Here is a 144179-nt window from a genome sequence, read left to right on the forward strand (position 1 = left end):
TAAGCAATATAATTTTTATCTCATTATCTTACATTTTAGGATTCTATTAGTATGAAGACTTTTTTTTAGCAAAAATTATTTTTAAACCTAAGCAGCTGACACAGTTGCATGAGGGACAGGTGGCCTACTTAAAAAAAAAAGTGACTGCTGTTACCATCTGAATGTAAATTCAGTATGAAACATATCTATCACACTAGGGTAACCTCCTATCTAATCTCCTGTCCTGGCTCCAGTAGCAGGCAATGAAAGTAGCTTGAGAAGAGGCACAATGGCAATATCAATAAAATCTGGGAAAAGGACAGAAAGGAGTAAAGGATCCTTCTATTCTAGCTGCTTATCTACTTACCCTTCCAAAGTACTCACTTTTTGTTTTCATTCCAGCTAGCATAACAGGAGATGCTGCTTCTCCTTTTAATGAAAGGACACACAACCAATAAATAGGGCTTAATGAAGTTATGCCCTGAACACCAAAAGATTGCTGATTTTGGTGGGTTTTTGTTTGGGGGTGGGGTTTTTTTAGTGCCTATTTCTCCAAGAGTTTAAAAAGATTTGAGGAAAAAAACTGCAAGGTAGACAAAATAGTCTCAAATGAAATCTCGCTATTACTTCGTGCAAGACTGTAGAATGAAGTCTGACTGTGAAATAACAGCTAAAGACAGTCTGACAGATATCTTTCAAGTAAGTGAATGAGTCAGGAACCTCCGAGATATGAAGATGCAAAAGAGAGCTGACTCATATATCAGTTCTGAATTTCAAATGTGACATGCTTCTTTTGGTATTCTCTGTATTAGTAGGGCTTTAACATGTTTTCTTTTTCAGAGGACTCAAAAGATGAGTTTGGTGTAAAGATACATGTAGACCTTTGTTCCACCGTATTTGAAACGTATCCAGAAGTAATTTGGGGCTTATTCTTACATGGGAGCAAAATGCTCTGGTTCTACTTACGGAAAGTTGTAGCCAAGGATTTGGTGCAAAGGCCAAGTTGATTAATGGATTGTTGATTAATGGATGATTTTTTAGACTGAAAAGCACTTCCTGATGAGACTTTATGCCAGTTTTATGTATCATCACACAGATGTGACTAGATGGCTTCTGATGTCAGGAAGCCAAAGTAAGGGGATCCAGATAGTGTTATGTCTTGCCAAATGTACATTTACTCTCATGAAAATGTGTTGTAAAGTGTCTTTTCCTTTGTTTCATATTTTTCAATTGATTTAGAGGAGGATGCAGAAAGGGTGAATCATAACACAGGGAGGAGGATTCTTCCTATAATCTGATGGGAAAAAGGATGAGTCTTCTCAAGTCTTTAGCTTGAGAAGAGGGACAGATCTCAGAAGAGATGAGGAGGCTGGCAGTTTTCCATGAAATGTCTCAATGAAAAACACCGTATCAGAATCTTGACTTTAGGTACTACAAGTTTATATATAGGCAGACTTTTGAGATGTCTTCACTGCTGAGTGGAGATTCTTGTTCTGCTCTTATAAATAAATCACAAGGAGTTGTAAATATAGATGTCTTCAAGGTTGCACACACTAGGAAAGGCAATAGAAAGTAAGATGGCAATGGAAGAGTATTCTGCAATCCACAGCTGATGGGAATCTTGTATCTAGTATGAATATAATTGATACTGATTAATTATGCACTGAGCTGAATTGGCACTGTGCCAGTGCAGGGATAGGCATAAAAAGTATCAAAGTATGGAAGATCTACAGGGTGACAGGCTTTGAAGAAGGAACTATACTGGAACCAGAAATATAAGGATCCTTAGCTACATAAAATATGGTAAGTAAGGTGGAATGTAAGCAAGTGTCTTATACTCCTTATATCTCTGGAATCATTTGGGGATTAACTGCCTTTGAACCAGAAAGCTCTCACCTCAGAGATCATGATCTAGTTTACACAGGGCATCCCGAGAACTGAAAAAGAACTGGAACCCACCAGTGGCCAGTGTTAATCACTTCCATCCCACTCTTTTCCTATACCTCACTACAGACCACATGGTGATGCGAACAGGTTTGTGATCATGCAGTCCTTTTATGCAGACATCAACTCCTGAGTAATTTTGGCTTCTTGTATATTTCTTTTAAACAGTTGCAATACTTAAAGGTCACTTATAGAATTACATTTTAGTCCTTATAATGGATTTGTGGAAATAACCTTCTCACATGGTGAAGTTTTTATGCCACTACTCTTTCAAAAATACCAGGCAGATTAGTGCAAACATGGGATGCATGCAAATACTGCTGACTGTGGCTGCCCAAAAAGGCTTCAAGGAAAACTGTAGCATGTTCATTGGTTTTCACTTCAGTTACTAGGAGCAAAGTGGACTGCAGCTTGCCTATATTTATTCTACTTATGCTAAATTTTCCTTGAGAGAATCAGAGTTCCATCTTGCTTTCTGTCCTAGACTCTAAAGCACTGCTGCATGCTGCCTGTTAAAGTTGTCACATTCAGCACCAGGATTAGCTGCAAATTGAATCTAAGGCTCAATCAGGAAGGAATGGACCTCTGGGAGTGACCTGCTGCAATCCTCTCATCGAAGCTGGGTCAACTGAATTCAAGCCAAGCTGCCCAGAGCTTTGTCCAGTTGGGTCCTCACAGCCTCTGAGACCTCACTGGGAAACCTGCTTCAATGCTTAAACATCATCATACTGAAACATGTTTATCTAGCTGGAACTCTCTTTCTCAATTTCTGATACTGTTTCTCATTCTCTTTTCTTGTCTCTCTGTAGAGAGCCTGGCATCAAAGTCTTGGTTGGTAACTTTCTCTTAAGCATTGGAAGGCTGCTGCTAAGTCCTCACTAAGACTTCTCTTCTGACAAATATATTCTCTGCTTTAACTGACCATCTACTAAATCTGTAAATTGTTTAGGGCAGTATTGGATTAAAAGTTTTGGTATTAATGTAAATCCATGAAGTTCTGCAGGTCACTAGAAATTCTACAAAATTTCTATACGATAAAATATTCAGAAATAATTTTGTGGACTTAACATTTTTTAAAAAAATCCAGAATCACATTTTATTTCAGTCCTTAGCAACCAAGTAGGTGATGGATCAAATCACCAGCTCTTTATTTATATTGATCTAGGAAGGAGTTTCCAAAATGAAATGGAAGAAAACCCTATATCCCTTTTTCCATAATTTAGGATAACATGTGAAAAAGGTTGAAAACAACAATTTCTGTTCTGCAATATTTAAAATGACTATTTCATTTTTATTTTTTTTTACAAGAAGAGAAGTTGTAGTAGGAGAATAATATATTTGTTGAGATTAGGTATAGTTATATATATATTTAATTTTCACACTGACTATTCCATTTTAAAAAACTAATTCTTACTGGTGGTAGAATCCCAGCCAGTCATGAATTACCAAACTCAAAAGTCTTGAGGCATATACACTATGACGGCTTCTCTTCTGCCTAAATATACTATAACTTTCCCTGTTCATTATTATATTCATCCTCCTCCTTTGCTACTCCTCTGTGCTATGCAAATTTTCTGATGGCTGCTGTGTTTTCTGTTTATTCTTGTTTTCATCCGAGCTTTGTATGACCTGCCTCTTTTCTTTGTATGATTCTCAAGGTGACAAGAAGTTAAGACTTTGTTGAGGAGTAGTAACTTAAACACTTAAGTTAGTAAGAAAATAAAGATATGGTTATTTTAAGGGTGTTTAAGTGTAAACATAAGTTTTACATAATTTCAGTGTTTTAAATTCTCCTTGAAAGATTAATATGTAATGGATATTCAGTTTATTTCTCTAAGCATTTATTACTACTGATATAATATTCAGTATTTTTTATCCATATGCCTCCAGGCTTTTTTAGAATGGAAGGTATGTAGGATTTTCCCAGTTATTAGATAAAAATAAGATTGTACAGTGGTGGCTTCTCGAATGTTCATCTCACATCAGAGACAAGATGAAGATTCCTGACTTCAGCTCACTGATCTATATATTGTAAGCCAACATCACACTATTTTTCATCAGTGGGAAATCTAGTGTGTCTAGAATAAATAGATCTTGGAAATTTTAAATAAACCCAGAATTCAAATATATTAGCAATCGGGGGACTGGTTGTGTGCGTGCTTGCACAGATGCAAGACAGATCAGGCTTCTGGTATACAAAGTATGAGAAGGAACTTTGGAATCAGAAAGTGCTGGAAAAATCCTTTTAACATGACCATTCCAAGAATGCTAGATGGAAAGAAGGACACATAAGCCCACAGTGTTATGCTAAACTGTGTTAGCCTGCCAAAAAAAAAAAAAAAATCCCCAACTGTATAGAAGATAGGGAACACTGTAAATCTAGTGTTTATCTTAGGATTTTTAAATAGCAGACTGGAATTCTATTTCTAACTCTGCATTGTGATGTTGGGCAAGTTGCTTTTAATTATATTTTATATATATTTTCAGTATTTTCTGACAGCTCAGTTACAAGGTACCTGTGACCAGCCTCCTCTATCAAAGGTTTTGATGGGTTGGGACTGTATTTTGAAGCCCTCAAATAAGTCTATACATATTTTTTAAAAAAAAACGAACTATTTTTTCTCCCCATTTATCTGTCCATTTTTTAAAATACTTTTGAGATCCTCACCTAAAAGTGAAAACCTGGAAAACTGACTGTATGCCTGTACTTGTATTATCAAGTATGAGTGAAAAGTTAAGTTTGTCTGTATTATATATTTATTGACTTTCCAGGGTTTTGCATGATTACATACTAACCAGGTTAGGGATTTTTTCATATAGGTATATTGCTTGTATTGTTTAAGTACTGCTAATGTTAGCCCAGCTAAGATATAGGCCATAGCATCCTAAGCACTAATGGATGTGCACTTCTATTAAATGCAACTATTTGAGCTTTCAGAAAATGCTTCCTAGTCTACAGAAATTAACTGTGTAAGAGAAACTGCAGGGACCTCTTTATGTTTCAACAATCTATCCCATACAGTTTAAAATAAAAAAAAAAAATCTTTACATTCCTCATAACAAATAAAAATAACATCAATAACAGTAATGGGGAAAAGGTGGACTAAAATACTGTTTCTTTATTTGAAAATTTCATAGGTTTCCATTTGAAAAGTTTTATTGTACAGCAGTTGCGTGTGTTTCCTACAATTATACTGACAGCAGCACTGAAAAAACAAAGATCCACCTTTCTAATGACCTCTGTTTTTGGCAAGATAATAAGTACACAAAAAAGAGAAGATCTGTTCTTACCATAAACAGGAAAAGAGGCTTTGTAACAGCAGCATTTGCTAGCACCTCTAAAATTAACTCTAGGTCAAGCTTTCCATAAGTGCCTTTTTTAGAGTTAATACAAAGCAACTCAGCCTATAAACACATTAAAAAGTATATTTCAAACAAGTCAGTCTGGAAACTAAGTTTTAAAATAGTACAAGTGGAAACAAAACCATAAATTTATACTGAGTATCCATTTTCTATTATAAATTGTCTGGCCTACAGTATTTCCATCTTTCCCTGTTATTACATTAGGTAATTTAGGGCACAGACAGTTGACTGTAAATGTAGCAGAGGTTAGGTTAGAAGGCACTTCTAGAAGTCATGCAGTCCAACCTTTTATCAATGCAGGGCTAAATGTAAATCTTTATCAAGTTGTTTAGAACTGTCCAGCCAAGTTTTGACTATCTCCAAGAATGTAGGCTCCATAGGGTTTTTGTCAAGAAAATCCAGTGCTTAACTTCTTCACCAGGACATTTTTTTCCTTCCATCTATTTGGAATTTCCTCCTTCTAATTCTAACAGTCCCTATTTGTAATCATCACCAGATGAGTATAGTATGAAGGAAAAATTATTTTACATTTTCTGTAGTATTTTATGCAAACACATATTTCTAAACATTGCAGCAAGCCCAGAAAGCATGTTTGCTGTGTAAACAGTAACCCCTCAGACCACATTAACCAATGGCAAATCTCTAGTAACTGTCTGTTCAAAATATTAATCACTCTTGATCATAAATTTATTTGTGTTGGACAATATGAAAATATTGTCAGATAGTTAAAGCTAAGAAAAGAGCTCTGATTGATAGACAATTTGGACATTTAATAACTGATAAGATTTCTTATTAAAATTTAAAATATTTGTTTGGATTCTAAGTTGTCCTGAAGTGGGCATACACCAAACACCATGAGAAAATGTTGATGAATGGAACAAAAGAAACTGAAAGAACAGCTAACTGTGTGTCCTTGGTGTAGGCTTGCAATAGCACATCACCTGCAGATAGCAGATAGTACAGGCAAGGAAAGACGATTTCACTTTTTAAGTTGTTCAGTTTTTAACAGTAATTATTAGCTTATCGGTAATTATTACCTTATATATGTGACCAATAAGGAAGTTAGCTGGGCTTTGTCAAGTTTTCTCAAGTTTTGTCAGTTGCTGAAGACATTCTCAGGTCTAAAAACTGGATGCAAAATAAGGGTAAACATGCTTTTATTCTGAAGAACTAGCATCTACTAAATTTGACATTACAGTTTCCTTGAATTTTGCAAAGCCCATTAAAGAGGTTCTTGCTACCCTCTGCCCCCAAACCCCTCCTCCCCTGGTACTCATTCCTACCGAAGTGCTACAATTTAATGCTTCTTTTGGTATGAGAAAAATACCTATTTGTGTCTGTACTTTAAATCAGCTCAGTGAAATGATCCACATTAAAAAGCCCTTTTAAACTGGATTAAACCCTTTTAAACTGGATTAAACTCAGGAAAAACCCTAACAGTAGGGTGTGAGAAGAACATTATGTTCATGTTGTGCTCTTTCTGTGTGAGAGTGATTGATTACAATGGGTAAAAATGAGGCAAGAAAGAAGCTCCTTTCTTTAAGAAAATGAGCCTACTTTTTGTGCTATCCAAGCTAAATACCCAGAAAGAAGATTCGCATTTGCAGAGAACAAGCAACATTACTAGTGCTGATATCTGTTTCCACATTTGTTTTTCTAACTGATCAACTTTTTCTCTTTAATGCAAGAGTATGAGTGGCTGAATTAACTCTAATTTGTCCCAGAGTGTGGAAATCCTTCTTCCACCGATTGCTTTTGGCCAGTGTATGGCAAATGACATGTTGACCTCTTCTGCCCACCTGACCCTCACAGTAGTGATCAGGTGCTTTTGTGCTGACAGAAACACTGCCACAAATGTACGTCCATGGTTTAGGATGCTATAGCCCAATTCTGAAGCTGGGCTACCACTAGGACTGCATTTTGATGTGGAAGTTAGCTAAGTATTAGAGACATGTTGTGCCACAGTACCTAAAAAAGGGGGTTCCTGAGAAGCAAATCCATGTATATTAATATAGAAACAGAAAACACAGTATGGTAGAACAAAATGAGGCAGTAATTTACAAATAAGTACAAGCCTGGAAAGGAAATCAGCTACGGAAAGATTAATATATCACAACAGAACAGTCACACCAGGTTCCAACTTCAAGACGAGTAAAAGATGTATTAGTAGTCTGTGCAAGAATTGTCCATTTGCTCATTAATGATTAAAAGTTTTCCCTATATTTTTTTCATGTACCAGTGCAATTAGAAAACGTAGGAAATTATTTATCCCTGATATTCAAGAAACAATACTGAACAAGCTTATACGTATCGTATTTAACTATCCTAGTAGAAGGTGATTTAGCACATGCAGCATTAGAGATATTTAATACATTTTATCATCTCAAGTGAAATGTAAGGAAATTTTGAAGGTCTACCATAATATGGCAGTGTAAATTGAAGACTTTTCTAGTCTTATCATATCTAGTATTTTAAAATGTTTATAGTCTTTTTAGTAGGAAAAAAAAAAAAATAGCATTCTTTATTTCGGTGTGGCACATCAAAAGGCATACTTCCTGCTCTGTCCCTAGGAGTTTCCAATGGGAATTCCTGTGGTATGCACACTGCTCTTGGTCAGTGACTGATTTCAGAATGATGCAGAACCTAACACAGGGAGAAGAGCTGCCACTGCCAGTGGTGGCCTGCTATCTCTGCAGCTCTTGCTGCTGGTGTCTCTGAACTCCTAACACTGAAAAGGAAGTTAACTAATACCTTCCAAAGCCATGCAGTTCTCTGCTGACATTGAAAATGAAACTAAACTATTCCAAGTGAGGAGAAGTGTGGTTGGGCTTTTTAAATTTTCCCCTTCACTATAGATAATGAGAATGGGAAGAGGTAAGATTGAAAAATGAGTCTCAAGGATATTCTTAAGTTTTAAAGGAAGAAGTACAAGTTAGACACATCACTACATCCTGATGGTGGCTGCCAAGATTTTAAGACCCTGCACAGGGAGTGCTGAGTCATTCCAATATTATACAGAAGAATATCCCCCATAAGGGCATTAGTTTTAATCCAGAATATAAAATACACTAGAGAATTTCTCAGGAGCAGAGGCAGTAGAGGAATGTGGTTTCAAACACTGACAGCAGCCAAGGTCAAATGAAAGTGTAGGTGCACATTACTTTGTTATTCAAATTTTAACATAGTGGCCACACCTGGGGAAGCTTAAATTTGTATTATACTCCACATAGTCACATATTTGACATTATACGAATTGTTTACCCCAAGGGTAAATCCTGTGTTGGTTCATCACTGAAACTTGAAGACAAGAACTAGTAAAACCTGTCAGACTTGGGAGTTTGGCAAAATTTATGTTTTGATTACAAACTAAGTGTAATTTCTAAATATTTAGTTTTTTACAAACTTAAAGAAGTTAAAAAATATATACTTTATGCCATTTTTGGAACCAGGCAAATCTTGACTACGATGTTATCTTTTACTGGTGGGTGGTAAACTCTGCATATACGTATTCTAGAAAAAAATGTTGAGGTTTCACAATAAAAACCATGAATGCTGGGTGTGTGGTGAATGTACTCTATCTTAAGATGTTGCTGTTTACAGCAACTAACCACTTGCACTGTTTTCTGTCCACTTTTTGAGATTAACCAACTAGATTCCAGTTAGATGTTAATGTCAATTAAATTTTCAAGTTATATACTAGGGCATCACCATATTCTAGATTCTCCTGAATTCTATTTATGTGAATTGCTTCAGTTACAAAACTTATGTATCAAACGTAAATTTTCAAGTCAGATCCAAATCATTCTAGACAGAGCCAGCTATCATTCACATCAATATTAATTTTTGAAGCCTAATTATAATAGCATAAAGACTGATCTATGTACTTTGTAGAACATAGATGTTCACAGACAAAGGTATTTCTCTGCCTATTTGTAACCATAGAGCCAAATAAGTATAGTCCATCTAAATAACTGCATTTCCTAATGTCCGATTTTCTTTTGTGCACAAGTAAGTAAAAGCATAAATATGACAAAATATGTATCAAACACCTTGCTACCCTCATTATGGAAACACAGGTTTTAACTATTAGTATATGTACACAGATCTAAAATAGAAATAAGCCCTGATAAATGAATAGCCATTATTGTTCCCTAAGCTGACTACTGAAAAGCAATTTGTTTTTCTGTTGGTATCTGACTTTGTAATTAGAAGAAAGATAGAAAAACTAAAAATCATTATTAGCTACTGAATTAGTGGATAGCTTGTATGATTTAAATCAAATAATCTGTATTGAATTGGTGCATATATTTGCAATTTGTTCTGCGAAAAGAACACAGTGGCATTTTGCAATAGCTGGCATATACAGTAGTGGGTATGTTTTATATCTGTATTGATCCTTTGTGGTGTCTCGTAAAAGAAGCCTGTAAATTATTCATGTCTAAACCAAATTAGATTCTACAAAAAAAACCTTTACTGAAATCCATTTTAAGGGCAGCAGAATTGTAAAGTCAGCTGGCTTAGCTATAGTGATTTCTAACAATCATTTGGTTACTAATAATACCTCAATCACCATGTAAAAACCACCCTCAGACACTGAGTATAAAAGCAGTGGTGTAAAGTTTAGATAACAGGTCTCAGAAGGTACCTTAATGGGATATCTTGTTGCCCCAGAAGTGCTAGACTGCTTATGCTGTTTCAGGGCAGAAAACAAAACCATGCAGGATATTAAATGATCAGTTCTAGAGGCTTGAAACTAACACTCTTCAACACATTGAATAGTGTCACCACTGAATAGGGGCTGCGTTATAAAGCAACTTAGTGAAATGATCCAGGTTTGCAGTTTTCAAGAGGAATGGAATCAAGCCTTCAGTGGGCACTCTGAAACAGCACTGGCCAAAATCTCTACACTCTTGGACTCTTCAGTTTAACAGTGCGAAAACAAAAATAAGTTTCCGAAGTGATCATCTGAATAACTAGATGAATACGTAAACACACTATAGAAAACATATACAAGAACCGGTAATATTCATTGGATACACTGATAATGATTATCACTTCCTCTACAATGGGGGATACTCGAGTACTGGGGAGGGAAAAGGTACTGACAGCTCAAGGCTAGGAATAAGCATGTATTATGGTCTCACATTTTTGACTAAGAGATTAGTACACAGATGCTCATAAAGAATTGGTAGAGTTTTCCTTTTCTTTTACATTTCTTGAGCACTTCCAAGCCTGTTGTGCAAGGCATGGAGCAGCCAACAGGTACAGCTATGCTGGCTTCTTAGGCTGAGGTCATCCTGAGCAGCATATAAAATAGCTAAGTAGTGTAACTATTGTAGCACAAAAACTCTGCCAGCAAGTTGTCCAAACATTTACTTACCTTTACAGGCTGATTTTACAGCTGACACTGAACTGCTTGCTGCCATGGCTACGCTGCTTCCACTAACTGAGCTAGTTCATTTAAATCTAGCTTGAGTTTCTCTTCAAAATACTGCAGACATAACTGTACAGCTCTACAATGTATATGATGACTTCAGTGACCAATATACAAATTTTCCTGTTCACTTTCTATAGCATAGAAGACATTGGAGGATTAGGTTAAATATAACAATGAGAAAAAAAAAATTACATATAAAGCACAGCTACTCCATGATGACTGTAAGGGGATTACATACTAAAGTATGTAAAACCAGCTGGATTTAAAGGTGTTTCTCAAAATGCCCTAACACCATTAACTTCTGATGAAACAGTCAAGACACTCCAGGATTTTAATTTGTGCTATAGTTTACAGTTTAGAGACTGCAAGTAAAACCTTCATTGTTCTTTTTTTTTTCTTTTACTTTCTTGTTGTGTATTGCTCCAAATATAGCACAGACTTTTGTACTGCTTTAACGTATTACAAATCATGTTACTGTAATTAAAGCTATACTGTTGAATTGGTAAATGGATTAGATGCCGGGAAATGGAGCTCAGCTTAGCCTGTTTAATTTCAGTTTACTATTCTGTACCAGATCCAGAGGTATTTACTCACCCTCCCTTTTAGTGAGGCATGTCCAGAGAAACCTGTAAAGAGGGAGGAGACCAATAAAATTTGTGTTAATAATTGTAATACAAAGCCCACTATTTTTCAGTTGTCCCATAAACTCACATGGAACCTGCCTTTAGATAGATCACATTTATAAAGAGATTCAAATAGTTATGGTTTATAATTTGAATTAAATGTCCTGTTGCAACCTTCCATTGGACTGTCTGATTCCACATATTCTTCACTATAACCCCCTAAATATTTACATATTACATATTTATTTTTTATTATTAAATATTTATATACACACACACATATTTGTGCAGCTAACTCTTGAGGGATTAAAGCTGTGCGCCAAAATTGTTAATCTTTATATAAAAGAGATGCAGCCAAGTTGCAGACTATGAAATTCATGTTGTTTGGTTTGTCTTTCTAAAACTTTGGTATTTACTGTGTCATGTAGGCTTTCTGCAGCCAACCTAAAAAGACAGAAATTTCTTATAACTAGAGAAGGATAGCAGGCAACTGGCTTAGTTTTGATACATACCCAGCTAAAGTTAAATGAGATGAATCTTATCCTATCAGATAGATCTGGGTTTTCTGAAGAACACGTTAAAGGTAGTTTATTTTCTGTGCCCTGAAAGAGGCAATGAGGTACAGCTTCAATTTAAAATAACAGTTACAAACAACCTAATTTCAAATTTAGTCTTATTTTCTTCCTCACCGTCTGTAGCACCCACTCAGTTTTTTGTATTGGGATGAGACACTGATGATATGGATTGCTGTCAATGGTGTTTTTTGAAGAACCAACATAAAGCATTTCTCTTGATTGTTCTTGAAATGGTGCAGCCTGCATACACACACCACATAATGTTTTGGCTGCACTGATGATCAAGTCAAGAAGTTTTTAGGCAGGATAAGTATTTGGGGGAGTATTACATCTCAAAAATCTACCTTCTTTGGGTATCTAATAGGGAACATTGAAAGCCGCGAGGACAACAGTGTTCCTGAAGCCTTTCTTTCCACTTCATGGATGGTCTTCATTTCATCTTCATCGCTACAGTTATAAAAGTTCAAATATTCCTCAATAATTTTAGGCAGTGAACTAATACTCAGTATTAGTCGCATAACATAATTCCATTAAACCTGTGTTGAGCCCAATAGCTACATGGTATAGGGGAAGCAATACTATTGGAAAATTATACTCTGTTTCTTGGAAACTGAGAGCTGAATGAGAATCCCTTATGGGTATGATTAATCCTATGGCACATTCACAAGTATCCACACTTATGATCTTGAGTAATCTCAGTAAATTACTTGAGTAATTGCAGTTGGCTTAGTGGTTTTAACTGGTTTAGGCTTACTCCCTTTGTGTCTAAAATTCCAGAAGATACAAATTGTGTGCTCTTTGCTAATTGCAACTTTCCATTGCAGGAACACTGAATTTCAGGTTAGTTTGCCTATAAATAACTCCTTTTAAAAAAGGCTGTAGCAAGTTCACAAAACTTACACTTTACAACTTAAGTTATCTTGCGGCATACGGGGATGCATGGAGCACATATCTATCAATGCTGCTACACACCTATGCACATAGCACTAGGACTTTAATAATTTTTAGATGCATAGTAGAAATTTTAGATGCATAGACAATTGAATAATTGTTAGAACTGTTTAAAATGACACAACATAGCTTTTTTTAATATTAGGAAGAACTTATTTTAACTAAGAATCTCATCCAGTGCGTAGTAGCCATCTGATGGAAACACTTGAAATTACTTTTAATGCATTTCTGTAGACACAAGGGTTCAAACAGGCATCGCAGACTCAGTGTGGTTTCTCCTGTAAGTAGAAATATTTTCATTTAATGGGAAAATATTTTTGTTCTTGTTCCAAGAACACACCACTGCAATCCAGTGTTTAAACCAAATGTTTTCTTTTAGCTTTCCTCAAATCCTTAGCAGCCAAACTACACATGACTAGAGTGGATTCTACTCAAGCTTTCCCATATAAACCAAATGCCTTTCCTATAAACGTAGCAAAGAAAACCTGTGAAACCTGTGTTTCATGGTAAATATCAAGTCTACTCCTACTGGAAAAGTTGACCATTTGTTCCTGAGGAGTAAACATCCTGATCCTTCAGCCAGCAGCTGGCTGAAATAATACAGATCCATTAATGTGTTTCCATAAATTTAATTAGACCAAACTATACAAGAAGACATCTGAAATTTAATTCATACTATGTATACTGATAATGCTCTAAAGTGAAATTACAATGTAGGATGTCTATCTGAAGCAAAGAGTGCAATTTTGCTTAGGTTGGGAACATCACAGAGAACTGCAAGTGAGATACACTTTGAAAAAAACAGATTAAAACACGAAGTAGGCAATGCAACCTGACATATTCCTAACACTAGAAAAAAAAAAAAAAAAGGGGGGGCTCTTCAGGTATAATTCCATCAGCTGTAATAATAGAATTTGGTTTTGGAAGGCATGAGACGTTATAATCCAGATGAGAGAGAATTTAAACAGGGAAAGGAAGTGTTCCTAATCCTCAGTATTGCTTTATTACATCATTTTGTTAAATTAGATCATCTGTACCAACTGCTGCCTTCAATGCACTCCCAAATGAGCACAAGTACTACTACTAATCTGTTTTACTCTGTTTTGTTTTGTTAATTTAACGGGATCCAAGGTCAAAATTACTTTTTAGGAAGATTCTTGCTAGAATCATAGGAAGAACATTCAGTGGGAGGAAAATAATTAAGGAGAAAACAGGTGTATCAGATCAAAGGCTTCCTCCCCCCCCCCCCAAATAGATTAAAAGCAGATCTTGATTTTACCATGCAAGCACAAGTCAAGGATACATTGTTAGCATGACTTTGCTTTCATTTAATGTTTTTGCAATACAAACAACTTGAAAATACAACTCCCCTTAATACTGTTTTTCTATATGGCAAACAAATGGATTTAAAAACTTGGTGAGGGAGTGGTAGGTGGCTAAATAAATACATCAAAACCCCAGTGTTTTGTCATATAACAAACTATAATAGCACTTCAAAGTTTTGGACAGATTTCCTTATATTATTGGTTTAGGGTGTAGCTGCGTAGAAAATTGTAAATGTTGTCTTTTGGTATTTACTTTACAACCCTTTGTAATCTTCAGCTGTATTTATAGCTTAAAGTGGGAAGAAATCAAAATTAAAGAGGCCTGTTTGAGCATCCTTTGTAATCAAATGCTTGTCCCATTTCTCCTTAAAATAAAAGCACAGCCTGCATGTTTGGCTGCCTGAGGAGACCACCTGAAGAGTTTGCAAGTCATGACCTTACAGTGGAATATCTCTGTGGAAAAGCTGGAACACAGAGAGGAGTCACAGATAAACTAGCTGATTTTTGAGGGGAGAAGGGGGCTAATTTGTTTTGAGTTGGAGGGTTTAACTAGAAATAAGAGGGAAAGAGTGAGCAAGGTTTTCTTGCCTGGGGACAACATGGGAGTGATGAGGCGCCGGGATTGCCACTCGCTCCGGTTCACCAGCACAGCCCAAGGCCGTGGCAGCCCCAGACCCCTCTGCCCCGGCTGCAGCTTCAGCCCCCAGGCTGCCCCTGCCGAGGGCTCCGCGGTGCCGGCTGTTGCCCCTCCGCTCCCGCCCAACGGCCACCGGGGCCCGCGGTGCCCTCTGCTGCTCCCGCCCAATGCCTGCGCGGGTGCGAGCCCACGATTTCTGCTCAGCAAAGAGCAGCCTTGACCCATTAGCCGGGTGCCAGGACTCCGCGAGGCCTTGCCCGGGCGCAGGGGCCTGTGACAAGTGGCGTCTGGGCCGAAGCAGGGGTGAGGCCCGACTGCCAGGCGCCCGAAAGACCAGCCGGGAGGCCCCAGGGCCCTGACGGTGAGAGCTGCCCCCTCAGAGCCAGGTACTGCCCCACATGACAGGAGTGCTGTGTACCCTGGGATCACCCGTGCTGGGGAGACGGGAGAAAAGACTGTGTGAGGGGAGGTTGCTCCTGTGAGGGCATGGAGGATATTGCAAGGGAAGAAGTCCAATTACCAGCAGTGGTGGAGGCAGTGCGATGGCAGCAGTGGTTCCAACCAGAGACAAGCATCCAGCCAAACAAGGGCGCCAAAATGAAGTCCCTAAGGCTGAGGGTGAAAAATTGACTATGAGTTACTTTATTTAGACTTTCGGAAGTTGTTTCCATTGTAAATAAGGTGGTCCAAGAATTGCCTTTCAGTTTTGACTTTCCTCTGTTGTTTACAAGGTGCTCAAGGTAAGGTTTATAAAGAGATCTGCCTTAGATTGGAATAACTGCTCTTTTTGGCAAAACCAGCTAAACCCTAGGGCAAGCAAAACTTTCAGGTTTGTGCAGCTGTGGAAGGGTGTAATGGGTACATAAATTACAGGAACTCCTGTCCATTCTGCCAAACACTCTCAGGCTAAGACTTGAAAGCTGTTGCTACATAGGGAGTATCCCTAGGGAGCAGAGTGGGTGTTTTGGGTGTATACAGGAGCTTTACCAAGAGAGGTTTTGGCCCTGGACTCTCAGTGTAGTGAAAACAGGCCCTCATTTGCTGTTTCCGAAACAAAAGTAGAACTGCTCAGAGGGGACATAAATCTATCTCCCACAGCAGCTTTGGAAATGTCCCAGAACTGTAGTTGTAAGAACAGCAGAGTATGCTGTGAAAGAAACCGAATAGTCATGTTTTCTGAAATTTCAAGTAAGAGAGTTTGCCTTATTGCCACTTAACCTAGGTCCATGTGATCAGATCACAACTGCATTTCATTTAAATTTTGTTCCTTTATATTTGGACTGAAATCTTCTTGTTGCCTTTTGCTTCCTTCGTTGCTTAAGCCTTCACATCAGCCTTTTTCTAAAGGATCTAAAAAGATTTCATGGACTATGGAGTCTAGTTCCTTCCTACAGCAGTTAAACAGGTCATATAATCCTATTTGTAAAATTATCAATCTTAAAACAGGTTTGGGGTTTTTGCCTCCATACTCCTATTGGGAAAATGTTGCAGTACTTTATGTCCCTGACAGTTGGAAACTTTTCTAATCTCCACGATAGATTTTCATGGCCATTACTTTTCTAATCTCCACGATAGATTTTCATGGCCATTTACTCAGGTGATCTTGTGCTGATACTGAGTTCTACTTTGAATATCTTTTCTTCTGTTTTTTCTTACCTTCCTTTATCCGCAGTATATTTGGAGAGAGTAATAAACCTTTTTCTCAGATTTTCTTTACACAAGGAAATAAGGTAATAAGCTAAATAAGGTAAATCTTTTCAATCTCCTCTATCACAACTGTCACCCATTTTACATTATTTCAGAAAAGGTCATAACAAAATGTGACATAATAGGTTGCACACTTTCCTGTCTATAGGAAAACTGTGGGGAGGGTTCCATAGCTTCATCTCCCCAGTAGTAAATAATTCTGCTGTAACAGATTAATATACTAGGTTTTTTTACCTAAGTGTCTTTTCTAAACTATGAACTATTAGCTGGTAATAGAAATTTCCTGTTACTAATTCTACAACTTTGCACTCTGTACATCTTAATCTCACTCCCTTTCAGTAACTGAAGTTCAGTGACCTTTATGACACACCAAGCCTTTTCTAGTTTGTCACTGCCTCCAGACTTTGTCATCAGAAAATGTCATAAGCACACACTTACGCTGTACCAAAATTAGCTATGATACTAAATACTATTTTTAGTCTCCAAACTAATCCTAGTGAATTCTGATGGTAACTTTCCTGCAAACATACACTCCCCCTTTCAATGCAACAGGTTGAATCTTTGTGTTTTTGCCCTGGTAGCACAATCCATCCAGTGACAAGGAATTTGTGTTTTCCTCTGTAATTTTGATTTGATTCCAGTTCATCTCCTACCTCTAAATTCTTATTGTCTCTCACAGTGAAGCCTTTTTCCCATTGTGGGATAATCTTTGATGGGCTAATGTATAAATGCTTTAATAAGGTACATCAACATTAGACTTATTTGACTTATTGTTTTTATCTGGAAAAAGGCAACTAGGTAGGTCTCATATAGTCTGCTTCCCATAAAATGATTTTTTACTCTTCCCTGTTTCAAATTTCCATTTGCCTTGATGCATTAATTGTTCTTTCCTATGCTGTGTGTTTTAAAACCTTGCATCCTGTTAAAGTCAGTTTAATAAGGTTGGAGTTTACTTGGTTACTTCCTCTTCTCTCCCATACTCCATTTGATAATCTTCAGTAATACGATACTTGCCTCATTCACTTAATTAACTAACTCTCTGCTTTTCAGTTCACCGTTTCAGGCAAATTTTATTTGTTTATCTGTTATTAAAATAACAGATTTTAAAAAATTTTGTCATTCTAAAAATAAGTTTGGTAAGGAGTATCGTGCTATTAGGAGCAGAACTAAGGTGCCTAAAGCAACAACTGTACAGGACTCATTTGGCTCTCTGCCTAATGGTCAGCAAATCCACAAGGGTTGTAGCTAAACTAGGGAATAAAAGAAGGAGCCTCACTGTAACTGTATCTCATTCAAGTTAATTGCTCACATGCCTGTTTTTCCTTGTCTGTGTTATTAGAAGTCACTGTAATTTACCATAACAATTACTAATCACTTTGGTCTGATTCATTCTTCTCTATCATATGCTATGTTCTTAAAAAGGAATGCTTTTTTCAGTTGTTTTTGTTATCTTGACCTTCTCAGATATATTTCCTAATTAACGTGATGTTTTTTCCTGTATCTACATCAAAAAAGGAAAGATGCATCAACTGCACAGTACTCTGACTGACCAGCATTCTAGAGAATGTTGTCAGAATTTGCAAAGGGCACAAGCAAAACCAATGATCAGGGTATTCCCATCAGGAATGGTACAAGTCCTGCTGCATAATGGATATTTAAAATTGAAATTTCTTCCATGTTGGCAGAGCACTGCAGAGCTGAAATCTCTAATGCATCTGAAACATTGTCCTTATATCCTTTATTTTAATGTGAAAAATAAAACCTGTCAATTAGGTCCTTATAATATCCGTCTCGAAATTACCTAAAAAATACCATTCCAGGATGAAACGATATCATTGTTTGTCCTGTGCTGTAGAAAGGGATCATCAAGAAGAACTGCAAAAATTGCAAGAAGGAATCCGCACTCCTCCTACTTGCATAGGGAACCTGATTTTTCTTTACAATATCTACTGTAAATGAAGCCATTTATCATTCCCAGTAAAAACTGCAGAGAAATAAAATTTTTGCTTAGTAAAGAAAGCAATTCAAGTTAGAATTTCTTTAAAGTGTGGGTTTAAAGTTTAAACATTTATCTGGAAATGTGGAAGGCCTTAATATTTCCCACCAGGTTCTGACTCTATTTGTCTGTCTGTTTTACTCTCTTAGCACTCACAGTACAAAGCCTTGGCCACAGATACTCTGGAGCTGTTTCTCCTGAAGCCAGAGCATCCGAAAACAAAGCTTTCCTGGTCTGATGCTTTCCTTTTTTAACAGTGGTATTCAAGGAGATGCAGTAGCTTATTCTACATCTTTGAACACAGTGTCTACTAGTTGTTATTTTTTTGGTTAATGACCTCCTGAAATGTAAATAGGTGCTCATTGTGTACCTTGTCTGCTATTTCAGAGACATGCCTATTAAGATGGAGGAAGGCCTCTGCTTTCCTATGCATCAGATTGATCAAAAGGGCCAGAAGCCTGTGGGTTTCCTTATTGCCAAAGAGTGCATTTTGCTTCAAAGTTTTTTTAAACCATAATGAATCAAGGGCTTCAAGTACGAGCTCTGAAGTGATAGATCACAGATTCTGAAGCGAGGCTGGTCTTGTCTAGATAAATCACAAGGGTTGCTATAAATGTTAGGTCTACAACAGAGCCTTTCAAGCTAGTGGCCCGAAAATTACAGTGTTAGATGGAATGGGTGAGGCTGAAGTGGGGAGCAAAGGAAGTTATCCAAACCTGCCAAATTGCATAGATTCTAACAAGCATGGCACATGGAGGAGTGTGCCTGAGTTACTTCGTATAGAGACTGTCAATCCCATTTTCCTTCAGTCAGAAGGTACATTACTGTGTCATCTCAGAACAAGATGGTCACTCTTTTTGTTCTTTGAGCTATGAATCTTATGCAGTGCGAAGTTGTGGAAAACCACCTGCTGAATCTCAGTTATGTTTTTCTGAGTAAATAACATGAAAAGCTTGCATTGTTTAAAGTGCAGGAGAAAGTCTGTGAGAAGTTTGTTTGTGTTCTACATGTTGAACAAATTGTTCTTCCGTATGAAAGATTTGGCAGCCAACATTGTGCCTTGAGCCCTCTCATGACATAGTATCTGTAGAGAATGAACAACTGATTTGGTTTAATACAAAGGTTCAGGTTCTACACTTGTCTGATATACACAGACAGAGAGATTGTTAAAAGACAAGTGTGTAAGGTACATATCTTGGCTTTCTCTTTTTTTCTCTTCTTTTCCTCTGTTTTTGACAGGTTAGCCTATCCCTCTTTAGGTATATCTTTGGGAAAATTCCTGAGAAACCTACAAAATTCTCTGAGAAAAATGTATTCTCTGAGCTAAAAAAGATACATTAAACTGTACTTCTACAATTTCAAATTACACAGGAAGATTATGAAGGACATACTCATAAGTCAGATCAGAATAAAATTTTATAGGCTGCTGTGTAAATATACGCAGAGTGGTTCTTGATGTGGTTTCCCACAATAGTTACTCTAGGCTTTCATCTGATGCAATTTTCACTGAGTGCTATAATGACAGGTTCCACAAGGCCTCCCTCATTCATTTTTAGCTCTACCAAACCAAAACAGAACACATCAGAAGAGAAACGCCAGTAGCTAAAACCAGACTCAGAAACAAGAACTTCTGTTAGTAAATCCTGTCTCCACACACTGTGGACTGGTCACTGTAACTGCTGAAAAAATATCTGTATAGACAGAGATTTAGAATGCAAGTAGATGGAGTTTGTTCCAGGCAGATGAGGCAAGGTGAATGTGAGTGGCAGCAAGAAATGAAGTAATTTTATGGTACAGGTCAGTTTAACCAGATCAAAGGGACTAAGCACGAAAGGATCACATAGCACTACCCCCACATCAGGTAGCCAGCTGTTCATGTGCAGCTTTGAAATCATGTTCTGGATGAAGTCAAGTAACAACTTTACCAAGCTAAGGGACTAAAATCAGTGTGAGTTGAAACAAAATCTAATGAGTTTGCTGTGAAGATACTATCCCTAAATCAAAGACTTTTAATAAAGCAGTAAAGATGCTCTAGAGGATAAAGAAAAACTTATTAAGCAAAATTAAAATGACTCAGTTAGAATTTTCATCTGTCTGAGCTGTACTTTTGGCTAATTGGAGGAATTTGAAATCATAAATAGTAAAGTAACATAAGAAATAAGTGTTTCCTGTCATGACCCTTCCCCTGATCATTGCAGATTACCTTTCTATGACAAAATTCTACATGACAACCTTCCCTCCAGCCCCCTCCCCCCCCCCCAAAAAAAAAAAAAAAAAAGTTTGTTGAAATATGGATAAAATAGTTCTTTGGCAATATTCCACCTTGTTCTAGTAACAAGACCACGCTCTTCACTCTGCTTCACTGCCCAGATCCTACAGAGAGGGAGTTTAAAGCTGCCTTACCTCAGGATAGTCAATGTAATTATTTAGGTAAATTACTGAAGTCAAAGCTCCATGTAGAAGCATTTTGGCTTCAAACCTAACCAAATAATCCTCATGCTTCTTCCCCTCTGTACTGTAGATTGCATTTAAGTAGCACTCTGTTGATTGTCTGCCAACTGAGGTATATAGATTTTGTTTACATGTGGTAAGCTAAACCTAGATATAACCATTTTTTTCTAGTCAAAACAGCCATGTTATTTATTACTTTAAATCATCAGTGAATATGTAAACACTGTGGAAGTGTTGCGATGATGTTTACAGAGCACTGGCATTTGTCTGTAAAATTGACTTGGGAAGAACAATTTTCTTCAAAGGATGACTGCATATAAATGCCTGCATTTCAAGTAATTTCATCTTGATCATCTGCTTTGATTCCCAGACTAACAGAAGATTGAAATGGGAGGCTTTGTATAAAAGAAAATTTGGATATGAATACGGTGATGATTCTGCCAGAGGTACACCTTGATTTACAGATTCAAAGCTTTCTTTGTTTTCTACCTTATTTAACTTATTCCATTCTGCTTCTTTGTCCTTTCTATTCAAATATTCTCTTTTTACGAATTACTGTAAGCTTTATTTTTCATTCTCTCATAACATCTTGAAAGATGATACTGCAGCACATTTTTCTAGAGGACAAAAGCACGCTATTGGAACATTCTTTTTCTTGCATGTCTGTAATTTATATCATTACAATCCATCTCTGACTAATAATGTTAATACAAAACATTATTAATCACAATATTAATCTCCCAAGATTTCTGTAATTACTATTAGGCATTCTGTTGAACATTACTTGAGTCCTTTGTGTGAATTAACATGTAGGTGAATACATATTAAACCATGAATTTTAAAAGCATATAGAGACATAACATTTATAAAGATTTAGTTAAATGCCAGAAAAACTGCAGCCACAACTGTCATGACCAAATGAAACACAATGCAAAACATGAGTTAATGCTGCCACAAACCAGGTCAGTCTGCCCCTTGGACACTTACCAGATTGTGTTGTTTGCTTCCAGTCCACTGGGCCTGGCCATGTTAAGCTTCTTGAGTCTGAAGAGACTCCAGGTGCTTCATTTGTGTTTGTATTGTGAGGTGCAAACTTTGACGCTCCCTTCTGAAACCGAGCTTACAGTTCCACAAATTGACTCCTGTGCCTGTTGTTGGCTCTTCAGGCTCTTTGTTGTTTAAGCACACTTTCAAGAAGAATTTGATTTGCATGGACATTCGGGGCTATGTTTTAGTTCTTTGGGCATGCATAAATGTGAGCAGCAAAAGAACTAAATTGTGATCTATCTTTACTTATAAAATAGCAGATTTATTGGTTAGAAAAGAATATCTAAGTGCAATGAACTTTTTTCTTTCAAATTACCAGAAGTCTATCTTTTCAATATAACAGGACTCCTTGCTGTAATTGCTTTACCTGCTTTGAGTGAAAATGACCATGTAGATTTGTTATTATTTTTTAAGTTCTCAGGTCCTCTTCCATTAGACTTCTTTATCTTTGTGATCACTTTATGCAACCAGATGATTTGTAGCTTAAATGCCCCATCCTTTTCACCTGCTGCAAACCAGAAAGGGTATGTTGTAACACAGGCATCTCCTGTCTAAAAGATAATAGCTAACATGTTATGATCTTATGACAACTTCCTTTGGAATTCTGCTTCAAAATGCTGGTAAAGAAATGACATACGGGCCTTTTAAAACAAAAGTCAATGTTTTAAGTCCGAGATAAACACAACTCATTATCAGATTACTCAAATCTCTATAACAGGTACATGAGTACACCTGTTCCACATAGACACAGTATATTCGTAACAATGTTTAACAGTCATCCAGTTTATCTGATTGGATACTGTATTAAATTAACCATGCAATATTGGGGAGAAAGCCTGATATGATTAGAAGTGTTTATGGCAGAAAGATATTACAACAAAAAGAGATTTATGATAAGGACACATGCTTACAGTGCTCATGAAGTATTGATTCATTCCTTACTGAGACATTTTACAGGCTGACATTTCAGAAGAACTGTCCTGCCAGATATATAGCTTTTCTCCTAGTTTCTTTGCCTCCTTTTCTTTCTCCATTCTTCACATGATAATGAAAGGAGTCTTTTTGTTCTTTTCCTGCCTCAATATGTCATGTTCTGAAGGCCTCCAAGGCATCATTCTTGGGGCTATGTTTTTCAGAGTTTCTTTCCCCAGTTCAAAATTGAAGCTTCGCTGAACAGACAGGTACCAGCCTGGAAATATTATCTGCTATCGCTGAATGAAATGTCAGATTCTGGATGCAATCCTATCTGGGCTGCTCACTGAAGAGTTTGCCTAAGAGATTGCAGTCTTCTCCAGACAGTAACAATAATTCCAGACCTTTTTCCAGGGGGTCACCCTTGTGATCTTGTTTAGCTCTCTGAGTAGGGACCTCTAGTGACTCAAAAGGTTACTCCAATGACACTGAAGAGTTGAAAAGGTTTGAAAGGTCTATGTTTCAGAGACCTTTATAAAACTCTCCCTCCCATTTTTCACATTGTTCATAGTCATAAGAGAGAATTTTTGAGGAGAGAGAGAGGACTTGAGATGGCTAGATAAATGGGTCTGATCAAAAATGACGTTGCCCACAGGAAAGCAGTCAAACTGCTGGCATTTTTTGGTTGTTTTTCTCGTATTTCAATTTTGTTGGTGTGTTTATCAGCATAGCAGAGTATTGTTCTCAGACATCAAAAGGAATGAAAGGAAATAAATTATTACTCTATCATTTAGATGTTGATCCTGTTAGCTACTGGGCTGAAAGCCTCTTAAAAAGTGTTAAAACCTTCAGCTCCTTTTGATTTGATTAAGTGCACTAATCATCTGTTCTAACTTAAGTCAGTGAGAGATCTGGGTACAAACATTTCACAGGCTGTTTTCTGTATCGCTCTAGCCAAAGCCACAGTAAAGCCAGGCTGAGACAAGCAACTGTCCAAGGCACTGAAGTGAGAAATTGCTACTTGGGAACCAATTTAACTGTTAGTTAACTAACCAACCAACCAACTGTTGCTGCTGCCACCTTTAACCAGAACAGGGGACACAGGAAGTGACTAACTCTGAATGTGAAGTATCACAAGACAGCTTGCAACAGCTCTGCTCATAACTCTGGTTGGTAATACATCCCACTGGGGACTGAAGCAGTTCTTTCGGGAAAAATATGAATTCTAATTTCTTTAGAAATAGCTTGAGGAAAGTCTTTCAGTTAAAGCTGCTTCAGACTTGCATATCTGGCAAATAATTCCATATTTTTAACCTTTAGGAAAATGTCTGTAAATGTTTGGATTTAAAGACCTTATGAATTGAACTAGAAATGTATTTTGAGTCACTGTTAGCTTTGCCCTTTGGGTGTTCTCCACCAAAATACATTTTATAATTCTGTACTAGTAAATGCCACCATGGTAGAATAACTTTATTCAATGTATATGACACAGTAATATTCAGGGTGTATAAAAAGTATTTGATTTTAAAGCATTTTCCTCAAATGAAGTAGCTACACTAAAAAAAAAGAGAAAAGATTATTTATATGTTACAGAATGAGAAACTGAAACACAAAATGAGAAGGCAAAAATTTTTAGTCATGTAGTAATTTTGCAGACCTATTTAAAGTACTAATTTTTCAAGAATGGTTAGCATCTACATGGCTTTAGTAGTTCACAGGGCACTCATTCTCTAAAGCGAAACAATATAAGAACAGATGATGTAATCTACCTGGACTTGTGTAAAGCATTTGACACAGTCCCACACAGCATCTTTGCCTCTAAATTGGAGACATGGATTTGACAGATGGACCACTTGGAGGATAAGGAATTGGCTGGATGGTCACACTCAAAGAGTATCAATGTCCAGGTGAAGAGCAGTGACAAGTGGTGTTCCTCAGGGGCTGGTGTTGGGACCAGTGCTTGTTTGACATCTTTGTTGGGGACATGGACAGTGGGATCGAGTGCACCCTCAGCAAGTGTGCCAATGACACCAAGCTATGTGATGCGGTCGACACACTGGAGGGAAGGGATGTTCCATCCAGAGAAACCTGGACAGGCTTGAGAGGTGGGCCTGTGCAAACCTCATGAAGTTCAACAAGGCCAAGTGCAAGGTCCTGCACGTGGGTCAGGGCAATCCCAAACACAAATACAGGCTGGGCGAGGAGTGGATGGAGAGCAGCCCTGTGGAGAAGGGCTTGGGGATATCAGTGGATGGAAAACTGACTGTGAGCCAGCAATGTGCACTCACAGCCCAGAAAGCCAACTGTGTCCTGGGCTACATCAAGAGAAGTGTGGACAGCAGGTTGAGGGAGGGGATTCTGCCCCTCTACTCTGCTCAGGTGAGACCACACCTGCAGTGCTGTGTCCAGCTCTGGGATCCCCAGTATAAGAAGGACATGGACCTGCTCAAGTGGGTCCAAGGGAGGCCACTAAGATGATTAGGGGGCTGGAGCACATCCCCTGTGAGGACAGGCTGAGAGAGTTGGGGTTGTTCAGCCTGTAGATGAGAAGGTTCCTGGGAGACCTTATAGTGGCCTTCCAGTACTGCAAGGGGGCTACAGGAAAGATGGGGAGGGACTCTGCCTCAGGGAGTGTAGGGATAGGACAAGGGGTAATGGTTTTAAACTGAAAGAGGGTAGATTTACATTAGACATAAGGAATAAATTCTTCACTGTGAGGATGGTGAGGCACTGGCACAGGTTGCCCAGAGAAGCTGTGGCTGCCCCCTCCCTGGCAGTGTTCAAGGCCAGGTTGGACGGGGCTTTGAGCAACCTGGGCTAGTGGAAGGTGTCCCTGCCCATGGCAGGGGCTGTTGGAACTAGATGGTCTTTAAGGTCCCTTCCAACCCAAACCATTCTATTATTCTACATTTTGAGATTGTTGAGAAGTGTGAAAGTCCTCTGTATGCCCTCATTCTTAAGAAAACAAACTGTTAGTTCACATTCATTTTCTTTCTCAGCTTGTTTTTCCTACTAGGAACATAGCTGGTCTTTTTTTTGCTTCAGGGTAAGATTTTTTTTTTTTTCTCACCTGACAGGAGCTGTAGCTGCTCATCCTTCCTCCAGTTTTCTCTAAGCATCTTCCTATCTTCCTACCTGATAACCTTCTTCTGTTCCCTTCATAATTCCAGAGATCCCACCAGCCTTTTAGCTTATTTACAGGTTTGCCACAAGACTTTTTTTCCACATGTCACATCCAGAGATGTGGAAAAAGAAAGAAAAAAAAGTAGTTTTCTTCAAATGTTGAGCAAAGACTTTAATAGGAATAGAGAAAACATCTTTAAAATTATCCTGTCTTTAGTTCTTCACTAGAGATCCCTCTGTCTAGAGTTTCTCAGTCTTGCTCCTGATGTTTAAGTAAACAATACACCTGTCCTTTGTATCTGCCAAAGACAGGGTGAAATTATATAGTACCTAAAATTTAAGTAGACAGTTACATGGGAAATAGACATCTGTCATACAGATAAACATTTCTGAAGTTTTGAACACTGGAATTAGGACCAGATGTTTTAGGGCTGTTAATTACCTAAAGGCACAGAGAAGCACACGGCAAAGTATTCAGGTTTCTAGGTGTCTGTCTAGTTCCCAGTCAAATCAATTAGCACTCCTGAAAATATCAGCAGTCATCTAGGACCACCTACAGTCACCGTGTACCTACAGAGTACATGGATAGTCGATTATCTTCGGAAATCTAGTACTTAGCTGTCTTGTAAACTCTTTATGTTGTTAATGACAAAGAACAAAATAAAACAAATAAACCCCAAATCAGAAAATCGCCAAACTGTAAGCCTGAATTATTTTTTATTCATTGAATGACCTCTAGTGGTCATCACAACTTTTACAGCAGTTGAAATGCCAGCGCTCAGAATGTTCTAGAGGAGATGTGCATTTTTTGCAAAATATGGAACATGAGGATCAACTTTTACAAAACTGTGAACTATGCACTTCTGCTCTACCCCTGTCACTATTAAAATAATGTTTTATTTCACTTTATAAAGTGAGTAGCCTGTGAACTTTGTCAAGCCAGAGTTCTACCAAATGCATGAAATGCTGGAGTTTCAACCCCAAGCCCCAAATTAAGGTTGACATATAGGTGATTCCCACAGCCCTTCACAAAGAGGGGGTGAGTTTGCCTTTAGGCTTCCCTCCAGGGTGGGGCCGGCCTTGCAGACAGAGCCATTGGGTAAATGAGCCCCAGGTGTCCCGCATTCAGTAAGCAAAGGTCAGGTGTCCCACTGAGGGATAAAAGCTGGGACCACTTGTAGGCAGGGGCAGTGTCTGTCTGTGAGGTGGATGCCCTGTGCAGAGTTCCCTGTTGGGGAAGGACCTCCTGCCTCCCTGGGACTGGGCTCCAGTCAGGTCTGGCTTTTGTAAATGTGGGCTCTGTAGAGATTCAGTATGTGGCTTCCTTGGTCTTATGTATTTGGCTTGATGACTGAGTTGTCTTCTGCCTTTTCTATGGGACACTGCATTTCACCATTTGTTCAACTCATTGTTGGTCGTGTGGTGTTGTTGTTGGGGTCAGTGGGATTGATGTTGATTATGTATAACCTGACTTGTTTGTACCCCCAATTCTCACCCATGTACTGACCTTCTTGTATCAAATACAATTTGGTTATTGGTTCATCTTTATGCTGGCTGTGTCTTTTATGCTAGGTCTAATAATTGGCAGAACAATGCACTGCTGCTTTCTTTGCTAGCCAGTATCTCCCTGAATCTACCTCTCTTGAACTTTGTCAGACAGCCTTCCATTGGCCAACACAGCCTTGCTGTGTATTCTGTTACTTAGTATGACATCTGTTCAGCTTCTCTTAATGTCACTATATTACCTGGAACTGGCCACCAACCATCATCTCTCACTGCTGGCCAAAATAGACCACTTCATTCTGAACACTGATGGCACATGGAGAGAGAGTTTATCTGTCTAAAGAGTGAACTCAGCAGATGTAATACTTGCAACATAATTGGGAAGAGCTCTAATCCTCAGTATTGTGGGACATGAAAAGAAGTCTGAGCTGAACATTCAGCAGTATGTCAGAAAACAAATGGTATTCTCATTACCCAGGATTTTTATTAGCATTTCTGTTCATCTTTCTGTGGTTTCTTTAAACAGCTGGGCTGGATTGTTCTGCTGGACATATCTATCAGTCCAAATATTAAAGAATTTATTAAAAGCTTTTGCTAAAGACAGAGAACAGGTTCTCGGAAATATCTCCTCTATTCCCATCTTTCTCAAATATGGGAGTTATACAGGACTTCCTGCATTTGTGTAATTTGTATGTAGATGGGCATATCTTGTTTGCAGCCCAAGCTGCATTACAGATGACGTATCCACACTTAATTTTATTAAACTCAGGTAGCTTTTGGTGGTCATCTCTTCCACTATGCAAACCTTGTGACAGAAGAAAAACAGCACCTCCAACAGAGACTACTGCATAAGGAGTCTATATTTAAGAGCTGTTAGAGATTGCTTCATGGTCCCACTTCCAGTGTCAAAAAATACTTCAGAAGAGCTTGAACCAAATGCTTGATCTGTTTGAAGGCATTCTGAAGTTCTCACTTAACTAGAACAGTGTCAAAAGAAGAATGATTCATGTGAGAACTAAAGTTTGGAAACAATCCTGAGAGAACAGTGATGAGCCTTTTCTATGTAGGCAGCAGCATCTACATTGAAGATGGCAACTTTCTCACAAAAAAAGTGCAAAACTGCAGGCAGCCTGCATGACTACCTGAGTTACACTCTTCTGGGTATTTTTCAAGAGGAAAAAACCTGAATGGATCCATATTTACATGACCATGACATCATCAGAATTTGCTCAGGATGCTTACCAGAGGAGTAATTCCAGTATCAGAGGAATTTCTACCCTAAGCTCTCATATTATTGAAAGTGACTACAGTAGATGGATTCTAGAGAATGCTTCATTAATACTGTTTTTCCTCCTAGAAATAAGAGAACATGCATCTTAAAGATAATATTTATAGGTAAGGCATTTCTGAGTTTGTATATCAGTCATGTGTGGGTAGATGGTCAGTCTTTAACAACAGAATACTTTGTCTCTAGCCTGTAGTCAAGTCTAATTCAGGCACTCCTTAATCTTAATTTAGCTCTGTTTCAATTAACATATTGGGACAGATTGCCTGGTGAAACACTGTATTAAAAAGTAAATGTCAGATGTAATTTTTAAATATCATGATTAAATAAGTAATTTGTCCCCTGCAAATTTGTATATTTATTTGGAGTATAACCTAAGATGAAATCTTCTAATCTTTGTCCTGGTGTGGTCAGTAGCTCAGGTTTTACTGGAGATTGGAACTGCATAGTACCATGTGTCTCTGATAATGTTAAATAATGCACATCTCTTACTATATGTTTGGGATTGATTGGTATTGGATAGTAGAACTGGCTATGCAGAAGCTAACTCGGTGCAGAATTATTTTCTATGGCATTATCCCCATGTAGAATTGAAAGGATTTCCCTGGGTTGGTCTGGTCAGCATGTCCATATGCAGAATTTTCTCTGGGCTGTCAGTCCTTCTTCTGTGGTATTATGTGGGTGTAGGATGCTTTGTCTGAAACTTCATCTGTGCTCAAAGCCTGTTTTCCCAACTTTCAAATCGGAATCCAACGGTTTCTTTAACTAGTTGCTGTGCTGCCTAGAAAGATTTTAGTAATGCCTTTTTAACAAGTACCTCCATTTTTATGTAATTTCCCTTTTTAAAATTAAGAACAGCAGCAGTGGATGTTTTTTGGTTTTGGCTCCTACAAGAACATGAAATCCAAATTTATTATGATCATTTTACAGAGTAGCTCTTTGACAGAAGTGTTCAGCATCACCATCAGCTCAAGAATACTGAATCTTGGTGGCTGTTCCAGAGGTAGAGTGGGTCTTCTTTTGGGGGGCTCAGACTAGCCAAAGATTTAGCTAATAATATAATTTCTGCCATCATTCTCTTACTAGAGTTCAACATTTATAAGGGCACAGGCCTGCAGCACATTAGCTCCATAGAGACGGGTTGTGAAAACACCTGCTGTCATGAGAACAGTTTTTGAACTCAGGTTGGAAGCACATTGAGAAATAACATCAATTCATCAGAGATTGTTTATTGATTTGAATTTCATTGAGAGCTCCCACAGAAATTTGCTTTTGAAGTTCAGAAAACACCTGGCTTGGATATCAAAAACAATTTGTCACAAAACATTTCAGGAAAGTGTAATTGGAACTTGCCTCTTAGTAGCAATGCAGAACTACAAAAAATCTTACAATTCATAGGCTGTTCATTTTTCCCAAATCTATGTATAAATTAACATATATTTGCTTCCTATGTTTAAAGAATGTTCTTCTCCTCTTCTTTAATAGTTTAAGGAGGTTAAGATGTTAAAGAGGTAAAATGCATGGGCAGCTCTGGATGGACTTATGTCAAATGTCTGTACAGCAAAAATACATTTACATTTTCACTGAAACAGCATTGACAAGAACCAATGAAATATGACCTATGCTTGTGACATTAGCCTCTGTAAAAAATGTAAAAGTTGGTTGATTATTGCCTGATATACCTCATCTATGCATGTGGTGTTACTGTATAGTTAATATTTTACTATACTATATACCCATATGTATGTATACATTATTTTAGAATGTTAGTATAATCATAAAAGGTGATCTGTTTTAGGAACTGTTGTTCAGAAATGTTTTTTATTGCCTCTAAGATTACATCATCTGTCTGACCACCATCACCCATATTTGCAGTTATACTTCAGATTTCACTAGTATATGGTCCATTCATCAGGTTTTTTGCAGTATTTTGTGGAAGGAATCATGCAGCTCCCTGCCTTCAGTCTGTTTGGGCAGTACTGTGCATCCATCTTGATTAATACAACTGCATTTTCTTCTCTTGTGATATTCCAGACTGTAAATACTGTTGCTGAAATCTTGACCTATGCTCATTTTCTCAACCCTCAAATCAGTTTCTTTAGAAATTAGTTGGCAAAAAGAATCCCACAATGGGATGGGACTTCTTGCTGGCCAACAGCTGACCAAGGCAAAAGTTCTGTGCAGACCATTTAAAAAAAATCCAATGTGTCTTGCTCCTAGTCAGTGTGTGAGTATTACAGGGGAGTCAAATGTACCTGCAAGAATTCACCTGCATAAAGTGGCCTGCCTGTGTTTTTTGATTTAATTTACAACTCTTGAAAACTACTGTCTTTCCACTATTGTTTCTCAGACCACAGAATAAACAGTACCAAGTAACAGTAGAATTTTGTAAAGAATGTGATTGCGTGTAAGGTTTAGACTTACTCTTAAGCCAGCTAAAGCAATATTGAGCAAAGCGCAAATGAACTGAGTGTGCCCTAGGCATCACTGCATAGTCAATGGGGGAAGGCCTAAACTCACTGTTCAATGGCAGGACACTGGTTCTCTTTCCATGCTTTGGAGAGCATTGTGTGAGAGATTTTGCTAATTAAAACCCAGACCCTGCACCTCTGTCACTGTTTGTCATGGTCAGAATGTCCATATACAGCCAGGGAGCATCTGTTGAATGGCTACTTGCAGAGCGCTGTGCTGTCCAGCATTGTCATTCAAGTCAAGCCTGAATAAATAACTGCAGTTGTTGTATTTTTTAGTTAATGTATTAATTCAATGTGACCTTCAAATTGCCTGAGAGCATTCCTAACTAATTTACCTGATTTCAGAGAGGTCATCTACCTTGTGTAGGGATTTTAAGCTTTTAATCTGGATTTTAAAATACACTTTAAAACCAACTCCTTTGGAAGGATGTCTTTCTGATATAGCAGGAGTAAACATTCATCCACAGAGGACCTTTTTATCTCCTGTTTAAACTCTCAGAGAACAAACGATCTACAGATTGTAAATCAGTTAATATTTTTCCAGGAAATGCAACCTGTGTTAGTACAGCACCATTTCCACCTTAAGATTAGCACTTAAGTGCTAAAGCAATTTCTTTCTTGAATGAATGTAAATGGACTAATATTTATACAGCAAATGTGACTTCTGTTAGTATGGCATCGTCTCTAAGATTAGCACCTGAGTGCTGAAGCAGTTCCCTTCTGGAAGTAAGAATCCAATAACTTCAGGTTCTGAATTCACAATAAGAGATGTTTCCTAGACCGTAGCACAGGATTAGCTTTGTTTGTTGGAGAAATCGTTGTAAGGTGGGAGATTTAATTGAAACAATCCTTGCCTTTCAGGTCCCTCATGACTACATCACCACTAGTGCCCACTCTGCTGCTTCTTAGTTTCATTGCCCCCCAGGTAAAGCTTTGCAGCAAAGTCCTGTCTGCCTTCAAAGGCAGGGGGAAGAGTGGTCAGTGTGCTTTGGCGATGTCTTTAGCTTGCCTATGTCGCAGAAGAACGAGACAGCCGCTTCACCCTCCCCCTAACTTTTCCTGAGGGACACAACAGCCTCTGCTCCCGCTCTGTGGTAACCGGAGGAGGTGGGGAGCTTCTGGGTTTGTGGTGCCCGCTGAGGGACCCTGGCAGCAGGAGCAGACGAACTGGCTCTTCCTGCTGCGGTCTCCCTCGTTTCCAAACGAGCAGGCCTGACTGTGCAATCCAAAGGATCGCCCGCAAGCGGTGAGGCGGCCCGCCCGTGCCGCCGAAGGGCCGGGCAGGCCCCGCCGCCCGCCGGGGGCAGCAGCGGGCGGGCAGCCGCCATGGCGGCGGAAGGGGCCGCCCCCGGCGCGGCGCGGCCGGCGCACGCGCGTGGCTGGGCTCCTGTCCCCCTCCTCCGCTCGCCGCCTCCCTCCCGCCGGGCCGCGGCTCCGCCCTGCACCACCTTTGGCCAAGCCGCGGGCGGGGACGCGCACTCGGCGGCAGCGGCTTCATCCGCGTCAAGCATCAGTGGGGAAGGCGCGTCCTCCTCCTCCTCCTCCTCCCTCGCTCCTTTCTCTCTGCCCCCGCGGCCATGGAGCTGCCCGAGAGCCAGTGCAAGAAAGTCAAGCTGAGCAACAGGGTGCCGAGCTGGGTGAGCCCGCGGGGAGCGGGGCGGCTGGGGGCAGGTGGGGAAGGGCCGGGAGGGGAGAGGGAGGGAAGGAAGAAGGAAGGAAAAAGGAAGGAAGCAAGCAAGCAAGAAGCGGCCGGGCTCGCTGGTGATGTGGCAGTGGGCGGCAGCGGGCGCCGGGCCGGGGGAGCTCCCTGCCGCCCTCCCGGGGCGGAGAGGGATGCGGGACGGAGGGCGAGCGCCGCCAGCCGAGACCGCTAACGGAGCGGCCGCGTGGGCTCCCTGAGGGGAGCGTCGCCATGGAGCCTGGAGGGGGCGGCCCGGGGCGGGGGGGGAGCGGCTGCGCCCCGCACCGCTCTGCTGGTTTTCAGTCGCTGCCCGCGGGAAGCGCCTCCGGAGTGGACCCATGGTCTGAGGGTTTCCTTCCTGCCTCTTCCGTCGTGAGCCCTCAGCTTTCAGCGATCTTGGAAGAAGGAAGACTTAATGCGATGTACAATGTGACCATTCATAAACCTGGGTTGGCCAGAGACTGAGGTTCTTTGTATGGTGGGTGTTATGTGGAAAACTGTCGAGACAGGGCTTTAAAAAAAAAATCTATTCAAAGCCTTCATTCTTGTGTATAAGGATGGGGGAAGATCTGTTTACAGCGAAGACCAAAATTCAGCTATTTAGAAGATACATTGCGGCCTCTGAGAACATTTGATACTTTTGCTGATGCAAGACAAATGAAAAAAAAGAAAAAGTATGATTCCATTCAAACAATGCTGAGCTGAAGCAGACAAGAGATAAGATCCAGAAAACATTTGATATGAAAGTAACAGTGCAAAAGAGTCTCTGAAGTCGTACTGTGAGTAGTAGAGGTCACAACTTTCTTATTAAAATGACAAATTATTAAAGAAGAAGAGAGTGTCACGGTTGCCTGAAAAATGGGGAAGTTGATGTTGTACTAAAGAGTGTTCTGTCAATGTCGTTCCTATCAAAGCCTCGTCTTCCCTTGTGTGCAAGTTCAAACTTGTTTACATAAGAGAGTAATTGACCAGTTACATTCTTTCAATTTCTATGAGGAAAAGGCAAAATCAGAAGTTAGGAAGATAGTGAAATAGATCATGTCTGGGTGGCTGTAACAAAGTGTATTCAACAGTTACTCTGTATCATTTGATTTGTCAGAAGCAAAGCAAAGATGGATTTGTCCAAAGCAAGAAAATGGTATGTTAAAAAAAAGTTAACTGATAATAACTGTGTGCTGAGTTCGGTTGAAATTAGCAACCTCCTCTGTGTTACGTGGCAAGCAGAGGAAGTCTTCCGCTTCTCCCTTTTTCTTCAGAAGACTTCAGCTGAAGTGCTCTTTGTAACCCAGGAAGCTTCACCAGGAAAAAAAATGCATCTGATTCACATGCTCCACAGGCAAATGTTCTGGCACTTCTGACTGCATCTGTTCAGCTGAGAGCAAAGTCAAAGTGACCTCTTATACCCTGATGAAATCGGCAGCCCCTAGGAGAGTAGGCAGAGTCTTGCCTTCCAAACTTTCTCTGGGCTTCCAGCACTGTTTAAAATATACCTCTGTCTGTGGAAATCCCCTCACCAAGCCCACCTCTGAGCACAGCAAACTCCCAAGTTACACAGCAGCACACAACATAACCACAAATACTGCCATTACGCTACGTAGGAAGACTTGGGGAACGCTTTCTTTAGTGCAGCTCAGATTTCTAACATGATTGAGGTGTTGCATCATTTTGCAGGTGACTTCTGATGAGAACTTGCTCCAGTTCTTGTTTCTGAGAGCATATTCAGCAGAGGTATTTCTGGCTTCACTTTCATCTGTTCCCTCTGATGCCATCCAATGACTCCGCTCCAGCCGTGGTGTCTTTGCTTTTGGTCGTGCTGTTACTGCAGCAGGTGGCAAGTGAAGATATACTTCTTATAGTATGGTTATCACTGAGTTGCTTGTGTCACAGTACTATAGAAGATTCTGGCTGTTTTCTGCTGCTGTGATTTTTGAAATTATCCCAGCATTAGAACATCTGGTAAAGATGAGCTAGTCTGTGGCAGAGGAGAGCGTGCATTTGGCAGATTGGGTGGTGCTACATGTGAAGGTGTTTAGATGCCTTATAGCGTCAGTATCACTGTGGCAAACTGCTCTGGAGGGCAGTTGTGAGAGTAAAAATAAGAATTTTTGCTGTAAGTGGGAGAAAATGTAATGCAATGGCAGAATATGGATTGGTGAATTGTTAGTTTTTTAATAACTGTAAAACATCTTATTATTCAGGTATCATTTCTGGGCTTACCTTTCTATTCCAAGCACAGTTGTCCCAATCACAGTGAAAATTTTAAAACCAGAATTTGAGAAAGTAGCTATTGGAAGGCATTCTGGGCAGTTCTTTCGGTGAACAGGTCTTGAAACCTCATCTAAATAACGCGAACAGAACTGTTATTTCAGCATCTGTGAGTCAAATTTTTATGTTGGAACTACGTCTGTTCTTGTTTTGTATATAGACAAAGAAAATGGCCAATGTTGATTCTGCTTGAGTTGCTTTTTGGCTATTGAGGAGAGCAGTTTGAAGGGGAAAAAAACCCTTGTTGTTTGGTTGAGTTACCAGGGCTGAAGAATAAATGTCATAAAAATGTATTGTTATTGGGGTATCCCTGTCTTATAAGAGGCACATGGTGAGCAAGTTAGCAAATGGTCTAGGAGGTATCCAAGATGACTGGGAAATTGGAAGGACCTTAAAGATAAGACCATATTTCAGAGGTGATGCTGGATGTGTTGCTGTTGTTAGCTTGGGGAATCAACACTTTCATCTGGGAGCAGAAGAATATGGAATTAGTCACAGCTTCTTGAGTGTGTAAGGTTTGTATAGGAATCATGCCTGTTCTTTACACAGTTCTTTCCTGATGCTTCCAACCTCAAAGCTGTTTCAAGTTGGTGCTGCAGCTTGTGGACTCTCTGATTGCCATTGAAAGCTTTACTTCCTACCCCAGAGGTGTGAAAAGTTAAAAATTTAAGTAAAGTGACTGTAGAAGCACAGTGCTTCATTGTTGGTTTGAAGTAATGAAGAACAAATTCGATTTATACCAGTGTAGAGATCTGTCTGTTAACTATGAAACAATTGAGCAATAAGCTTTTCTTTTTGCTGTCTTCTGATCTTGACATTGCAACTTGGATTTGCTGCTCTTCATCTGGATATCTGATCTGAGTTCTTACATCAAAAGTGTTTGGCCCCAATAGACTTGGCTTTGGAAAAAACCTGCCATATAGTTACAACATGGCAAAACATCAAGAATAAGATAAGGAAAAAAATAGGGTCAAGTCTATCTTGGCAAATCTTTACATAGAGAAATCAACAGAGTTAGTATTTCCTTTTGGTCCCCATCTTCTTTCTTTCTTCTGTTCCCATAGTTCTTAGATGTCTGTATTCATTTTGCCAGTCAACTACCTGCAAAGCTAAAAGTTTACCTTTATACCAAAAAAAGTGGAGCTGCAGTGTCATCCTTCCTTGCTCTTGTATCGTTACAGCTCTTCAGTGCACATCTGTGAAAGGCTAGTTGCTTTAATACTCCAAGTTTTTTTAATCTTCGGTAAAAAGATATTAGCCTACTATGGAACTTCAGATTTCTTGTGAGAAACAACTAAGCATAGCGGGGGAGAAGTAGGATATGTTGGCCTTCTCAGCTGACAGTACTGTTATAATGAAGCATAGTGCACTGGAGCATTATTTCTATTTGACATGATGACTAGGAGGGAAAATATTAAAATGCAGTGTTTGTATAAGTAGTGCAGAATCACTTAATGTGTAACATGGGGTGAAAGAAATATTTTTGTGGATGAGGCAGAGAGGAAATTTCTGACGGTTGTAAAAAAAGCAGCTAAATAGACCTTTGAGATTAAGGCCCTTTTTCTTCATTAGCCCCTTTACAAAAATCCGGTATGTCCTTTCAGCAGCGGCTATTATAGTGAATGTAATTAGGCTAAGTTTAAAATAGCTTTTTTAAAGAGTACTTGCTCATCACACTGACTTTATCTGTTATTCATCTTCTTATGTTTCATTTCTTTTAACATTGATAACATGGATCTCCAAGGTGAACAGTGCTTTGATATAGTGTAAAAGGAAATGACAGTTCTTTATTTCTGCTCTTGTTTTCGATGGCCATTTAACTTCATCAATTGATATAAAATTTTATGCACAGGGATTTGAAGCCTGGCTAAATAATTTAAGAGCACAGCCAATGTGTGCCACTGAATTCTGCTCCGGAGTATTTTTCTGTGCCGCATCAATATTTGTAGTAAGTGAGTATATTTGAGACAGTAATTAAAAACTTAGGTTGTTGAGGATCCGATGTTCAGCTTTTGTTGCTCAATGGTGGTAGTGAATCATCTAGTAGCAAAGTGAACATGATTAGGAAACATTACTAGTTGGGTTTTTTTTTTAGCGAGAGAGAATGATTTGCTAAATTATTAACTCTTTAGAGCACCTATATAACAAGTTGTTTTCTACTGGAATATAAGGAGGATTTTGCTACTACTTTGCCCAAGTGCACATAAAAGGTGGGGCTGATGGAGATGGGTGTGTTTTTCAATGCATGCAGACTGTTTGGGCACTTTAACCTTTAGTCTCACATGCCTGCTTCTGAACTACAGATGGATTATTGTCCCACCACTGAGCTTGTTGGCTGCTCTGTTGCACTTGTGTGCCTTGTACTCTAGCAGTCTGTTGGCCTTCTCATTGCTGTGATTTGTCATCTCTGCTAAGCTGTTACTCAATGTTTTTTGTTTTTTCTTTTTTAAAGTTATGTCTTTTTCATTGTTTTAAGAATCTTGCCTGCTTCCTCAGGGTTTCATGTGTTTGGTAAGCCTAGTGCAATGCCCTGATCAGTTTCATTGCAGCTTTGCTGGTACTGGAAAACAAAGAAAATTGGTGTGACTTTTTGAATATGGACTGGAAGAAGTCTCCTTGGATTAGACGTTTGACTGCCAAAGTATTTGATTCTCATAATAGACTTATTGCCAGGAGTCAAAAGCAGAACGTGTGTTTTCATGTTTTAATGTAAAAGAGCTTACTGAGACAGTGGCATGGGAGCTGTGCTTTGAGACTGGCTTCTGTTTATCCAGTGCCTGGTACAATACAGTACAACTAGAATTAATGAGAAAGAATGTTGCTATTAATGTATTCATTTGAATTGCTGTGTACATGCGTTATTCACAGTATATCTTTCTTTTAATTGAAGGCTAAATACTTAAATTATTTTTGTTGTTTTTTTAATTGCTTGGTTTATGTATTTGCTCTCTGAGATATCTCCGTTTTTATGTAGTACATAATTGTTTCTACCATAAGAAAATACTTTAATTTTTTGATTCTGATTTCTGGTTTTCACTGTATTGCACTGACTTCATGTGCAAAACAGCTGTGTTTTAGGAGATAAATTATTTGAAGGTAACACTATCAGCAAGTTTAATTTTGTGTGGTTATAAGATGTTTGCAGGTGGTAGTTTCTTACAGGCTGGCATTCAGTCTTCATCTAATTTTAGATGCTGGACTGTCACCACTGAATTATGGAGTTGTTGTATTTAAAAACTTGAACATCTGCCCCTACCTTGAGTTTCTGTTTGTATTAACTATGAGCCCAGCTGTGTATGGAAGTGGGGACATACAATCACACAAATTCATAACTTCTGATGAAGTTACAGGTAAACATTTGTAGTATTGTTCTACAGAAGGATGGTGTAGCAGCAGTCTTTGAAGCCACAGGTGGATACCATTTTTCTGTTAAACCTACTTTGTGGTGTGTCTTTTTAAAACTATGAACAGCTCTCTGTTAGTACTCCATAGATGAATGTCCCTTCTATCTTTTTTATTAAATGTCATTAAATGCTTTCCTTTCCACTGATAAAATGATGAAAGAGAAGATAGTGCAAATATTTTGCAATACGTGAGCAAGAGAAGTCAAAGCAGCATTACATATACCACTATTTCCACACACCACCCCCCCTTTTTTTTTTTTTAAGCCTTCTCTTCAGTTTGATTGATCATGTTCTGTCTGGTTATCTAAGGTCTTGATCTTTTATGAATAGAGTTCATATAACTAGGTATCATTAATGCTTAAGGGAATGCTGAGGCTGATCTTTCCATGGGTTCCCTCACCTTAAGTTCTGAAATGTTAGAAAACAGTGTCATCTTCCAGAAGATATTTGTACAGCAGCTTATGATGATGAATAGTTTTAAGAAAGTCTGTAACCAGCTTTGTGTTAATTAAAATTATATTACAAAAATCCCATCTTATTAAAGAATTTGTTTTAAAAGTTGCTTAGAAATAGTACTTTCTTTAAACACTCAGAATATTTGATAACAGTTTCAGTTCTGAAGACTGAAGTCTACGTAAAGGCAGAGTGGTTTGGAGATGTGTCTGCTGAACTGAAAGTTGGACCAGACGTGCATACTTTGCAATGAAAAGGCCCCTTAAGAGTTAAAAATGAGCGAATGTTTGGCTGTTTTATGGCAGAAACCTTTAGCTGAGAGAGAATCCATTTGATTGTCTTAGATTTAAATTATTCGAATAGACATCAAGTCTAGCAGTTCATCTCTATTTTTATAGCTGTTTTTTCTTAAGTTGTGTTTGAGAGTAGTAGTTGACTAACCTGGCAATCCCAAGTTTCACAGGAGCAAGAAGGATGTGGGTTGCTATGACTTTTCTAATTTCCTTTGTGTTCTTTGATCTATTCTGCAGCTGGTAGATTTGGTATTGTTTTTACTTCCATTGGTCAGTCTCCAAGTCTTTCTTTGTGCTTGTGAATAAGTTTTAGTGTACATTGCCAGCTTACCCTTTCAAAAGTTAAAGAAAGACCTGTTCAACTTCTTTTACAGGGAATGCAGAGGGCAACCAATGTTACCTACCAAGCTCATCATGTCAGCAGGAATAAAAGAGGCCAGGTGGTAGGAACAAGAAGTGGTTTTCGTGGATGCACAGTCTGGTTAACAGGTACAGTCACAGATTTCTGAGAATCCTTTTGATTTTCTTCTGAAAAGCTACTTAGCTGTAGCTTCTTTTTTTCACTCAAAGGTGAATGTTTGTAGAATCTAGGACCTTGATGCAATTTTATTACTAGTTTTAGGTAGACTAGCAAGAGATTGCTCAGGGCAGATAGTAACCTGAGAATGTATTTTGTTCAGTTCTATAGGAGCGTTGTTTATTTAGCACTGTCCACTGCTTAATTCTAGTTGAGTTTTGGAGTGCATGGGGTTTTTTGGAGTTTTAACCAGTTCTATCTCTTACTGTCCATTTACCTATTATCAAACTTTTTTTTTTTTTAGTCTGTGTTTCTGAATGTTTTCTGTAAAGATCTCTTCTCTTTAGAATGTTCTTGTCTCCTTGGGTTGAAATAACATTTCAATATAAGCCTATGCCTTTGTACAGCAATTGCATATTGAGGCAATGCATCCTGGGAGTTATTTTTTAGATCGGGACCGTTTTTATTTTTCACCGTATTGTTTTAATTGTAAAAAGAGGGTAAGTAAATTCTGAAAGACAGCTTCATTTCATAACTGTGAGGGGATTTTTTTTTTTCTTCTGTCTTTCTTTCTTCTTAAAGTTCTCGGAAGCTTTAACATATTTCCTTTGGAGTTACTTTTCAGTTAAAAAATAAATATAACAAAATGTTTTATTTAATTAGTTTGTAAACTATTTAGAGCACTGTTGTGTTGTGATACAAAAGACCTTCACAAAGTGTTAGAAAAGCTTACTGCACTAAGTAAAATTTGTTTTCACTTAGTGTTAGTGAACATGTGTGAAAGGTAAAGCAGTAGTTGATAACAGATTGCTGAGAACCATTCCAAACAGATTTGATACAGTAGCTTGCTGTTATGTCTTTCTTTTGTAAAAGAATGGAGCCCTTTTTCTCCATATTTCTGTCATGTAGCTCTAGCCTGTCTCTCAATGCTCAAATGATCTGGTAGGCTGCCATTCTTTTCTCCCGGTAATTCGTTAATAACCTTTTGAAAAAGGTCATGATAAAAATATTTTCTCAGTTACTTAGACAGCAGCATTTTCCAGTTGTCATGGTTTAAGCCCAGAGGGCAACCGAGCACCATGAATCTGCTCACTCACTCCTTCCCCCTCAGGAATGGTGAAGAGAAAATAAAACAGAAGGCTTGGAGACTGAGACAAGGACAGGGAAGGGATGACTCACCAGTTTTGGTCATGGGCAAAAGACAGACTTGTTAGGGGAAGAAAAAAACCCAACATCAATTTAATTTAAACATCAGAACTGCTTAATGTGCAATCAGAGTAGGACAGTGAGAAGTACAATCACATCTGAAAAACACCTTCCCTCCCCACTTTTCTTCCTTCAGCTCAGCTTTGCTCCTGATTTATCTCCTTCCCCACGCCCAGTGATGGCATGGGGGCAGGGAATGGGTGTTGTAGTCAGTTTATCACACATTGTTTCTGCTGCTCCTTCCTCCACAGGGGGAGGACTTGTCACACCTAGTGTGGGGTCCCTCTCATGGGAGACAGTCCTCCACAAACTTTCTCTGACATGAATCCTTCCCACAGGCTGCAGCTCTTCATGAACTGCTCCAGTGTGGGTTTGTTGCAGCCTTCCCAGCAACAGACTGCTCCAGTACAGGCTTCCCACAGAGTCCCAGCCTTCTTCAGGTGCTGTCACCTGCTCTGGTGTGGGGTCCTCCACAGGCTGCACGTGGGCATCTGCTCCACCATGGACCTCTACGGGCTGCAGGGGCACAGCCTGCCCTCTCACCATGGGCTGCAGGGGTGTGTCTGCTCTGGCACACCTCCCCCCCCTCCACATCATTCAGTGGACCTTGGTGCTTGCATAGGTATTGCCCTCACAACTCCTCCTCCTCTCAGGTTCCCCTTTTTAAATACATTATCACAAAGGCGTGGCTGCCATTGAAATTTGGCTCATCTTTGGCCAGAGGTGGATCTGACTTGGAGCCTAGAGAGCTTCGAGAAGCTTCTCACAGGAGCCACCTCTGTAGTCCCTCCACTGCTATGAAAACACAGCCACACACAAACCCAACACTCTAGTCATCATTCTTTTTAAACAAATGTAATCTTGATGCCAAATGTCCTTTTTTTTTCAGGAGGACGAAGTGTGGTTGTAGAATACAGAAAAGTAGGAAGGCTGTAAGAAGAGTGTGTTGCAGAAGCTAGATTACTGAACATGTTTGAGCACTAGTGTTAGGGAGCTAAATGACTAGGTATTGAAGTAAGCAATACTACCCATTCTAGAATTGTGCAAGCATGAGTCTTCAGAATTGCTAGGTTTTAGAATAAAAGCTGAAACGGTTGTATACTCCCTTCAAGATTCTCTCACATCATCAGCACTTGTAGGGAGGGAGCATACGAAAAGTTATTCCAGAGATCACTTTTAATTTTTAAGCTAAAGTTTGAGAGCTAAATTCTAATGAATGCCTTGTGCTGTTGATTCAGAGGGTCCTAGTAAAAAAAAAGCATTACTTTCATGCATAAAATAATATGCAATTTTGAGAGTGTAAGTTATTTTAAAGTCATGTCAGCTCAAAAGCTGTTTTTAAAACTCATATAACTAACTTCTGCATTTCATTACATACTGGAGACCAAATGATGTGTGAAAAGCCTGGAGCATTTGAGTCAATAGCAAGTTCCATGTGGGGACAAAAATTGCAAGTCAAAGACTGCATGAATGAGAAGTAAATGAGGTTGCTGAAATCTTAATTTGGACTGCCATGCTTATTTTCTAGGATGGGGGTGTACTTAATCGCTGCCAAAAGAAGACACTTCTATTTCCAGCCTTGCTTTCATTCTCTTGCTTTGCACAAGCTGTAGCGCTTGCCAGCCCCACCATGAGCTGATTCAACTTGATAAATCATCAGTGAACTTAATACAGCCTACACACACACACACACACACACACACACACACACACACACACACGAGAAAGGAAAAAAAGAGGGGGCAAAAAAAAAAAAGTTAGCAAACTGAGTTGACTAATGGGCAGCAGAGGTAAGATGGTGTGAGTGGAGAGAGAGGAAGGCAAGAGAGCAGGGCCTCCCCTTTTGGAAGATGGTTCTGGCCTAAGTCATAACATTCAGCTTCATCCTGTATAGCTGTTGCCCTTTTCAAAGTAGAGAGGTAAGCATTGACACAGAAATCTGAGTTGTCCAAGAAAACAAAGATAATTTTATAGATGATGATAAGTCATTATTCATGACACCATTTTTTGGAGAGTTTTGAGTATAAGCCAAACCATACTGAAGTCTGAGAGATGGGTGTGGGGAATTTTCTTGAGAGAGAGGTGTTGGCTTAAGGTCTTATGTAGGACTTGTCTTGGGATACACATATTCTTATGTTTTCAGTAGACTAGTCTGCATCTTCTGGATATTAAATTGGGTGAAGGAGGAATCAACGCAATGACTCCTTTAAATTACCCTAATATTGCAGGTGTCAAGATTTCCTTTGCACTTTGTGTTTTCTTAGCACATGCTTGTTAGCACGTCCTTTATATCCTTTGCTGTAAAGGTCTTAGAAGTAATACCAAACTGCTGTTCTGTGTGATTTTTTTTTTTTCCTCCTTTCTCTGAAAGCCAGAATAGATCTTAACTACCACTAATAAAGATCAAACCATTTTCTTCACCCACTAGTGCTATTTTTTTAGAGTCCCGTTACCCTTATATTTTTTCTTACTCAAAGAATTAATGTCATCTTATGAAAATTTATGTTTGTGTCCTGTTTAGGCATTGGTTGCTCTGTATAAGCTGAAGCATGTGCTCCAGATAAACTCCTTAAATCCAGTCTGCAAAATTATTTAAATACACTTCCAACTTAAAACAAGCAACATACTTTTTAGTGCTAGCAAGACTTCTCAATTGTTTAAAGGTTGTTGCTGAAGATTGTGAACTGGACCAAAGTTTAGTATTAAAATTGTCTTTGCTTGTTGCTTACACACTCTGGTTAGTGAAGCATGACTGCTGTGTGTGTCTTGAGTGAGTTTTGTTGTGTCTGTGCTGTTTAATTCAGTGCTGTTATTCTGCATGGAGTAAGAACAGAGTGTGGTTTGGTCTGATTCTATTTCTTTTGTTGACTGAATTTTGCTTCAGTGTGAGATCTTCCTCTTCTGATGTAAACATAACATCTTAACTCTGTGTTGGGTTTCTGAATTTAGTTTGCTCAGGTAGTGACAACTGCCAGCAGCAGCACTGGGCAATGTGCACCATCTCTATGAGTGGCAGAAACTCTCAAGACCAAACTCTTCTTCCAATTGCACATGTCACTTTGTGCCTTACTTTCCCTGTACCTATTGTCTCTGTGAAAGGCACTTGGCTTATATTGCAGGTAAGCATCTCTTAAAGCCATTGCTGCTGATGCCTGTCACTTTGGGTTTTTTATACTAGCAGTGGTACATGTACTACAGTTTGCCCTAACTTGTTTCTATGTTTATATACTTACATTATTATTGGATATTCTAGGTCTGTCTGGCGCTGGGAAGACTACAGTAAGCATGGCACTGGAAGAGTATTTAGTATGTCATGGCATTCCGTGCTACACATTGGATGGTGACAATATTCGCCAAGGCCTTAATAAGAATCTGGGTTTCACACCAGAAGATAGAGAAGAAAATGTCCGTCGTATTGCTGAGGTTGCTAAACTGTTTGCAGACGCTGGTTTGGTGTGCATTACTAGTTTCATCTCTCCTTATACTCAGGTAAACGTGAAAACCCTCTAGATAAAGGGAAAATATAAAATGCCAAATGTCACTCAGAACTTTAGTTATAGGAATCCCTCGCTGAACTTAGCCAGAGTCAAATGCTTGCCTGTTTTTTTATGAAATTTGTGCTTTCTGGATATGATTACTCAAATTTCAGAAACATTAATATTAAATATAAAAAAGCTTACATTAGTCCTATAACTCGAACTGTCCTTCAGTCTATTAGGCAGAATTATTAATCTAATATTAGGAACCAAACCTAAATGGTACTCCAAGAAACTGTTAAAATTACAATATCTTGTTTGATCCATGTAGGTTCCAGTATGTTATAAATATGAAGACAAGGTATACACTTAACCTGAAGACATAGTTAAATTATTTTTAAAAGCAACTTTGCCTTCAGTGAATGAATGACATGAGCTGTATTTTACCAAGTGGCAACATGACATTAGATAATACTGAAAATTAACCTAAATCCATGTTCACGTTGTTTTGTGAAGACTTTTCATCCATGTATGAGAACACAGATGGGAGAGACAAAAAGGGGATGTGAACACCAAGTATCTTGAAGAATGACAGAGGGGCTGTAGCTCAAACGTTTCACAGAATGAGAAGATGTTATTCCTTTGGTTAGAGTGGTACAAACAGTTCTTCTGATAAAGTTTTGGGGAACTCAAGATCCTGCAGTAAAACAGAAGCCTTTAGATATGAAGAAAAATAACCACAGTGAGAGATGAGTTTAGTGGATTTTTTGAAAGTTTTTTTGTTCTCTCAATGAAATTCACCAGCTGTTTCAATGCTTGGCAAGCCATACAAGTAAAATAATATTTGGAGTATGTGAGTCTTGTCAGATTAAAGAATGTAGAGAAATCTGGTGCTCTGGAGAGAAGGGTGATCATATCATCATCAGCAGGTAATACCTCCTCTGACTTTAGTACACTAGGCAGATGTAACTATTGGGAATATAAATCCTAAGATAGGGGCAGGTATAGAAGATTCTGCACTCTGTCTGGGTTTATTTAATTTTGATTTTTTTTTTTAATAGATCAGTTTAATTGCAAAATATCTAAGATTTTCATGTCAGCTTTTACCATGTGATGAACTGTAGCCAAACTGATATAGCTTGCAGGGGATCAGTTGATCAAATCATCATTTTTTCAAACTTTGAAAAGTTGTTTGCATTTCGCTATCAGCTTCTTCAAAATAAACTTTGAAAGCAGAAAGACAATAACAATATGTGGGTGCAATCAATCTTTTAGGGTTTTTTCTGTTTTCTTTCAGGATCGTAATAATGCCAGACGAATTCATGAAGGGGCAAGTTTGCCTTTTTTTGAAGTATTTGTGGATGCTCCATTACATGTCTGTGAGCAGAGAGATGTTAAAGGACTTTATAAGAAAGCCAGGGCTGGAGAAATTAAAGGTGAACCTAGATGTGGTCACATCCTTTCTACTGAAGTGAAACATTGGTGTAATTTGACTCCACATAAGTGGATGTGCTCAAGTCTGTGAGTCTAACACCCTTAAAAGCAGCGTGGACTGGGGACAGGACCAAGCAGAAAATTGGGATCAATTTCTAGCTTGTGCAACAACTAGTTAAATGCATAGGACAGTAAAAGGGCAATAGCAGCTATCCTTACATAGAAAAACCTTGAGCAGAGTACATGGTTTTTATTGCAAGCTCTTATGATTGAGGATTAGTCTGTATGTCCTTTGTGTGTACATTGACTAGTTAAAGAGCCTGATTCTGTGTAAAGTCTGAAGAATTGCATTATTAAGGGTTACTAACATCTTCCTAAAAGCATGATCACTGTCTTTCTGGGAAAACCATTAAGAACGCTTCTGAAGAGATTAACTTTTATTTTGAAATTAGGGTTCTGTGCTGGTGCCCATGAAAATTATTTTCTGTCCCCAGCCTCAGATCAAGATTTAAGTAGAGGCTGTAATAAAAAAAGCTTAAATATCTGATCACTTGTTGCAAGGATTGTTTCAAGTTCTTCTTTGCTCTGTGTTGTATTTTTCAGAGTTTGATGATAGCACTTTTTAATCTGCATTAAGAAGCAAAGCATTTTTTAAAGTAATTACTTTCAGGGGCTGAGTTTGCAGATGCTGTAATGATGAACTTGCTATTAATCAAAAGTGATATAAAAGTCAAGAAATCTAAGACATTCCATGTTACTGGTGGTCTGATACTTCTAGTCCTACTAAATATATCATGTGAAGATCAGGAATAAATAAGGCTGGACTACAGTTTATTGAGAATCAAAGCAAGATGGCTTGAGATGGCATGATACAAAGATCCCAGTTCTGTACAGAACCCTTGTTTTTGCTTTAGCACTTCCTTAATATTTTGTTAATTTTACAAGCCCCATAATGAAACCGTGTTACTTTAGAAGCGGTAGTGAGGTATACAGTGCCTGAGTAAGCTACAAGGAGGTCTAGCAGTGGCTGTATCTTATGACCTATCTGAGATATGAAGCATGAAAATGAGATGAACTTGATTGGTCACAAGGAATGTCAGCAACTGTTACCTTTTTCTCTGGCAATGGTAATGGGACACTTTCTTTGCCACCTATTCCTATTCCAGTAGTTGGATACAAGTATACAGTTTTTGGAACACATACCAGCCTTTCTTACATGGGGTACTGCAGCAATTGATCTTTTTCTTAGATGGGGAATGAAGCTACTAATTTTGGGTATTTAAGTCTGAAGTGAAAAGCTTGAGTTTTAACATTTGCAGATGCAGTTGTTCAGTTGCTGTAGCCCAGCTGATATTTCTGCTGCAGATCTGACTTGTGCTTACATGTTTTGACTTTGGGCTTGATTTTTTCCTTCCTGTTTATGCATGGTCAGTCAGAATCTTCTCTGTTTCAAAGTAGATTGCTAGCAAAGTAGGCCAGAACAAGTTTCACTGGTAGATTGTACAGTCTGTGACAATAGTTACTATAACTATAATAAACACACACATCTACCTTACATTAACAGCTATCTGAAGATGGGTATATTAGCTAAACTAAGGTAATAGGTGTTGGAATTCCTTACTTTTCAGAGTACTGCTTGGTGGCATCAGTGTAAATTTACATATATGTTGGTTGTTCAACATCAGGCTTTGTGTTCAAAAAAGCCCCATCAATCACAGTTAATAATGAAGGACAGCTGATGGATGACTAACTCTGGGTTCATGTGTGCAGTTCTTCTGCCAGTGCTCCTTTCTTTATTTACAGTACAAATCAAATAACTTCACCAACAAAGATGTGATATGTATGTGATGCAGAATGCTGAGGTTTGCAGTCATGTAGTAGGATTAGCAGGTGGTATGATAAAGAAAAAAAGTGTTGATTTCCCTAGAAAAATCCTGTCTTAAGGAAACTAAAACTCTGTGCTCTTGCCTGTTGTGTTGGTTTATATCTAAAAAACTATGATCGATGTTAAAATTGAGTCATCTTTTAGAAAAAGTCACAAGATTTTTGTTTTGTGTTCTGTAGGATTTACTGGGATTGACTCTGAGTATGAAAAACCGGAAGCCCCAGAGCTTGTGCTGAAAACTGATTCCTGTGATGTGAATGATTGTATACAACAAGTTGTGGAACTTCTTCAAGAGAGGGTGAGCAGAAAAGCGCATATATCTTAGTAACTTTTTTCCAAAGCATTTGTGCCTGGAATCTTAATGTATGTGCTGGGAAAAGTGAAGACAGTTTTTAAGAGTTAAAGGCTTATACATCTTTAAATTCTGCCTTTTAAACTTGTCCTGTTGTTGGTTTCCTTTTAAAACCTAAACGTTGCAACAAGATTGATCTCTAAGTGAAATAAGATTTGGACAAGTGGAAAATTGTATTATCATAACTGATAACTGGAAAGGAGAGAAGGCTGTCTCAGTTGTTACAGAACCAATAATGAATGCTAGCATTTTTAAGAGTCTAAAATTTTTTACTTTGTCTCCATAGTGTACAAGTTAATACATACTGCAGCTGTGAATTGACAGGGTTGCACTTACACAGTGATTTGAGCTGTCTTAAATAGGGGCTGCTGCAGTTGTGTCTGGTTTCCCTTGTTTCCACTGTTTTTCTTGCGCTAGTAAAAGTGGTCCTGCAATTGTGTAATGACCAGTTCAGGAAGCTGATCTTCTTGACATGGCTGAGTTGAGTTAATGGTTCATAGCTTCTGAAAAGGTAGGTCTCTCTTCTCATTCATGCCTGCAATCTACACCACCCCTTTTCAAGCTTCTGGACTTCCTTCTGTTGTCTGATAAATAGATTCAGCTCATTACCCAACCTAAAAAAAAACCCAGCCAAAGAAAAAAACCCACAAAGAAACAAAAACTCCAGTAAACCACCCACAGAAAACAAAACAAACAGACAAAAAAAACCCAAACCCCAAACTCACTAAAAGTGAAGTCAGCCGTGAGATGTCTTTATCGTCTTGAAATCATACCCCCAGAACTTGCCAATCTTCATGTAAAAGAAATGTCTCCTTACATTCTTATCTATAGTCCGTGGGCAGTGGGATGATTTTTCAATCATTTTAATTCAGATACTTTACTAGACAGTTATTAATGTTTTTTTATGAGGTGGATGTTCTGGAAATTTAGGGTGTAGGCAGTAACTTAAGTAAAGCTTCACCAAGTGGTGAAGTTGGTACAAGGAAAAGACCTCATCATTCATGGAATTAATTTTAACTCTGTGCCAGTAGAGCTTTGGAGAGATTAGTCTCTTGTGACAGAGTTTTCTTGAAAATTTAAATAATAGATCACTGGTTGCTCAGAAACTAAGACTGGGCAGAAAGCCACAGCAGAATTCTAGATTTTTATGCTAATGCTCATCTGAATATTTTTTGGAAGGAAAAAAGGAGAGCGCTTTATAGCAGTTCTACCTATGGGAGATCGCAGTTCCTGACTGTAGTAGGCCCTGCACATCCTGCTCAGAAGAACAATTCAGTACATTTCATAATAATAGAAGTCAATGTCATGTGTGCCAAAATAGTGATCCCCAAAGTCTTGCATTAGTACACTTGGTACACAGTGTTGAATGCTGGCTCCCGGTCCAGTCAGCTTTGCTCTGTCCTTTGCTTAAGACATATTTAGCACATTTTTTTTTTCTTTCTTTGTAGACAACAGTATCATGAATGCCAGGATATCTGTGGTTGCTTACATTAATGAGAGATGATGAAACCAAGGCATGGTTCAACAGGCATGTCTTGTTCTCAGGTCATATTAATACAGCGATATCTTGAAAATATGACTTCTGTAGGTTTCCTTTAGTTGGAAAAAGCTATGTCTGTGATGTTCTTTAATTAATCCATTGTGATTAGTGAAGAAAAAGACCATAGGCCAGCAGCGTTAAAAATAATTTGGAATGTTTGTTTTGTTTCAATAGCTGTGAAAAACTTCGGGAAGAAGTCCACTCAAAGTATTGGTAATCCTTGAATTTTAAGGACTGTTTTTATACTAGTTCAGACAAAAATGGCAGTAAATAGAAGATAGCTGGAACTGTATAAATGTGTGTTGAGGTAGATATACACATGTATTAAACAAGAATTTGAAACATTGCTCTTTTATAGGTAAGTGCAATTCTTTAGTTTTTAGAATTTTTCATAATATTTGAAAAGAGCTCTGAAACAAATTTATCAGGTCTTTTCCAAAAATATGTTTGATCCTTTGTGGAAGAAAAAGGGAGGTGACCACACAGAAGTAGGAGTAATAAGCATCTGTTGAATTTGTGAAGGTCTTGTGTGGTATAACTTGGTTTTGAGGGTCATCTGGTTTGGTTTTTTTGCATGTAAATACAACTGATACTTCAAAATTCTTTTTAGGGACTTAAAATGCAAGGTACTGATAGGTATCTCCTAAAGCTACTGAGTCTGAGTCATGTGGAAAGTTCCTTTTTTTCCCAGTTATTTTAAATACTATACAAATCAGTGCTTGCACACTATTTTTTATTTATTTATTTATTTATTTATTTATTTTTCCCCAGGCAGAAAGGCTTCCATGGCTTTTGAGTCTGATAAACTTGGCTTTCAATCTGCTGGTATTTTCCAGCGGTCAGACAAGCCCAGTACAGGTGTTTGGCTGTAAAAATTTCATTGTTTTGGTTCTTGTATTTCCTGTCAACCAATATAGCTGATCTAGCCCCTTGCACAAAGTTTGTATTTCCTTACTATGGAATAAGTTTAATATTTAGCTTGGAAAATATTTTCTGAAGAAGTCATATCTCAGGAATGCCACCTTTATTGTTAAGGAAGTGCAAAAGTGTATAAGGGGAGAGTTGCATTTCCAGCAGGTAACTTTAAACTTTTAACTACCTTTGTGTAAGAGTCCCATTCTTAAGGACATCAATTTACACCGGCTTTGCAAATACCACCCCCCAAACAGCAGTCTGATTATGCACTTCTGCTACTCTCTAGATCAGTCCACTGTGAGTGTATGAACTTTCTGTCCCTTCTTCCATCTCCCACCTATCCCCCAAAAGGTGTAGCCAAGTTCTTATCTAATCTTAACATTATACTTATATTTGGGAAGGTGGTCCTTATGGTATCTCGTAGTACTGATTTCCTGGCTATATTCACACAATTCTCTGCAATCATGTTCAAATTCTTTATTTTGGAGTGGTGAGAATTTGGAGCAAAGTTAAAGTTAGGGGTTGCTCTTTGTTGTCGTGATTTATAAGGTCAGTCACTTCTTAAGATGTGAAGCTTGAGGCTGGTGGTTTCTGGAAAATATATAGAAATGGATTCTGCTGTTCTGTACACCTGTTGTAGTTGGGGTTTTTTTGTTTGGCTTTTTTGTTTGTTAACCTCAAATTATACTGCAGCTCTCACTGTAACAACACAATGAATTCTCTCTGGAGCAAAGTTCTCAATCTTGTCTAGTTCCTCATTCACTTATCAAAAAATTTGATAATAAAGAATACTGTGTGTGGTCACCTGGTCATCAACATGAATTACAGCAGGCTCCAAAACATCTTTGTATTGAGTAACTTGCCAACATGAGAGCTTAGAATTTTTATTATCTGTAATATTCATTTAGAGCAGGCATTACAGGTCTTCAGCCCACTTTTTCATTATTTGACTGTAAATTAGACACTCAGTAGAGTATATTTGACACAATTGATGATATCCAGCTGCATTGTTTCCAGTCTCCTGCTTTCAAAATAATTTTAGCAGAAAATTTGTACAAATACAATTGCTATTTGTTTGGATGTAGTGTTCAAACCAGACACCTACACAAAAGGTGATTGGGTGGGACTAACTGGTATTCATAAGACAAAGTGCAGACCATGGAGATTTTATAACTGGTTTATAACGCTGGAAGTAAGCATTTGTATGAATTACAGTACAATGACATTAACTTGCAGCATACCTACCTTTTAACTTTGATATATGCTGAATATGTAGAATAACTCACCTTTTCGATGTCGAAGTATCTCTCTTCCAAAGACGTATGGAGGATACCAGAGAATTGAAATAAATTGTTCAGCATTATAAAAACATTTGTCAATACATGAAAACATGTGCCCATGCAGCAAAGAAGGCCAACTGCAAAATGTACTTTAATAGCAGGTCAAAAGAAGTAATTCTGCTGGTTTATGTGGCACTTGAGACCATATCTGGATACCGTGTCCAGGTTTGTGCACTTCTCCCTCACCCAGTAGAAGACAAACATTGATGTACTAGAGTGAGTTGAGCGGAAGGCCACCAAGATGGTTGGGTGCTGGAACACATCACCGTACAAGGAGAGGCTGAAGGAAACTGAACTTGTTCATCCTAGAGGAGAAGGCTAAAGGAGGGCTTGTTTCTGTTTCTAGCACCCCAGTGGGAGGGTATAAAGAAGACTGAAGAGTTTTCTCAGAGGTGCACATGGATAGGATGAGGGGCAACAAACATGAGACGAAACACGGGAAATTCAAACTAGACATGGGGTAAAAATACCCCTTTCATTATAAGGATGATCAAATATTAGAACAAGTTGCCCTGAGAGTCTGTGGATGCTGCATCCTTGGAGATATTAAAAAATTGATTGGCCAAGTTGCTGAGCAGCCTGCTGTACTGGGACCAGGAGTAGGAGGCTGAGCAGGAGGCTGCACTGGGTGACCTCTAGAGGCCCCTCCGTGCTTCTGTGATGAGGCTAATAGTTATTTTGTGTGAGAAGCTGGGGAAAAAAACCCACATTCTGTGTAAAGAATAAGCAGGCTTATACTATTAGTTTTATACTGTTACAGTGAAGATTTAAGCACAACAGTAAAGATGTAAGACAGTGAGCAGAAACCAATATAAGCTTTTAAGCATAATTTTAAAAATACACCTTAGTATTCAACTTCTGTAGTTCCCACATCAATAAAACATTGATTTCTTCTCATGCTTAAGAAAGTAAAGAGAACTTGTATTTAAGTTGTGGGTTTCCTATTGTTGAGATATGTGTGCTCTGGTTGTGGTTGTTCTGAAAATACACTACTCAGTGTTATAGAAATAGATTTCGGGAGCTCAAATAGGTAAAAAAGCATGTATAAATTTAGAGTTATTATTAAAGAATGTGCTTGTTACATTGAATTCTCTAATCATTAAATACTGTGATAGTGTTGTTTTTGTTACTTATTTCTTCTGCTTTCTTCTATTGTTTCTAACTTCTGTGTTCTGGGAAAAGGCACAGACAGTGTTTTGGTTCAGAGCCATTCTATGTTAATTTCTGAGACTCAGGTTAGGCAACAATAATCCAGATAGATCTGCTGACTGATAGGTTTGTTATGATTGTTTTCTAATAGATGTTTTTGGTCAAAATTATTTAGGTTGCTATAGATGTACTATGTAAACTAAACATGACATATTTTGACAAAAACAAATGTGTAAAAGGTATCTTTACACATTTAGGAGAAATAGTAGGGAATGGCTGGGGTCAGAAACTCCTCTTGTTGGTACAAGAGAAGTGTTTCTATAACCCAAATGAATTTAAAACATGATAGAACACAACTGATGGACAGAGAAGAGTCCTTCAGTCCAGAAAATTGTACCCCTCTGCTAAGATCATGGCTGTTATTGCACTATTCAGTTTTCCCTATACTTAAAGTACTGACAAACTTCCCTTCAGACTGTAGCTAGGAAAACTTCAGTGATTACTATAGTCAAGCAAGTACTTCTGTTTGTTTTTTCCATATATAAATAATTCAGTGGCCTCAACACTTCAATTAATATGAGCTTGTAAGACTAGTCATTCATGTAAATTGGATGTCACTTGTGAATGCCTGTCTTCTGGAAATTTGCCTCAAGGCCCTTTCTTTAGAGAATGTTAGCATCAGCAAAGAACCTACCACCACAGTCTGAGGAGGCACATTCTCATAAAGCATCTAGTTTATTTTTTAATTTTTTTTTCAGTTGTTTATATGAATGCATTGAGAAATAATAATTGTTGAGGAATACTGTGTAACTTGTCCTTTGGTAGAATGAACCTTTGAGTAAAGTTACTACCTTAAAGTGGTCACTAGATGGCTTGCTAGCCTAGCATTTTCCTAAAATTCATACAGTTTAAAGACGTATGTATTCAATACCTCTTGCTACTGTGTTTTTTTGTTTCTTTGTTTTGTTTAACCTGATATTTTAAATACCATTGTTTTGTTTGCAGGGGAGTCTAGGTTTACTAATCTTACAAATTTTCTAAATGTCTGACTCTGTTGCTAGAACTGTCTTCAAGTGTTTTCATCCTTGTAATGAGATAGGTTGTTGACAGAAACTGCATTGTGAAACTTTTTTCTCCATTGTTTTGCCCATTAGTGGGACACTAAAACCAGGATAATATTCGAAGAGACCTTTTTAATAGGCACATTTATTTTAAGCTTTTGATATTTTGTAAAATTATGACATTCTAGCATGGTAATGAACTAGGGTCCAGAGAGGAATCTTCTGTGAAGCAACATAGTGTGGACTCAGACATTACACTTTGCTTGCTGTTCTTTACAGCAGACAATACCTTTGTTTGATTCTGGGATTACCGGTGTGGCAGGAGTCTGCTGCAACTCTCTGGGCTGTAATGCTGCTGCTCAGGCAGAGAAAATAGAAGGCAGGTATTGCCTAACTTACTAATTAAATCAGCTTTCCAAGATGTCTGATATGTAATGGACTGAACTTTTCCTTATAAAACACAATTTCTAAGTGCTAGTTTAATTTGTTTTCCTTTTATCTGTCTTGGAGATATGAATTACATAAGCCAGTAAGACTCACCACATTTTTTTATTCCTGAAGTAATTTTATCTGCCACTTGCTTTCATCTTCCCACTCCCTTTGTTTTACTTTCCATGGAGGTAGTGTCTAATATCTGATAAACACTTAGATAAACATTTTACAATTCTTGGGCAAACTTTGTGTTTCCTGCAGGCGTACCTGTTTACTCTGGGTTGTGTATACTGGAAAAATAAAGATAATGTCTTTCTTCTTGTTATGGATCTGTATATACTTTGCTATAAGGGTGAGCTTTTTCTTTCTCAAAAAGTAAAGCATTACTTTACAAAAGTTTGCAAAACTCTGAAAAATGTGTTTTAAAAAGAACTGTAGCTGCTTTTCATTGTTTTTTTCTTACTGAATATCACTGGAACCTTTGACTGGGTTTTGACACCACCCTTTGTCAGAGGAGATTCTTTTATCATGATGGCCTCTGCTTTTTTTCTTTAAATTATGTTTTTATCCTTATGTTCATATTATTAGAAGTTTAAGGTGTTGAGCATTGTGGAGTGAGAACGTCTTGTTTAAAAAGCATGGAGGAAAAAATTTTGATCAAATTAAAAATTGATATTCTGTGGTATTCTGGTTATAAAACTATATTTCAATTCATTTTATATATATATGCCCAGATGACCTCATTTAAATGGTCTAAGTGTTAGTATATAGATTAGGACACTGATGTTATATTAATATCATTAGCTGTAGGTAATACATTTAATTTGTACTTCTGTATTAGTCGCTTTCAGTTGAGAGGGTGGGTTTTTTGCCTCCATATTACCACTTCTAATGCATGTTGTATAGTGAATGACTTAGTTATAAATGCTCTCTCTAAAACTTTTGCTTCTTTATCAAGTATAAAAACAGTCTTCCTTTCTACTGTAGGTAACGTAGGCATTAAAAAGTCAAAACTACACTTAATTCATTAGTGAAATATTTACTAGGTAAATGTTGCATGGAATATTTAAGGTTTAGGAAAAAATCTCTTGTCAGAATGTTTTACTCCAGTTACTCAAGCCAGCAGCTTGTCTAGCAATATATATTATAATCTTGGAACTGTGATGGTTCTTAAATGAATGAAAATTGCTTAATGAATAAGCTTTTGCTACAGAGTAGTACAACATTAGAATTCTACTTTGTGACCATGTGTTCAGTGTCCAAGAAGCATTCTGAGCAAACATTAAGTTCTGTTTATTCCTTTTATGCAGGACATTGTGCCAGTGGATGCCTCTTATGAGGTGAAAGAGCTTTATGTGCCAGAAAACAAGCTGCAGTTGGCCAAAACTGATGCTGAGTCTCTGTTAACCTTGGAAATCAATAAGGTATTGTGTGTTCAGTTGTCTCACTGCTGAAGTTGAAAGACAGTCTTATCTGTTGCTCAGCGGAAGTAGATATAGTCAAAATACCTCTACTGGTTACAGAATGTATCTCAGTATACTTTTTCCCTCTCTTCTTGAGATAAATCGCAGCATCTGTGTTTTCTTTTCACTTACTAGAGATAACAATTGAATCTTCGTAATTTCATAAACAATGTCTGGTATAGTGTTAGTTTATCCGAAGCCTGGATATTAAATTTACAGTGACTTCCTCCCGTGCCTCCCCCACCCTGTTCCATGGACTATAAACCATGCTTGGCATGATTTGTATGAGTATTTTTTTCTAGAAGAATTACTAACTTTTTTTGGTTTAGTTTACTTACACAAACTTTTATTTTGAATTGTAATAACCTAGAAATGTGAAGGAAATCAGTTACTGCTTCTTGATTCTCCTTGTTGGTAACCTTGAGTTGAACAATAGTAACCTCATATACCAGGCTCAAACAGTTGCGAACTTAAGTCCACAGAGAGATAATCAGATCTACTTTTTCTTTTTTTTGCTGCTTAGAACATATCCATGCTAATTTTCTGTCTTCTAGCAGAGAAAATGTGGAAAAGCATGGATCAAATTGATCAACTCTGTTCTATGTTGGTTAAATGTGTTATATTCCAACTCAGATAAATTAGACAAAGCTGCTTCTGACTGTGTTTCTATTCTACCTCACCTTCTTTTTTTCAAGAACTAGACCTAAACACAGATACAATGAATGACTTTTTTTCACTGGCTTTTTTGACAGTATTACTAGAACTTAAAGGTAAGCATTTGATCTAGGGGCTGACTAAGCTCAGAGTTGAGCATCAGCAGTGAGTAACTTGATCTTGGAGGATTAAGACAACATACTAAGCACTGAATTAAATAGTTTAAAAATCTGCCTAGACTTCTACTACTAATAAATTTTAATACTTCATTTCACTGCATCTTACTATATTCCTTTCACATATGTGTCTGTAAAACTATTTATTAGTTTGAAGAATAAGTATTTAAGGTCACCATTATTAAATTTCTGTAGTGTCCTATTCTAAGTTGCTCCCTATCTAGAAAAACAAATCCTTTCCCCCTCCACCCCCAACCAGTGGTTTGTTAAATATCAAGCAAGTATATAATGTAAGCTTGGAATGAAAATGTGTGTTCTATTTGCCTTAGCATAAATTAAACAGTGTAATAAAATTAGTTGTGCTCTTTGCAAAAGAGACTTGCACGAGCAAAGCCTGTCCTTGTCAAAGACTTGACCAAGTCTTGGTAATGTACATACAGAAATAATAGAGGCCACACACTAAGTCATAGTGTGACTGTTTTAAGTGCTAAGGAAGGAAATTCCCTGTAAGCTGATACCTTTTAAACTAAAATAAGCACCAGTCCCGAGAGAATTTAAATTCTGGGTTGTCTCACTACTTTCTACAATAAAAAATTTCTTTCTAATCTGTTTTAAGATTAGACCTCTTACTAGTCACACCCATAATTCTGATATTTTTGTGGTAATTGTATGTGTTGTGCTTTTTTTTTTAACCCTCTTGGTTATTTTGCTTTGTTAAAAAAATAAATCAATTGGGATTCTAATTCTGTTGTTCTTTATCAAACATTTACAAGTAAAGTTTGTTGTTGTGGGGTTTCTTTGTTGGTGTTATGAATTAACCCCAGCCAGCAACTAAGCACCACACAGCTGCTTGCTCACTCATCCCACCTCCCAGTAGGGAGGAGAACTGGGGCGGGGTGGGGGGTGGGGAAGTAAAACTCATGGGCTGTGATAAGAATGGTTTAATAACCGAACTAAAATATAATAATAACAACACCAACAATATAATATTATATGTTAGTATATAAAATAATAATAATAATAATGAAAAGGAATGTAATTTTAAAAGAGAGAAATAAAACCCAAGAAAAGTCAAGTGATATACAATGCAATTGCTCACCACCTTCTGACCGATGCCCAAGCAGTGGTCCACCCCCCAGCCAACTCCCCCCAGCTTATATACGGAGCATGACATTCTGTGGTGTGGAATATCCCTTTGGCTAGTTCGGGTCAGCTGTCCTGGCCAGGCTCCCTCCCAGCTTCTTGTGCACCTGCTCACTAGCAGAGCATGGGAAACTGAAAAGGTCCTGACTTAGGAAAAGTGCTACTGAAACATCAGTGTTTTAGCAACGTTATTCTCACACTAAATCCAGAACACGACACTGTACCAGCTACTAGGGAGAAAATTAACTCTATCCCAGCTGAAACCAGGACAGTCTGTTTTTTTAACACATAGAAATTTGATCTAGTGTAAGAACTGGAAAATAGCCAAAATATGAACAGTGAGGAAAAAGTTGTTCTTTTTTCTTACTTAAAAACTTTGAATTCTTTGTGATGAAAAACTGAATACTGAGAAATCTTCCATTTATTCTGTCCTGCATTTTATGGGTAAATTGTGGTCTATTATGATTAATACCTGATGTCAACCATTAAGCAAGAACTTTTATCTGCTCTAAGTCTAATTCTCCATTTCTTTATAAGGTGGACATGCAGTGGGTGCAAGTGCTAGCAGAAGGTTGGGCAACACCCCTGAATGGCTTTATGAGAGAGAGAGAATACCTACAGTGCCTTCACTTTGATTGTCTCCTCGATGGTAGGGCAAAATTTACTGTTTGTAAATCTGGGCAAACAAATTCTACTTCTGAAATGTTGTCGATGCTTTACTCAGTGGTGGTGGTAACACGTTATCAGGCTTGTGCGCAACCTGGGGTAAGAGAATAGGACATTATAATAATCAGTTTTAAACCTGATGATTTTATTATTCTTATACCTACCATTGTGTTAGAGTTTGAATTTTTGACTTTACAAATTATATTTTTCAAATGTTTTAATTTTTAAAAAGGTTTAAACTTAAAATACATAGGTTTAATTGGAAGAAATTGGTTTTAGAATTCAGAATTGCAATTTAATGCCTGTTTAGCTATGTGTGCTAGAAGATTTGTTCTGTAATAGTAATGAAGGCAAGGACAACAAAGTGACTTGAGTGCTGGAGCTATTGCAGATATGAAATCAGAATTTGAGTAGGTAGCTTGGGTATGGAACAGTTGTCACATATAATGAAATTACTATGACTTAGTAATTATCCTGTGATGATTTAAATGAATATATTTTATTTTGTTACCAATTGGCTAAGAGAAAGCATTAATTAAGTTAGTCAACAAGTGATAATATCCTCAGGTTTTGGAATTTGATTGTGATCCTCTGTCATTTTTCATTTATTCCTCTCTGAAGGCTCTGTTTTACTCGAGCCTTTTAGGTTTTTTTGCACTCTCTATATTAAAAGAGGATAGTAAAAATTCCTATCTCCCCACTTCCTTCTGCATTACTCTTGTCTTGCTGGAGACCAAATATCAGAAAAAAGTCACTTGTCTCTCAGTTCTGTGATCTAGACAAATGTTGTCCCTCTTACATTTTCTAGTTCCCCTTTCTATAAATTTCTTGGATACGATCCTAGGCAACATAATGCCATCCATTATTTTAGACTATCAAAAATTTGCAGTAGTATTTGTGACTGCTAGTTTTGTTTTCATTCCATTTGCCTTCTGTGTGTCTGTCCAGGTGAAACGTACTCTGCAGATGGCATGCTATACATTCAACTTCTAAAATAGCTTGTAGCTCCTTATTCTGTCCTGTAGTCTTCTGTAAATCAGAATTTTTGTAAGGCTTTTAAGACATTGTATAGGTGAGTGTTTCAGTTATGGAACTATTGCAAGTTTTTAAACTTCTCTTGTAATTGTTTAGTACCTTGTGTATGCTGCAAAAAATATGAGTAATGAGAAATAATGAGTAACATTGATGGAAACAGTTTTCAGTCCTAAGCTTTAATACAACAGTCACATTTCTCTAGATGCTACCATATTTCCTTCTCTTAGGTATCTACTGCAACATTTATGTATTAGAACCTTTCTAGAAAAAGCAGCTTTGCTACTTGAAGCAGTGGCAACGGTTAAGTCAAAACGACATCCTGAAAGTTTCCTTCCTGCTTGGTATATTCGTTCTGGAGTGTCACAGCAGCAGTTGTTTTCTAGGGTTTTGATTTTGAAGACACAAAAATTGTTTAATAGCAGTTCATCTCATCCTTTGGGCTCTAAATGCAGTGTTCATACTGGCTGCCTTCTACATTATGGAGATCAGTGTAGGTGTGTTTATACTTTCACTTTAAAGCTTAAGTTATTTGGAATAGTCTTGAGCTGACACTCTGCTCATCTGTGACGTAACAAACTCAATCCACTACCTTGCCTTAGTTCCTCATTTGCACAGTGGCTGAAGACAGATGTCAAAGATATTATATATTGGTCACTGACAAAATTTTAATAATCAATAGGTTTGAGATCTTTTCCCAGTTTGAAATACTTATTGTTTGCAAAGCAAAATAATTTTCTTAATTATCAAGTTAGGGGTGGCAAATCACCTCTTTGATGTTGCCAAGCTCAATTTTTGACCTAGTTGCTTTGAAAATAACTCAGAGCACTAAGAATGAACATAAGAGAAGATGCACAACATGCTTTTCATTTTGCATTATGAAAGAAGGGGGAACCTGTTTTGCTTTTAAACTTTTCATCCAGCTTCATAATTTTTAACTTCCTACCACACTGAAAGTAAAATTGAGAGAAGGTTATAAAAAAATGTATTGTTTAAATAATGGGGAAATCAACCTTATTTAGAGTCTTGGCCTGAGTAAAGCCAGTATCAGAACCCCCATTAACTTCCAGGGGCCTGTGACATTTCTCCTGGAGACCACCCGAAAGTTTTGCACTTTTTTGGCAAGTGTATACTCATTAGTATTCAAGCCTTTGTATGAGACATACAATATTTACTGCACTGGTTTTCTCAAATCTCATGCTGGTAGTTAAGAAAAACAACACTTCCAGTATCTAGCAGTGAAGTAAATGCTTAAAAATGAGGGCCTCACATAACCTTAAAATTCAGATACAGTCGTTTCGTTTTAGAAGTAAAGTAGGTGGTAAGCTTTCAAACAAATCCACTTTCTTTTTTTTTCTAAAATATGTATGCTTGAATCTGAATACAGTTTCAAGTAAACAGCAAAAGTCACCTTTTGAAATAGTTGAATTATATATGTTAACTACTTGGGTACATTTGGCTGCTTCTTTCACATTGAACTTTTCTTGTGGACCAAAAGTACGACTACTGAGAATGCTACTTCTTTTTTTTACGCATTATCCACTCCAGTAACAATCTTGCCGGATATTATAGATAATCTGTTTAAAAAATGTCACTTGTGTATTTCTGCTTACAGCTGGGTATTTCTGCTTCTGCATATAGCTTCTTAAACAAGATATTTGAGATCCAAACAAAGTAGTATCTTCACAATCTAAATATTTGTGTGCAGTTATAAGTACTTGCTATTTTCAGTATGTCTTTGCTCTTTCTCAAACCTCAGTGCTTGCACATTGTTGTAGCACACACATCTTATGGAAGAGTTCATTCTAAAAGTTGCTTTTAACCCCTGTTAAAAAACACTTGAACTACCTGTTGTGTGATACACTTACAGCCTGGACTGTAACTTGTTAGGAGGGTAGATTTTCATAATGTCATTGAGCATTATTAAGCATAAGGGGTGCTTTTTTTTTTTCCTATACTCTGCAGGGGGAGTTATTAATCTGTCAGTGCCTATAGTGCTAACAGCTACTCAAGAAGACAAAGAAAGACTGGATGGATGTACCGCAATTGCACTAGTGTATGAAGGTTGCCGTGTGGCCATTCTCCGTAATCCCGAATTCTACGAGCACAGGAAAGAGGAACGCTGTGCTAGGCAATGGGGAACAACATGCAAGGAACATCCCTATATCAAGGTGTGTGTTAAAAGTTGAAAATCTAGTCCTATTAGCTGTACTGTTTGTGGAGTCGCAAATTAATGAAGCGGATGTCTGTGGTGTATTTCGAGAGCAAAACTGCTTTGAGAACTGATTAAAACATTTGAGCAGAAACAGTGGTGATTTTTTTTTTTTTTTCTATGCAGCTGTTGAATAGTCTGCACTTAGGGTGAAAACCTAATGTCAATATGTGCATGTGAAATGAATTTAGAATGTGCTGTAGAATCTGTGCTACAGAAGAGGGAACTTTGCCCTCTAGTGTGCCTAGTAAACACATCCCTCTGTGTAGCCAGATGGATCATCAAAGCTCCTTAATCAGCAAATATATGCATTGTGAAGGCAAGAAAACTGCTATTCTGCCTGCATGTGGAGCTTGTGAGAACTGCCTGGTTTCACTGCTTTTGAAATAGGCCCTGTTCCTGAGTAACTCTCTGGAGAGTTATTTCACATCCATTGTGTTCAGTATGTGTTATTATCTTGACTGTATGTGCACATCATAATGAAATATTGTAATTGCAGCATACTCAGCACAGTGCTGTGTTTGGGTTTGAAAGCTGATCTAAATGTTGCATCTTAGCTCTGCAGAGCCAAAATATGTTTCTTTACCCATTGGTCTCTAAAGTATCTTTTTACTTACAACTATGACTTAAAATCAGATAAAAAGAAATCAAACAAACCACAAATAATGAGCTTGCTCTTAAAAAGGGAAAGCCTTTGATGTGTTCTAAAAGCATCTCTATGACTAATAGTTATACATATGTGAAAACTATGGATTTTTTAACTTCTTTATTTTACTGATGTGTAATACATTTTTAAATTAATGTGTAATAACATCCTTTTACGAACTGAGGTTGTATTCAGTGGTATATCTGAAAAAGAACATCTGCTAGACACAAGTAAGAGTGTTCGGGAAGATTTTCAAAGCTCTTGATTTGTTCTGTGCTGATGAACATCAGATTTACCCCTTTATTGAAAAATTAACACGAATTTTAGAAATTCTAAGAAAATCTCATGCAAATGAGATTTGAATAACTTGTTATAGTGCATTAGCAATTATAGAATGACATGGCTGAAACTAATGTAGAAGATGAGGAACTATGTCTGTCTGTACTCTTAAGTCTGTACCAGAGTGTGTAGTAGTAGTAGTATTATGACAGTGTATGAGTGTGTGCAGAGTAGTATCATGACAGCACATGGATCTGGTGGCCCTTATAATTAATCAGAAATCTTTGGGTGTCTGAGAGTTACTGTAGTGCAGAGTTTTCTCACCTTCATATCTTCTACCCCACCCCGGTAAGATGTCAAAGTCTGGCATTTTCTTTGGGAAGAGCATGGTTGCTGTAGCATCACTTAATTCCAAGCAAAATTCCAAGCACTTATTTCAAAGCAAAAATAAATTTAAAAATTCACCCTTAATTTCAACACCTTGATGTGTGGATTTAATATGTAATGTCTTATATCATTTGCTGTCATTTTTAAATAACATAAGGCAAAAAATTATCAGAAATGTGTATGAAACAAATCTTTTGTGGTTCCATCTTCAAAAGCAAATACATTCTCAGAAATTAACAGTTTGCGTGATTTCTGTGGCCATTGCTAGTGTATGTTAAGCAGCTTGCCATAATTATTTTTTGTTAAAGGGTGAGTTGATATCTGAAGATATCAAAATAATTCTAGTAGTGTACAGTATATGTTGCCTTGGTGAAGTGCTACTGTGAAACAAGTCCAAAAGCTGTCCTACTTCAAAGAATCTGATTTTATTTGTAAGTTAAAGTGTGAATGGTTAATCAGAACTGTTTTATTTGCTACTTTAGTGCTGACCAGAATCTTGTAAACCGCAAGGTGATACTGGAACTTCATTTGCTTTGACTAACAACTATGAAGTGTGCAACTTTATTTTACTTAATATATTAGGCTTTTTAGCCACTAGATGTTTTTGTCATGGCATGAGGTTGGTTAAGAATACTGACTACTTATGTTTCCATATATTAAAAAAATCCTTTGTTTTGAAAGAAAGGCATATACCTACTACTGAAGATTATGTGTGTCTCCTGCACTGTGGCATAACATGTTTGGCCTATGTTCCAGTGATGTTTTTTTTTTCTTTAACATTGATGCTTGACTTGAGACTGTCAAATTAAATTAGCCTAGAATTCTTCCCTTGGTAAAGATGAGCCCCCATTGCAATGCTCTAGATGCTCAAGAGAAGCTGACAACCCATCCTAACAAGGATTTTTCTTTCTTTTCTTAGATGGTTATGGAACAAGGGAACTGGCTTGTAGGTGGAGATCTACAGGTCCTTGATCGTATATATTGGAATGATGGACTTGATCAATACCGTCTCACTCCAGCTGAACTAAGGCAGAAATTCAAGGAAATGAATGCTGGTGAGTAAATTTTTCTTGTTCTGTTTCTCCCTGCAAAGGCTTATCCAAATGCCTGCTGCCTCAATATGTCAGGGCTAGCATTCTTTCAAGGATGAAGATTTTGATAGCTCTCTTAGGTGGCATTCTTTGCCTTTTACTGGTATTAATTTTTATGATCTCAGGCATTGCATTACCTAAATACACAAAAGAAGCTGGTAATGGCGGAGGTTCTGAATTTTATCTTTCTGTGTACACTAGACATATTACTAATGCAAGAAAAGATAATGTTACATTGTGGTAGAAGTGATTTAAAAATTATCAGGTTCGGCCAAAACTGTAGAGATATTCTTGAGTGCTGAGCTTTCATGCTCTTTTAAGTCTCTTCCATGCTGCTTCTGGAGAGCAAAGCTTAGGACAGTAATGCAAGTAAAGTGGTACAGAATGAAATGTATCACAGTTAAAAGTTGTGAGCTAACTGCCAGCTTTATATTGCAGAAAAACCAAAACAAGTTTTCTCAGTAAAGCAGTTGTGTTAGGCAGATAAGAGGCTGAGTAATGTCGTAAAGCAGAGAACATTCAAACATATTGCCTTCATCATGGCATGCATCAAAGGCATACTGCCTTCATCATTAGACTCAGGCAGCTGCTAAGCACTTCTAAGTGTGAGGGAAGAGATTAATATTGAAAATTGAAACTGAGATTGATCCTGTACTCCTGTTTTTTTTCAGTGTGGTCAGTATTTCCAGGACCTGCAGATCCGAGATACCAGTCTTTGCTTTAGCTAGTCCCTGAATAAATATCTTTGATACGTGGAAAAATCCTGTTCTCTGGATTTCATTGGTTCCTTCTTGGGAACCCTCTCAGTTATGGTGATTTTGCTGTCTTTGCAGGGTGCCTTAGTTCATCTTAATTTGCAGAAGGGAGAAATCCTGGTTGTGTCAGGGTTTTTCATCAAAGTTTCTGTAAATCTTTGGAATATCAGTTAGCTTTGCTTTCTTACTGTGCATAAACTCTACTAAGCAGTTTAGGTGAAGGAAACTTATTAATGTACATTAAATCCCTTTTTATTGGTTTTATTGCAAACATGTCGATGTGTTCTCATGATACACTGAGCTTTTAAGACAGGTAGCACAGTTTGATTTTTCTCTTAGAATTTATATTATATACTCATGCAAGTGAAAAACCCAAAGAGAAGATTATAGCTACTGAAGAAACTAGAGTAATTTGGAGGAAATCTCATAAATGAAGGGAGCTGATTTATTTTTTAGTATGGTGGATTTCTATTAGTTTTGCTTATTGAGTATAATGATTTCATAATAATTTAATTACCTGTGACTACTGTTATTATACTTGTTTAATAGAGGTCAGGGCAAAGATTGTACTGTTTGAAGATTTTTCTGTGGTTGTGTAACTCCTGATACAACAACTTGCTTACCTTATATCTTTTGTCTGTTTTTTCTCCACAGATGCTGTATTTGCATTCCAGTTACGCAACCCAGTGCACAACGGGCATGCTCTTTTAATGCAGGATACACATAAGCAGCTTTTGGAACGTGGCTACCGGCGCCCAGTTTTACTCTTGCATCCACTTGGAGGCTGGACAAAGGAGGATGATGTTCCTCTCATGTGGCGCATGAAGCAACATGCTGCAGTACTGGAGGAGGGAATCTTGAATCCAGAAACAACGGTGGTGGCTATATTCCCTTCCCCCATGATGTATGCTGGACCAACTGAGGTAAATACAGCAAGAGTTTAAAATAAAACAAAACCCCTTTGATAATGCATTAAAGTATTCCATGCTCTGCCTGATGCTTGTATGCTGTGTTTTGTTTTAATGGAGAGAGAAGACAAATTTTCTTTGGAAAGCCAGACTGTAAAGGATCCCTCTGTCATCAGCCAAAACATTCTTGTATGAAGAAACTTCTGTATTGGAGGATTTTGCTGGAAAAAGTGGGAGATAATATTTGGTTTATGTCCCATTTTCTTCAGTTATAAGGGTATGATAATGAATTAATCCTTCCTCCTTTTTTACAGTCTTTTTCAGAAGAAATAAGATCTTTTAACATACCAAATAGTTGTCGTGAATACTAAAATACTTAGGTGATATGGCTGTTAAGCAAAAGGTCTCTGTGTTGGAGGGCTATACACAAATTGGGAAAAAAACCCTAAGGCTTTGTTGATTTTTTTTTTTGGTAAACTTAATTCAGAGAGAATTGTTTCGAGGCTTTTGTATGAAATTATTCTTTGACAGCACTTTATTTAGAAGCCAGATCTTGGGTTGGAATGCCTAGAGGTTTGGGAAGCAGCAGAGAGAATAAATGCTCTCATTTGAGGGCAAGTCCTTTAGGGAACATTGGTTCTCCAGCTCACTCCTAGCTTTTGCATGCCTGCCCTCCCCCCCCCCCCCCACCTTAGCCATGAGTCACAGGAGGTTCAAATTCTGACCAGGCTCAAAAGGTTATCTCTGTGGTAGCTTTTTGATAGATAGGAGATCTTGCCAGTGGAATGAAATTAGACAGGTGTTGCTTATTTTCTGCTGGCCAGTTGGCTTAATCAAACAGAGCTTGCACTGCCTTTCAGTCAAGAGAAAACATGCAGTCCAGATCTAGTTGAGGCATGTGAGTTAAAGTAGGGAATATTGTACTGTTCCCCACAGACCTTTTCTGAGAATTAACAGAAATCTTCTACTTCAGTCTTGTATTCATGAGCATATGAGGAGGAACAAAATCCCCAATCCTTATTCTGAACAGGATGAGAGTTTTCTCCTAACCTATGTGGCATTTCCAGTGACCTCAGAGTACAGATTGACAATAATGTTTGTAGTCAAATAAAAGAGTCTCTTTAATCATTTTCCATAGGTCATTTAAAAAACATTGATACCAGATTTGTTTCTGTAGCACAAGTGCTTTACAGAACAGCAAGCAGCTGTTAGTATGGTTATCTACAGGATGGATGTGGCCTTCCAGTCTGTAAAGATTTGAATGGACAGGTTTCATAAGTATCAATTTAACATTTTTGTATTTTTATTATTCCTGATAATTATCTCTGAAGAAAAGAAACAGTTCTATAAGGGGGAAATTCTGTATCGAAATGCAATGAATTCACCTGCTTAGGAAAGTATGTTCTGAAATAGTATGGATGTATAGAAATGGGACAAAAGCTGCTAGTTTTATGCCTCAAACATGTGGTTTACCTTGTTCTAAATCATCTTAGTCAAATAGCTTCACTTATTCAAAATGGAGTTCTTACTGTTATCCAAATGACAGCATGAAACTTAAATTTCTTAACTATGCTAGAACAGTATTAGAAAATATGCTGCTAGCTGCTGTGGTATGCTAAATTTAATGTGTATGGCCAACTTACTGCTTGTAACATAAATATAAAAATTATTAGCATAGCTATCAGCATCCAGATGCTTCCATAGCACCCTATATGCTTGAATAGCAGTGGGATCTGTCATGCGTAATGTCTGTTTGTGGTCAAGATGAAAACTGATACCGATGGAACACTCATAACTCATGTCTGGTTCCCAGTTTCATTATCTGACTACTGATTTACAGAACTCCTGTCATATTGACTACAAAACTTCCTCCTTGAATGGTTTCTATAATGATTAGTTATAGAACTAATGCAGAGCTAAAATTTAGTTACTACTTTGAGAAATCACTTTATTGCTTCTTGGCTAAAGCTTATTAACATGGAACAGCATGCACAGTAACTAAAATATGAAATACTGATTTTGTTTCATGTAGATGTTTGCAGTAGGCAGATGCAAATTTTTTTTTGTAATGAAAGGAAAATTTATCCACCACGTTGTCCATTTACTGCGAGGTAGTGGCAGCAACTTTTGTCCTATTATTTGTGGGTTTTTTCCTTCCCACCTCCCCTTCTTTTTTTCCCTTTAGTGCTTGACAGATGTTTTGACAGATGTTTATTACTGTTCAACTTGTGAAACTATTTTAGGATATGTAGTTAGTGGGTAGGCCCTTTAGTTTTCTGTGAAGGTAAGGCTGCACATGTAAGAAACTGCTGTTACATACTTGCTGGGCTTTTAAACTCTTCTCTGAGTATCCTTTGGCAGATACAAAGCTATGTAAATCGTATGACAATTCTTTTAGGGGAATAATTCCCAGTATGAGAACATAGGGACATTTCTTGAAGTGGTGTTTTTTTGTTACCTAAAGTAATGTAATAGTTATTCTACTTTTCCTGTACCATACAGTTAAATTTTCTATTGAGAATATTACATATAAAAACAAATTAAGAAAATTTACCAACAATCCTATAACTTAAGTCTAAAAACCGTCATAACTGTGACATATCTGACAGTCTAGGATCTAGTAAACACTGCAAACAGTCTTTGGCAGAAAAAAAATCCTCTCACCATATTTAGTGAGAGATGGATTTCTAAATATTTTGAGCTCATTTATTTGGTTGTAGAGTACAGATAATTGAATAGTCCATGCCAAATTTAATTTGAAATATTTTTTTTTACCTTCGGTATTAACTGAGCTATGAGGAAAAAAAAGTAAAAATCAAGTTGTCATTTTGAAATGTGCAGTGAAGTAATGTGGGAAAGCTGCTTGTCAATATTTAACAATACTTCAAGTACTAGGTGGAAGAGAGTTGGTGCAGCCAAGCAAAAATCCACTAAAGCTAAAGTTTCTGATCTTGATATCGGCTCCTCCCCAGTTCGTACAGATGTGTCAGAATCAAATTATTTCAAAATGATCAGGGAAAAGGGATTAAATATTTACCAAAGCTAGAGCTGCTTTATCTGTTTTCATCTTGGAAGCTTGTGGTATAACTAGGCAATCTTAGTGCTCTGAAAGCCTATGCCAAGCATTCATGTGCAGTATGTGCCTAGTTTATATGTCCTTTGAGTCTTAATATTGATGCAGAGTAAGTGTTGAAGTCCTGCCTTGGACAGCATCCTTGCCACATGTACCAGGTGAAAAAGTTTAGGATGGGTAATTTTGGTTTTCTAATATGTAGATAGGTTGATAGACCACTTATGAACACTGTGTTTAAGGAGAGTATTTTGTATTTCTTTCAATAGGATGTTTGTCAGCTATCTATTGGTCAGGGAGTCTGTTTAGAGAAATCACTATGATTAAAATAGAGCAATATATGGCTAGATCCCACTAAACTTCCCAAAGCAGTAACTTTTGCATTAATCTTTTTATATAGAAGGAAAGGGATGGAGGGTGACAACATCAGGAAGAACTGAGCAAGGAAATGGATGAGCTCCACCTTTCTTGCCCTGATTATACTGTTCAAAACACTGTGCTTAAAGTAACTTTTAAAGTATCCTAATGTGCAAATGAAACAGGGGAATAGTATGCCTTAGATGTAAGTTTGGTGGTGACTCACATAATTGATTCTTTGTTTTGTGGGTGGCTTCATAGTAAAACTAATGTCTGATTAGGGAAAAAGTGTAATTATACAGTGCACACACATTTTAAGTGTCATATTTTGACCATTTTCTTCTGTTAACTGTTTTTCCCTGTTTCTGTTTTAGGTTCAGTGGCACTGCAGATCCCGGATGGTTGCAGGAGCTAACTTCTACATTGTAGGGCGAGATCCAGCAGGGATGCCACACCCTGACACTGGGAAAGATCTGTATGAACCAACCCATGGTGCCAAAGTGTTGACAATGGCTCCAGGCCTTCGAGCACTGGAAATTGTACCCTTTAGAGTTGCAGCTTATAATAAGAAAAAGAAGGGCATGGATTATTATGACTCTGATCAGTAAGTTTTTTTTTTTGTTTTAAGACTTTTGGAGCGACAGCTGCCTTTTGCCCCCCACTGCCATTAAAAAAATGTTTTAAATTAAATTCATATTGCTCAAAGATGACTGTGTTTAGGTGTGGTTTAGATCATGAATGCAACTTGACTTCAGCATGATATTTGTGTGGTTTCACAGGTCAACTAACCTTATCCAACTTTAGCTGCCACTGGAATATCCCTTTTCCTCTCAGGTACTGAAGTTTCTCTAATTCTGGAAGATGTTGGGACAGATTACTAAATCCACAGAAAAAGATTATTATTTATTATAATAGTAAGATTAGCTTTCTGCTCATTTATCTTCCTAATATGCTTCTCAGGTGTCAGGTATACATCAGATGTGATGGAAGACAAGCAGTGAGAGTGCAGCAGGGAGAAGGTAGTGGGATAAGAAAGGATGACAAATAGTTACTTGCTTTACTTAATAATAATGTCCATTGTATGTCCCAGGGTTTTCAGCTGTGGGTTTTGGGGTTTTTTTAATCCAGTTAACAGGATTTCACTTTCTGCATGTTCTAATACTATTTTTCACTTGTGTGACATAGCTGAGTCCCAATCTCACTGTTTGTGTTGCTGTGGTGCCAATGATTGGGACTGGGAAGATGACTTGTTATTTTAATTTGAACCTCTTTATTCAGATTATTGAACTGTACTTTTGTTTTACATCAAACTGCAGTTGAAGTTACTATTGAAATATAAGCTTTCAAGCAAGATGTTTTTCTAAAAAGACCTTGTATTTTTTACATTCTATTTCCTACTGCTTCTAACTGAAGAAATATGTACAACACGGTTCATCTTTGAAAGCATGAAATCAGCATGGGATGGATTCATCTGTAAAAATGAACCCATCTCTTATCTCTTATTCTTCAGCTGCTTATGCTGCAGTTACCCTGAGTATAGAAGTCTCCAAGGATGTCACTGTGGCTTGTGACAAGTTTTATTCAGCAGCTTGTGTCTTTCTTGCCATGAATTATGTTTATTAGTAGATGGTGTGCTGGCTTAACCTTGATTGTAAGTTATGTAACTGCTTTATATTTCAGCAGTAAATTCCAAGCACCTGAATTAGTCTGCTTTTATTTTTAAAAGCTGCAAAATGTTATTGTCTCTTGCGTAACTAAATCTAACTTTTGGATATTTTCTTCTGTTGTTTGGAAATCATAGGCAGTATGATAAAGGCAAATCTGTTGAAACCTGACAAGAATTAAAATAGTTTCACTGTGTATTACTCTACGATATCCATATGTGTTTGGAAATTTGATAATTTGCTACATTGCAGATGTTTTAAAATTGAAGCTAATTAGGGAGGCTTATTTAGTAGTTGTAGTTTGCTGATGTTATTCTTCCTTTGTTCTCCCTCCCATATAGGCAGCATTCCAGTGTAAGGTTCTCCTTAGTGCTGTGAAGCTTCTCTTTGGATGGCATTGCAGCAGGGTTGTGATTTTGTTTTTTTTCCTCAAGTGAAGCTATGTACAGTAGCATCAGATCAATACCCTGATGCATATGATATTTTCATTAGGAGAAATAAAATCGGAGGGAAGGATACTCCTAGCATATGACGTGAAAGTCTTCTCCTAAATTTATTGCCTCTCAGCTAACTGTTGAACACTTTACTACCTTTGTGCCTTTCATTACTTGTGATGCATCCAGAAGTCCTCATTGCTGTGCACAGTAACTAGATTGTGATGTAAATATTGCCTGCTTTATGCAAACTGCTATAATTATAACATAAGGTTTGGAAGGCTGTTGTAGTAGATACTATGTGTATTGGTCCTGTTTGTTGGCCAAGTAACTCAGCAACTTTTAGAAGATAAATACGAAAAGATTAAAGTGAAATAGTTATACTAGTGTGTCAATAACTTGGAATAGAAGGGGAGTAGCAATGTGAGAGGCCAGAATTCCCATTGCATGGAACAGAATCTTTGTGGAAGAATATTGATTCTGTAATCATTGATAGTGTACTCTTAGCAGTATAGATTTGATTTAGATCAAGGTGAGTAAAACTGTTCCTCTGTCATTAGCCAGAGCAAGTGATAACAAAAAATCTCTGTAGCAACAGGATTTGCCTTTTGTCACAGACTGCATTATGCGCATCATGTTATCCTTTCATCATGCCTGTGGGCACACTTTGGTTTGAGGCGGGGGTTTTTTCTGTTTCTGTCACTGTCGTGAAAAAAGACAGTGGTGCTATTAGTTTGCAGTTTTGTCTTGCTGTTGTCAGAATGTAAGACCGTTTGTCCTGTCCTTCCCCAGATACTGTTTGTGAACTAATGGGTGGACTGGAGTGTGGCAGTGATCCTCTAGATGGCAATGCGGACACATGCAGACTCCCTGAAGAGAGAGCGAGCTGTTACTGCTCCTGCTTGCCATAGAGCAAACCCCGTGGTAGGCTTCAGACAGAGTTAGAGCTTGCGTGGGTGCAGCTGTTTGCATTTCAAGATGGTCTGAAATCTTGAAATGCTGAAAATGTGGCAGATTCCTGGACCATGTGGTGTTTCACTCTTTAAGGAGGATGGCAGGGAGTAGAGGATTATCTGGAAATATGAGAAGATTATTACTGGTGGAAGATCCTTGGGTGTGAAACAGTGATGTTTGTGGAAATCTTTCCTGAGCTTGCCACTTATCTGGTGAAAAACGCATCTTGAAAATGTGGGAAATAGTTGTATGCATAGAGGCATTACTCTGACTTGTTTTGGAAGTGGATAATGACTTCTGTTGTACCTTTCTGAGTTCTTTGAGGCTTGGAGACCTGACAGCCAATTAGGCAGTTAAAGAATTTACATCACTAATGGACACACAGAAGGTTATGGCAAGTGGATTTCCCTTGGGCTGAGCTATAGCTGAGCTGTGTGTCTTAGCTGCTGGAAGTAGTTATTCTCTACCCAAGTGATCACCTCTTCTATTCTTTCAGGCTTCCTAGACTCCTCTATCTGGGAAGGGGCTTGTGAGAAGCCATAATGGACACGATTTGCTATATTGGGGATGTCTCTAATTTGGCAGAGTTGGACCCACACCTGGCTTGGCAGCAAAGACATGCAGAGGTGGTTGCAGCTGTATTCTTTGCTGATGTTAGTGAATCATCTTTCTGCTTCTGAAGGCAATCCCAAGCCATGGGGGTGTTGGGGGATGAATCTTTGGCTAGTGGTGAGAGGTTACAAAAAGCTTGATCCAACTGCCAGAAGGATGTTTGACAAGTTGGGGCTGCAGCATTAACAGTGGCAGAGAATTGCTTTGCTTGTGACATCTCTAAACATACATGCTCAGCTTGCTGATAGCATTCCATGTATGGCTGTCGGGTTAGGTTTTCACATACTAGGTTGGTACTGGTCAGCTACGTACATAAGATACTGGGCAACTGTGTGATACCTTGCTGTGACTAAGCTGCTTGTGACCTGGTGGCAAGCCTGGGAAGCATCAAAAAATCTACCACTGGTCCTGCCTCTAACTTAGTAACAAAAGCCTTTACTTCTCAGGTGTGCTGTCTGTGATTTTGAGAGGTCATTGTTCTTTAGGCCTTCAGCTCCCAAAGCTGTCTGCCAAAAAGTGTAGTTTTGTGGAGTTGATATAGAAGTTTGTTTCTCACTTCCATTAGTATTCTCTAGAACACATGCTGCTCCTGGTGTTTCAGTAGACCTGGTATCTCTGCATAGGAACAGTCTGGAGAACACAACTGTTAACTTGGAGTGCGAGGGCCTTATGCTGCTGTTAACAATGTTGAGGTGCTGTGGTACTGTGATGGAGCTAGAGTCACTTGGCAGCAGGTGTATCTACATGCACCCCTGTTTATAAGGAAAGGCAGAGATATCCCACTGAATTCAGGGTTAATCATGGGGTATAGTGTGTGTGTGAGAAAAGGGATAGAAAAAGACTGATGTAAACAGTAGCTGCTACTAGCTGCACAGCAGTTGTAGTTGCAGAGTTGTGCAGTGTTTAACTTTTATAAATTGTTTGACTGAAGTTACCCTTTGAAAGATTAAGACCTGTGAACAACCAATGACTTGAAACTCTATTTGTATTTTACCTCACGAAGCCACTATAATTTTTAATCTGTTTCCTAGACAGAACTAGGTTTTAGCACCTCATGGAACCAATCTTAAAGCATATTTTTGAAAAAGATGTGTCTAAGATTTAGGAAAGGAATTTGAGGAATGCATTTGAAGTGATATATAGCAGCACAGGTAGAGCTGACTTAATTTTAATTTCCCTTTGGTCAGAATGAGTAGAATTAAAAAAAAAATCCCCTTTTGTTGTTGCTGAAGGAAGATAGCAAGCCTAATCATAAGTTTGTATGGGAAGCTTAGGCATTTCCACTTGCACAGAAGTCTTGAAGAAATAATAGGTATAGGAACTAGTATGAATATTGGTACAACACTTTGATTATCATGTTTTTTTACCCTTCTAGATTTCATAGAACTTTGGATCAGTAATTGAATATGCCTAAACATGTTTTGGAAAAGTTTATAGGTAGAATTCTAGTTATAATGGAGAAATTCCAAATGAATGTCTGATCTGTGAACCACTATTAGACAGAAGGATAAAGAAAAACCAAAAAAAGAAACCAAGTAACCATCAAAAAACACTGCCACCCCTCAAAAAATCCCTACCCAATGCTGAAATCCCTTCAGAAGAACAGTGTGTTTTTTCAGCCAAAAAGGCCTCTCAAACAGTTACCACAGACAAGGGTAATTTGGGATTGGTGGCTTAATAATAGTAGTTGTTTGGGTGAGCAGAGATTCCCAGTTCTTTACAGAAGATCAGTCCTATAAAATGCAGCCACAGACGGCTGCTGAGAAAAAGCTCAATTAAGAAAGGAAATCAGTCTGGCAATTAAAAAAGCCACAGCAGTGTCCGGAAAAATGGTGGGTTGTTTTTTTTTTTTTTGTCCTGAAAGAAAACTGATGATATCATTTTGTCTGAAAGAAACCCATAAGTAAGATTACCAGAGCAGACTGTTCATGCTTCCTGTAAAATGTGAATGAAGCATTGGGTATATGTGAAAAGGAGAGATTTTAACTTTACATAGTTTATTCCAGGACCTTTAATATAGCTGTCATGACTTCTTTAATACTACCAAGTCAACAGGATAGCTGTTCCAACCAAGTACATACTGTTGCCAGATTTGTTTGGTGTGATACCTGATTTTTAAAGGGATAGTAAGAGTCTGAAATAAGCATGCTTGACTACCCTCCTTAATTTAGCTGTGTGAAATATGGCTTCTCAGTTAACATTAGTACATAATTTAGGATGCATTGAAACACTACAGCAGTCAGGAGACTTCAACCTTCCTGCTAGTCAGAAAGGAATTTCATTCACAGCAGGTAAAGGATTTGCTTTGCATATGTTGCTATTAATCACATTATTATGTTCTACTTTCACAAAGAATTCGTTCATGACCTGTTAGGTTTTGCACCTAGCTGATACTAACTGGTTCATTCAGCATCATGAGCTGTTCCCAAAGCATAACACAGACTGCCATAACAAAGACTTGACACTGTAAGGGACAACATTCTGTTCCTTTAGGGAGTTACTGTGTAAGTCACGACTTGATGCTGGAAAGGCAAATTTAAATTCAGTGAAAATCCTTCTGAAAAGGGTTGTAAGGTTAGATTTCACCTCATGACAGATCCTGTTCAGGAAGCATGAAGTTGGAAAGGAGAATTGTTAAAGCACAGAATCCCAGATAAGGAGAGTGTGAATTGTCCCAGGAATTAATCGGATCTGAAGTTTACCAGCTGAGTAGAACATGAGAGTCATTTTGAAGCCCAGACTAGGTTGAATAAGTCATGTTATTGTTTTATTTCCATACATTCGTTTCCATAACCCATATTTTCATGGACAGGCAAAACTATGAATGAATGGTTTGTATTTTGATCATGAGTCTTGTATTTAAGAGTAATTTCTTAAGACCTTGCGAGCACCAGACGTTGCCCTCCACAGAGAATGGGAATTCCAAGGAAGTAATTTGCACAGTGCCAGATATCCTAACAGAAGGTCAGGGTTCCCAAGATTATGACTGATCTTTAGTGCTCCCAAGTGAAAAATCAATTACATAATATATTTTATACTTAAATTAAACCTGTAGGGAATAATTGTAGAAGAGGAAAAACATTCTTCTCACTGTATTAAGGTACTGTATTGACACCTAAGAGAGATGGCAGAGGTTTCCTGTAAGACTGTGGGCATGTTCATACAGTCATTTCCCACTTGAAAACTGGTGATAACTTCCTTGTTTTGTTACAAGAACTGTAAGGTCTTGGAAGTCTTAGTCTCATGCACTGTTAGAGCTGTCATTGTTGCTGGGGTCACTTGAGGTATCATGATAAAAATAACTACTGAATGCACAAAAAAAGGGAAATCCATGTGACAGATTAAAACATTGGCGTTTGTAAAAGAAAGAAAGGAAAGAACTGATGTATGAACTCTTAATTTTCTGTGCATGGCTTGTAGTGTCCTTTGAGTCTGATGCTCAGTTACTGTTAATAGTTTGAAGATTAATTAACAGCACAGATTTCTTCCTGTGTTGTTCTGAATAGAAAACTTGCTGCTTTCCAAAGATACAGTATTATCTTGTGCACCTGTGGGTGTGTGTATATACATATAGCTCTGTGTATGGAAGGAGGGCACAGTCTGAAGTGTAAGAAGAGATTAATTTTCTCCTTTTGCTAGGATGAAAGCACAGCAAGTTATGTATTCTCTGTCTGCCTAGCCCTGTCCTCCATAAGTAAGGAGATTTCACTGTGTATGTTTGTAAGGATTTTTCACAATGGGGGTGTAATCGGGTTCTAGGATGCTACGCCATGGAGCAAACACCAGTCTCAATGTAATATATTTTAAGACTGGTTTTCTGTCGACAAGTTATTGTTGTGGATTTATTTCTGCTTTTTTTTGTTTCTTCTGAAGAATGATTTTAATTGCATTGGCACCAACTATTATGTCAATACTAGTCTAACTCAATTGGTAATAAAAAATCAGTGTTACAAGCATTTATTACCATACAGTATGGCTCAAAGAAAGCCAATTGCAGCAGCCACTGAATAAAAATTGCAAAGGCACTTTCCATGATCAGGAAAGGCTTGGGTTAAGTTTCATTGAGAGTCATTTCAAATCTCACTTGAGAATAGAATTTGGATGGCTTTGACATTTATATTTCATAGCAGCTTTAATGGTCAAATGTTTCCCCCTCTCATGTTCCACTCAAAAACATTTTATGTAGAGTAACTCCTAATATCCTTAAAATTAACTATAAACAAAATTACTTGACTTTTCTTTCAGGTTTATTTTTCCACAAAAGCAAATTACTCATACTGATATGTTTTATTTCAAAATGCTTGTGGTTCACATCACACCACAGTACCAGTACTGATAAGGTATTTCTGATTAGTGGAAATTTCAGTTTCTGATATTCCAGAGAATTGATTTTTACCATTAGTAAAGACTATGAGTATTGAGTGGTTATTCAGATAACTCTGTTTTAGGTCTGAAAGTGGAAATTAAACTGGAAACAATAAAATTGAAAATGCAATAATTTTTAAAAGTCAAAAATTACCGTGTTGTTTCAACATACAGTATATATTGCCAGAGCTTCATTTGAGTAATTTTAGTGATTACTAATTAAGGTAAAAATTTTTTAAAGAAAGACCCATTCAAATGAGAAGTTTGGGGTAACGAAATGTCATCATTAGTACTTTTGTACTCTTTAATAGTATTTTGGAAACATTTCTAGAAATGTTGTGAGCTGTTGAAAGTAGTATGTTTCTTCAATGATTCTCACCTATGTTTTTCTTTTCCTTTCTTAATGTTTCTATACATCTCCTTAGCTGCTTTTCATATTTATCTCTTCCCAATTCCTAGAACTGCTCTTAATGCAACTAGGAATAAGAAGAAGCTAAAGGAATTGGGGGTCTTACTGAAGCAAACTCATATGGCATATTTAAGTTTGTCTTAGTACCTTTATTTTGCTTGTAGGGCATAGGAGGAAGTTGAATGTCTTCCTGAAAACTTAATAGGCAAGGAGGGGATAAAGCAGCTAACATTTTTTTTTAGTTCTTGAACTTTGGTATTGCTACTACACTGTGGAGAAAACCACACCTAGAGAAACTTTATAGCACTTGCTTTACTCTTCTCTTCCTGATCATCTGAAGACTTAGTATTTTTTCACTAGAATTAGCCAGGCTTATCAATTCCCCACATATATTTTATAGAAATATTCTTTGCAAAGAATGCAAGTTACCTTCAAGCAGTGTTAGTGACTAGTAGGCTTTGCCAAGGAACGACGTTTTCAGGCATTATAAATAGCAGTGATATAACTCTTTCTCCCATGGGTTTACATCAACTTTAAGTTTTCATTTTTATATAATTTATATTTGACAGAATTGAAGCACAGTGGGGTGTGCAAAAAGCCTTGTTGTGATACTTCAGGAACCCACAGTCCCGATTTGAGAGCAGTAAGAAAAGAGCATATATGGCAGTGCTGCTTTGTAAATGTATAAAATCCAAATCAAAAAGTTATGGGGCTAGTTTTTTGTCAAAGGGAACTGTGGAATGCTTTCTGCATCTTGCTACCTTCCATACCTTACCGAGCATAGCTCAGCACTTGCTGGGCCAGGTTTTGCCCTCTAGTGTGCACACTTGGCTCTTGTTTCTGTCTGAGGCATGTGCATCTGAGATCAATACTTGGCTTTTCTTTCAAACAGACAAATAAAGAATGAGTAATGCATATATGCTGCAAAATGCGCAAATGGCATAGGTAAAATGGCATATTTAACTTAAGAATAAATAATTTTTCCTGTGGATCATTTGGTAGAACTCTAGTGTTCTTGTCTTTTACTGGTTTGGCCCCATGAGGACCATGTGGAGCTTTTGCTGCTTATGACCACATACCTGAGAAGTTAACATGACAATCTAAATTAACAATGATAAACAATCCTGATCTGGGGTCATTGTGCATTTGTCCAATTGAATTCTGATTTTTAGGGAAAAACATCTTTAGGGGAAGGTATTTTTATTATTTCCCTGCTTTTTTCTTTACTTTGAATTGTATGTGCCACATTACTGATGTGCGTGTATATGCATGCTCAGTGGCTTGCAATGGCTCAGCTGTGGAAGCTGTGGAGCTTGCCTCTAGACTCTGAGGCTTTTACTTTGTTCTGTGAATTGTCCTTCACTAAGATTTCATGCAATGTTGTTGTTTCACATTCTCTAGTGGCACTGAATTGACCTTCTTCAACCAGCATTGGGACCTTCAACCAGCACACAGGGCTGGTCTGCTGCCATGGCAGGGCGAGCTGCATAATAGGATGGCTGCTGTTGCTTGGCAGAGGGCTGAGAAAGGAGGTGGAGGAGATGGTTCTTTCTCAACAGCAGTTCCGTGTTTCCTCATAGACAGCAGGTCAGGCTAGATGGAGGCACAGACTTAATTCAGTCCACAGGAGATCGGTTGGACCATGCTGCCAAACCTCAGGAGATACCTAAACTGTATATTATAAAGGGTGTATATTCTAGAGATTTACTGTCATTGCTGGCCAAATGCCTGGAAATGTGAGTTGCTACACAGCATTATACTCCCAAGAAGAAATTTATAAAGTATCAAGAAAGCAGAGGGAATATGAGCAACATTGCCTGTTTTTAAAATATGTTCTTTTTTTCTCCCTCTCTCCCCTTACCCCCACTCCTACTCTCTCAGCCACGAAGACTTTGAATTTATATCGGGGACCCGCATGCGCAAGCTGGCTCGAGAAGGACAAAACCCGCCGGAAGGCTTCATGGCTCCTAAGGCTTGGACTGTGCTGACAGAATACTACAAATCCTTGGAGAAGGTTTAGACCTCTTATTAACTGCAGATCAACCTTTGACGCCTGATTTATTTACAAGAAGGGGACCACACAGTCACCGTTCATGTTGCTTTGTTGTGGTGTCTGTCAGGAAGTTCTTCTCTGAAAACAGACTCTTTCTCCCTAACTTAGAATCAGTCTTTGCCTGTCCTTATGGGTTCTATTATGTCCTGGCACCTAACTAGCTGCTGGTTTTAATGTCTTCTCTTTTATTACAGTTAATATTCTTGCAGTAGGATTTTTAACTCTTGTGTATTTTTATATTTTACTGCCTCTGTCCTATGAGTTCTGCAGCTGTTAAATAGATGTAGCTTTTTTCATATGTTATTTAAACTGCAGGGTAGTGTCTGGTTTTAGTAGTTTCTAGGAGAAAATGTAATGGTTAGACTCTTAATTATGGATAAATTATAAATTGAAAAAGTAAATAAGCTCTAAACCATAAAGTGTCATCATCTTTATCGCATCATCATCATCTCCAGAAGCACTTAACTTTAATTTCTCACTGTATGTAATCAAATAGCAGAATTTTTAATGTAGCATAATTGAATTTCTTTGCTTTCTTTGGAGTTGAGTTGTCCAGTGATAATCTTCTGCTGTGGACCTATAAAGATGGCCAAGTAACAAATAAAAGAAAATTTCTAGTTTTCACTTTGAATTGATAACTAATCCTGATTTTTTTTTTTATATGTGCTTGTTGCTGTAGGTGTCAGTAGGGAATGTTTTATTTCATTTGATATAACTTGCCAGTTGTTGGTTCCAGATATATTTGTTCAGCCTATTACAACTTTAAAAAAAGTATGGTAGACCAACCTTGAATTCATGTTTAATTGTTGCAAGAAAAATAAAAAAATCCTTAGATCTTGGCATTTCCTGTGGTACAAGTGCTTAGTCTCAAGGTTAATTTTCTGGCTATTTTTCAAGGTCTCCAAAGAGTAATCATCTTCTCTTGGTTCAGCTTTGCTTGCTTGAAAAACAAAACATATGTTCTTCTAGGATTCTTCAAAAACTGCTAAAGGAAAATTTAAAAAATGAAAAGTAAACCACTTCTTTAAAGGTAAAATTATACTGACCTATTGGGATCTTTCCAAGCATTTGTAGGTAATCAGTGGAATAGCCATAGCCCCTCTTAGCCTATTAGCTACAAATAATCTCATATCCTTCTCGCAGAAACTTACTCTTCTGTTGTTAAGCAGTGTATATAGGAGTAACCAGCTCAAAATTGGTTTTAGGATGTTGATACTGGCCTGCTGAGCCTGGATGAAGCATATGTTCATCTAGATTTTTTTGGATGGGGAAGGTTGTGATGAGGGGACCTATGTATTGAATGGGACGAATGCTACTTGCAATCTTTGTTTATTTGTTCACAGTTGTATTTAAGACAAATGCTTTGAGAACTCCTTCCTTACTTTTTCTTCATCTGTCTCTCTGAAGAGATGTAGAAAGTATCTTTTAGTGGGGTTCTTACGTCTGATAGAAAGTAAGGGAGAATTGGGAAAAGACAAGAGGCATGTTTATTAGTGAATGGCAATTACTTGAGATTGTGTCTTGGTAGTGTGAAGCTTATTTCTTCAGAATTGCTGAACAGATTTTATTCAAAGGCTTTTTTTTTTTTTTTTTAGATTTTATCAATATGTAGGATGTGCAAAATCCAGAAGAAAGAGTCAGTTCGTCTGTGTGCAGCTGTTCATGCAAAACTTCAAGTTTAACTATGAAGGTGAACAATGGTTATCAGCTGCTAAAATGGGATTTGCTGTTGAAAGTTGGGAGTTTGGACTCTTTGCTGTCAGGTTTGATTCTTCTGCTAGCTATGATGAAAGATAATAAAAATATTTTGGCAGAATAGCCAACACACGTGAAAGTCTACAGAAGTTAATGTTTTAAAAATGCTATGTGTGCTATATGAAGTCTGGAAAATAAGTGGGAGTGGTGAGCATGAATGCGAATCAGGCTGTAAAGTTAATTTAGAAGCAGAAATGCCTTCAAGCAAATTAATACAGTGATAACAAGCAGATCAAGTTTTTCTACTTAGTTGGTTTGATGCTGAGGCCCTGTTGTTATAGTGCTTCCGGAAAGCATTCCTTGCAAGGCTCTGTATTAAAGAAGCTTTCAGGTTTATTCTAACTTTAAGCCAACAGCCACAGCATTCCCATCATAATGCTGATTAAGAACAGGACCATCTGGTCAATTTGTGGTCAGGATTTGCTCTATACAACATGTTCCTATATCATGTGAGTTTTCACTGTAGAGTTCGAATTTTTGCTCTTGTCTACAGCTGCCTTATTTAAGGAAGCTGTACATACAGGAAAGGGCTGCCTCAGAAATTATTCTTTTGTCAGTGTCTCTCTAGCTTTTCTCTGCCTTATCTCAGTGGATAGCATTGTCAGTGGGCCAGTCCGAGCATTGTTTTTAACAGTGGGCTTAACTTCATTAAGGGTGCTATGGCATTTGAGGCTCTTCTGAGATAACAGTTGGGTGTCTTTCAGGAGGAAGCACCAGGACTTATGAGGTTGTACCCAACGCCTGTCTTGCCACACTTGCTCTGTCACTGAAGAGCAATGACCTCAGGAATATGCCATACAAAAATAGTAATACTCTTGAACCATGCGATGGCCATGAGGACAATCAGGATCTAACTTTCCAGCTGGGAAAATAAAAAAACTCCAGTGTCATTTCTTTAGTTCCTAAACCAACTCTTTTTTTTTTTTTTTTTTTTGTGGAAAAATACTGATATATACAAGAATCATAAATTTAAACAGTTATACAGGTGTGTTCTGTTCTTATGAAGAACAGCAAAATCAGTCTTCCAAGTATGTGCTTTTTCTAAAGGTCATTTTGCTTTCACAATCAAGAGGAGTTTTACTTTGTTCATTAAGATGGAAAATGTCAAAGTGTTCCCTCTGCCTCTCACCTTCTGGCTCTACCTTGATCTACGTTATAAATGGTTCTCTACCTGCTACTCTTTGACAGGATAATTTATGGCTGCTATTCTGTACTTTTTGTACAGTCTCAGGATGATTATTTACTTCTAGCTGATCTTTCTCATGTATTGGGAATGTGATGTATGAAAGTAATAACACCCTCGATCCATATGGCTGATACAAGACAATCTGGACCCAGCTTTCCAAAATACAAGGATTAATGAGGTAGGTGGAGATTACCAAACCCTAATCCTTGGGGTTAAATAAATGGTACAAAATTACTGCCTCTCCTAGGTGAAATTATTAATTCCAGATGACTTTGATGCCTGCAGTACCTATGAAAAACTTAAAAAAAGGCAAGTTTTTTGTAAAGAACCTCACGCCTGAGAATTCTGTTTTCCTATGTGAGCTCCCATATACCCATTTTTGACTAATGTGAGTATTTAGGGTAACTTATTGAGTAAACATCTACAGGTTGTGATGGAAAAATAGTAGGTGAATGCTGTGGATGCTGACTTCTGTCTGATGTTTTTCTTTCAGTAGGGGCTCTGAGCACTAGCAACATGGTAATACATCAGTGATGAGAAACGGAAAATGTAGACTAGGTCACAGGTTTTTTTAGATGCAGTTTGGAGCTAACCAAGCTTCTACATCTGGAATGATTCAGTAGAAGTTGTGGGGGAAGGAAATGAGTGGATGTCTTGGCATGGTGGTGATGGTGGTGGTGGAAATAGAACAGGGCTACCATGAGCTGTGTAGTCACTGTAGTACTGTAATTGGCTTGAGTTTGGACCTCCCTTGTATTTTGTTTTTCCTTAATTTCAAAAAGTTTCACAGGTGGGTCACACAGAGGGTTAAACTTACTGCCTTTCTGTGCTACAAAAAGAATAAAAGTTACTTTGAACATCCTGACCAAGTACTAACAGAGTAGTCCAGATCCTTTTCCCTTCCTGAGAGATTAAAGGTGCTAATCAATGTATGACTCCCTTTCCCTGTAAACGCTGACAGCTTCAAAACCAAGTGTGTGTTTGTTGCTTTCAGTATTTACACACATGGCATCATCCCTTGCATGTCATCATGAATCCTTAAGCTTCTGTGCTAGGTACTGCAGGAACACAGGAAAAAGCTCTCATCTCTGCTTCCCTGTGAGTCAGAATATAAGTTTACTGCATCTGTAGCACCATCTCCAGTGACAGGGAAAGGGAAAACTATTCTTTCAGTTAATATAAGAGAATCCACAGGAAAAAATAAGATGGAAACTGAATCTTCATTTAACTTTGTATGTATGTCTGTTTATCCATTTACAGGAATGGGATTTAATGTTGTGCTTGAACACTAGTAAGTAATGTGTAGGAATGGCATTCTACTCCTCAAATATGACACTTCCTTCACTACCACTCAAAATAATAGGGACTTCATCTTGCAGTGAGTTGGCTGAATTAAATGCTGCAATGAAAGCAACTGATAGCTCAGAATTAGTACTTTGTTGTTCTTTATGAATTGGTCTTAGAAACTTGCTTATCAAATCTGCTGATATAGATGCTGTTAAAGAGAAGAGTGACACTAGTTCCATTTTTCTCATGTTTAGTGTTTTTTACAAGATGGAGCTGAGAAACTAGATTGCCAAGGGTAAATCTGAGGCCTTCAATGGCCAGTTCATTGGATGTGAGAGTTTCTTGCGAGCAGCCAAACAGGTGTCAGTTAAACATGTGATTTAAAGGAAGACTGTGCTGAGATGTCTGCTCAGCTGTGTCGTTTTACCTTAAAGAAAGCCTGAGGGCTGGATAGTAGGGCGTCTTTTAAGTTTGCTTTCTCATTTCACAAAAAAAAGTTTTGATTATGAATATAGCTGGATTTTTACTAGGCTTTTGAAGTGTCCATTGAAGGGTTTTCCTTTGTGTCTCCTGCAAGCTCTGTGTCTGCTCTTGTGCTATTTGGTGGGTTTTTTTACCTGTATCCCTTTTCATTATTTAGTCTTTATTAAAATATCTTCCCATAAAGAAGAAAAAAGTTATATATGTGCATGAGCCAGAATCATGCCTTCAACGTTTCCAGAGCTGTTTGCCCTAGAAACCTCATCTTGATATCATTTTGAAGTTGAGGAGGGGGGAAGGCAGCTACACTGAAAGTTAGAAAACACTGCTTTAAAGCAACATCTGGAATTCTTAGACAGTAAATGGCTCCAACTTAAAACAGAGAATACAGAGATTTTATATGCTATAAAACTCAAAGAGCCTTGGATTTAGTATAAGGACTGTCACCCGACCTTCATGTTAAAATCCATCTACACAGTGCTTTGAAGTATGATTGTAGTCAGAACGCTACCTGTCTGTGTATAAAAAGCGGAAAAAAAAAAAAAAAAGAGTCACTTTCAGAATTAACTTCAGTGGGGTGGAAATAGCGCCCAAATCTTGCTTTTATCCTCTGCAAACAAAGCTGTTTTGTTTGTGAAGTCCTACGCTCATCACTTTAAGTTGCATTCTATGAGAAGAATACAAACAAACATATAAACATGTTGCCATATCCACTTATTTTCATCTCATAACAGCCGTTATGGTAGTAGTAAAAGACTTGCAGTCTAAACTGTGAATTCTCAGTTTTTGCTGAGCACCTGCAGATCTACAGGCTTTCTACCCAGATGACTTGTGTCTGAACTTTGTGGTCTAAATCAATTATTTCTGTAATGATTGGTAGTAATGTTTGTTGCAATAATTGTGATGAGACAGATAAGACACACCAGTATCCATGTGTTAATATTCCCTGAATATTGTTGGTGCATTTTATTTATTACAAAACATGACATTTTGTTCAGGAGAACAAACCTACTCCTCTAACGTGGAATCAATTTCTGAGTGCTCCTCAGAGAAAATGTTTAGAGTTTTGTGCTGTTAATTTAATGTCATCAACAGCTTTCTCAAAGGCTTAACTGGAAGCAGAGGAGACTCCTTGACCCTTAAACATTGGGTTCAGATGGGTTGCCTGCTGTAGAAGGGAAAACTGCAGCTGGATAGTCCATGGAAGGTTGTTTGCAGGATTGCTTATGTGTCATTGAGTTCTGCCTTGTTTACAGTTCATCTGCTACCTGTGAAAAACAATATTTTGATAATTTGATTCAATTGTTTCCAGACACTGAAGGCAATCATGAGGCAAGATCATGTTTAAGCATAACTTTCCACTAGGAAAAATAACACTATTATAGTTTATATTTAAACTAGGATACAGTCTGAAAGATCCAGTACTATAATTGTATGAGCAAAAATTTCCTATCATACGATGTGACAGCAGAGCAATAAACATGCCATCAGAGTCAATGTCAGAAGTACAGTGCAGAATGCTAAGTAGTATTGACACTTCTTCATTAGAGGCAGTTATTATAAATCCTTTGTTCATTACTTCTTCAAGGAAAAATACTGCTTCCTACTGAAAATCTGTTTGCCTTACTTGGTAGTTAGAGATACTCAGTGGCATTGATTCTTCATAGTTTATGCTGTTTTGCTGGGAGTATTTTTAAATATATGCACACTTCTGAGCTCCACAATGAAATGGATTTGCAAAGAACATTAGTTTTTCTTTGTAAATATGCTTGGCTATTTTACTTATAGTACCTTGGTCTTTTTTCACTCTGTACAAAGAAAACGAAAGTCTCATAAAGGTCAATCTTCTGTAGAGGTTGAGTACAGAATTTTCATCAACTATTAAAACAACTGTATCTGGTTTCCTTTTCATACAAGCTTTTAGTTCAGGGGTGTCCTTCAATCACATTGTGAGGATTTCTTGTCAAATACTTCATGTGCTGGAGAAAAGTATATTTAAAGATGGTGAGTTGATGATAGACAATTCCAGGATAGCCTCATTCAAGCACTAACAATAAAAGACCACATCTTGTAATACGTAATTATTTCAAAAGAATATTGTGCCTTTTATATAATCATAGTTGGGATATAAATGCAATTTCAAAGCAGCATGTTCTGTCTAAAAGATGTGCAGAAAGAAATGCACATTCTTCAGTCGGTGGTTTCCTGGGGAAAAAAAAAAAAGCACCTCCTTCTCACATTTTTAATGTACTTGAAAAACAAAACATAAATGTCCTGATCTTTCATTTTCCATACTTAAAAGACATGTCTTGGTGGAGGCCCAACATGTTTTCTCTCTTATTCAGTTACATTGTCTTCAGTTTGAGCATTTGCTGAATATTGGCAATGAACTGAAGATCATGGTCTATCTATATCTAGAGCAATCCTATACTAGACAGTTTCAAACAAGTAAACTCATCTTTCCATTTAGACGTACTTAATTGATTTTTTCACCTGTATGTATTATAACTTGCAACAGCTCCTCATTTCAGATATTTCTACATAACTGTAACTAATGAAACCAAATTCAGCCTCATTACCCATTCTTTTTTTGATTATTATCCTACATGTGTCTGTAGATCTTAAAATTAATGCTAAGGAAATAGGTGCCTTTTGACATCAATTTTGTAATGTTAACTCTGGAAGACATCATTGATGTTCATCCGTGTGAACTTGAAAAAAGATCTGGTTGATTGTGGAGAAATGAGTCTGACTGTATGGAGAGTCTGCAGCATGTGTGCTGACTCTTCTCTATTTAAGTCTGTGACTGAATGTTGGAATACACAAACCCTTTTATTTTGACAGAAAAGGGGTAAGTCACTTTTCTTAAATGTAAGGCAATGGGGGTTCCCAAAGAAATAGACTTATCTTAACTAGTCAAATAATGACAAAAACATAAACTAGGAGCTTTTTAGCCAGTGGCTTACAAAATGATCAGTACAAATTAAAGAAGGCCTGCCCACTAAAACCCAGAGCTTTGTGCCTGTATATGCCCAGAGAGACTACCACTAATGTGAAGAATTCCAGCATTGAAGACTTCATGCAGTATGAATTTATTATGCATTTCATGGTTCCTGTGGAATTTTCAATGTCTGCTCAATCTCCATGTGCAATTTTAATAAAATACACGCTCATAGTACATTCTGCCGTTGTATCTTTCTCTTTCTTTTATCATAAAATAAGCTGTTTCAGGCTGAAAATATTCTCAATTTGGATGTGCTAAGGGAATCATTGCAGTTACAAGGGAATTCATGCAGTTTACAGTTTCATCAGTCAGCTGTGAAAACTATAAGAGAAGGAGCTGGAGGGTGTTCTGTGACAATTAAGTTTCTCATTTTAGTCAGGGCCAGTGTAACAGGGGCCTACAATCTTGTTTTAGTAAGCATTATTCAACCTATAATCTTATTGTTTAGTTATCTTCTGAGCTTCCTTTAAAGGTAGTCTTTGAACCTTTCTGAGAAGTACAGCGCTCAAGTTTAAAACAGGTGCTCTAGAATAACAGTAAGTTTTCATTAACCTTATCTATATAAAATAACAAAGCTCAGAAACATTTAAAGAAACAATCAAAATAAAAGGGAAGAGTAAAAATGGAGTAGGCAGTTTTTGAGGGGTTAGCATGTTCCATTTCGGCCAAACTTCAATTTACATCCACCACATACAAGAAAGTTGCTGTGCTGGTATATATTTGCTCTCTGGGTTTGTACATTACCACAAATGCAGGTAAGAACCCAGTGAAAGCTAAGACAACAGCTCCAAACCAACCATGGCTTAGAATGCAGGCATCTGAAGGAAGGACTGCTCTTGCCCTCCGGTTAAAGAAGTGAAGCAGAAAAGAAACTGAAACCCTGAACTTCATGACTGGATATCTTGTACATTAGGTACTGAGTTGGAGCCAAGGCAAGTACCACTACTTTATCTGGTGGAATTTCCATCTAGAATAGTCTTGTGTATACAAAATATTGAACCTTGTCTGTATAAGAAGAAAGCATGTAGAGTACTAATGTTCTTCCACTTGCTTTTCTCATTAGAAAAGAAAGTATTGTCTGCCATGTGGTTGCTGCCTTAACCTTGGCTCATCTGGGATTATTTGTCTTGGGCCTGACAGCCTTGACCTTTCATACTTAGGGTTTACTTGCACTCTAACTGTTTTTGTGGGGCTTCAGGATTTGGTTCTCTTTGGTCTCTCAGCTCTTTTCTCACTGTGGCAGATGCTGGATCTCTTTCACAGCCAGATTTTTTGGGTTTCCTGAGCGTGCTTTTCAGTGAGCTTTGCTATTTTTACTATCTCTGGAGCATGTTCTTGTGGTCTGTGGTTTTGGGTGTGGGTTTTTTTTTTTTTCTCCCCCCTCATATTTGTGGAATTGAAAGCAACAGTTACTTTAGTATGAACCAAAGTGTCCTAGTTCACTGCCTCTCTATGCTTCTGCTGCTCCTTTTCATGTCATAGCTTCCAGTTAACTGCCTACTTGCTGAGAAACAGAGAAAGCTTTGATGCTGTGCAAGCACTGTCCAGCAATAGCCAGAACATTGGTGTGTTACCAATACTGTTATAGTCACAAATCAAAATGCAGTGCCATATGGGCTGCTGTAAAGAAAGTTAACTCCATCTCAACCAAACCCAGTAAACCTCTGCTTCTGAACTAGAGCTGTGAAGGCTGGAGCAGCTGCAGCTCCTGAAATCCTGAGATTTTTCCATATTAGGCAGAAACTGCTCTTCTGATGTAGCTAGGAAAGATGGTAAAGGTAATTGCAATTGCTTGTAACTGCTCTACTTCCATATACTTCTATCTCTATTTCTATATGCTTCTATCTATGGAACACCAAGTGGCACTGTAAGTGTGAAGCCTGCTGAAAGAATTTGTGCCAGATCTGGAGGTAGAGCACTGCAATTATTTGTAGGTGGTTTGGGGATTTTTTGTTTGTTTTTGTTTGTTTGGGTTTTTAATTTTTTTTATTTTACCACAATATATAACTTTGTTAGTACAAGCAGCAGAATGGTTTCTCCTCAAAATTAGGAAATACAGTATGAGGTTGAGTGACATGGAAGCAACTGAAATTCTGAAAAATTAAGAAAGTGAGGAGTTCTGAATTACCTTTTTCTCTTAATGTCTCTTAATAATACATACTTCATCTTTTAACCTCATCTCTCCATTGTTCTATATTTTTTCTCTAATGTTTCCATGATGAGCAATGTGGATCAAAGAGATTAAACCTTGTTTGCTACAAATCTGACGTAAAGGCCATGAATCTTCAGTATTTCAAGGTAAAATGGCAACTAATCACGGTAGTGAGGAAAGCCTCTTTGTTTGCAGTATGACACAATTAAGCCGCATCTGGTAGTGATTCTTTTGCAAAAATGTTCACAGAACTGTTCTAACACCATCCATGGTACTGATGCACAAACTGGGAAATAATCAAAAAGACATATTTGTTACAGGGTTCATTGGAAACAAAGAGCAAAAGAGAAGCCTGCTGTCCTCCAAGCAGAAACATAGCAATCCTGAAATGAGTGGGGGGAAGGGGGGAACATTAAAACTTTAAATTAGCACAGACAAAATGCTAAAGGAATTTAGAGTCTTCACTAATATTGGTCTTAAGCAGGTTTCTTTAGTAAAGAGCCAATTACATAAAAGTTGCAAGATTAAGCTTGTTCAAATAACTAAGTATCGCCATCTCTTGTTTTTAAACTGACTTTTCAATTACCCAAACGCTGCTAAATTTGTTTTAATCAATAGCACCTTTAAGTTGCAGGAGGACAAAAAAGTGCACTTGAAAAGTGGTAAGTTTCTTGATGTTTTAGGTTTTTCCCTTGTCACTTGTACCATGATTGTTTTCAACCCAGCCTGAAAATACAAAGCTGAATCTGCATATAAATGATGATTACACATGAGCACATTTATGAGTTCTGTCACAGCCTCTCTGTGGGGCTTTTGGCCTTGCACAAGTTAGAAGATGTCATTCCCAGTGGGATAACAGCAGATCTGCCCTTACTGCTCATGCTCTGAGATTCATTTAATGGGTGCAGTGCAGAATGCTATGTAGAATTCTGTGAAAACAGGCTGCTATGGGAACAGCTGGCTTAGTATGTTCCTGCCTTGGTAGACTTTCAAGACACTTGGACCTTCTTTCTGCAGCTGCCAGTGCTGGCAGATGCCCTCTTATGTTCAGAGGTGAATGTTGTCCCTGGAAAAGTAATTTTGTAAGTGCAAAAAAGGGCATTGCTGTTTCACTGCAGGACTCAATACTTGATTTTTTCCTGATGCTGTTGAACAGGCCTTCCTTCCTTGTATATTAGAATAACTTAGTTGGAAGACCGGAATACTGTTGAAAATTTCAGGGATTGGTGAGGGATTTCTTTTTCCCCCTTCTGTCCTATTTGGGAAAATTGAACATCCTCTGTAAATATATGCAGAAGAAGAAAAGTCTTCTCATTTACAGAGTTCTGCTGAACAAGCAGGACTGTATTGGTCTTCCTCAGAATTAAATACCATCCAGACCTGCTGTTCATATGTGACATACTTATTTGCATTTTCTCTGATCTTCTGCCGAAATAAAAAAGCAGGAACTGCATAGGATTTAATTATGTGCTTATTTAATCTTTCTTTTATTCAGAGAGTTGTCGAGTATATATTGGGGTAGAACTTTTGAAACATGGTTCCTTCTGCTCTCCATTTTCTTCTTTTAGGAAAGAGATACCTAGCCACTGATGTTTGGCTTGTTCTTTTTTGTTTTGTTTCCCTCTGATGAAAGACTTTGTTTAGTGTAATGATATCAAACTACTTCTGTCATAAAGAAAATAATGAAGTAAATTATTCATTTTTCTCTCATTATAAGTCCTAAGCAAAATATTTGCATTTTTGTTTCTGGGGTATGTAGTTTTATAGGATTCTTTTCACCTTAAGGAATTATTTTTCATCAAAGTATGAAGGGCTTAAAATTAGACTAGATTTATCTTTCTACTGTTTGATAGGGCTTTTCATTGCTTCTCAGAAGAGCTTGCCAAGTTTACCTTCTATCACTTCCATTTTTTTGCTTTCTCTGGATTTGTACTAAATGATACTTATCTTTATCACCCATAAACCAAGCTAGTTTACTTGTGGTTTAACCAGTTCAATTAACATTAAAAACAGACATAAATCTTCAGCCATCTTCAGAAGGAAAATATTTTTTTCAGAATAAATTTGCATTAATTTTTCATGTTGTGTTGATTTTCTCATTTACTGGGAATGTATACTAAAAATGCTAGCCTTTTTTCCACAGGACAAGTTGCCTGATGGCTGAGCAAAATGTACTCAGTATGGTTAAATCATGTTACTAGATGAGTTTTATCCTAACATGTTCAAGAGGTGAGTTTGCTACTGATCCTTTCTGTCTAGCAGAATTAATTCTTGTAGAGTTTTAGTGCTAAGTGTTATTTAGTAGGAGTCACATAATGAGAAATACAAGAGAGCCTTTTTAATAAAAACTCTGCCCATAATATACAGATTTTTTTTATAAGTGACAGTTGGGAGGCATTTGGGTTTTTTCCATGTTGTTCATGTTCAAGAGATACTACGGTATTTGTATATACATGTATAGGTACATATAGAAAGAGATATGTGAAAAGACAGAAAGTATCTTAACCACAACATATGTTTCTATTGAGTTTAATCTGTTTTCTTCAGTGACAAATCCACATGATTATCCCTGTTGGGATTTCAGGTTAATACAGATATGGAAGGATGAGTTGGATGCCATATTGCTTAATCAGCCAAGTTGTTGGTTAGTCTAGTTATTTTGTGCAGAGGACAGATGCATAGCCTCTGGCAGAAATAATACAACATGATTTTTCAGATCCTGTCATTCATTCTCTCCTAGCAGTTGGAAAAAATGTATTTGCTATACAACCAAGTTTTGCTTATTGAAAGTCAGTAGTGTAAAAATCCGTGAGGAAGAGCAAGCAGTATCTTTTTCAGTGTTGGAATGTTTCTTGGAGATTAAGGGAGCATACAGAATATTATTTTAAGTGCTTTCAGGTTACTCCAGTTGCCAAAGTTACCTAGACAAACTTTTAATATTGTTATTAGAGAACAAAGTCAACATATAACACATAAGAGAAGCTTTTTAGAATTCAAGATGGTGCCTTTCCTGTTCAGAGAAGCACACAGTGTGGTTTTGCAATGTTTTGTTTTAACTTAATGGTGCATGTACAATGGCAAAGAAAGAATAGTTAATATCACTGAGAAGTTTTCCTGTTAAGCCAAAGGGAAAGAGATTTTCTTCTGCTATTAGATTTTATTACTGTTCAGGATTTCATAAAGGCCATTTTAGATTCAAGCAAAGCTCTTAAAATTTTTTTCTCTTGTAATACATAAAAAAAAATATGTTTTGAATTAGCTTGATATTCACAGAGAGTATAGTAAGGAAAAAGTCTACTGCTAACTTTCATTTAATCACTTGGTAAAATTCGGTTTCGTGTCATTTTAAGAGGTTAATTGTACTCTATATCACTGAAGAGTTCTGTGAGAATTAACTTTCCACGTAGGTATAACTTTGTCCCATGCTTAGGTATTTTTTTTCTATTTAAGCCAATGGCAAATCTTGAAGATGTGCCCCTGATGATAGAAGGGTATTTTTCTTCATGTCAGTTCTTTAATTAAGTTGCAGCACAAATGAGTACCCAAGGTTTCATAGGACTTGATTGTCCTTTTCTCCTATGCCAGAGAATGCTGACTATATTAACGAGAAAATGTTTCATACCTGAAAGTAGTAGTAAAGGAGAAAATGGGAGACTGATATGAAGGAAAATTCACAAATGTATGCATTTGTGCTTATAAAAAAAAAAAAAAAAGCCTGTTCTATTGCTGTGTAACAGAAATGTCATGAATTAAAAATTATCCATTAACTGAGTAGACAGATCATCTGGAAAGAAAAGGGTCAAGTAGCATAGTCTGTAACTTCTGGGAAAAGAAATCAATGTAGTTTCCTGGGTTAGTTTAGCTTGGGATCCTAATAGTACTCCTGGATAAATCCATCCATGATTCTTTTTCACCTTCTTTTCTTACTCTTCTGTCAACCCCGTTTCTCTCTCTGTTTTCATCTTGTATTTTGTTCTGATGTGTCCTAAGATTCTATGCTCAGAATTATTGTGTTTAAGAGATATGAAACATATTATTGTGCACAAACTTAGTGTTTGCCGAAGTAAAGTCTTCTGCACTTGATTATGTGCTAACACTTAATGTACTTGATTTTATTTAATACTTCATATGATTAGAACATGTCATTTGAGTACATTGTTTTTGCAGCTGTCTCATCCCTAATTTAACTTTTGTCTATATGTTAACCTCTAGAACTAGATAATCTCAGAGAAAACCTTACTTGTTTAGCGATGATGGCAACAGAACACTTTTGGAACCAAAGAGTAGCATGACTAATTGTTCTTAGAAGGAAGCCTATGCTTTTCTAGCTTTAAGGGCAATGGTAAAATCTATCCCTGTACAGAAGGTTAATGAAGGCTTGCTTACCACTTGATCTGAAAATCCACACTGATGGAAGTGAGTGTTGCTCTTCTGCCTTCATGGGAGCCATGTAAACGTACTCATTTGGATTTGTTTCAGAAACTCGAAGTAATGTGGGTCCTTGAAGGTTCAAGTGGAGAACAGGCCTTTTAGCTTGGTCCTTGCATAAGAATGAATTTTTCCCTGGGTGTATGGATTATCCTACATAAAAGGCCTTCATCAGTTTTTACCATATGGTTAAAACACATATACATATTTTTTCTGTTACCTCCAGGCACTGTGAAGCAGCTGGTATTAATGAATAAAAATATCTAGCAAAATCATGGCATGTGATTGCTAGAAGGAGAACAGTTTATAGAGAGGAATCTTGTAGATTACTAGAAAGAAGAAAAAAGAAACAACCCCAAAACACATGACCTCTGAAAACATGTATGAACTCTAAATTTCATCTGCATTTTGGCACCTGTACTGCTCAAGGCAATAGAATACGGAACTGATTAGAAGATATTAGTTCTATTCCTATTGCTGAAAATTATAGGGAAGGGAATCCATGACAGTGGTGTGTTTTTGGTTTCTCTTTTAAACACTATTGCTGTAGTTTGTCTTCTGGTTGATCATAGTATCAAGATATTTGTAGCTTTATGGAGACCGTTTGAAGAGATGATGTGATTTTTGTGACTCAGAATAAATGAAATATAACTTAGAAGGTGAGTCTTGGAAGGTGGTCTTACTGTAATGCAAAATTATGAGCTCTAGTAATTTATTTGATAGCCCATAGCCCTGGTTTAGATTTTTACATTCTAAAAAATAAAGCTGATTTTCCTTCTGCACAGCACAATGACAAAATGCAAGATTCTTATATTTCAGAAAATGACTGTTTAATAGACCTTAGTGTTTCATAATTGATAGTTACCAAGCTCAGTGAATGAGAAGCAAACTTTTTTTTTTTAAACCTTCACTGAGGCTCATCTTACGTTTTGTTTTGGTTTCGTGGGTTTTTTCTTTTTCTGTTTGTGTGGTTCTTTTTTCACATGAGCCAGTGAATTCATCATTTATTTCTCATAAGGGTGTGATTCAAATAGTGGAAAGGTCAATATAGCACGCAAATTTCGTAGGGTGCAAACACTAAAAGGGATTATGGTATTATAGTGAGAAAAATGTTGAAACTTTATTTGTAGTGAGATTATAATGGCTATTTTTATAAATCGGGAACAGGAGCAGGAGTAGGAGGGGGTACCTGTGGGATTCTGTTCTACAGTACTGAGATGATTGGCATCAGATTTTATCTTGGGTTAGCACAGGAGAGAATACTAATAAACTGGAATAAGATCAAAATAAATTTAGAATGGGAAAACATTTGAAATGCTTGATTATTCATTCAATTCATTCAAAAAGAAACCGAGAAGTGCTCAAGTTAGGCTAAAGTTGGGGTGGAATAGAGATCCTTGATCTGGAGAGAGACACAGCAACAGTGTCTCAAAACTGGTCAAAGAAATTCAAATGAGAAATAAGAATGTATTTTGTAGTGAGCATGATTACCAGTGGGAACAAATTACCTAAAGATGTGATGGTTTCTCTTTCCCTTGTTTCATAAAAAGTCCATATGCCTTTGAAAGGTGGTGTAGACAAAACTGGGCATGATGTAGGAGTATCCAGGTGAAATACCATAGGTAAGAGAAGCCTCTACAATTGATCTACAGAAAGGTGCTACTATGGAATATGTTCATCTGTGCTGTAATTTGTCCGGAATGAGAAGTTCCTAGATTGCATATGTCACTCTGACTGCAGTGACAAAGGGATGTGACTTGCAGAAGCATTCAGCTGTTACCAAATTCTTCTTCCTTATAAGGTTGAGGGGAACATAAGCAAGCTAATGATGTCAAAAGAGGAACAACCTATTTCCTGATTATGCTGCTTGGTGGATCTGTGAACTCCAGAAAAGCCAATAGGGGTAAATGCCTGGTGGTTTTGTGGCTTCATTACAGAATAGCTCTTGGAATATGGAAATCATATACAGCAGGCAGGCAGGCAATTCTAGTGAGAACTCATTTCACGATTAAAACCAAGCTGTGTTTTAGGGCTTTCACTTCTTTCAAAAGACAATACTGCTTACTATTGTTAAATTTAGATTCTTGTTTACTCACCATTATTGGTAATGGCTTATTAAAAATTTGAAAATATGTATATTATTAACCACTGTTATCCATTATGCATTTCGGTTTGGCAAGTGTGAAATGCACATGTATGGATGGTCCTAATACACAACTTTGGCTTTGCATTTGAAAGCTGATCACCTGCGCTTTTTGCTGGTTTCCAGTGACTAGTGTCAGCAACTATTTGCTGTGAATGTCAGATTCACAAGAGTACTTAGGAGAGGCCTATTTTGATTTCAGCAGGAAGTATATGAGGATAGAAGGTACTTTTAGTTTAGATGTTTACCTAATCCTAGCAGAAGATGTAATCTGAAAGAAAAAACCCTAAAATTACTTTAGGACAATTAGTCTTTCTTGTAACAAGATATTAATACAAGCCTTGAACAAAAAAGTTCATTGTAGTTTATAAAGATGGAAATAAACATCTGTGGTAGCGAGGGACTTTAAAACCTCTTAGAATAGAAGTGTTTGTACACAGAACTGTTGCATTTTTGCTAGGCAAATTCAATTCCTAAGCTCCCACATGTGAGGCATTTCTAATTTTACCCAGATGAAATTAAGCATGCCAGCTGCCAGCCCTGACTGCTGTGGTTTTTGTTGCTGGGAGAGGGTTGGAACTCTTCATTTTTGGAAAATTCTTGCTTAGAAACTGCAGATTATTCTTCATTGCAATTGAAAAAAAAAAAAAAAAAAGTCCTTGAGTGTTTTATATCAACTTGTGTGACTCTTCCTCTTAACATATTATTCTTACTAATATTTTTTTTCAGTGGAAATACTGCATGACAACTTGTAATATACAAAGTGTCATCAAGAGGAAAATGCTGATTCACTCAGAGGTCAGTGTTGTGACTCCCAGACTGGTAGTGGAAAGCAGCGATGTTAACACAGAGAGAGCAAGCTGCCCCCTGGAAACTGCTTGTGTGTGCAAGTTCTTACTTCTATTTCCTCATGGTAAGTTACTTCTCTTTCAAAAGGAGTAACCCAAGTTAAGTGTACACATCTGTGATTCTTTTGGAAGTAGTAGGCTTACTGTAACCACATGGTCCGGCCACTGTCAAGGTGACTTTGTTATCTAGTGGTGGGAAAATGTGTAGAAAGTAAATGACTTCTATATAAAAATCTCAGGCCTTATGTACTCTATTATGCCAGTGTGACATTATTGTTTGTTACATAGAGAGTTTTAACAGTATAAAGCAGGTTTATACGGTTAAAACAGTACAGAGATGGAGAATAAAATAACTCCTGTCCATGCCATGGTCAGAATACCTTTCCTGTCTGATGGAAGCAAATACTTTTTTGGCACAGAAAACACTGTTTACAAGGCATTAAAGTATTACCATTGTTAACCTAACACTGTACTTTGAATAAATCCTCAGTTACTGAGGATTCTGAGTCAGATACTGAAATTCTGAGAGTTCTGAAGTATGGATTTGGATGTTGCCATTAGTGCTACTATAATAGGCCCAAAGGGGAAAGGCAGGGTGGGGAATGCACTCCAAAACCACTTAAATTTGAAGGTGGCCATTTTTCAGATGGTTTCAAGGCTTTTGTATGTATTTATACTCAGGCATATAGGCACACACACACATAATGACAGGGTTGCCATTTGAAGAGTGGATCATTAGCTGGCAAAAAATGAAATGTGTATAAAATTACATTGATATATCAAATGTACGTATGTGTCACATCATTGCCTACTATATAGTCATCTCACACAAAAATTGATATCAACTGTACTGTATAGGGTACTATAGTTCATATGTGCTGTTAATACTGAAAAACAAACTTATTTTGCCACAGAATATTCTATGCCATTTTAGAAACGTAGAGTATTAGGATACATCTAAAAAATACGTTAAAAAATCTGAAAAATATATAAAATCTCTTTAAAAACCTATATAAAAATACAGATAAATGATTTTATACTTTTGAAGTACATGAACTTAATACTTTAATACCCTCTTCTCTGTATTCAATATACTGGAAAGTCCATTCAGAGTGTAGGGGATATTATACCTATTCATGCTTTTAAATTGACACTTGAAGATAACATTTTAAAATCTTATGGTACAAAGTATGCTGTTATTACATCAGTTTGTTGAGGGTGATAAGAATTATAGATATCTCAGTGGCTGTTTTACTGCTGGCATACATTGCGTGTGCCTGCTCAAATGAGCACTGTGTATTTGAGTTAACTGGGGAGCAGTCTGTTACAGCCTTTCAGTATCATAAAAAAACCCAACATGCACGATAAGAAAATGCAACGGTAATAAGGCATCCTGTGATGAAAAACGTATGCTGAGTACATTTGATGTCCTGTCTACAGATTTATAAAATTCTTCAGTTCCTCTATTCTCTTTCCATGCTTGAAAGAAAACTGTACTGTCATTTAGCCTGAGAACAAGGTCTGAGGAGGTGATCTGATTAATCTTAATAAGTAATGCTAGATACAGTCGTGGGAGGAGGTCAGAGATTTATGTGAACATCACCCGAATCCATTTGTTTTACTACAAATAGCATTGTTTCATTTTTTAATTAACTCTGGGAGAAATTATTTGTTCTATGACATGCAAATTTAAGTAAGCAGACAAAATATGTAGTCTTCCCTGATACAGGAATTTCATACAACTAAAATGTTTAAAAAATAATTTGCAAAGGTTGTTTAAATATTTTAATGAATAATAGAGACTTTTTTTTTTTGTGATGAGGACAGCATAATCCTTTCCCCAGGAGGCCTTTCTTTGAAAAGAAGTTCTTTATAAATTCCTCCTATGTCTTGGTATTATGTAAGCTAAGAGTCTCTTGGCTATAATAAATATTGGTTAGCTGACCTTTTTACACAACAGTTTAAATAATTTGGTTTCAGCCCAAAGTTATTTGTAAATGTAGCAAATTAAATTATTGCTTTTATTTATTACTCACGTTTGAGTTGATTTTTTTTCCATAAAAATTAGATTATTAAGTCTTGACATTGAACTGAGAAGTAAAGATACCCGATTCATTATTCGTCATGCAAGGTTATGGTAGAATAGCCCCAATAACACATGCAGGAGTACTATAATTGTAGCTTTTATATTCTAAGGGCATTTGTAAGACTGAATCTTTGCCAAATCATCCTTTCACAATTTAAGACCAAAGCCAAGCTCTTCAGGAAGAGAACCATTAGAGTAAGACCATGGTAAAGTAAAATATTAGATTCTGTAACCTGAATGCCCACTTAAAATTATGAATATTAACTTTTTTTTTTTCCTTTCAGGTTAAGTGACAACTATACGAAAAAGGAACTAGGATTCCTAGGAGACAAGGAGGATATGAGACAGGTATGGCTGCGCATGTCAACTACAATGACATACTGCTGGAGGAAGCCCAGGGGAGGGCCACCAGGATCATCAGAGGACTGGCGCACACAAAGCACAAGAGCGCAAGCTGGCTTTGTTCAGCCTTTGAGAAGGCCATGTGTCTGTCTCCAGGCTATCTAATGGGAGGGTTTAGAGAATACAAAAACAGACACTTATTGGAGGTACATAGCAAGAAATAAGAGGCAACAGACACAAATGGCAACAAATAAAATTGTTAGTTATTAGAAAAAACATTCACAGCAAGGGTAGTCAAATATTAGAAAAAGTTGCCCAGAGTGAAAGTGAAATCTTCATCCTTGAGGGTATTCAAAACTCAGCTGTACAAGGTTCCTGAGTTAAACTGCTTTGAACAGGGTGTTGAATCAGATGAACTCCAGAGGTCCCTTCTAACCTAAATTATTCTACGAACCCTGAGGGAGAAAAGGGAAAAACAAAGGGGTTTCTATAGAAAAAAAAAAAAAAAATCTTATTGCTCTGATAAAAACTACTTGTTGTGATGTTAAAACTGACTCATGGCAGAAAAACTAGACGATTTGAGAGACGTGCTTTGGAAGGAAAATAACTGCCTTTGTTTGTTCTATTGAAATTAGATGTACAATTTCCTACCCCATAAGACAACAAAATGATTTATCTTTGAACTATATCACTTCATCAGCTGTAGAAGAACATCTGTTCCATGGGAGTTACCATCTCTTCATTAATCTATATCTTCAGTTGGGAAAAATAAAGGGGAAGGGGAAGAAAAGGTGAACTTCAGGAAAAACTATGGAAGAATACTGTCTCTTCAATTTTCTCACTGTAGTCTTTTTCTCACTGTAGTCTTTTTCTCACTGTAGTCTTTTTCTCACTGTAGTCTTTTTCTCACTGTAGTCTTTTTCTCACTGTAGTCTTTTTCTCACTGTAGTCTTTTTCTCACTGTAGTCTTTTTCTCACTTTAAGAAAGTTACCCCTGCAAACTGTAAGAAAAGTATTTGAGGCCAAAGATTGCTCAGTATTAGCATGCCTTAGATCTCCTATGATTTCTACAAAATGGACTCAAATGCTTTTAAGCTCAAAGATAGGTTTTACTACAATAAAAAACCTCCCAGAGTAATTAACTTTTTGAGTAAAGTAAATAAAAAGTGATTGATAGGAAGAGGCATGACAGGTTTAAGGACTTCCCCTGCTCCCACCTGCCCTCCAGTTCTCTTGCCTGCTCCAGTTTTGCGGGCTTGTTCTTACCATTGCCAGTTCAGTGACTCTGTCCCCTACATGAAGCTTCCCGATGCAACTTTTTGGCCTGCTGCATCTTGTAATCTCTCTGGTCTTCTTCCATCAGTCTTGCCTTGTGTATGCCAAGCAGAGTCTTTTACACCACTTTCTAAGTCGTCTACCTAATTTCTTGAGGAGCAATGAAATGTAAAAAAAAAAAATATTCAAAAATCTTGTCTGTCACAGAGGTTTTAGCCATAAATCCAGTTTCTCTTGTTATGAGCTTTTTCTGAAAAGAAGGGCTTGCAAGAGGCACTGTACAGTTCCCACAAAGAGGGGAAATGGACATTAAACTACTATCTTGATTTGTGGGGAGAAGAAGCAGCCTGAATTGGAGCAGGATTTACTTTGGCTGTTGAACAGCTGAGTTTCTGCACCTATAAGTCAAAAAGTAATGAATGTTTTGCTACATATTTTCCACTATAAACTCATTGTATTCAGGAAGGGAAAGAAGTAACTCCTTTACCTATATTCTTATTTTTACAGGAAAGAGAACATCAAATGTATTTTGTACCAGAGCCCAATTGTGTTAACAACTGTATGCACAATGCTTTATTATTTCATTTTTCTCTTGGCCTTTTTTATGATTCTATTGTTTCCAGATGTGTCCATTCCAAATAGCTATCTACCAACTTTCCTTGGAGCAGTCAGAAACCAGTAATGAGCTGTTACATAGCAGCTGTGTCAGCCTACTACCTGTTTTCAACCATATTCTCAGATCTTCTTATTGCATTTCTTAAGAGCATCTGATCCAAAGCAGCACTGGATACTTTTGATTTCCGATGAACTCAACAGTGGCTAAAGCACAGAACATCGTGCAGAATCAGCTTTATGAAGATATCGAACATGGGCCTTTGCTAACGTGTCTCCAAAATATCAACATTAGTTTCACAAAACAGCCAGAGGCTTAGGTCTTGTCACAGTTCATGTTATAGAACAATAGCAAAATCAGACAGATCACATCCTAGGATGACTGTGCTGGTCTAGGATGTGTTTTTCTTTTCCACTTATTTCTGTTGTTTTGAATGTCATAATCGGTCTCCTCAGTGGGCTGACTTTGACTAACTGCTGTCATGCATATGCTCTTTTCACTGCCACTTTCTTCTTCTTGTCCCACAGACGGCTGAACAAGTTGCATGCCAGAAGCTTGATGGGAGCTGGAAAGAGCATGAAAGTGTCCCTCCTGGCTTTATTTCAATATCTTTGCCAGATCCTGATGTTGGGTGGAACCCGGAAAGTATTCACATAGAAAAACAATTAAGAAAATACCATGAACAGTATTAATTTGTTTTTTAATGTGAATTTATCTGACTCATTTGAACAATATTTATTTCAAAGACTCAGAAACCTTTTTTTTTTTTTTTCAATTTGCAATGCAAATGTACTACTTGCTCTCTTTTGTAGGTACTAAGTGAGCTGGTTTCAGAGAGACAAAATTGGCTTCAGAATAATGAAATTTGTCCTGTGTTGTAAATATTGTCCATTCTTGTAGCTTGTAATAAGGATTATGTAGTATAATAAACTATATAACTAATTATTCTGTAACAGTCTATGGTTCAATAATGCCTCATGCATATTGACATGGGTGAATTGATAAGTTCCAAAGGAAATCAGACTACTTTCACTAAGATTGATCAGCAATGGATTGATTAATGCATCTGGATAGATTGGAGACTTTAGAAGTGGGGCCTTTATACCTTAAAATAGGCATAGAATTTTTCATTGTAGGGCTTGACCTTTTTCAGGGATTGTTCATCTGCTTTTATCTCTTTGTCACAGTTTTGGAAGTATTCCCTTCAGCTCTAGCTCCTCAGTCATCAATTTTCTTAACTTCTAATATGCCGTGTTTGCCTTACCAAAAAACCTCCCACCAATTGTTTCATCTTTTAGGCAAATTACAATGTCGAGCAACAGTAATATTTGATTCCATTATTCTATTTTGATCATGGTGAGTATAATTCTCCTTTAGCTGGAGAACTGAAGATTCAGTTTTGCTTAAGAAGACTTCTCTTGAAACAGGAAGAGGCATGACTGAGTAACACTTCAGTCGTGGGGTAAGAACATAATAGATAATCAGATGTAACACTTATTGCACTAGTGCTACACACAGTTGTATGTACCTCTTCAAAATTCTCTGTTTTTGTTATGAAAAGCATAAATTTGCATCACAGTGCAGAATTCTGAGACTAAAGGCAGACTTCAATGCTGGACTTAGTGTCAGAGAATTTTCTCTCTTGACAGCGCTCATATTATCCAGTTTCCAAACTCTAAAGGTGACCAAGTGAACTTGAAACATTATTTATTCAGGAATGGGAATGTAAGATTCCATTTTTCCAGAACACAGTGAAACTTTCTATAAAAGGCAACGCTGCTTGTTCTTTTTTTCAGGCAAGTATGTTGCAGAAGCATGAAGTCCATGTATGATCTCATCCCTTCCTCTGCCTTAGCATATCTGGTGATCTATTTTCTTTTACTTTAGTGTCCTGATTCTTTACTGTACTGTTTGACTAACCATAGTCAAGTGGGGCTTAAACTTAGCTCTGAGGTAGATACCCAGTTATACAGAATCACGGAATCATCTAGTTTGGAAAAGACCTCGAAGATCATCCAGTCCAACCATTAACTTAACACTGAGTGTTCCCAACTACACCATATCCCTCAGCGCTACGTCAGCCTGACTCTTAAACACCTCCATGGGGAACACCACCACCTCCCTGGGCAGCCCATTCCAATGCTTAACAACCCCTTCTGTAAAGAAATGCTTCCTAATATCCAGACTAAATTTTCTCTGGCACAACTTGAGGCCATTCCCTCTTGTCCTATCACTTGTTACTTGGTTAAAGACACTCATCCCCAGCTCTCTGCACCCTCCTTTCAGGGAGCTGTAGAGGGCGATGAGGTCTCTCATCAGCCTCCTCTTCTCCAGACTAAACCCCCCCACTTCCCTCAGCCGCTCCCCGTACGACCTGTGCTCCAGACCCTGCACCAGCCCTGCACCAGCTTCGTTGCCCTTCTCTGGACACGCTCGAGTCATTCAATGTCCTTTTTGTAGTGAGGGGCCCAAAACTGAACACAGGAATTGAGGGGCGGCCTCCCCAGTGCCGAGTACAGGGGTAAGATCCCTTCCCTGTCCCTGCTGGCCACGCTATTGCTGACACAAGCCAGGATGCCATTGGCCTTCTTGGCCACCTGGGCACACTGCTGGCTCCTGTTCAGCTGGCTGTCAATCAACCCCCCCAGGTCCCCCTCTGACTGGCAGCTCTCCAGCCACCCCTCCCCAAGCCTGTAGCGCTGCTGGGGGTTGTTGTGGCCCAAGGGCAGCCCCTGGCATTTGGCCTTATTGAAACTCCTCCAGTTGGCCTCAGCCCATGGCTCCAGCCTGTCCAGGTCTCTCTGCAGAGCCTCCCTACCCTCGAGCAGATCAACACTCCCACCCAACTGGGTGTTGTCTACAAACTGACTGAGGGTGCACTCAATCCCCTCGTCTGGATCATCAATAAAGATGTTAAACAGGAGTGGCCCCAAAACTGAGCCCTGGGGGACACCACTCGTGACCAGTTAGGCTTATGCAAAACATTTTGAGCTTGGGCCTAAATTAAAAAAAAAAAAAAAAAGTGGGTCAGTATCAAATTTGAGATCATCTTAAAACTTAGAGAAATGTTTAGTGAATTTGCAAAATAACATTACTCTTGGTTTGGCTGCTGCTTCCTTATTTTGAGTATTCTGATATGCCATGTCCATTACCTTTCTGCTTGAATTTTGGCTGTAAGCCACAGTATAAATTGTATAATGAATCAAAACCACCTGTTCAGCATTTGGCATCTTTAAAGGAAGGCAAAACTAAATTCATATTACATATGAAGACTGAGCATACAGCACTTCAGCTATCAGCTATTCTGGCATTAAGTAAGGAACCAATGAGAACAGGTTGGGGATGCTGTTGCAAATAATTTTAACCACCATTTACTGAGAGGAAATTACAGAGACTGAAGGCGTGCTCCTGGTGGAGGATTTAAATGTAGAAGTTATACTGATAAGTTTTTCAATGTAGCTTAAAGGCAAGAAAGCTAAGGGTAAAGGGGAATTGAAAAAAATAAATAATTTCCTGAGCAGTGATTGATGTCAACAAGCTTTTCAGATCAGTGCTGATAAATAATTCCAAATGAAGTCATTAAACTCATCTGGCAAAATCTCTCACTAATTCCACAGTGAGCCTCAGGAAGACAGGGATCAAACCATTTGCTTTTGCATTTTGTTAGGAAACATATTAATGCCAAATCCCTTCAAGTCAATGGAAAGATTATTTTTGTGCTAACAGCAAGACACTGACATCATGAGTTGCACAGAGTACCCTGTTACTTTGCAAGTGATACAGAGGATTATTAAATTAATAAGAAGATAGAATTTAGTAAATCAGATACAGTTAAGAAAGTTATTGTCCAAGTTATAGTTGCAGGACATTTTGTGTAACTGACACAATGTATGTTGATAAATTAGTAACCCATTTGTTGGATGATGAACATTAAACCTCAGTAAATAGTTTGCACCAAGTGCCTGAATGGTTTGGGTTTTTTCCCTGTAAGGTCTGTGGGTGTCTTGTGTATTACCAGAACTGGTCCTTCTACAGTGGTTTATTTGTTTAATGTGGGTTACTCATTGATAACAAGTATCAGTTGTTAGTCGTGGCATAGGAAATAAGTCTGGAACTGGTTGCTGTACCTTTTAATGCCTGAAACCTTCCAGGTCAGATGCATTAGTTAAAATACAAATTAACAGCTCCCACGCACCTCTGCAGCCTCCCCTACCCCCAACAAAACAAAAGGCCTAAAACAAAAGAGCCCCAAAGCTTTTCACTGCAACTGCAACTGCTTTAAGGGGAAGCAAAGTACTTCTGTGTCCTAGCACTCCTGTTTCATTCTTATTGTTCTGTCTACACTCTTCTTATTCTAGACATAGTAAATTCAACCCCAAAAAGAAGGGCTCTCTTATGATTAAGATCTAGGCTGGATCTTGAAAGAAATGGATGTGGCTTTGCTGCCTCTTTCCCATGTGACCTGGAGGAAGGCACTGTGGCCAGATGTTCAGAGGTGCCTTAGCTGAGTGGGATGCAGCAGTCCCAGAGGATGGAGAACTCACGCTGTTCTGTCCTACCACAGCTATTGCTTCCGCCTTGTTGGTGAAGCCACCCCTCCTTAGGCATGTATCTCCTACTGGTTTCATTGTTCCCAGCCTTGCATTATTTGTCGATTCTCTGTCTAGAAGGAATCTTTTCCTCTCTATTTAAATGCTGAGTTTTCTGTGTAAACACGACCCCACTTTCCTGTAGCTGCTGGTGAATGCTGTAATATAAATAATCGCTTAATGTGTTGAATTAAGACACATCTGGCAAAGCTGATGCAGAGAATAAATGACTATACTATTCCTACCTCCTCAGTGGGTAGTTTTTAACTCTTCCAGACTCTATTTCATTAAAAATACAGGATTATCAAGTGTGAACTAGAGATGAATAGTGTATCAGTACCACAGTAGTATTGTGGCTTTAATGTGTAATAGTACAGTATCTACAACACTTTCTGCTTTCTAGAGTTTGGTTTGGCCCTACTGTGCCCCTGCTCATCTCTGTGCCCATGCCCAATCCTCCTCAAAACTCTGTGTGTTGATACTTTACACATTTCTTTCTATGTCTACAGTTGGCATTGCTCCTGTCTCTGTGGCAAGGATTGGAGCAGAGCTACTGATTGGTGTGGTAAATGCAGCTCTGCTGGTGGGAGTTGTGCTGATGTAGGGGGTTGAATATGCCGAAGGGATACAGGTTCAGCTCCCCCTGCAATCTTGAACTGCAACCTTCAGAGGGGGTAAAGTTCCTTAAGGACAGTTTTGGGGAACAGACACGGGATAGGCAGCAGAGAGAAAAAAGGTTCCTTAATACACTTGAAGCACAACCTTAGAAAGGTTTAAGAGGGATGGGAAACTGTAGTATTGGTGTCAAAACAAGATTTCAGTGGCATATTGCCTAACTTCAAAAACGCATTTTGAATTTCTTGGAGGTTTTCCACTGACACTAGTTGGTTTTTGGTTTATCAGGGTCAATATAAATCTAGCTGGCAATGCTGTTAGCCCCTATAGTCAGCAATGCTGCTGTTATTTTTTAGGAACTTTCAAGTTCCTCACTGAATATATTCCCCACCTAATTTCCCGTATTGTTATTGTATCTGGTGGCCCTTACAAGGCAATGGCATATAAAATTACATTATTAGATCAAAACCATTTTTAGAATATTGTTGCTTGTATCAGGTATATTTACTTCAGTATTGCTTGTATCTTGCTTACTAATATATGTATTTATTCAGAGGATCTCATGAAAAATGTTAACCAGTAATCACTATGCACCTAAATGTAAGCAGTTTTAAAACCTACACAGGGGTCTTCACTGACTTACATTGCAATGTGGGGTTACTGAGGCTATGTTTGCTCTTGTTTAGGCAGAGACAAATCATAAACAACATTATGCAAATTCAGAGAGATCTTCAACAGTGTCACTGTGTAACAATATGATGCAGATGATCAGAGCAAAACTAAAACCCTACCATACAAACCTATTTAAAAGTAGTGAACAGTTTTTAGTAGTAGTCTTCGGTATTTCTTAACAGTTGAAGTGAATGAGTGGGAAACAGGGAAAGAAGCAATTTACTGAAGATACATAGCAAACGGTTGTAGGTCAGAACAGATCCCAGATACTTTGCTTATTAGTCTGTTGGCCTAATAATCACTGATTTATAGTATTAAGAAAGGACATGAAAAGCAGATATAATTTAAGGATCAGAAATTTAATCAGAATTAAAAAACTATTCAGAAAGTTGACTACCTGTAGCCCCGGAAAGCCATAGATAGTGTTGTCAGTGTTTGAGACAAGGCAGATAATTCCTGCTAGTTTTCAGCTTGATATGGGTCCTAAGACCAGTAGCAAATGCAATCCTGAATTGCTTTCTCAGGCAAAACTTCCACTGAAGTTTCTTTGTCTGAGTGAAGATCAGGGGATGTGACATCTTTTGTGATTAAACTCTACATTAAAAAATCTTTTCCCCTAATCTTTGATGTTGACTTCATAGTTGGTTCTAACAGCTTTTCCTTTTAATAATTTGCTTGCAACAGCATGACAGTTTCTGTTGGATAATTCATAGTATTCATGAAAGATTATAGCAGTGGATGGACCTCACTGAAGTGTTTTGAATCATTGGTGATTCAGAAAATAAACATGTTTTTTTCATTCAGTCCAGGACTAAAACTGTTGGAGTAAACAGTGCTCTCTTTGTTGGAATGGGCTATGCATAAAGACACTCAACTAGCCAGCAGTGCATCAAAATTGTATGTTTAAAAAAATTCAATGTCAGTGGTTTTTGTTTTAAAAGTATTGTAAAAATAATCTGTGGCCAAAAAAATCTGTGCTCAGCTGTAGCATAAGAGCAATTTGCCAAACAATCAGCTGAAACAGGAGGTTCCAATTTTGCAAAGCTTTAGGGGCTCTTGGCAGAGAGGAAAGCTGTGTTATATACATGCTGACAAGTACAAGATAAGCAAGCTTTCCACTCACTGCAATCTTGTTGGTTTAATTACCCTCCAGTGCCTATTTGCGATAGCCACTTGGGACGTCAGTACTGAGGATACAAGTTTAAGTCAGGTTCTGCTAGTTATCAAGTAATTGTGCATTTTGGCAGAAAACAGGGCCTGGCTTAAAAGGGGTGAAAACTGCCATAACAGTAAAACTCAAAAGAAACATCTCTCTTTGAATCGGTTTCCAAATCTATGATCAGCAAAATTCCAGAACCAAAATACCTCTTTGCAAACTGAGTCAAAGCTACTTGATCATTAAACAATACTATGTCATTTACATAATAGACGACTAGCAGCAAACCTTTTGCTATCTGCTTTAACATATATAAATATACTGGAAGGCATCTATAGTATGGATTGAAAAATGCAAATTTCTATTAACATTACCTAATTTCTGCTTGATGTCATGTAGGATTGAGGCAGATTCTGTAACACTTCAATTATTTTTTTTGTTCTGGTTTGGTTTTTTTGTTCCAGCAATGAAGTCACATGAGGAAATGCTACCTGTCTGGTAAAGTAGTTATAATTCTCTACTCTTGGATATGAAGTAGTTGATCTTGATACAGAAGAAAAAAACAACCTACTTGCTTTGTGATATGCTAATACTGTAGAAGTTTGCCCTTGAGGGTGACATTCTATCCATGTTAATAATACATAACTGTTTTCTCTCTGTCCTTCAGAAGAACTTCTGGTATTTATTTCAGTTCAGATTTCCGTGTTTTTACTGTCAATGTTTGAAAAGACCTTTTAATCATACCCAACTTTGAATATTTAACAGTCTGAAATTTTCAATATAAATTAACCTCAAATTATTTCTAATTCTCACATTTGAATTTCTTTCCCATTTCATTATATTTTTCTAGTAGTGTAGCTGTAAAGGGCACAGTATAAGTGGGCATTGTTAACAGCTGTGACTTTATACATAATTAACAGCAGAGGACCACCTCTTTGGTCTGTGACATGATGTAACTTTAAGCCATGCTTTCCTGATTTGCTGTTAGAGAAAGAAGTCTTTGGGGACTGAACTCAAGCTGTTTGCTTGTTTTGTTTTGTTTTATTTTGGTTTTGCACAACTCATAATCCAGCAGGGCTATGTTCTCAGCAGGTCTTCTGGGCACTGTTGCAATATAGATACCTAATAACATTAACTCTCTTTGACAATACATTCTTCTTCCAGTTCACTATTGGTGTTATCAAATATTTTTTCTGCAACTGTACTGTGTTAGCTTCCATCCTCCTCCACCCTTCCCCATTTATTTCATCATTTACAACCCTGGTAGATCTTTTGTAAATTATTTCTCTTGTTAATGAAGTTCAGAATATGTTCCAGATCAGTATAATATTCCATTTTTTCTTTTTAGTTGTTAGCAATTTCAAACACAAATAGATTGTTAAATATAAAATTGAGATATAAAATATTCTTAACCACCGTGATACTTTATGTGGTTGTGGTTTTTATTTTTCTTCTGCTTCCTTGAAATCTTCTGATTACAGTGACAGATTTGCTTAGGATGTCATTTAGGTTGGTGGTTATGTGCATGAGAGTAATCATGCTCACTGAGTATGAAAGAAGCTACATCAAATCCATGCCTATGAAGTCTGTACCATGCAAGTTATACAGGACAAAATTTTTCTTGTCATGGTCACAGAGCAGATCACTTATATAAAAGTCAACAGGGTTACTGAGTCTTCATCATTTGCTCTAAACCATAATTTAACAAACTATGAAGATACTGCCTGTGAAGTCTCTGAAGTTGAGAAATGTTAGCAGCTGACAGCATAAACTGGAACAGTGTCCCCAGCTGCTTGCTGTGTTCTTATAATGTTCCCTCATCATATATCTGACCACTTTTGGAGAAAGGGTATGGGACTCAATGGACTGTTGATGTGACCCATATGGTTGCTCTTACATTCTACCAGTGTCATAAATTTCCTGGATGTGCAAAGGAGAGAGAGAAGCAGTTTAAGAGATAATATAGACAAGTTTCCCAAGAGTATACTTTTAGCTTGCGTCAAAGTTCATGTGAATGAAACAGAGGGATAAAAGCAAGAAAGAAAATACAAATGAGGATATAGAAGCTCCTGTAATGAAAGAAAAGTGAAACTGAGATCTTAATGAACTGAGAGAAAGAGAATTAGATTATGTCTTTCCCAGAGTTCTGAACAAGTTTATATTAAAACTTTAGGTATAATACCAAGTATTTCTAGTATGTCTGTCTTATCAGGCTGTCCCTCAGGAATATCTCAGAGAGTATGCATATTTAATGCAAGGCAGAAAGGAAACTTGGGATGATTATGAGCTTCACTGCAATAGTATTCATGACTTCGGAACAAATTTCAAAGGAAAGTATAATTTGAAGGTAGGTATTGTATAGAATTATGTACAAAATGGGTTTACTAAATGTAGGTCACAGCCAACTAACCTGATAGCGTTTTTCTGAAATCGTAATAACTGCCAATGCTACACACTCACATTCCAATAATGGTCTTCCTGTAGTCAAATACTGAAATTAAGTAGACACCAGACTGAGTTGGATCAGTCCCAGAGTTTGTTTGACAATGATCATGCAGTTCTTTCTGTTTGTCATTAACAAAAATAAAGTTGTCAGGACAGTTTTCTCTTTTGCTGCTGTTGGTTTCATTGGCTTTCCAGTGTTATGCTAATAAAACCTTTTGTCAGCAGATGCAAATGAGACCTCGTTTAGCAACAGCAGAACTTTTTAACAAAACTTTTTTTTTCCATGCAGTTACATTTTAAGTGCTGAATGAAAACCACATGAACAAGGCAGATATAAATGTTCTTAATGCAAATCTGCAATGCTGGTTTTGAAGACATTTTTTTTCCCCCTTGCTTTCATGTCCAGCCAGGTATGTCCTATTAGTGTGAGACTAACCTTAGAAAACTCAGATGGGGTCTGAGGGATAAAAAGTTTGATATTGTAATTTGACTAAGGTCAGTTGGAAAGAAAATGTAAATGAATCTAAACAAAATACAGAATCTTCCTGCATTAAAGATCCAAACTTATTTGCTTAGGTCCTTATTAAATGCCCTCAGACAGGCTTGGAATATAATTTTTTATGTTAAGCAAACAAACAAAAGTTTCTTCCTTTATATGAATAAAATCTATTTGATTATGTCCATAAAGGCAGAGCATTACTGATATTTGAGACTGAAATTCTACTGAACAGGAGGAAATTGTGGGGTGGGTTTGTTACAACTGTGTAGCTGTCACAGGCTGCCAGGGATTCTCCATTAGCTGGACTAATAAAGACTTGCACTTTGAAGAAGAAAGTCTTATATATTATTACCATTTCATTATGGAGTTCTTAGCCATAACTGTTTTATTACATGTTTACCAACATGGGTTCAGTATAATGTGTAGAAAACTATCATAAATGCCCTCTTCTGTAAATGAAGGCATGTTAAAAAGAATAATAATTCTCCTTAAATGTCAGAAACTGAGCTGATGAGCAGAAACATATATAAAATGAAGAGTTGGACTGCAGTCACTCCTGCTTCCTTTTCATTCAGGTGGGAAAATAAAAAGAAACCATTATATCTCTCTTTCATTTGATTATCTTTGTAATCTGCACTACATACTGAAAGCACTGTGTGTACTCTGTGAAAGATCACCAGAATTATATGAATGCATTTCTGTTCAGAGTATGAAATTGAAAGGTAACAGGCTGAAAAAGAGAGCATCAGAGAAGCTGAAAAATGGCAAGGATTGCCACTAATCCTGTTTGAATGCACTGACATAATGGCATATCCTAACACAAGTCAGGCCATAGGTTGGAAAAAATTATGCCAAACAGTGCAAATGATCTGCAACCCACTAATCTTTTCTATTATATGTTGGAAAACTCTATCCACTCCAGAGACTAAAAATTAGTCTAGACAACAGGAATGTCTTTGTTAAAGTGCAGACAATTTATAATTTCTTAATTAGGATGTTCTATAGTTGGTACATATGTAATCAGAAATGATACCTCTATTCTTATTTTCTTTACGGTCTTGATGTCAGAAATCAGGCCTTTTAGGGAAAAAAAAATTAACAGCAAATCCTGCAGTAGGAGAAGCCTTTTGTGTTCCTTAAGATTCTTGTATTTTAAGTACCTATAGGAAATGCTTTTCATTAGATGAAGAATAAAAGAAGCAAATGTTATTCTGCATGCCCGTGTTTGGCATTTGATGATAAGCAGCCAAAAAGTCAATGTGACCCATATGTCCAAACAATGTGCTGCTGGGCATATTTTCTTTAATGCAGTGCAAACGAGATAATGCATTGTATAGCTAGCATATGCATTTATTCTCTCATATTTGCCTTTGTAGAAAATTACAAAAGAATATTTTGCAGAGTAATGTAATTGTTTTTTCTTCTTTATCTTTATTAGTCTTTTGCACGGGAGGGTGGAGGTAATGTGACTGGTCCCCTTCCTTACAGCCGTTGTCAGCAAGATGGATGAGAAGAGATAGTTGTGAATTATTATCTTATTTCATATTCTAGACCACCTGTGAAAACAGAAGCAGATGGTGGATAGCAGAAGGGATGTTCTAAGTGTGGCAGTGTCTGTAGTGTCATGCGATACATGAGTTTTCCTCTTAGTCATTATTTCCATCATGAGTGTTTCTCAGATCTCGCTTCCTAAAAAAGCTCGCTGATACCTGCTTGCAAAAAAAAAGTCTGAGCCTTCAAACTGCAGGAGAATGTGATTGAATTTCTAGGTGCTTGACAGAAGCATCTTTTATTTCATCTTGGTAGCTGTACCCTTGCAATACCACTGTGTTCAGCTGTTGTAGTGCAGGTAGAGAGGCAACCCTAACCTCGTCTGATGCTGTGATCCGTGCCTCATCATGGCTTAGTACTAAAGGTAAACAGTACTCACCTAAAAATCAACTTTGGTTTGAGAGAGAAAAATACTTTTTTTTGAGTGTTCTAATTGGAAATGTTCAAATTTTTCTGTGATTACACCAACCAATAAAACAATCTCTGAGCTGGAGATACAGGGAAAAGCTGCCTGGTTTTCTGTACCCTGTGTGCTGCTGAATAAAGTTTTCCTTTATTCATTATTCAAGTGTCATAGGAGAAATATACTTGAGATACTTAGGTAACCTGTTTTTCGTTGCACAAATTTGTATGAAATACACCTGTTTGCAGAAACAGTGGCCATTTTTTTTCTCAAATGTGTTGAAATGCATTGTACATTATGTTGTTTTCAGGGGTCTTACTTTTCGCTCTTCCATTAGTGAGATTTTAATCTAGTTCAAGGTTAGATTATTTAGGGACTAAGGAAATAGTTGTTTTATGAGTACAGGAGAAAAAAAAAATCTGGAAACCTGTCATTCTTTAGTGAATGAGATGTAGCTGTTGTTGCTAATACTATTTACAAAGCTCATATTGGCAGTTTGTATTTTCTTTTCATATATAAAGTGTACTTATATATTTTTTGGGTTGGATAATAAACAGAGTCTCTACAACAAACAGGTGATCAGGCCCAGTCAGCATGGGTTTATGAAAAGCAGGTCCTGCTTGACTAACCTGATCTCCTATGACAAAGTGACTGTCTTAGTGGATGAGGGAAAGTTCGTGGGTGTTGTTTACCTGGACTTTAGTAAAGCATTTGATACCATTTCCTACAGCTCTTTCCTGGAGAAAATGGCTGCTTGTGGCTTTGATGGGTTTAAAAAACTGACTAGGGGACCAGGCCCAGAGTGGAGTTAAATTCAGTTGGCAGCCAGTCACCAGTGGTGTTTCCTAGGGCTCAGTATTGGGGCCAGTTCAGTTTTTAATATCTTTATCATTGATCTGGATGAGGGAATCGAGTGAAGCCTCAGTAAGTTTGTAGATGACACCAAGCTGGGCAAGTGTTGATCTACTTGAGGGTGAAAAGGCTCTACAGAGGGATCTGGACACGCTAGATCAATGGGATGAGGTCAACGGTATGAGAGGTTCAACAAGGCCAAGTACGGGGTCCTGCACTTGGGTCACAACAACCCCATGCAATGCTACAGGCTTGGGAAGAATGACTGGAAAGACGCCCAGAGGAAAAGAACCTGGGGGTGTTGGTCAACAGCCAGCTGAACATGAGCCAGCAGTGTGCCCAGGAGGCCAAGAAGGCCAATAGCGGAACTAGGGAAGTGATTGTCCCCCTGTACTCAGCACTGGTGAGGCTGCACCTCAAATACTGGTTCAGTTTTGGGCCCCTCACTACAGAAAAGACATTGAGATCCTGGGGTGTGTCCAGAGAAGGGTAACAAAGCTGGTGAAGGGTCTAGAGCACAAGTATTATGAGGAGCATCTGAGGGAACTGGGGTTGTTTAGCCTGGAGAAGCAGAGGCTCAGGGGAGACCTTATTGCTCTCTGCAACCACCTGAAAGGAGGTTATAGCTAGGTAGGTGTCAGTCTCTGCTCCCCAGTAACAAGTGATAGGACAAGAGGAAACAGCCTCAAGTTGTGGCAGGGGCAGCTTAGATTTGATATTAGGAAAAATTTCATCACCAAAAGGGTTGCTAAGCATTGCAACAGGCTGACCAGGGGAGTGGTTGAGTCACCATCCCTGGAGGTATTTAAAAGACTTAGATGTGGCATTTAGGGACATGGTTTAGTGGTGGACTTTGTAGTGCTAGGTTAATGGTTGGATTCAATGATCTTAAGGGTCTTTTCCAAACTAAATAATTCTATGACCAGATATAGACATCTGATGAAGAGGCTTAATTTTAATTTAATTTTACTCAGTGGATTTGAAAATGGAACCCTTTAATTAGGTGCCTTAACATGGAATTGAACAAACATCTTTTTTTATTCCTGATCAAGGTTTGATGGGCATTGTTGAACTCTGTCTTCTGGTACTTTGTGTTATTTCACAAATATATGTAGATATGTGCCTATACATCTGTGTATATAAGCTGTCCCGAGTGTAATCCCTTCCAGTTTTGCAAAAGTTATGACATGAGAATCCCTCATCAGGGGCAGGGATGGGGAGGACTGAAGGTCAGGAAGTCATTCACATAGTCATCTTCTTTCAAACTCAGACTGTGAAAAGCTTAGTACTGAGATTTTGGGGAACAGTGGCTAGAAATGCTGTATGATATGCTCAAGTTGACCAAAAGTCAGTGCATTTCTTAGCTGTGTTCTATTTTGGACTAGGGATTAAAAATGCTGCTTTCAGTTTTACTTATGCTTTTATGAACAATTTTGAAAAACATAGAGAAAACACATAGATGAGGTGTTCCTTTGTGCTTTGTTGCATGCAGAGATGAGATCCTGCCTTGTCCCCCACTTGCATTCCCTTCTTTATATGTCTGAAAGGCATGACAGTCTCTTAAATCAGAGCATATCTCTGAGAAACTGGTTTTCATTCATTGCCTTGGCTCCTGATTGTTGGTCCCCATTTTGTAGGTATGGCCTGCATGTTATGGTCCCAAATGCATTACTTTATATTTCACAGAATTGAAATTAATATCATCTGAAAAGATGCACATTACTAGGAAATTCAGATCAGATTGTCTTAAAAACCTGTCTTCCTTATTATTGCTGTATCTACTGTCATCATCATTAAGGCCTTCTGGAGGGTATAGACAATGCTCGTTTGAGTGAGACTTGATACTGTAGAACCCACAAGAAATAATGCCATTTCTTGTTTTTTCTGATCCTGACTCTAACACTTGGTTTTTGAGTGATCCAAGGTGCATTTTACTTGTTCATGATTTAAACTGGATGTGATGTGAAGTCAGAGATCTAGTAAAAGTCTTATCCGTTACATCTATGCAGTTACTTTTTCTGTAATAATGTTGAGAAGGAAGTCAAGTGTTTTTGATAAGAGTATTGCTTTCTAAAACACTATCAACTGGCATTTGTTATCATCAGAAGTTAGTTCAGTAGCTGTCAACTGTACAAAAGTGTTTAAAGACAGTCTGCAAAGATAGACTGAGGAAAAAAGCCCTTTTCCAAAGGGATTCACTGAGATTCACTATCGAGTCTGAGATTCATTGCAAAATATGTATGGATATGGATATGGAAAGCATGTTCAGCTCTATATTAAGTTAATTCCACATAAAGTGTTTTACAATGATGCCCTGGAATGCTGTGAAGCTATCTGGCCTACTGATACCTTGTTGTCTTCTGTATACTACCATAGTGAATGAAGCCTTTCAGGGGTTTTTTTTGGTACTTAGCAAGATTTCAAAATGAATTTAAAAAAAATATATAACTTTACCACTTACTGAAGGACTCATTAGAAATATTTCTCATTTTTAATTCTTAATTGTTGCTTCACATTATCCTTGCTTTCTAAAGTACTGGATGGTAAAAAGGCAACAGCCTAAATTGCTGATAATTTTACTACATCTATCTTTTAAACTACCATTTTCTTTACTATGGCAAAAAATATCCTTTACAGTTTAAACTTATAACTTTTCCTTCTAAAACCCCCAGTTATGATATATTGATTCAATAGTTTCACATGCAATACTCTTTTGGTAGAATATTATCAACTGTAGTTCCTTTCTGTTTGTATACACTCTGTTTTGAAATCTTGGTTGAAGATGTTTGGTTTTCCTTTCTTCGTTCTAATTTCCTGTTTTGATATTTTAGGACTTTGTGAGTAAGTAGTGCAAAATGTTGGGAAATATCAGTAGATATCCTTAAGATGTATTATTTTGATTTTCTGCATTGCTTTATTCTTTCCTAAATAAATATTTCTCAAATTTTTGTTAGGTTAAAATGCTAAAATATGAACACTAGGTTTAAATGAGGACTCAAAAAAATGTTTAATCCAACTGGATAGTAAGTTTTCAACTGCTCAGAAATGTGTGGAAAAGAATTTCCATCTTCACTAAAACAGTCACCCTTGGCAATTTTGACCAATATGCCAGAGAAGATAAAATCAGGTTAGTAGATTTGGTTTCTTTTCTCTTTTTCCCTTGCCAGGTCTCTCTTTCTTCCTTATCACCTCATTGTACTGTTTTCTTCCTCTTTATTTTCTGCCCTTACACTACCAGAAAACTATTCTTTTGGATCCACACTCTTGGTTGTGCACTTTCCAATCACTATTGCGTCTGTACTCAGCTTCTTGGTTGCTGAGGTTTGGACTGATGGAAGCTGCTTTAAGATGGAATGTTCTTAGGTTAAGGTCAAAATAGCAGATGTAATGTGCAGCCCAGAAAGAAGTTCCTAACATGGCAAGAAAGGATAAAACTGTAAGAGAGAGAGGGGGCGATGAAGAAAGATGAGGCAGCTGAGTGCCTTCTCCAGGTGTGTTTTCATTAGGTCTGACTAGAATTCTCTTTGGCAAAAAAATTTGAGGTTTTGGAACCTATGTTTTTTCAGCACTGGGAAAAGATACAGATGTGGATAAAGAAACAACTATGAAGAGTGACAGGCTAGAGAAGAGATAAATAGACCACCTTCTGCAATGGAGGAATGATGTGCTTTGCCTTGTCCAATCCCTTACCCAGTTTGGACCTCCCAAAAGTTGTTTTACAACTCTTGGCTACAGTGTTGGTTTGATACAATTAATGTTTATTTGCATAATAAAGAGTGGCTCCAGCAGATGTGATGAACTCCATAATGTAGGTCCCTAATTTAAATCAAAGAGAAAAAGGTGCCAGGAGCCATTTTCTGAGCAGTGAAACAGCATTCCAACAATGAATGGTAGGAAAAAAGATAAGCTTCTGTTCCAGCTGGTTTTTGTTGCTTGGTATTTACTGGGTTTGTAGTAAGTATGCTAATAGTGGTAGCACTGTGACTTTTCTTTGTTCAAATTCCAAATGAAGCTATTAAAGAAACATTGACTTTGTTGCAGTTGATCTGAATGTTGGAAAATAATGGTTAAACAGGACATAGCATTCTTTGTAGCCATCTGTTTTTTAAATGTTTTTTACAGCTATATGTATATAAATAAGAAGTAGTATCCCTGTTAACTAAACATTAAAAAAATACACATGCTCACAATTATTTCCCTTTATTGTTTTTTTTCCTGTGAGTGAGTCTGCTTGCTATGTCCCCTAGAAGACAGAGGCACAGATTTATTGTTTCTCTATCATTATACTGCAGATAAATTCCTGATTATGCAGCCACCATGCTGTCTTTGTCAGGTAGTTGCAATCCAATCATGAAAAAATTAATTGCATCTATCCTAATGAAAAAAATTCCACTTAGGAACTTGTATGGAAGGGTTGCACCTAGAAAAAAAACAATCATAAGTTTAATTGCAGTTGCACTGTCTTGTCTTGCTAGTTTTACTTTGGAGGGGCTCAGTGTAAAAACTTTTGTTTTTCCAAAGTGACTAGTTATTTTAAATGCCTTTCTAAAAGAATCTGTAAGTCTCCAATGTGAAACACATAGAAGAATTTGAATGTTCTTATTATTATTTTCAGTAATCAAGTCCATATCATGTCTTTTACAGACTGCTCACACAATGAAGAAATCAAAATTGGAAACAGTTTTTCACTTCCTGCATTTGTGAAAGGAAAATAAATTTCTTAGATTTTTTTTTTTAAATGTTAGTACATATTGTAAAAAACCTATTTGTGCTAATGAGTCTTTTTCCCAGAAAAGGGTGAGAGGAACAAATCTTTCACTGAAGGAGATTTAGAATGAACCACAATCTTCTGAAACAAACAAGAATGAATTCCTGCATCTATCTCTGATAATGACTTCGGTTGTGATTTTTTTTTTTCAAAGTTTTCTGCCAGGTATGTCTTAGAAGTCATTAATAAGTCATTGTTATTTACTCCTGCTCAGTTTTTTACTAGTTGAGCAGAACTGCATTCAATGAAACGGAAAAAAAGCTGAGTTGGAGTACTAGTGATTTTACGTTTTAAATTATACACAGCTCATACAGAATGCATAACTAATTCAAATGGTGCAGATTCATTTATATCTATAAATATCCTCAAAAAACCAGATATGTTCCCAGTTTTATCTGGATATTATTCCAAAACTTTTGTCTTGTGAATATGTGAAGGAACATGTCTTAATTTCTTTCTGGAGCCTTGAGTTTCTTCATTATAAAAAAACTAGTTTGTACAGCATGAGAGAGTTTTTCTTTATGCTAACCACAATAAAATTGGAAGGAGATCTGTTCTTATTAAAACTGTCTCAGGCAAAATTATTTATTACAACCACGAAAGTACTATTGGTGCACCAATTGTAAGGAATGAAATTTTAGAGACATCTCCTGGTATTTTACCAGCCACAGAGGTCAGGAGGAGGCTAATGTAATGTTTTCATTTATTCTGAAGAAGCAAGAGAAAATTAGAATAAGCTTTATTATTATTATTATCATTGATGATATGAGAAGCTGAGAAAAAGCTGCGCTTTCACAGGATGAAGGGCAACCAGAAGTTGTCTTTTTTTCAGATGCTGTTAATGGATAATTCCATGAAATAATACAAACACCTCCAAATATTTGTTTTTATTTATTGTATATTTAATTTTGCTGAAGAATTAATGCAAGATAATGGCTTTGAAAGGAAGTGGTTTTGAAATCTGCGTAAATTTACCTTGAGGCATTATGTTCCTTTTACAATAAGGCTGCATCTCCCGGTTGTTTACTTTTTATGGTCCAGTAGAGATCTAATTTTTTTAGGTCTAAACCACTCTCAGTTGTTTTCCGTCCACTTTTACTGTACATGCAACACCTCGGGGTCAAACCAATCACTATCACAAACTTCAGTGAGAGTGAAATGTGCTTTTGTGTCTACAGTTACAACATTCTTTACCACAGTCTGCTTCTACTTTCTTTAACAATAGTCTCCATGTCTGATCCAATAAACTTACACATTAAAATATGTCAACTTCTGAGCCATGAGTACTTTAAATGATAAAGAATTGTCTACCTCACTTTTTATAAAGGTTTTTTTTAAGAGACTTTCAGAGCCTTTTGCATTTACTTACTGTAAAAATGTTCTCCACGACAGTTGCTTTTATTATGTTGGTTGGAATTGGAAAGAGAGAAATAAACCCCAGACTGGTAACACTTTAAATTAGCAAGCAGTGAGCAGTTAGAACAAGATCCCAGGAAAAATGAGGAAGTCTGTAGCTCAAACTATTACATTTTAATAAAAACAGATTTATATAATTCTTGGTCAGTGTAAACTGATGCTGCTGCTTTGAAGTCAACAGATTAGACCATTTAACTCAATACAGAGGTATGAAATTATTGCTTTCTGTATATGAGGTCTCATTTTTTAAGAAGTAAACAACCATCAACCCACCAAACACACAGAAAACCCCCTAGTCCAGAAGAGATCCCTCCCCATCCCTCTTTAAATTGCTGGTTTACTTCTGAAGTATTCTTCAGGTCTTGTCATGTATTGGCTGTTCTCTACCTGTCTGCACTGAGAGAACAAGCTTATGTGTGGACATAGAGTTACTCGAACATGTCCAGAGAAGGGCTACAAAGCTGGTCAAGGGTCTGGAACACATGTCCTATGAGGAGCAGCTGAGGGAACTGGGATTGTTTAGTCTGCAGAAAAGGCTGAGGGGAGACCTTATCACCCTCTACAGCTACCTGAAAGGAGGCTGCAGAGAGCTGGGGATGAGCCTCTTTAGCCTAGTAGAAAGCGACAGGACAAGAGGGAATGGGCTTAAGTTGCGCCAGGGAAAGTTCAGACCAGATATTAGGAAGCATTTCTTTACGGAATGGGTTGTTAGGCGTTGGAATGGGCTGCCCAGGGAGGTGGTGGAGTCCCCATCCCTGGAGGTGTTCAAGAGTAGGGTCGATCTAGAGCTTAAGGATATGCTGTAGGTGGGAACTGTGCTAGGCGAACGGTTGAACTAGATGATCTCCAGGGTCCTTTCCAACCTAGATGATTCTGTGATTCTGTGGTCTCTGACCTAAATACATATGCATGGTTCCCAGTCTTGCTCCACAAACTGCCCTGTCAACAGCAGGGAACAGGACAAACTGCAGCCTCTGTTGGTTCCAGATGCACCTTCCTCCCACAGGCAAGAGAGAAGTTGGTGGGAGGACAATTTTAGTGCTTTTTGGTGTTGACCAGCCTACTGTGCTTTAGGACAATGTGTTTCAGTGTGGATGAGTTTCCTAACTAGCTGAAATCCTTTTTTCTTCCCCTGGTCTTAAAAGCCAAGGTAAAAGTGTGGTGGTTTGTAGGTGAAAGACAACATGGTTGGTTCAGTGAGTTAATAGCTATACTCCCTCCTGGGGTCTTGTTCTGGTTTTGAGACAAGAGTAACTTGATGGCTATTCAGCTATGCTTTAACCATGCCAGATCACTTCCCTGTGATCCATGTCTTGCTTATCACATTTTTCTTTGTGTTTATGTGTGTATTCCGTGCTGAAACTGTGTAGTATCATGCCCCACATGTCAACTGTAATGATGTTCTCAGTGTGGGAAGAGTGGAAAATGGAAAGATTGTTGTTGAATTTTTTTGGATTTAATGTTTATAGCTGAGAAACCTGGGGTAAATGGTATGTTACTACCAGGCTAGGGGGTCACCCTGTTTCCATGAAACTGCTGTTTGCAATGTGATATGAGCCATTGTTGGACTCTTGGGACAGAGAGGGAGTTAAAAGGTAATGCTGTCATCCTCCTTCTGTCCCCTAGGTGCAGTGTCTTACAGAGACAAATGTACATAAGTGGAACATTTCTGACTGTGAATGGGAGGAAGGGTATTTCCGTGTAATTAGAGTTCATCAAGTCTGACAAAACTGTGTAGACCTGTAGAACTAAAGTGAGTGCAGCTGTGTTCTCTGCATTGTACTTGATGTTGTATTTCATGGGTAGCCATAACTATAAGTTAGAAATCTCGTTTAATGTATACTGGCAACACTGAGTAGGAAATAATAGTATAGTGGTGATGTGTGAATCTCAAAATATTCAGAGATTTGTTCTAGTTTGGATAGCAGTAAAAAGTGCAGATGCTGATCTGAACCTATTGGATCTCTCAAAATGGGCTAGGGATCCCAGTACAGAAGAAGTCTCCTAAGTTTTTGGCCACTGTGAGAATTAATTTTGAACTGGATGGAGAAGTGCCCAAAGCAGCTGAAACCAAATGGTAGCAATCAGCAGCAAAGACAGCCAGAGAGAAATGCAAAAGCTACATGAGTAATGTAGCCAGTTTCATTTCAGTTTAACTCTGGCATGTTTTTTTTTATTGGCTCTGAAATCTCTTGGCACGTAGATCAAGATATCGAGGCAGTTTGAGCAGAAATTTACCCTTCTTCTCTTTGAAATACTTTATGCCTGCAGTTAAGGAAGTTCAGTAGAAACCCGAGTCTTCAAATTGAGTGTCCAATGTCAAATTCTAGTCTGTTCTCATCCATACTAGTTCCACCAGAGCAAGTCTGCCTCCAGATGTCATGCTTCCTTCAAACGTCGTGCTCCCTTCAATATTTCAAGGCACCGAAGGAAACTAATCTTCTGTCCAGTGTGGAAGTCAGATGCTGGGGTGGAGATTTGCCTCATTTGTATAGCAAAGACAGTTGGTGTAAACTGCTTGAGACAGAAGGATGGTGAAGTTACAGAATCACAAAAAAGGATCTTAACTACAAATTTCCAGGTTTTCTGACATTTAAGGGATCTGTATTTTAAACGACAATGTATCCCCAGCCTTAATTCTGTTTTACCTAAGATTTTTATTAAGAAATGCCTTTATCTTTACTAAAATAGCAGAAATGACAATAGTTTGCACTTCTCAGTGTAGTGAGACCTCCGTTGCATCAGAAGTTCACCTGAGACTGACAGTTCTCCGGAAGGCTGCCAAGAGTGATGGTGTCCCATGAGGCACCACATATAGTTCTCAGGAGTTTACAAATTTATAACCAGCACGAGCAAAAAAAAAGTATTGGAGGCCTCACAGAAGTTTATCAGTTATACTGGCATGACCTGTGGAGCCTGAAAGTTCTGTGAGCATGTTTCATGCCTAACTAATGAGGCTTTTAACTTTTTTGGCAAAACCTGGGCTTAAAAAAAGCCTAAAATAGATTGCATATGGTCAGAAACTGGAGTTTCTAAAGCAACCACCCATCAAAGAATCCCCTTTTGATTCTATGATTCTCAAGGAAATCTGTGTTATTTAGATATAGTAGTTTCTCTATAATGAAAATTAGGACTAGGAGGAGTTCATTAGAAATTTTATTTGTTAATATTTATACTTTAGTATAAATCTTGCTGGTAAAATTTTCTGGCTTAAAAATTCTGCTGTTAATCCCTGGCTGAATTAAAGTGTCAAGTAAATTGATCAACCCTTTCTTGTTTTTATTATAGGACTTTAAAAATTGCCAGATGCTGCTGTTGAGTGGTGTTTTATAAGGGTCTTGTCAATAGCCTGAGGCAGGATAGAAAGAAATACAAGGGCAAGGAGCTTATTTTTGGAATGTGCAATGTGGTATTTTGTGTTGCACATTTACTTTAAGAGAGGCAACAGACTGTGAGGACATTTTAAGTTTTCACCTTTTTCCCCTAATGGTTTTATGCTGTTGTGTTTAGAGAAAAATTGTTTGGGTTTTTTTTTGAGAAAAAGACTGATGATTGTCTGAAACCTGTCATTGGTCCTCTCAGCACTACAGATCATGTGACATTGAAATAAACAGGTCTATAGGGAAGAAGTTTTACTTCTGGGTGTTTATAGTTAAAAATAATATTCTCCCTATTAGACCTTCCTAGCTCACAGAGGCACTGAAGTTGTTGGCAGTGGTGGTTGATGCTCACTGGGAAAGAAGAGTTTGTGATCCTTCTGATCATGCCCACTGTTGGTAACTGTCCTGCCAATTTGTAAGAAAACTATGGAACTTGGGCCAATTGCTTAGACTTCATGCAGTAACTTTGGTTTTGGTCACTTGGACCATCTGTAACTCTTGGGGGAAGAACAAAAATCTGTGACAGGTTTACAAGCTGAGCTGCTGCTTATATGCTATGATTTACATCTATAATGAAAAGTTAACAGATCGCTTGCCTGAGGTTAGGCCCCTAAATATGCAAGCAAAAGTATTTTTTTCAAAGATGCTGAATATCCAAACTGTTCCCACAATTGAAGTGATGCAGGAGTTGACCCACAGCTGTACAGACCCAATGCACTATTGTTTTTGCAAGCAAATATGTCCTTGAATATAAAATGTAGACAGGTTAAACACAAATATGAAAAATTTACATAAGGCATGGCAAAGACTATAATTTTTGTCAGTTATGTCAGGGAAGATCTGGATTTCTGTGCCAATCATTTCACATGTGTCCAAATTATTCTTTTTGTTGGAAATAGCCTTTTGTGCCCATTGAGGGCTGGTTTGCATAGGAAGCTTTTAATCACTGAAGTTCTTTAGCTTTTGATTAGAGAGCTGAGGAAAAAGAAGAAAGAGAGAAAGAATATAATTTTCAAACAGCACTCCCCCCCAACTCCAAACTTCCAGATTTTTCAGTGTCTCATAATTTAAAAATGGTTTGTCTGATTATTTTGCAATAAATATCCTCCTCTGGGTAGGATAGGAGATAATTTAGATTGAAAAGTGCCTTTCCTTCCCTCTTTTACAGGAATTCAATACTGGGATTATGGTTTAAAGGAAATGCTTACTTTTTGACTATGGAATTATTGGTATGGCCTCATTATAGTGTGTTGAAAAGGGTTTTTGCTGGTTGTTACATTCAGGAATTTTTCTGGTTCCTCCACTTTAGGGGAGAAAATCAGATTGCTCAGGAAACCTCATGACTCCAGTGCAGGAGCTGGTGGGGAAGTCCTGATCCAGTTGTTCTGCCACATGCATGAGCAGTAAAGGATGAAAATGAGACATTCCAAGAAGAAGTGATACTTTGGCAGTGTTCATGTGGCAAGTCTCAGTGAAGGGAAACAGACATCAGAAAGCCAGAACTACTTTGCTTAGTCATGATGCATCTCAAATATAAATCTTCTAGTTCCTTGAATTTAAATGCCTTCAAAAATTATATTATATTTTATATACATATCCTTTAGCAATGTAAACCCAGCATCTACATTTTTGCTACTTGATCAGTTTATATCTTTAACTGAGTGATATTGTATCTCGAAAAATTAATCTGTGTTAGGTTGAAAAGAGGAAAGTTTTTCCTTAACTCATTCTCTAGGATGTAGAGGGCAAGGGAATTATCCAAGGGATTAAATTTGTCTCTGCATACAGAAAAACGCAGAGGCAGACTTCTAACATGAATTTCAAATTTATGCTTGAGGACATCATTAGCATGCACCTGCACAAACAGGAATTTTTATTTCCAAGTGGCTGGTTTTACATCCACTAGCTGTTCATAGTGTTCCTCCACTCACCTGTGTGCTCCTGTTGGGAGTGGGCACAAAATTTCCACTGAAGCTCTATTAGTTACTCCAGAAAGCTGATCTGTTTCTTGAAAAAAATGAGACAGATCTTGCTGCCCTTGGGGGAAGCTGAATTATTTACCATCAGTAAAGTAAAAAATACCATATCTTGCTTAAGAACTAACACTGCTGGTATTTTCTTTCTCTTCACAGCTACCTGCACTATATAGTTATGGTTTATTAATTTGTCTTTATTGCAGTGTGGATGTGCTTTGCTTATATACCGTACATCCGAACTCTACCTTGATTTAAAGGTGAATATCATGCTTTCTTTTGAAAGGGAGGACAAATGCTATTCTATCAGAATCTCTGGTCTCAGGTCAGAAAATAGAATCACCTCTGGACTGCAGACTGACACTTCATTTCTTTCTGTTTAAGTTCCAATTATATAACAATTTCAGATTAAAACTCAAATCAAATCCAGGACACTAGAAATAAACCACTACCGTTTTAGTGAAAATGTAGTCCCTTAGTAAAAATGTAGATACAAAATGTTTATCTATTACATAAAAAACCCAATTTAAGACCAGTTTTTGATTTTTAATTGCTCTGATTTCATAGAAAACTTGGAAAATTTTTGCTTAGTATTTCACAAAACCATTATGTGGAACTGCAGCTTACTGCACTTTGGTCTAATCACTTTAAACAATCTCTGGCTGCTAGAGTCAAAGAAGATCCTGAACCATACAGACTTAAATGTTTAAGAAAATCAGTGACTTTATTAATTTGTAAATCCCTTGTTAGCAAGCTGGAGAAAGAATTTTTATTTTACCATATACAAGTGAACTATACAGATGGATATGTGATTTCTACTGAAGCATGATCCTCATCTGAGCTGAGTTTTAGGATTTTGTGTTTATCATGTGTCAGCATATTCCAGAACAAGTTCAGTTAGTTCACAAATAACTAAAGTAGTAGTAATAGTTCAAGCATCCGTTCAAAGAATTATATTATATCGTTATTAAATGTTCAATAATAAAGATTTTGAAATCATATACTGTTCACACTCATGTATGTTCCAGGTCAGCACTGTAAAATTCTGCTTGTATCTTGCCTTCGCTAAAATATCACTAAAGAACAATTTGACAGAAATACATTGGTTATTATATCACTCATGTCCCTGAAGCATGATGCAAATTCTTGTGTTTGTCGTTACAAAAGCAATGGGCGGATAGAACTTTGCATACACACTTTATGAAAATAGTTGATAGCAGCTACTGAATGCGAATGTGCTGGGTGCAAATAATTGCCTTTATGGGTAGAACTAAACTTTGGATTTGGAGACGTTTCTAAATATTGTCTGCTAAATCATTGACTAAAATTGCTACGAGTTTTTTCTGAAGATCTTTATGGATAAAGCTCTAGAGAAGAAATAGAGCATACTGAACAGGCAAATAAAGCTACACTGTTATTATCTAAAATCACTGGGCAAAGCGTTAGCTTGAGGTGGTCAGTTTAGATTATACAAACAGTATGAACAGGTAGACATTTACTGAAAGCAGAAGATAAAATTGGAGCTTGTACAGTTATGTATTCTTTTTTTACATTATTTTAAAGAGAGGAATGTGCCTGGTTGTAGCTTTCAAAGACAAAACAAAAGGCTGATACTATAGACTATGTTTGTCCAGTAAAGATATCTGTGACCAGAAGGGAAAGGTAAAGCTAGCCACAAGTAGTTGTCTTATCTGAATTGTAACATGCCTTTGATCAAAATCCCATAAATCTTCATTGTATTCATAGGCAATTGTATATTGGCTTGCATGAACCTCAAGCCTTCATGTACCTGATGTTAGGGAAATGGGATTTCTGTCTCACATTATTCTTGGCTATTGCCACCCACAGTGTGCTGCTGCATAAATAAAGTCTAAAGAGAAATCCCCCAAAGTTTTGGTGAGTCCATTTAATAAATCATGTTCAAAGAAAGAAATAATTCCCTTAAGCCAAAGGGAAGTGATAGAGTGGAGTATGTGGGTTCATCTGGTGAGAGTCATGTAAAAATGTGTTTACTCTTCATTTTACATACCCTTTCTATGTTGATATGACATCATTCTCTATAAAGCTAGGAATACTGTGCACACATAACCATGAGTTTGTATGAGATGCAGTGAATATCCCATGAGAGATGGAACAAGACATAATTTAAAGTTGGAACCTGGAGTGATTTATGAAGGTCATTGTCTTACTGATTCAGATATTTTCCATATGTTGTTGTAGAAACCCCTTTCTGTATTGTATGTGTAAAACATGTGTAGCAAATTAGTTTCTATATTTTCCTCCTTTAAGATGTTTTGGTTTTAAAAAGTTGATGTGTTTTTTATCTCTGATCTGTGATATCCCGTTGTATTTTTATTGAAAAAACACTTTAAAGTGAAAGATTTTGATGTGACTTTGCTGAAGTTTGGTGTGGTTGACAATAAACCTGGAAGTGCTTTTGGTGATAAAACATCATATTGCACTGGATTTATGGCTCGACTTCTGTATCGTGATTAGCTGATATGGAGTATGCCCTGTATCATGCTTAAAGCCCTGAAGGTACTGACCTAGTATGGGAGGAATAGAATTTTTATCTTACCAGCTGTAGCATGTAATAATTATATCTCATTTTGGTTTAGAAATTATTTGAAGATAGAACTAGTTATGTTAAAATTATGTGATGGGAACATGTTTACTAAAAATACATTGCTGTTTGAGGCATTAAAAGACTCCATTTAATTTACTATAATATATAAAATATTTTTATTGCAGGAAGACTCTATTTTGCTGGTTGCTTAGTAAGTGAAAGGACATTTATTAACCAGATAAACCAACACCACCCATGGCAACTTGCCCCAAAAGTACCTGCTGAGGAGAGATGGATGAACAAAGCATGAGGAAAAAATTATCAGGTCTGTGCTATACTTTTCTGCTTGTAATTTTTAAGAATTCATTCATTATTTGGCATTCACCAATCAGTGTCTGCAGAGTAGTTTGGTTTGTAGCTTGTTCGGAAGCAATTTGTAAAGAGTGTTAAAAATAGACTTCAAATGAAGATTATTTGTCATTAATATTGGGGTCAGTTTTTGTTCTTTGTGTATGTTCCCTTACTCAAAAAAGTCCATGGATCACAAATGAGGCTCCTAAGTGTTACTGTGATGCAAATTAATAATAGCATGAATCACGATATTCCTATAGCTTGACTTTGGACCCTCCATAATGATCTCCACAAACTAGTGGTATACAGAACAAATTTTAAAATAAATTTTTCAGCACAGACATTTGTGACTGCCACTTTAAAATACATTAGGCACACTTTCTGTACTCCTTTTTTAGAAATCCTTGTTTTGGTGGCTGTGTCTGCCGTTAAACTTTTGCTAGAGTCTCCATGGAAAGTGAATGTAAAGAAGACACAAAGCTACCTGAAACTAATAAAACGCTCAAATATCATTCAGAAATTGTTAACTTTGTTTTCCTGTAACTGTAATCTAGGATCCATGTTTTTAGACTCTTTCTGCTACCTTCCTATCTTGTAAAGCTTTTAAAGGTTCTAGCTGTGAAGTTGTCTTAGAACATAAACCAAGCTCATCAATACCAAAAGTTCACTCTGCAAGTGTTTAATGTATTTTCAGAAACATAAAACATCATCAGTGCTGAAAAACAGTAACAGTAATTCAGTTCCTTGATTAAATGAATCAAAATGAAGCATGTAACTTGAGCAACAATTGCAGTTCTTTGGTTTGTTTCTTTTCTTTGTGTGCAGCCATGAAGCTGCTGAGTGTGCAGAAGGCTAGGCTGAGCACAGTATCTAACTTTGAATAGCACAGTAGCAGGTCTTTGGACATCCTTTATTGTATCCTGAGCACTCTTAATGTAGCAGTGCCCCACTGTTCTCCAGACTTCCATGCTGTGTGAGCTTGCTGCTGGGAGGGGAGGACAAATGTGGCTGTAAAGCTTTAACATCTGGTGTAGCCATGAATTTGCTGGATGAGCTCCCCAGCAGGTAGGACAGCTAGTTCCTCAGATCTGCTGTCTGATGATAGCTATCTAATGATAGCCAGAGCCACTGCTGCTCACCTCCTGAGGATTGTTAATATATCTTTCGGGTTTGAGAAAAATTAGTCAGCCAAATAGGTATTTTCCTCATAGCCTAAAGGGCAGGACAAACAACTCTTGCCAGGGCAACTGTGGAAACAGCTTCTACATGAATAATATATAAGGCTAATTTGCCAGGCAGGTTTGTGTTACTCGTTTTCATTTTTATATTTCACAGAATGTACTTTATCTATGGACAGGGGACTGAAACAAGGTGTATGTGATTCTTCCACCCTCAGAAGACGATCCAAGGCGAAAACAAGAAGTAAGGGGATAGAATCCTGGCTCTCTGAGTGGGAATTGTTTTTACATTATGGTCCTCTCTTATTGTATTACCCTTGCCTACAGGGAAGCAGTAATGAGTCAGTGTCTGTGCTCAGGCACTAGCCTGCTGACCATAAATTAAAGAATTACGAGCATGTTGGCTGGCAAATTCAAAATGATTCCACAGTTGCCTCTTCCAGGTTTTTCTCAGTGCTTAAAACAATTTATCATCATCAGCTACTTGCAGAATCACTGGAAACCCCATTCCAGTCTACCTCTTATTCTTTCTAATGTCAATCAGTTTCACTTCTTTGCTCTCACTGGGTGATATGACTAATTAAATAAGTGGGAACTTGCATGTCACGGCCTTGGGAGAGCCTCTTCCAAGCAGTCCGTCCTAAGCAAGGACTGCCCCTCTTCTCATTGTTAATTTGGACTTTCCTTCTGCATGATGCTTCTCTGCTTCAACAAGCTCTGTGTAACTCTCCTCTTTTTCATTAAGGCAGAAGGGCATAAGTTTTCTGACTCTGTAATGGGTCTTCTTCATTGGATTCATTCATGTTCTCAGCAGAAATTAAAGTGGAAGCCAAATGCATCCTCAGCATGGACTGATTCTAATTGTCTCAGCTGAAAAGATAAATAATTTCCCTCATGAAACTGATAGGCCAGCCTGAGACACAATAGCCAGAGATTAATATTAAAGTTTTTATGTAAGTGCTATACAGCAGAAGTTTGTCTCCAAGGACTGCAATGTGTGGAAGATATATAATTTGTTCTTTTCTTGGCTCATGTATCATCAATTGTTTACTAGATTCTAGATTCAAAATCTATGCTAGCCACAATAGCATAGAGGAGGAAACAAACAGCTAGAATTTCAGATCTAGAGCAGGCTTTGTGGCTTTATAGCACTGATACATAGGCGGAAAAAATCATCATTCTTTGAATACCTTTGCTTTGTCATTTTGTTCCTAGAATGATAAAGTAATTTAAGTTGAATAAGCCCACAGGAGGTCATCTTTTCCAGCTCTATGCTCATGTGGATATTCCTCCATTCGGGAAGGAAAGTTGCATTTCAACTTTGACAGATGCCTGCCCACTGCCACAGTGTGCACTGCCCGCTCACGCTGCCCATGGCATGTGAACCCCTGGGCACACCATGTTACACCGCAGATCCCACATCAGTGGTGGGGAGGGATGCTGTGGTAACAGCAGTATCTTCTAACACAAGCGGTCTGGAAGTGGCATGATAGCCCACGAAACGGGAGGGATGGGGAATTAATAATAATAGGAAAGGAAGTTTAGGAATCTATGAAGTTATGCTGGGTATAGGGAATATTATTAATTTCCTTGAAATGTCTATGATCTAGGAAAGGTTGTGATTACTGTTCTTAATGTCCTATTCTTTGTAGGAGGCACTGTCCAGAGTTGGGAACTGCATACCTAACAACAATTTATACCAATCTGAATGAAAACAGCACAAGAAAATAACTATCTGGTGGATGAGCAGAAACAGACAGCGCTTTTTACAGAAAAGCAAAAAGTATTACTGAATTACAGTCTGATTTTTGATGCTTTTTATCTTTTTCAGGAAAGGTGTTTCAGTTCTGTGCCAAGCAGAAAAAAAACCCCTTTCAGTTAAGAAAATGCTGCTAACTTTTCAGTTTAATCTAGCAAAAGCATGACTTATTTTACCCTATTTAACAGAACACAAGGATTTTGGCAGTGATTTTATACTGACTGCCTACTCTAGTAACTAAAACAGAGTTAAGCAACTCTGATATTTAGGGCCATAATGTATGATTTGGACCATTAATAATGCAGACCTGATAGGCCTCGGCAATCTGTGCAGCTAATGCAGAAGGTAGATGCAATTCCTCAGGCACAGGACAGTGTGCACCATGAATGCTTATTTCAGAGGCATTTTTTTTGTACTATTCTGTCCTCTGAACTAGTAGCAACTGCTTCCCAGTGCTTGATAATCCCTCCCCTCTTTTTATAAAGATGTTTTTTTTCTTTGCAATATGGTAAATAGCAAGAAGGAGTAAATGCTAATAGAGAGGCCCTAGGAGAATAAAATTAGACATTTCAATGAAAAAGGGTGAAGAGGAAGCAAGATTTATCTTTCTAGGTCTAAAATTCCCAAACTTGCAAGCAGAGTCAATGACAAAAACACTGGCAGGACAGGATTTCAAGTGGTATTAGATCATTATGGGGCCATCAAAGGTCCCTCCTATTGCTGTTCTGTCTGAGTATTTAAAAAGCCCCAGTATAACCATTCTCCACCTCTGTGGCCTTGGAAACTAAGGAAACTGGGAAGACTGTGAGTGCTATGAAGATACTAAAGATGAAGTGACTCCTACATTATTAGCCATAATAACAAGTAGGATTCCAGCTATCCAGTGAGTAGTGCTCTGAGGCAGGATAAGTCTTTCAAATCGCAATATAGAAAGGGTGTTAGAAAGAATTATGTCTAATCATATTTTCTGAATGTCTGTGTGAGGGCGTATTGTTTTGTGTTTCAAAGAGATTTTAATCTGTGTTTTACCTGTGATTTCTGTCACTAGTGCTGGTTTCTAGTCCTAGAGTCAAGACCCCAGAAAACAGGAGAAATGTGTAGTAGAAACATGCTGAGTACTGAGAGAGTTTCTACTGATGGAATGACAAAGCTGAATTCAGGCAAGAGTCTTAACTGCTAGACTGCCTGTCTGCCAAAATTTTTCTTTGTTTCTCCTAGCGTTGTGTCATTACTTCTGCACAAGAGACATTTATGACTGTTGTGCACTCCTTTTCCTAAAGTCTGGTTTTTTCCAGAAAGATATCTAGATGATCAGTCACATTTACAAAATTTTATTTGTCTGGTGCTTCTGCTTTGTGTACTTTTAGACTGATGATACACAACTATATTTTCGTATCTAACTCTGAAGTACTTGCCCCCTATGTACTCTCATGACTTGGAATGGGAGCAGCCTGGTGGTATGACGTTGGACACTCTACTTGAAGGGACATGATCTGTATTCCAATTTCCTGGCTGCACTGTGGGCCAAATATGTGTTAATGAACCTGTCAGTCTGTTGAAAACAGGTTATTACTTCTCATTCTCCTTTTAGAGGACAAGGAATGAATAACTTATGCTTTTTCTTTTCTATATTCTAGAAAACACACAATACCTTTGCCTGGCCTTCCTTCATTGGTAAATACTGGGCCTGACTCTCCCCTGCTATCCATTCTGTACAGATATTACCCCTTGTCCTGAGAAGTTGTAATATATTAACATGTCAGAAACAGTGGCATTTAAAATCTATTTGTCAAAAAAAAAAGTCATGGGTGAATTGTATCTATTAAATTTGCTCAAAGCTCCTGCTCAAAATGGACTTCACCCACAGCCATAATATTGAATTAATGGTCTAAATATAGTTATGTAATATACAACCCTCAACACTAAGTTCAAACAAATAAATTACATGGTATATGTACTATCACTGGAAAGATATGGTGTAAAAAAAACCCAAACCCAAACATCTGTGGCCATTGTTTATTATCAATGTACATCGCCAGTCAAGAACGAGGCAAGGCTTTGGCATACAGAAAATTCTAAGAATATGTATTAATAAATTCTAACAAGGATAAAGCCTGTACCAAGGAAAAAATAGTATGCTATGGTGTGCAGTTGAATCTTTGAGCCTACCACAAATCCCAGAAGCATGCATTCCCAAAACAAATGCTTTCCAGCAAATACCAAACAAAAATAACTTTTCAACGGAAGATGTCTCTGGAATGTAGGAAAATACCAGCCCTGTTAGGACAGTCATGTAGCAGAAAGCTAGGAAAGAGCCATCATAAACTCCAGCTTCTTCTGCGGACTCGGCCAATAACCATCATGCCTGTGTGGTGGCGAGAAGAACAAGATTGTTTTCATCTTCTCTATGTGACAAATTCCTCTGTTCTCCAGATTAAATGAAATAAAGCCATTCACTGCATCTGGTGTAATAAAATTATTCTATTACCCCCTTCTAGTCCAGATGAGGCAATCAGAAATGAACACTTTTTTTCTTACAGCTGCTGCTTCTTTTGATCAAAATTGCTCTGTGTTCTTAGTGACTGTAAATCTGAAGGAGGAAGTGTTTTTAGGAGATGGAATAGACATGCATCACCCTCTCTGGTAAGCATTCAAGGCTTTCTGTACTCTGGGGATTGCAAAAAAAACCCTCTACATATTTCAAAATCTCAGATATTGTCCCTTAATAAAGGGATTTTCCACAGCAAAAACTCCAAGCATATCATGGATATTATTCAGGCCAAATGAATTCATAATTTGAGCTCAAACAAAGCAAAAGCCAGGATTTTTTGAGAATCTTAGTAGATCTCACATTACTAGACTGTTACCAGCCCAATCCAGAAGGGAATGAATAATGCTTAAACCATTAAGCTGTCAGGGTTTTTGAGGAAATGGAAAGCTTCCATCCTATCTAAGAAATCAGTTCCACAGAAATTGTTTCATTCTCAAACAGTCTTGGAAAACAAGTCCATTAGTTGGGTTTCTTTTTAAGATAGCAGAATTTTATCAAGACAGCTTCCTTTTTAACAGTGTAGTGTTATGTACATTATGTCAGCATAAGTTGACCTAGAACATTCAGATAGGGTGTATTCAGGGCTAGTGCTGGCACATGGGCTGCATTCCCAGATGAGTCCATTCTTACTTCTAAATAACTGGTGGCCATGTTCCTTTCTTATTACCTGCTGTAATAGCACCTCGAGATATTTATCTGGATCTCTGCTATCTCAGAACAACAAGGATTCTGGGTACATGCTATGGCTGAATGAAGGAAGAATCACAATTTGTCAGCAACCTGGAAAGAGAAAGATGAGGAGACAGCGCTCCATATAGCCTCATGGATTCATATTGGATTTCAGAAAGTCCCAACTCCAGCAAAATTTAGAACATATTGTTATACCTCTGGTTTATCACGAGATATAGTTTACCCAAATATCCCTTTTCAAGACCAACCACTTTGTATAAAGCACTTCAGACTGAGCAGGAGATTAACTCAAGGCAGAAAAGAGCAATATTTGGGGCTCTTGTAGTGATAGGAACCCAGGTAGGTGCTATATTCCTCAGTGAACTGTGAGGCAGAAGAACTTTTCCCTTTTCATGGTACAAGTGGGGAAAAAATGGTTTTATGACATCAGACCTGGTGATCTGCCTGGTCTCAAGAATTCAATTTTCGTAAATTTCCTTTGAGTCTGTAGGATTAGGTGTGCTTATCATCCTTGCTATGTGCCCATCTGCTTCCTTGGCTATTGCTGTTCACTAGAAAATTATTTTCTGCGTATAAATCTTGGGATACCAACTCTACAGTGAGTTTGTACAGATACTATTCTGTTACAGCCTACTAGTTTTTGAACAGTCTAGGATGAACACTCATTGACAGGTCCTACTTCACCCAGTTTCACATCTGCCATACCATTGGTTGAAGAATAAATGGTCATTATTCCATTATCTTTAACTCAAACTATGATATAGCAATGTGGAAACAGAATATTTGAAAGAGACAACATAGGTAATGATTGTTATAAAAAATATAGGCTAAGGAATGCAAGAAAATCTCAGGTATTTTGTACCAAAATAAAGCCTATAAAGTGTCTCTTTGATTTGAACAGATTGATGTAAGTAGCCAACAATTCTCTTTCCCTTGATTTTGTGCATCTTGGGTTGAGCTTCTCAGAAAGCAACCCTTACCGGTGAAATATCTGAGGTTTCATAACGAATTTTTATTCTCAAAGTCATTTGGACACATCATGTACATTCATTCAGTCTCATCTCTATTCTTTCTCAGCAAGGTAGTTGTCTTTAACTTACTCAGGAGCAGCTTTGAAATTCCTCCCATTAAAGACAGTCCCACTTCTTTGAAGGTGTGAGTGCCACTTCAACAACCTCTGCATCTCTTCCTGTTTGTGAGTGGCCTGCATAACATTCTCTAATTAGAATTCTCCTTTTGCTTCTTTGACTTAGTGTGTTACATTTCAGTATGAAGTGTTTCCATCTAGGTGCAATATAATAATTGGGCACTTAGATGATCAAGGGTTTGGGAAGACTGCCACCCTGTATTTTTCCTGAAAAGACAGAGTAACAGAAAGCAAGACTGACATTGTACCTAAGAGGTTTCTCTGTTCACCTCAGGGAATCAGGTTTACCTGATCCAGTGTCTTATCTCTGGCAACATTCCCCATCCAGTGCTTCAGAAGAAGATGGAAAACCTCCCTATGCTATGAAATATCTAGCCAAATATATGTTTAGATTACTGTGTAACTTAGTATAGTGGAGCCACAAATTCACTGAAGGTCATAAAAGGAGAAGGCTGTGGAGGGCTCACCAGGAATGGGAGTGTAGAGAGACAGAAGACAAGATAAAGGTTTCTGTAGAAATCCAGGTTCTGAGAAGCCTCAAACTTAAAAGGAAGATATGGGACTTGGTCTAATGGCTCTTAATGGAATGACCCAACTGGCCTACTGCAGTCTTTGTCACCTGGGAGACAGCACTTTTTACTTTTCAAAAGAACTTTTAAAGAAGTTGAGCAGCCAGTAATCTCATTATTAGGAACCTTTGAAGTGTTCTCTTTCTGCTAGTTTTCTTTCGACCTTCAAGAACTTGAAAGATTCTGAGTTTGCCAGAACTAATACTGGATCTTTAACTGAGTTGACCCCAAAACAATCCTTCACCATGATCAAAAGTGGGTGACAGTCCTGCTCCTGTTGCATTGTTAACTATATACCTGGAAGAATATATAACATAAGAAAATGAACATTCTTATGTCATGCTTAAAATTGTTCTTCAACTTTGGTTGTCCTTCTGGCTTTGTCATTGACATCAGAAGTTCCTGCTGAGCAGCACTATAGTCCAAGGAATAAGGCACAGTCTTAGACTCCAGACAGAGTCCTCATTGACCAGCTCACCAATTTAAGCAAGGTGGGATTTCTGTACATGTGTTTCATTATATGCACTCTTGCCAGACACCATATTCATTGCTAGCTGATTCTTCCTTTGTCAAGCCAGGCAGATTCACTTTTGCTTCTGTTTTACAGTGAGAAAATTGATGCCACGTCAAAGGCCAGGGCTCTTCAAACTAGAGTCTAGGCTCTGGCAGTGGCTGGATCCAGACCTCAGTTGCAGGTAATTCTGCTGAGCTCTATGGAACAATCGTTATAAAAAGAGGTGTAAAGTAAGAGAAGATTCAAGATATTTCTGTTTTAGATAAGCTGATAAATTTTTCGGCTGAAGTGATTAAGTGCATATTTTTTTAAAGAACAATGAATGCTTATTCTCTTGTCCCATTTTCTTCACTTTGTAGGGCATATGGAGTTTGTTTACTGTATAAGGTAGCTACAGAATAAATCAAAATGTCCATGTTTCATTGATTGTCTTCTGGAGGAGAATTGCTAGACTATAAAATTCTGATTATTTTTTCCAACTACATTAGTAAGACTGAAATGAAAAAGAAAAAAAACAACCTCAACATTTTTTTATTAGACACCTATAATGATAGAAGGCAAAATCTGTATATTTCAGATGAGAATGGGCTTTCTAATTCTAAGGTCAAGAAAATCAACTGAGTCCCTTGTGGTTTTCAGGGCTAGAGGTTTTAGTCTTGGGACTCAAAAAACTGCAAAAAGCCCATTTCATTCCAAATTTCACTCCTTTTTTAAAATTCTGCCTAATTTCAGATTAATCTTGTGGATCTGTATGCTTTTATACTTTTATATACTATTACAAGAGGAATAAACCAACTTATTTCATATGAAAGCTATATTTTTGATCCATTTCTACTGTATTTAGGCTGCTGCAAAACATTTTATCCCAGAATAATGGAACAACATGATTAATTTATTTTTGTGGTTGTTTGTTTGTTTGTTTGTTTTTTTAATCAAAAAGATAAAGTCTAAGTTAAGGCAGTTAGCAGCAAAAGCACTTAAATATATGAACATAAAGTCTTTTTTGTGTTCAGTATCACAAACTTACTTAAATGTAAGGAAAGGATCTACAAGACGAAGCTAGAGTCGAAATAGTACATCAGTGTATTTAAATCACTTCTGGTACCTTTCTATTTTTTCCTCCCTTTCTCTCAATCTAATGCCTATTAAAAATCTATTATGTAGAAAACTTTAAGAACAAGCATTACTATCAATATGTTTAATGTTGTGTATATCATCCCTTTTATAGGCTTCATGTCACAACTCGTGTGCTTAAAGTAAAATGTATACACAAGATATTTGCAGGAACACAGACCTTTATGACTAACATTGATCCACTGAACTCTCCAGTAGCTCCTGTAGAAGTAATGTATTTGGTGGCAAAAGACATATTTTCTGTGTGCGGTAGGGGGAATGCTGACCTAAAATGGTACTTGAATTTTCAGCATTTTCAGTCCATCTTAGTGCAATTTTAAACTGACAGTCATTTTGTCATAATAACTTTTCTTCCTTGCCTTGAAAGAAGGTGCAACAAGTAATAGCTAAATGTCTATAATTTTTATCACATCACTGCAAAGTTGCAGCCTACATGTTTCCAGCTTATTTACTGAAGTAATAACTAGCTTTAAAGCAAAATGACATGCTAATATTTCCCATTAGCACTTGCAAATAGCTGTAACTATCATCAATATTATTTTATTTTCCAAATTATATTCCTGACAGTTGAGGTGCTTGTCAATACATCCATATTTTTATATTCAAATCCCCAGCTAACTATTTCTAATTGAGTCTGTTCAGTCTCACTGCCCAAAAATGTCCATATTCTGTAACTGTTGTATTGTATTCTACAATAACCTACCTCCCTCCCAAGCAACAGAACCTCTTAAGAATTATTTAGCTATGGATTTTGTTTTAATATCTCATTAATATCTCTGTCAATTTGAAAATCATGCTCTTGGTTTTTTACCCCTATGGTTTTACAGTTAATCTCTAGAGATTAGATTTATTTCTTAATGAGTCCTGTGTCTAGAATACCAAGGAATTTCCTCCCTTTTCTTTGGTGAGTAATGATTTATACCTCTGATTTTCAGGTATCAGAGATAAGACTGTATCTTCCTTTCCCTGCTGTTCCAGAAACTAGCAAATTTCTACTTGTTTCTACTCCATCACTGTTCAGGGCTAGATACTCTTAAAAATGTGTATGATGACACAGTCCACAAATTATGGAATATTTCTGCAGATAGTTATATCATAAAAGGGAAATATTTAATCCATGCTCAGTTTTCACTGTAGTTTCTTAGAGTCTTCTGTAGAGCAGAAGAGGAAAAAGCATTGGAAATGACAGTGTAATTACAAGGAAGAAAAACTGATCTGAAGACTTGGGGCAAGTAGACCAGGAACTGTTTATCTTGTTCAAAGCATTTACTAGATTTTAGGATTATGGTGACTATATGTCAATTGTAACTAATATATATGGTAAACTGGACATAAATGGAGGTATGTATATTTTTTTGTTGTTGCATCTGATATGGATGCATATTTTTATTTATGGAGGTGTGCAGATTATAAAAAGAAAGACTAATATAGCTGCCTTACTATTTGAGATGTAAACTTTGGACATTAAAGGAATGAGGCAAAAATGATTATTTTGTCTGTGTGTTACACGGACTGTACTGTAAGACTGATTCTATGTATTCGAAAAGTGTAGGTATCTGTAGCTGAGGAAGTTTTATGTTTGTTACGTGAAATGCTGGGCTTCAACCCCAAGCCCCAAATTAATGTTGACATATGGGTGATTCCCACAGCGCTTCACAAAGGGGGGGTGAGTTTGCCTTTAGGCTTCCCTCCAGGGTGGGGCCGGCCTTGCAGACAGAGCCATTGGGTAAATGAGCCCCAGGTGTCCCGCATTCAGTAAGCAAAGGTCAGGTGTCCCACTGAGGGATAAAAGCTGGGACCCCTTGCAGGCAGGGGCAGTGTCTGTCTGTGAGGTGGATGCCCTGTGCAGAGTTCCCTGTTGGGGAAGGACCTCCTGCCTCCCTGGAGCTGGGCTCCAGTCAGGTCTGGCTTTTGTAGATGTGGGCTCTGTAGAGGTTCAGTGTGTGGCTTCCTTGGTCTTATGCGTTTGGCTTGTTGACTCGGTTATCTCCTGTCCCTTCTATGGGACACTGCATTTCACCATTTATTCCACCCATCGTTGGTTGTGCGGTGTTGTTGTTGGGGTCAGTGGGATTGATGTTGATTATGTATAATCTGATTGACTTGTTTGTACCCCCAGTGCTCACCCATGTACTGACCCTTTTGTATCAAATACAGTTTGGTTATTGGTTCATCTTTATGCTAGGCCAAATAATTGGCAAAACACTATGATATTTGCAAAAAGTATAAAATAAATAGTTTTATTCAGATTAAATTAATCAGAAAGAGTCAAAATCCCCAAATGAAGTTTTCTCATCAACACTATAAATTTTTCAGGCAAAAAATTTACAATTGGCTGCAACATCAAAGTATGAATATATGTCATCCTACAAAATGCACTGTTAAAAGTCCCTTTAGCGACAGCATAACATTGTGAGGGCTACTTATTTTTTCTCCACAAAACAGAGCAGGAGCTCCTACTGCTAATATAAAACACTCCTTTGGTTCAGGCAAAATCTTGCAAAAAGATGGAAAGCCTGAATTAATCTCAATTCAATTTTATGCAGCTATGTGGTCTCCAATGTTAATATTAATGATCTGTAGTTAAATGACTTTGCATCTGGGGAAACTGGGCTAAGAGGACACCTATAAATAATGGTACCATCTGCACAAAAATGGTTTTAGGGAAATCATTAATGATGACTGATGATATTGGAAACATAAAAAGAAGATAATGAATCCTTTCTTAGTGAGCGGTTCTATATCTATAAGGACCTAATTTGCCCTCACTGCTTAATGTAAGAGTGTTTCTTGAGTGTTTCTGTGTTTCAGCAAAAAAATTATTTTCCAGAAATGGCATTTGAGGAAGAATGTACCCTGTTTTACTGTTACAGTGTTTTAAATGAAGGAAATTATAATTCCAATGTGATCTGAAAGGCAAAGTCATCCTAGGTGTTAATTGAGACTCAACAAATGAAATTCTTATGTTAGAGGAGCCTTCAGGGTAAGGGAATGGTTGTTGCTTGCAAATGGCCATAGAAAACAGAATATGTAGCCTGATGCAGGAAACAGTCTGTGAAAAAAGAGAATAGCTTTTCCACTGCACTGCAGGTGATGTTTCAGTAGTCTAAACTAAGGATTATTACTGCACACAGAGGAAAACTCAATTTCTTCCTTTCTTGTTGCATTGCTTTATTTTTGCACACTTGCTAATGATCTTTTCCTTTATTCTAGACCCTCTGGTTGAGCCCTGGAGATGCTGCTACATTGACAGGTAGTCAGAAACACATCAGGGTGTTTTCCCCTTTGATTCTGTGAGGCAGCAAATGTCGAGGTAGGCAGTGGTTTACATGAGGACAATACTACTAGAAGCAGCAGATGGAGGCAAAGTGCAATAAAAATCCTGTTATGCTGTACTCTAGTCTCCAGCCCAGGGGCATCCCTGACTACTTAGTGCAGGCACACTGCTGTATGCTTTGCAGAAGAAAACTGAAGCTTGGCCTGGTGTCCAAAGACAAATGGAAGACTAGAATTTAAGTGGGTTTTTTGGATAAGGAAAAAGGATGGCCTCTGAGCTGGCTTGAGGTGCCTGCTGTCTGTACATGCCCCTCAGAATACATGCAGAGAAAACAAGAATTTGTTGAAAGCAAGAGATGGCTGGGATAGTAAAAAGTTCATGGCACATTTGCCTTCTTTCCTATGACCTGACCGCAGAAGAAGCTGGCTGCTGCATCTGTGGGAGAATTTCTTGGGTGTTGGCAGTTTCTAGGATCATTTTTGTGGCACACGATTCTGTGCATAAAAGCTAGGAAAGTATAGGGTGATCTGTGCAATACATCTATGTGGAACATGTTATCTTGTATATGTGAAAACATGTATTTGAAAATGCCCTGTAAATGGCTTCATAGACTTTAAATTTTACCCTGATTTTGCAGGTGAAAGAAGAGGGGCTTGGAGCAATTCAAATATAATACTGCTTTTTTGGTCAGAACATCTAAAGAGCAAAGGAAATAGAGGGTTTCTCAGACTAGCCAGAGGAGGAAGAGTTGTCATCATTCTTCTTTTGCCAAATAGCTCAGAGGGTAAGGAATGCTTTGAAGATATTTTCTCCTGCAAATGTGATGTAACCAGCAAGCTGAAGTAGGCTGGCCAGATTACAAACAAACAGCTCTAAGAAGCTGTCGAGGTTTCTGGAGTGTAGGAGTGGTGTGGTACCTCCCAGCAGGTAATACTGGAGAGTTTACTCTCCTGCACTGATCTGCTTAAACCTTCTGCTCAATCTTCTTCCACTGATGGGAATGACTAACTCCCAGGACTTGCAGGTTTGGGTTAGGAGGATAGGGAAAAGGGGAAAATGTCCTAGACTGAGCATAGAAAGAGTGTCTAAAATGTTTACAAGACAGCAACCAATGCCCTTTGGGGCACCTTTTGAGTAAGACTGGTTAGATTTCAGCTGGGGATGGGGTACCAGGTGTTCCCCATCTCCATTCATTGCTTTCAGCTGCAAGCCAGTGCAGCCAGCAGTGCAGTGTGGGGGGCTGAACTTTGATAAGAGGCTTCACGTGTGTGCTGGGAGAGCTTGGCTGGTTTTTACTTTTGCTGTTTACTTCCCCTATGATTCCCATGGAGTGGTAGAAATGTGGCTGTATCTCTTTATACCATGGAACTGAATTATGAAGCTGTACTTAAGACTTGCTGCAGCAGGACATCACAAGAAGGTGCTCAAGTCTGGCCTAAAGCTTTGCTATGTATTTCTGAGGTTCAGATTCTGTCCTTTTACATCTGTGTAAGTTATTTGGGCCTTTTCAGTGTTTGGATATAACAGAGGGGAAGTTAGCCAGACATTACATTTTATTTCCCTTCTTACCCCATGTTTTGTCATATTTTTAAGAGATTGACTGGAAGGACTTTAAAGAGGGTGAATTAATCTTTAACTGTGCTGCAATAAATAATTGATGTTTTTAAAGTTTTCTTTCATTCAGACTGGTCTGGAGTTCTCTAGCCTAGTTTTATTTTTGATTATAGAAATTCATTTCAGTAAAATCATTCCTTTATCAGCAGGATCTGCCCACATTTGGTTAGACTAAATAGCTCTAGAAACCACAGTGTTTTTTCCAATTGCTTTGAATCAAAGTTGTATTAAGAAAAAAAATCTTTTGCTGAGTTTGGGCTGGATCTCATTAATACATAAAAAATTATATTAAGGAGTCTTTACTGTGTGGCTGTGATGTTGTGCTAGTCACAACTTCAGCTCAATTTTGAGAAGATTCCTGATTCTCTAGTTTTCCTACTTGCAGTTTTGTGTATGCCCATGACCTGGAAGCTTCTACCTGTCCTTTAGTTTTGTCACTCTCTTGATCAGTAGTGGCCATTAGTTCTTTTGGCGCTTTACAATGCCTTATCTTTTGTCAGGTAAAGCTAACAGGTCAGAAATGAGAAAAATCTGTCTTATTTTGTCAGACAGCCATGTTTATGTTGTTATGTCTGTTTTTACTGAATGGCTTCATACTGCTACACAAGATGTGTTATGTTTGTTTTATGAATCCTTCACTGTGCTTGTCTAATCTTAAAATTTATGCCACCATTGTGGGGGGTCTTGGGGAGGAGGGAGAAGTTGCGCAGTTGTAAAATAGGGATGTCTTTTAGGTTTTTAGACACTGTTTTTTTTTTTTTTGCAAGTTACTCCAACAACAGAAAGGGAGATTCAAGTTGATTTTTAAGGCTGTTTTATGTACAGCTCTTCAGCAAAGAACTGGTA

General features: G+C 37.7%; 1 protein-coding gene across 1 annotated transcript; it reads left to right on the top strand.

Moving 5' to 3' along the window:
- Window positions 1-32720: 32720 nt before the first annotated feature.
- On the top strand, window positions 32721-80905 carry PAPSS1 (3'-phosphoadenosine 5'-phosphosulfate synthase 1). Its single transcript, XM_074905477.1, has 12 exons — window positions 32721-32969; window positions 39803-39917; window positions 44405-44640; window positions 45925-46063; window positions 48126-48244; window positions 56046-56159; window positions 58709-58820; window positions 61835-62040; window positions 64313-64448; window positions 65894-66162; window positions 69949-70178; window positions 79894-80905. Exons 1-12 carry the CDS (start codon window positions 32910-32912, stop codon window positions 80030-80032), a joined length of 1875 nt encoding a protein of 624 aa, XP_074761578.1. The 5' UTR covers window positions 32721-32909; the 3' UTR covers window positions 80033-80905.
- Window positions 80906-144179: the final 63274 nt, after the last annotated feature.

The sequence above is a fragment of the Athene noctua genome, chromosome 4, assembly GCF_965140245.1.
Source record: "Athene noctua chromosome 4, bAthNoc1.hap1.1, whole genome shotgun sequence".
Lineage (NCBI taxonomy): Eukaryota > Metazoa > Chordata > Aves > Strigiformes > Strigidae > Athene > Athene noctua.

What these genes read in the sequence shown, in the direction of transcription:
- PAPSS1 (XM_074905477.1), top strand. Translation starts at nt 32,910, where the DNA reads ATGGAGCTGCCCGAGAGCCAGTGCAAGAAAGTCAAGCTGAGCAACAGG. An exon ending in GCAACAGGGTGCCGAGCTGG is followed by an intron (nt 32,970 to 39,802) that starts GTGAGCCCGCGG and finishes CTTCTTTTACAG; the next exon opens with GGAATGCAGAGGGCAACCAA. An exon ending in CTTTGATTGTCTCCTCGATG is followed by an intron (nt 58,821 to 61,834) that starts GTAGGGCAAAAT and finishes TATACTCTGCAG; the next exon opens with GGGGAGTTATTAATCTGTCA.